Source organism: Crocuta crocuta, unplaced genomic scaffold (assembly GCF_008692635.1).
Source record: "Crocuta crocuta isolate KB4526 unplaced genomic scaffold, BGI_CrCroc_1.0 scaffold580, whole genome shotgun sequence".
Taxonomy (NCBI): domain Eukaryota; kingdom Metazoa; phylum Chordata; class Mammalia; order Carnivora; family Hyaenidae; genus Crocuta; species Crocuta crocuta.
Window position 1 is genome coordinate 2,605,693 of NW_027527940.1, and position 144,179 is coordinate 2,749,871.

Sequence of the window (144,179 nt, forward strand, 5' to 3'; positions counted from 1 at the left end):
TCTTTACTCAGCAATCCTACTTCTAGGAACCTATCCTAAACACACTAACAAAAACAAAATGACATATTGTAAGACTATTCACTGAAGTACTGTTTGTAACAGTAAAAGACTGGAGGGGCACCTGGCTAGTTTAGTTCACAGACCACATGACTCTAAATCTCAGGGTTGTGAGTTTGAACCCCACACTGAGTCTAGAAATTACTTTAAAAAAGTGTGTGTGTGTGTGTGTGTGTGTGTGTGTGTGTGTGTGTAGTAGCAAAAGAGTGGAAATCCACATTTCTAGCTATTCAGGGACTGGTTTAACAAGCCACAGCACGTTAACACAATGGAGTTCTATGCAGCTATAAAAATGAATAAGGAGAATTTCTGAATTTCCGGTAAAATCCACAGGGTATATACTGTTTTATGAAAAAGGCAAGGTGCAGAATCATACGTATAATATACTACTTTTTATGTGGATTTGGGGAATAAGAATAAAAATAAATAAATAAATTCATATTTGTCTACATTTTCAAGACAAAGACAACAATAGTTAAAGAGGAAATGAGCTTCCCACATGGAGGAGTGCAAAGGAATTAGGGAAAGACAATGAAAGCTGAACTTTTCTGAATTTACCTTACTTTATAGTTTTGACTTTGGAAACATATAGATGTTTTAATTAAATAATTAGGTAAAATTAAAAATTTTTCAAAAATGAAAATATTAAGAATAATTGAAGAAAATTAGAACAAAAGAAAATATACATAAAAACTGGAAACAAAACAAATGAACCTAACTGGATATCAAGTTGGTGACTTACCAGAATTTTTACTTTAATTTTTTTAGATTTATTTTTTATTTTTAGAGGGAAAGTGAGTGTGCAAATGGGGAGAGGGGCATAGGATGGGAGGGGGAGAGAAAGAGAAAGTGAGAGAGAGAGAATATCCCAAGCATGATCCACGCTCAGCACAGAGCCTGACGTGGGGCTCAATCCCCCAACCTGGGGTCATGACTTGATCCGAAATCAAGAGTTGGATACTCAATGGACTGAGCCACCCAGGCGCTACCCTCCTGCCCACAGAATTATTGAAATGACTTTAAAATGCAGTAATTTGGCTCAATATTCCAAATAAGGCATATGCTAAATAAACTGCAAAGGAAACTTACACTGATTAGTTTCAGTAATCATGTGGTGGTCATAAAATTAGTAAAATGATTTTGAAACTATTATATACTAGGATAAAATCAGTAATTATGTCTTAATAGGAATCAAAATTTTCTGTGTAAAAGAAATACAAATACAAAATTTTAAATTTAAGTCAAATTCTGTAACCTTGAAGTTTAATCTTAAATACCAATATTAACTCATAATTTATCTTTATATTTTAAAACACATACCTGTTTCCTAGCTCTGTTCTCTGCAAAGACCTAGAAGTAGCGACCCATCCAGTAGCAATGAGCTCTTCTAGCACTCAGACAGTGGTCTCTAAATACGATCTCCCAGTAAAAAGCTTCTTGGAGAAATATCTGAAGGTCTGAGGCAGGAAACTTATAAGGTGAGCCTGCACTGCTTTGTCAAACTAGAAAGCAAGAATGCTACTCAAGAGTACTGGGGTCATGCCAAAAGATCACAGGAGTCAAGTACCACTGGCCAGAGATGGGACAATTTAAGCACCAAAAAGAATGACTGCAATGGAATGAAATAATCAAATATATTAAAAATAACTGAGGGGCGCCTGGGTGGCTCAGCTAGGTAAGAGTCTGACTTCAGCTCAAGTCATGATCACACAGTTTGTGAGTTTGAGCCCCATGTTGGGATCTGTGCTGACAGCTCAGAGCCTGGAGCCTGCTTTAGATTCTGACTCCTCTCTCTCTGCCGCTCCCTCACTTATGCTCTCTCTCTATCTAAGACAAATAAACATTAAAAGGCTAAAAAGAAGTAACTGAGTCTCTACATAATAAAAAACCAAAAACATTGTCAGACACAGGCCATGGGCCCTGAGCATCTCTGCATGTTCTTGCTGGATAGGCAAAGAACGCAAGGCCCAGATCATTCTATATCCAGGCCATTTTTCAGGGTTATATCAGCAGCAAGTAACCTCAGGAGGAAGAGTAATTCCCTCTCCAGGACAAAGATGACTCCTTGCTGTCATGCAACCCTACTGAATGTTCAGCATCCACATGGGTCACTCCATGTCGTCCCACAGGACTTGGGAAAAGGGAACTACAGTCAACATGAAATTCATGTTGCTTACCACACGATGAGGAATAAAGTCCTTTGTCTCTGCTCCAGAGGTTACAGTCTTTAGCTGATATCTGTGACTGTGGTGAGCTAACTTGGTGAGTTTTCATAAGATAAGATCCTAGACACACATCTCACTGGTCACCTTTGGTAGTTATTAGGACACCAGCTCATTATTTTGAAAATGGGTGAAAACCAAGTGTAATTCCTGTATAAACCATATTCCGGGGTAACTAAATAGTTGCTGTAGGGAAGTTCTTCATCAGAGTTTTAGCTAATAAATTCAGAAGAGGTGGCTAGAATTTGAAAAATATCATTTTGTACACCCTAATGTAATAGTGAATTTAAGCAATGTAATGTTCACTAATGGCTGCCTTTTACTTACTTTTTAGTTTTTAAAACAGTTTTATTATTTTGAGAGAGCACAAGTGAGGGAGGGGCAGAGAGAGAGGGAGAGAGAAAATCCCAAGCAGGCTCCATGCTGTCAGCATGGAGAACCTGATGCAAGGCTCAACCCCATGAAACGAACCAAACTATGAGATCATGACCTGAGCTGAAATCAAGAGCTGGATGCTGACCAATTGAGCCACCCAGGGACCTCAATGGCTGCCTCTTAAAACCACTAGCTAGGATGTTGACAGAAAACTCTACTGTGCATTGCTCTATAATGAATGTCTCACAAAAAGATAACAGACCTCATTGACTCCTGCTGTGATAAAGAAATTATACCATTTGTGAAATGTTCTTATAGAAAATTGCCCATGAATATGATTAAATCTCCAGACCTAGGGCACCTGGGTGGCTCAGTCAGTAAAGCAGAGCCTGCTTGGAATTCTTTCTCTGCCCCTTCCCTGCACACACACACACACACACACACACACACACACTCTCTCTCTCTCTCTCTCTCTCTCTCTCTCAACATAAATAAATAAACTTAAAAAACTGTATTAAAAAAAAAAATCTCCAGACCTAACTACTATTCACAAGAAAGACAGGGAACAAAGAAACATGAATGATAACAAGAGAGTACAAACAACAAAATCTAGAATATGGGAAACTCTATAGAACAGATTCCTTGATTTCTCCAATAAATGACTGGAAAAATAAAGAGAGAAGTAGAAATGCTATATATTGCAGGGCGTAAAGAGAAATGTCAACCAAACACAATCAATGTGTGAACTCTGGGTGCTGACTTAAACAAACCATCTGTAAAAAGCCATTCATAAGACAAACGGGGAATTTAAAGAAGATGGGTATTTGATATTATGTAATAATTATTAACTTCTAGGTGTTAGGAGTCCTTCTTAGATTCTGAAGTATTCAGAGATGAAATAATATGAGTCTGGAATTAACTTTAAAATAAACCAGTAGCCAGAGGCAGGGGAAAGAGGAGTTGGGATTGGAGATGAAACAAGGCCCCTCATATGTTCATTATTAAAGCAGGTCACAGGTACATGGATTTGTTTTATTACTTTCTTTAGTTTTGTGACTGAAAATTTCCATAGAAAATAAGTATTTTAAGCAAAATGGTACTAGTATTCCTGAGCTTCTTAAATAACACAACTAATGAAATCCATATACATAATAATTATATATTTGACAGAATTAGGACAGTACATTGAATCTGAGAAGGCGGCATTAATCCTATTGAAATGAAGCTGCTTTTTTAAAAGTTGTAAGAATTCCATCCTAAGCAGCAGAAATATACTGCCCCAAGCTCACACATAAGTAGGCAGTTTGCTTTAAATTTATTTTCTGGAAATTCTTAGCATAAAGGGAAAATAAAAATACTGTCAATCATGTGAAAGACATCAGAGTTTGGATATCAAAAGGGGGTCCATATACTTGGAAAGCTTAGAACCTACTGGATGGGGAGTAGACAGGAATATACCCTCTCAGATGTTCCAGCTTTTTCCACCCCAGCCTCCCACCCCAACCCTGAAGCCACTAGGTACCCTTACTCTGTCTCTCAGGCTGTGGCATAAACCTGCCATTCAGCCCTCCTGGGCCCAGCTTGCTTGGGTTGGTCCTTCCCCATTCTCTGCCCACCCATCTCTTTCCAGCTCCTGTGTCCAGGCCTGCAGTCGTGGGTTTGTGACATAGTAAAGGAAGGGGGCAGCCCTCTGGCCCTAACGTAAATCTGCAAGAAGGCAGTCTCAGTCCTCCCAGAACACAGGGAAGGGCTGTGATCTCTGACCCCCTCCTTCTCATGTAACTCCCCTCCATCCTCACTTTTCCTCCTTTGACTCTCCAGATAGACCTTCCTTCAACACCTCTATCCAAAAAGGCAGCCTCCTGTGTGTTCTGAGGGCCCAGCAGCAAACCCACAATAGCTCCTATGACATGCTGGCCTCCTAAGGAAGTTGGCCAGCCTGAACCACTGGAGCCTTTCCAGTCCTTTGCAGGCTCTGCTCTTGATGAAAAGAGAACAAAGACTTGCACCTGGAATCGGAAGGGGCAGAGAGGAGGGTCAGTGTAAGAGAGCATGTGGTAGGAGAATGATGCGCTTAAATGCCTCCTAGGAGGGCACCATCTGCAAGTACTCAAAAGGTGAGTCCAGAAGACAATGAGCAGATGGTCAGCAGGCCCTCACCCGGAGACTGTTAGTGTGCGAGGGCAGGGATGAGGGACAGGGAGGTGAGGGTCCTGGTCTATTGAGGAAGAGGGACACCTTGGGGGAAGAGAGCCAGTCAGTTACTAATTCATTATTTGGAAAGCGGATGTTGTGGGAGACACTGGCTGAGCTGCAGTGCCTGAGACACAGTCCGACAGCTAAAGCCTCCCTATTTAGAAGATGTTACAGAGCTTGATGCCCGAGGGACCCTCATCAGGGCTCAGGACCCACATCAGAGCTCAGAGAACCTGAGGGCTGGCCCCAAGAGCTCCATGGCTTGTAGGAAGCTACCTTTCAGTGTTTCAAAGTTTCCAAACCTTGGTAACAGGGCCACAGACCCCTCTCTGAGCACTCAAGCTTCTGTCCAGGAAAGTTTGGCTGGTAGTATAGTGATATCAGGCCAGGTGAGAAGAAACAAAGGGCCTCCACAGGAATCTTGCGTGTGGCAAACAGCTGGGCCAGCATGCTCCTGGAGAGAGGAGGAGCCCCATCAAATAGAAAATCCTCCCAGGTGAAGGACTGCGTGAAAAAGTGGGCAGACCTCTGCCCTGGAGAGGCTCTGAGACTCTGACCCTCTCAAACCCATCTCCAAAGTGGCAATACTCCAGAAGTGGCAGTATAGGCAGAAGGAAGAGACCTAGAGGAGCACCAGGTCCCAAAGAAAGAGCCCCCATGAATCCAGCTACCCCAACACATCTCGCTCAGGGACACTCAGAACTGCACACAAACTCCTAGTGTATCTCTGGCCTTCTCCTTACCTTCCACTTCTGGTTTCTCTAGGGCACGGTGGGGACGTAGAGGATGAGTCAGATCCAAGAATGGGCTGGCCAAAAGCAGGAACATGTAGTCAGGCTGGCAAATGTGCACACGTGTCCCACCCTGGCCCTGCCACACCTGCCTCCTCCCACTTGCCCCACTGCATCCTGCACACACTCTCATGGCCACTCAGTGGTCTGTCACCCATGAGGGTGTGTCACTTTTGTCTCCCCATCAGTTCCTTGACTCAGCAGCAGTGTTAGGCTTGTTACATACAGCAGCATGTGTGACAGAAGTTGAATGACTAGAGGAAGAACAGAATAGATAATGCTTGTTGCCTTTGGAGCCCTTGGGAAGTGCCCTGCTCACTTGGCCCTTGGCTCCATTACTGCAAAAGGAGACGGCACTTGGCTAAGCCCAGAAGGCTGCAAAGCCAGACTTCCAAGGAAACAAGTTCAAAGCCCCAAAACCCCTCAGTCCTATCAGGAGAGCTTAGCTAGAGACTGGAATCTGCTTTCCCAGGATATGCTTAGCCTCTGTCCCAATGTGTAAAGAGCATGGGCTTCTGATCTGCTTGGTACTCCAGATGGCCCAGCAAGCCAGAGTAGGCACTAGGAGCCCACTTAGCAGAGGCCCCATGGCTCAGGCTCTTACCTCACCTTTGGATTCCAGTTCAGAACTTGCTGCTTGGGCAGGTAAGCCTGAGCTAGGGGGCAGATGGCAGCAGGAATGTGCACCATCCAAACCAAGGAGCCTCACCCTGGGCTACAAATCAGGATAAGGTGGGGCAGGGGAGACTTAAACATAGTAATATTTTGGACCCCCAACAGACCAAGTGAATCAGAATCTCTGGGATAGGACTCAGGTCAGGGGATTACCACATGCAGCTAGGGCAGAGAACTCCGGGCTCAGTTCTAATTGTCCCCAATTTCTGACACATAGTGTGAAGGTGACATTTTGATGACCTGACTCTATGGTCATCTCTCCTGGACAATGCATCAGTGTCTGGTAACTAGTCCTCGTCCCTAAGATATAACACAGACTCTTTAGCCTGGCAGATGACAGAGTGCCCACTATCCAGAGAAAACCCTGAGTGGTACAGTTTGTTCTGGGAGTACTGCTAGGTTTCCTGCTCCTAATGGTGTAAGGAAAGGAGGATGGGCATAGTGTAGACTGCAGGGGTAAGAACATAGACTTTGGATCAGTTTGGTTTCAAATCAGATACTGACCTTGAAAAAAATAACTTAATCTCTCTCTCTTCACCTCTTTTAACAAGCATTTGTTCTATAAAATGGTGAAGTTTGGGGGAAGTTACAGAACGCACTGAGTCATAGCCCTGGCTTCTACAACACTTTCAATGCCTACAGCCTGTGAGGGAGACACCAAAGATGTCACTCTTCCCTTGCTTGGGAGTGTCAGAGGGCATGAAGGTAAACACTGAGTTCTGTGGGAAGGACTCATGCTTATCTGTCTGCAAATCCAGGCATGGTCTCTTAGGTGCATGGCTAAGAAAAACTGAACCCCCCTGAGCCTCAGTTTGTTCATATCCAAAATGAAAGTAATGATGCTAATCTCACAGAGCAGGGCTGAAAACAAGGAACCATCCACACAATGTGCCCAGCACAGCATGGGGCATATGGTAGATGCTCGGCACCCATTAAACCACCAGGACCCCTTTCCATTCCCTTCTGCTGGGGATGAGACAATCACAACTCTGGATCAGGCTTCCGGCCAAGCATGCTGACTCACACAGGATGACTGGTGACATCAGTACAGGTGTGGTAAGAAATGGGTGACAGAGCTTGCCTTATCAGAACTGTTGGAAAGGAATCCTCTGAGTCTCCATTTCTAAAGAAATCAGTGGAGACTAGGACAACTTTTATTCCTGAGAAATTGGGTTGTGGTCTTACCTGGAAGCCTTCCCTGACTGCCTGCTAAGACCCCCAGGGTTATGTGGATACCCTTCTCACAGTTCCTCCAGCTCCACTGCTTGCCCCACTGGCCATGGGCATGTCTGTCTCCCCTGCAGATGATAAGCATTGTGAGGGCAGGGCTGTGTCTCATTTATCATGAAATCACTGGCATCCAGCACAAGGGTCTTTTCAGTGCCGCCTCTGGGCTCCAAACAAGAGTGAGAACATCTAAACACCAGACTGGACTCTGTCCTCCTGATGTCACAGAGACATATCCTTCCCTCTCAGAAGCCAAGAAGGCTGCAGCTGGACTACTCTGACTTCAAAATTGTCTAGACATGATACATGGCTCATAAAGAAATCAGCCAGCTTGGGTCTCCAAGATCTTGCTAGGTCTCCCCAGCTTGTCTAGCTCACTGGTCTGGGCTTTGAGACTGGCTTATGTGCAGTGCGAGTCCCTGTTATCTCAGGGAGGAAAAAGGAGTTGGGGCTGGGCAAGAACACACTTCCTGGAGGGCAGGGCAACCCCACAATGGGAGTGGGCAGCTACCCTTACCTGTTCCTAACAACTCATGCAACTTCAGGTTGAGTTACTATACTTCCCGTAGTCCACTCCCTAAAGAGGGGAGTGTCTGAACAGTGAGGTGTGAGGTTTGCTATTGTAAGGTCTTTGACTTTTACTCTGAATGAAATGGGAACCACCAGAGGGTTTTGAACTGGAGAGTGATATGCTCTGAATTATCTTTTAACAGGATCCATTTGGCTTCTATGTTGAACAGCCTGAAGGGGGGCTGGAGATGAAAGCGTGAGACCACTTAAGGAGTTACTTGATACTGACATTCAGTGTGCACTTCCCATGAACCAAGACTTAATCCTTATACAAAGAAACAAAGCAAAACAACAATAACAGCAACAACAAAAAACCAAACTATGAAGTAGGTATAATTTTAAGCATGCTCTTTATATAAATCAGAAAACTGAGACAAAGAGGTTAAGTGACTGCCTAAATACATACAGCAAGTAGCTGGTAAAGTCAAGATTTGAACCCAGGGATTCTGGCTGTAGAGTCCACCCATTTAACTAGTTCACTATATAGAATATGTAAATGGTCATCTGATTCTGGAAGTATTTCAAAGAAGGAATCATAAGATCTAACAATAGATTGATGTAGGAAATGAAGAAAGAAACCAAAAATGATCCTAAGATGTATTTCTTACCACTTCTATTCATCATAATATTGGAGGTACTAGCCTAGGCAATAAGGCAAGAAAAAGAACTAAAAGAATTGGAAAGGAAGCAGTTTCTTTTGTAGACAACATGTTCATATATGTTAAAAATCTGAAGGAATTTACCAAAAGAAGTTACTAGAAGAAATAAGAGAATTTAGAAAAGATGCAGGACACAAGACCAAAATATAAAAATCAATCTTCTACACGAGCAACAAATTAAAAATGAAATTATTAAAAATACCAATTATAATGGTATAAAAATATGAAATACTTACAGATAATTTTCACAAAGTATGAACATGTCCTGTTCACTAAAAATTACAAAATGTTATCAAGAGAAACTAAAGAAACCCTTAAAAAAACAATGAGACATACCATGTTCATGAGTTGGAAGACCCTACATTTTTAAGATGTCAATTCTTCCCCAATTTGAACTATAGATTCAATACTTTTCCAGTCAAAATTCCAGCGGTTGTTCTTATAGAAATAGGCAAACTGATACTAAAATTTATATGGAAATACTAAGGATGTAAAATAGACAAAATAATCTTGAAAGGGAAGAAAAAAGTTAGAGAACTTACACTATATTTGATTTTCAGATATACTAGAAAGCTACAGTAATCAGGAAAGTGTGGTATAGGTGTAAGATTAATGGAACAGATTAGACAGTCCAGAAATAAACCCATACATATATAGTCAATTGGTATGCCACAAAGGATATTATCTTTTCAACTAATGATGTTGGAACAATCGAATATCTGTAAAGGAAAACAAACACCTCAATTCTTACATCATACACAAAAATTAATTTGAACTGGATTACGGATCTAAATGTAAAAGCCAAAACTATAAAATTTCTAGAATAAAATATAGGATTCAATCTTTGTGACCTAGGGGCAGGCAGAGTTTCTTAAACAGGATACATAAAGCACTAACCATAAAAAAAAAAAAAAAAAAAAGGGNCCCTGCTCAAACACTTTCTCTCTCTCTCTCTGAAAAATAAATAAAGATTAAAAAAATTTAAAGAAAAGTGATCACTTAGATTTCATCAACATTAAAAACTGCTCCTCACAAGATACTACTGAGAAAATGAAAAGATAAGCTACAAACCAAGAGAAAATAATCATAATACATATATTAGAAAAATGATTTATATCTACAATATATAAACAACTCTTGCAACTCAATAATAAGATGACACTATTTGCAGACAACACGATACTCTCTATAGAAAACCCAGAAGACTCCAACAAAAATGTCAGAATACATGAATTCAGCAAAGTTGCAGTATATAGAATCAATGTACAGAAATCTGTTGCATTTCTACACACCAATAACGAATCAGCAGGAAAAGAAATCAAAGAATCAATCTCATTTACAGCTGCACCAAAAACAATTACGTACCTAGGAATAAACCAAAGAGGTAAAAAAGCTGTACTCTGAAAACTACAGAACATTTATTAAAGAAACTGAGGAAGACACAAAGAAATGGAAACACATCCATGCTCATGGACTGGAAGAACATTGTTAAAATATCTATACTACCCAAAGCAATCTACACATGTCATGCAATTCCCATCGAAACACCACCAGTGTTTTTCATAGAGCTAGAACAAACAATCCTAAAATTTGTATGGAAATCACAAAAGACCTTGAATAGCCAAAGCAAGCCTGAAAAAAGCAAAAACAAAACAAAACTGGAGGCCTCATTATTCTGGACTTCAAGGTATATTATAAAGCTGTAGTCACCAAGACAGTATGATACTGGCACAAGAACAGACACAGAGATCAATGGAACAGAATAGAAAACCCAGAAATGGATCCACAACTATATGGTCAACTAATCTTTAACAAAGCAGGAAAGTATCTAATGGGAAAAAGATAGTCTTTTCAACAAATGGTGTTGGGAAAACTGGACAGCAACATGCAGACAAATGAAACCAGACCATTTTCTTATACTACACACCAAAATAAATTCAAAATGGATGAAAGACCTAAATGTGAGACAGGAAACCATCAAAATCCTAGAAGAAAATACAGGCAAAAACTTCTTTGATCTTAGCCACAGCCAACTTTTAACTAGACATGTTGCCAGATGCAAGGAAAACAAAAGCAAAAATGAACTATTGGGACCTCATCAAGATAAAAAGCTTCTGCACAGTAAAGGAAACAATCAAAACTAAAAGGCAGCCTACAGAATAGAAGATAATTGCAGGTGACATATCTGATAAAGGGGTAGTACCCCAAATCTATAAAGAACTTATCAAACTCAACACCCAAAAAACAAATCATCCAGTGGAGAAATGGGCAGAAGACTCGAATAGTTACTTTTCCAAAGATCTCTAGATGGTCAACAGACACATGAAAAGATGCTTAACATCACTCATCACCAGGGAAGTACAAATCAAAATCACAATGATACACCACCTCATCCCTGTAAGAATGGCTAAAATTAACAACACAAGAAACAACAGGTGTTGGGAAGGAGGTGGAGAAAGAGGAACCCTCCTGCACTGCTGGTAGAAATGCAAACTGGTGCAGCTGCTCTGGAGAACAGTGTGGAGGTTCCTCAAATAAGTTAAAAACAGAACTACCCTATGATCCAGCAATTGCTCTACTAGGTATTTACCCAAAGTATACAAAGCTACAGATTTGAAAGAGTATGTGCACCCTGAGGTTTATAGCAGCATTATCAACAATAGCCAAATGATGGAGAGAGCAAAAGTGTCCACCAATTGATAAATGGATAAAGAAAACATCGTATATACAGATACAATGAAATCTTACTCAGCCAACAAAAAGAAGAAAATCTTGTCATTTGCAATAACATGGATGGAGCTAGTGTGTATTATGATACGCAAAATAAGTCAGTCAAAAAAAGGACAAATACCATATGATTTCACTCATATATGTAATTTAAGAAAGAAAACATATGCACATATGGGAAGTAGGGCAGGGGAAGAAAAGGGAAGGAAACAAACTAAAAGAGACTCTTAGCAAGAGAGAACAAACTGTGAGTTGATGTAGGGAGGTGGTGGGTACTAAGGAGGACACTTGTTGTGATGAGCACTGGGTGTTATATGTAAGTGATGCATCATTGAATTCTACTCCTAAAAGCAATATTGCACTGTATGTTAGCTAACTAGAATTTTTAAAATTTGAAAAGAAAAAAAATTAGATGACAACGTTAATTTTCTTAATGGGTAAAAGATTTAAACAGATACTTCATAAAAGAAAACTTATGAGTGACCAATAAACACATGAAAGGATGCTCAAGTCATTAGTAATCAGTGAATAATGGATTAAAACCACAATGAGAAACCACTATATATGCAATGATCCAAAAGAATGGTTAAAATTTAAAAACTGACAACATGAAATGTTGGTGAGAATATGGAGCAACTGAGACTCTCAGACATTGCTCATACATGCTGGGAATGTAAAATGGTAAAAACAGCTTTACAGTTTCCTATAAAGTAAAACACATACTTGCCATATGACCTAGCAACTTAGGGCAAAACCTTCCACTCCTAGGTTTTAAGATAAATAAAAACATCTGTCCACAGAAAAAAAAAAAACTGTATACAAATATTGATGAAGGCTGTATTCATAATAAGCACCAAACTGAAAACAAGCAGATATCCTCAACAGATAAATAGGTAAACAAACTGTAGTATATGTACACCATGGGATATTACTCAGCAATAAAAATGGACCACATCTCTAAAACATTACACTGAGCAAAAGAAGCTAGACCTAGGCCATCTACTATATGAAAAGCTTAGAAAAGGCATAACTAATCTAGAATGAAAGAAGGCAGTTTGGTACCTGCCTAGGGCTGGCTTGCAAAGGGAAGTGTATGTTTTATTCTATGTAAATCTATAGTATCTAAAAAATACCCTAATAAAATGGTTTTTTTCATTATTTATTTATTTTATTATTATTTTTTAAATGTTTTATTTATTTCTGAGAGAGAGAGATAGAGACAGTGTGNTAAAACATATTTTTAAAATTAAGAGCGAATAGGAGAACCAGAGACAACGGGGGAGGGGATTCTCTGGCTCATGCAAAGCCTATTGTATTGGCATACAATAAACTGTCAAGAATTATTTAAAAAAACAAAACCTTTTAATGTTTATTTTTGAGAGCGAGGCAGAATGTGAATGGGGAAGGGACAGAGAGAGGGAGACAAAGAATCCAATGCAGGCTCCAGGATCTGAGCTGTCAGTACAGAGCTTGATGTGGTTGAACCCATAAACTGTGAGATCATGACCTGAGCCAAAGGCAGACACTTAACCAACTGAGACACCCAAGTGCCCCTAAAGAATTACTTTAATAAATGAAGAGGGGATGGAGAAGACAGCATAGCAGGAAAGGAGGAAGGGAAGAGAGAGGTTGCCCAGAGACACTGCCCAGGAAGGCCAAATGGTAGTGCCGCCTTTCCAACAGCTCTTGGTCAGAGGCCCTCTGCCCCTCACTAGCTCTCCTCTCTTTTCAAACCAATCTATGAAAGAGAGAATGTTGACAGGCTGACTTCAGGGGCTGACATGAAGCCCAAGTGAGATCATTCATGATAAGGTCTGAACACATCCCAGGCATTGATAATATTAGATGCTATACTTGTAACAAACAAGTCCTATAGAGCTCTGCTGGCCCCATCTCTGCTCTGGACGTGACTTAGTGAGCACACACATGTCCCTGGCTTCTGCCTTCCTAACCTGCTCTTCCTGACATTCTTGGGCCTCAGAAAGTGAGGGGAGCTATTAGTCCCCAAGTGAGGGCGTGCTAGCTGTCTCTCTGTGGCTGCCAAGGGGACAGGCATGGGAGATGTCTGTGTCTAGTGGGGCCTGAGGACAGGCTGTTGATGTAATCTCTGCTGCTATTCTTTTCAGAGAATGTCTGAGATTCTTTAGATGGGATTAAGTAACAAAGGGGACTTCCTTTTTGGATTTATACTGTTTGTCCCAACATCAGAAGCCTCTTTGGATACAAGAGTTCCAGACCTCTGTCCCTTACTCTGTAAAACCACAACAATGATTTGTTGGTCCACAGAGATAACAGCAGGGCAAAGAATAATGGCTATGAGGGTGTGCTCCCTGTCCAGGCTGTGTTCCTGGAAAGGAGGAAGAGACAGAGGTCAGAGAAGCATGGAGCTGGGAGGAGCCATAGGATCTAGCCCTGCATTTTCCAAGTGTGATAGGATCACTGTACACAGTAGAGGACACACACAGTTGTTCTACATTTTTATGGACACTTCCTATTATGTCAGATTTTCCATTCATCACAGGCATACCTGAAGTTGCCTTTTAAAATAACTGCACTTTAGTTTTTTTTAATAGGTTTTTTAAAAGAAGAATGTTAAGCAAATAACGGAACATTCTATGCAAATATAGCCCAAAACACAGATAGTATGCAAATAAATGAAATTTAGAGAACATTGATGTACCATCAGTTTAGGAAATCCACCATTTTAGGAAATAGTGACCTTCCAGGGTCACATAAAAGTTTTAAGAGCAAGAATCTTAGTAGCAAAAACAGGGGCACCCAGGAACCGTGGTCCATGGAGAAAGTAGGTAAAGAGGGCAAGGGAAGCAGTGCTGAGCAGGTCAAGTATCATAGGAGGGGCCCCAGATTCAGTCAGGCGCTGCCATTTTCAGGGCTCCCTCTAAGACACCCAGCACATTTTCCAGTAAACATGCATTAGCCACAAAAAAAAAAAGGTCTCACCCTCATGCTTGTCTTTAGTTGCCAACCCTGGCATTGCTTAGCCAAAGCTAGGCTGGCAGGAGCAAGGACAGGAGCTGTTTGCCCTGTGTGCCAAAACCCACCACTCACCTGGCATCAGGACCCGTGTGCTACTGTGCCAAAAACCAGCAGGAGAGCAGCAGTGTCTCCAACTCCAGGCCAGGCGCCTACAGACACTTGCTCATTGAGTCCTCCTGACACCCCATGTGAGGTAGGCCCCATAACCATCCCCCTTCAGAGAGGAGGAAATCAAGTCTCAGAATCTTCAGAACCTGTAAAAGTACAAGTACAGCCAGTAGGTGGGAGAGCAGGGGGCTGAACCCTGTGCTGTCTCAGGTAAAGGGCTGGCCTTCTCTAGCCTCTTCTCACTGCATCTTGGAACCCTGAGTTCAGCACAACCAGGGCCATTCCCTATGAGATGCCAGCTACCCTCCTCAGCCTCTCACTGTTTTTCTTTAAGGGAGAAATGACCCAGCTTGCTGTACCTGCTCAACCAAGGTCTAGGAACTATACCCTCCTTTGGGAAGTAAAGAAACTGAAATTCAGGGGGCGCCCGGGTAACTCAGTCGGTTAAGCATCTGACTTCGGCTCAGGTCATGATCTCATGGTCTCTGGGTTCGAGCCCCACATCAAGCTCTGTGCTGACAGCTTGGAGCCTGAAGCCTGCTTCAGATTCTGTATCTCCCTCTCTCTCTGACCCTCCCCTGCTCACGTTGTCTCTCTCTCCCTCAGAAATAAATAAAAACATTAAAAAATTTAAAAAAAAAAAGAAACTGAAATTCAGAATGATGAAGGGATTCATCTGGGGTCACATATTTGGTGAGACCTGGGATTCAAAGCCGATACAGAAAGCTCTCCCTCAATTTCCAGAATCCTTAGGAGGAGAACTCTTACTCAGAGTGGGAATCACAGACTGAGAGAAAGCAGTGCCCCCTTTGAGATACCCACTCTCTGCTTCCAGAGTTTCTGAGGCCCGGCATCATGGAGGACCACTCCAGGTCAACCCCACTTTTTTGGACTCCCCTTCTAAAGGATCTCAAGTCCTGAAAAAAAAAATAGCATCCCCAGGCAGAGAGCCTATGAAGATAGCAAGACCTCCCAAACTACTGCATGGTTCACCCAGGGGGAAGGCTGTTTCCAAGAGGCAGCAAAAGGAATACATTGGGGTCACCCTGGCCTGGGTTTGAACTCCAGTGGAGACATTCATCCACTATGTGCACGCAGCCATGTTAATTGATCTCTCTTTGCCATTATACCTACCAATGATATTAAGTTAATAATACTGACTTCAGAGGGTAGCTTCAAAATATGTAACACCTCTTGCATACATCCTGGTACACAGTAACTGCTCAATAAACCAACAGTAATGGCAGTCATTGCAGTAACAGTACTAGGGTTGGTCATTCAACTTTTTTGCTTTCATTGCCTCCTGATTCTATACTCGCATTCAGTCCTTAACTGGTATCCTAATTGTCTCTGAACAATCATTTTTTACCTCAATATCTTTGTTTATGCTTTATCTTTTCCTGAAACATCACCCTTCTCTTTCTATGTGTCTACATTTTATCCATCCTCAGGGCACAGCTCCTTATAGGGCTTTCCTAGGGAAGAAACTGAGCTGAAATTAAGCAGTCATTAGTCAGGCAAGGTATGAGGAACCAAGAACCATGGCCTCAAGCTCTGAAAGAATCTAAGACCTGGGGACAAATGTATGTACTCCATTACCTTCAACTTATCACTTACCCATCTGCCTACCACCCCACATACCCAACCGTATATATCATAATCATCTGCCTAAGTAGGCACCTGTATTATTCAGGATAGGGTCTCTGCTCTTAAGAGTGTCAAGTCTCATCTGTCCTTTGTTCTCTTTTCCCTCATTTTGGCCTACTTTCGGATCAAATTAGAATGTTTGTTTTTTTTAATCTCCTTCTCCTTTGTTGGCTTATAAGCAATAACCCTATGCTGTTTTAGTTGTTGCTTTAGAGTTTATAGCATACATATGTAATATCCAATATTTGTCACAGTTTACTTTCAAATGATATACCGTATCAAGATATTTTCACTAGGTAAAAAATTCTTATCTTTCAGTACTTTAAAGAGGTTATTAGATTATTTCTAGTTTACATTTGTTGCAACTGGAAATACACATCTTATTTTTCCCTCTAGCTACTTTTAAGATTTTCTCTTTATTTCCTGTTTTAAGCAATTTATGGAGTACCTTAGTGTAGTTTTTGTCACTTTTCTTCTGCATGGGGTTCACTGAGTTTCTTGAATATCTGGGTCCATTGTTTTTATCTAGTTTGGAAAATATATGGCCTTAAGTTTTTCAAAATTAAAAAAAAACAAACCAGATCTACCATATGATCCAGTAATCCCACTTCTGAGTATTTATTCATACACAATGGAATATTATTCAGCAATGAGAAACAAGGAATCCTATCATTTGCAACAACATGGATGGACTTGAAGGCATTATGCTAATTGAAATCAGTCAGGTAGAGAAAGACAAATACTGTATGATCTTTTAGAATTGTGGTTACCAGAGGCTGGTGGGTGGGGAAATGGGGAGATGTTGGTCAAAGGGTAGAAACTTCTAGTTTTAAGGTAAGTCCTGGGGATCTAATGTACAGCATAGTGATTATAGCTGACAGTTATTGTATTATAATCTTGAAAGTTACTGAGAGACATCTTAAATGTTCTCACCACAAAAAAAAGAAAGAGTAATTATGTGATGTGATGGAGGTGTTAGTTAACCTATAGTGGTAATCATTTTGCCATAAATAAGTGTATGAAAACAACACTTTATAAACAACACATTAAACATATACAATGTTATATATATATGTCAACTGTATCTCAATAAGGCTGGAAAACAATTTTTTTACCCTCTTCTCTCCCGACTGTCCTCCAGGGACTCCAGTTTCATATCTATTAGGGTGCTTGACATTGTCCCACAGTCCATTGATTCTTTGGAGTATTTCTCCTTTTTGTGTTTCATTTTGGATTGTTTCAATTGCTGTCTTCAAATTCACTAATCTCTTCCTGAATCTGCCTTGTGTAACACCCAGTGTAATTTTTACATCTCAGGCGTTGGAGTTTTCAGAGCTGTAAGTTAATCTGGATATTCATTATATCTTCCATGACTACTTACCACGTTCAATCTTTCATGTCTTCCTGAACATATGGATCATAGTTCTAATACCTGTGTCAAGATCCAACCTACTGATTGTATCATCTATGTAATTTCTGCGTTAGTTTCTGTTGACTGATTTTTCTCTTCATTTTGGATATCTTTCTGCTGCTTGACAGACTGGGCAATATTTGTGTATGCCAGCTGTTTTGCATTTTACCCCGTTGGGTGCTAGGTGCTTTTATATTCTCATAAGTATGTTTGATTCTTGTTATATGGCAGGATTAAGTTACTTGGAACCAGTTTAATTCTTTTAGGTCTTGCTTTGAGGCTTTGTTAGATGGGACCAGAGTAGTTTAGTCTGGGGCTACCTTTTCCCTTCTACTGAGGCAAACTCTTCTGTATATTCTGTCTGATGTCCTGTAAATTGTGAAATTTTCCTCTCTGGGGGGTGGGGAGAGGCATTATGTCTGTTCCTGTGTGAGCTACAGGGTTTTTCCTTCTGACCCTTTTTGGGCGATACTTTCCCTGCTTTCTGAAATGTCCTCATACAGGTGCATGGCCAGTACTCAGCTGAACACTCCAGGGACCTTCTGCAGATTTCTAGAGTTCTCTGTGCAACTGCTCCTTTCTAATGATCTGCCCTGTAAAGTGAAGCCACTTTTGCCTCCCAGCTCTCTCTTCTTAACTTGAGGAAACTACTAAGTTCTCTCTCCCTGGGTCTGCCCTTCCAGGCATTTGTCTGGGGCCATCATATTTACTTTTTATCTTTCAGGGAACACCATTTTTCATTGCCTAATATCCAATCACTTAATGACATTGTTTTATATACGTGTCTAATTTTTTAGTTGTTTTGGGTGGAAATAAATTGGGTCCATTAATCTACTTTGGTCAGAATCAGAAGTTGCAAATGTTTGCCTTTTGATATTGTGAATCTGAAACGTCTATTAGTCAGGGTGCCTGGGTGGCTTAGGTGGTTAAGCGTCCGACTTTCGCTTAGGTCATGATGTNCTTGTCCAGTCTGTTGTGTCCATTTCTTTGGAATCTGCAAACGGCCTGACTGCTGACAGAGAAGAAAAGACTCCAGGAAGTTTGGTGTGTGGAGGCTCGCCTGCTGCTACACAGCACTGCTACTCTGACAACTGTTTAAGTCTTAAACAGTCAAAACTGGTTTTGGTCCAGGCCTGTTGTGGTTTACAAAATTTAATTCCTCCAAACACTAACTGGGTTGCTAATCTATTTGCTTGCAGGTCCATGTATTAATCAGAGCCTTGCTTCTTTCCTGGTTCTAGTACTCAAATCTCAATGTGCTTCTTGCTCCCTCCCTTGCCTCTCTCTCAATGTAAAGGCAGTTACCTGCCTACCAGCTACCATCTTGAACAAAAAGGCCAAAATTAAAATGTTTGCCCTGAGTGCTTTATTCTAGTAAGTTTTACTGAGCTTTTATTGGTCAAACCTTTTAAAAATCTTACCTTTTTGTATTTGGAGCTTCAAAATACTGGGCTTTCCCTCCCTTTAAGATGCCAAATTTCTGGAACCTCCCAAATTATTTTCATTTCTACTTTTATACCGTCTGACCTTTTCCTCAACACACGGCAGTTTTGCAATGCCATGTCACCATAGCCAGTAACCTCCACACAAACCAAGACTCTGCTCCCCATCCTTTGCTCTGGTACTGAGGACTCATCAGGCACATGGTCTTCCTCACATTTCAAAAAGCCATCATTTTAACAAATGGTTTCTCTCTAACAACTTGGATCTCTATTTCTCCAGTCCTCAATATAGCTTCCTCAGTGCTTACCACCTACCCTAAGACAATGCCACAAACTATAGGGTTTTATTTCAGCAATACTCCACTTCCTTTCCCAATTTCCGTATCCATCAGGATGGACCAAAAGAGGAGTTAAGTCGGTTAAGTGCCCAACTTCGGCTCAGGTCATGATCTCATGGTTCATGGGTTCAAGCCCCATGTCGAGGTCTGTGCTGACAGCCAGCTCAGGACCTGGAGCCTGTTTCAGATTCTGTATCTCCCTCTCTCTCTGACCCTCCCCTGCTCATGCTGTCTCTCTCTCTCTCAGAAATAAATAAAACATTAAAAAAAAAAAAAAAAAAAGGATGGACCAAAAGATTCCACAAACCTAATCGTGGTGGTTTAATAAAACAAAGCCTTCCCCTCCCTCCTACACACAAAAAAGTGAAGCCTCTCCATCTTGTGGCTCCCTCTTCCCTGTGCAGGCCTCTGCTGGGTCCTCTCCATTCAGAGAGATCGGCTTCACAGATAAGAAGAGCAGATGAGGAAGTCATGAGAGATCCCAGGAGCTGGGCCACAAAGCAACATTCCATTGGCCCAAACTAACACATGGCCCCATCCAAAAGCAAAGCACAGCAAAATGCAGTCTTCCCGTGTGCTGGTGAGGAAAAGTAAATGGCTTGGTGACTTCTCCACAGTCCAAGAGCCTACCTTTACGCCCACTATCTACCTGCTTTCCCACGTCCCTACAATGACCTATTCATCGAGTACTGGCCACCTCAAAGGATGGGATAGGGTGGTGGCCAGGTGTGCCCCAGGGATCTGACGGGTGCAGCTGCCCTGGGCCTGAAGTTCTTCTTCTCCAAGGTTCTGGCTCTTTATGATCCCCTCTCTCCTACCACTTATACCATACAGTCCTGCCCTGTGTTCCTCATTCCTATGTACATGCTTTAACCCACTTTACAGAAGAAAAATGAGTCTCACACAGAAGGTGTGGCTCCTGAGTCACAAGTGGAAAGGTGTTTAGCTGAAGCAGAACCAGGCCTTTCAACCCTAATTCTGTCTCTTAGTTCTAGACCTGGTCTGTTGCCAGGTCAGAGCACAGAGCAAAGCAGAGAGGAGGGAAGTTGTTTAGACCCTGAGGGCAAAGAGGGAAGAGCCTCTGGCTTTGGCCTCCCATTTGGCCTCCCAGGTGCCCATTCTGGTCTCAAACTGAGGTTCCCCTCCTCTGTGTAGAAGACCACAGCCAGGCTTCTCCATGCACGCAGGCCTCTGCCCATTGCATCCAGGACAGCCCTGACTCGAACGCTCTTGGACCTCTCTAGTCACATTCATACTATTCCGAGAAGTGACTGCCCTGTTCCAGCCTCCCATTTCCCCACTTCATCCAGTACAAGTCAACAGCATGCTAAGCCCTCCACCAGCACAGCATCTTGGAGGCTGGTACAGTCACCTTCATGGTGCTTCTCGATCCTGCCAGGGCAATGTCAGCACTGTGGCACAGTCCTGCTGCTAACAGCTTCTGTGTCCATCTCACTCCTCAGACCCTAAGAACTGTGTGGGCAGAGATAGGCTTTATTGTCTCTCTACCTCCAGCACCTAGCAAAGGATCTGACATGGGGTGCATGCTCAATAAATGAATGTCGATTGAAAACACGGGTGACTCAATCAGTGAATGAGGACACCCACACAGACAGGGCCTCAGACAGTACTTAACTAGGGTGATGTCAAATGCCACCAGGAACATATTGTTAGTTGAACAAAGTTACTGGTCTGCTGCAACAAGGGACCAAACATCATAGGGAACTTAGAAGTATTGGCCTTACTGCAACAAGTACCAATAAACACAACTTTGTTTGATCACAGCAGTGTTTTTGTTGGTCTTTGGCTGGAAGGAATCAGTAACTGTGATAAGTTATCAATAATCACGATAAATGTAAAAGGGATAAATTCACCTATTTTAAGCAGTCCATTGCCTTAATCACTTGGCCACCTTGTCCCACTAAATTCACCTATTTTAAAAAGGCTGTCAAGTTATATTTTATAAAAAGAAAGTAACACTCTAGCATACCAAAACAATGCAGGAAGCAGAATTGGGGGAAAAAGGTATCATGCAAATGCTAAAAGAAGAAAGTAGGTAAACAGTATTATATCAGTCAAAACAGAATTCAAAGTAAAAATCAAACTGGGACAGAGAAGAATATTTGATAAGAGGTATGATACGAGGATTATATATCTTATTAAAAAGAAAACATGCGGGCGCCTGGGTGGCTCAGTTAAGCATCCAACTTCGGCTTAGGGCATGATCTCATGGTTGGTGAGTTCAAGCCCCATACTGGGCTCTCTGTTGTCAGCACAGAGCCCGCTTCAGATCCTCTGTCTCCCTCTCTCTGCCCCTCCTCTGCTCTCTCTCAAAAATAAATAAACATTAAAAAAAAAAAAACATGGTAGTTATGAACTAAACTGTAAGCACTAAACAACATGTTTTGCAAAATATGAAATAAAACTGGTTGATATAAAATATTGATTGGTTTTTCTCAAATTGGCAGATCATGTGGTTTAAAATAAAAAGCAATGACATAGAGAGATCACAAAGAAGAGAACTTGAACCACACTATAGACCAATTAGACCTAACAGACATATACAGAACACTGCCCAATGACAAGAGAATACAATCTTCTCAAGTGCTCATGGAACATGCTCCACAACCCACATATTAGGCCACAAAACAAGCGTTAACAAATTTAAGATTGAAATTATACAAATATTTTCTCCAATCACAAACAGAATGAAACTAAAACTCAAGAGCAAAAGGGAAACAGAAAACTTTAAAAATATGTGGAAGTTAAACAGCACACTTTTTAAATTACCAAAGAGTAAACCACAAGAGAAATTAGAAAACACCTTAAAATAAATAGAAATGCACATACAATGTAAACAAAATGTAGAGGGTGCAGTGAAAGCAATGTTAAGGGGGAAGTTTATAGTTGTAAATGTTAAATGTGTACATTAAAAAAAAATCTCAATTCAACAATATAAATTTACACAAGAAAGTAAAAAAGCAAAAAACAAACAAACCTCCTACAACCTAACCCAAAGCTGGCAGAAGCAAGGAAATAATACAGGTTAGAGAAGAGATAATGATATAGAGATTGGAAAAATAATAGAAAAAAAATCAATGAAATTAAGAGTTGGTTTTTTGAAAGACCAACAAAACTGGCAAAGTCTTGGCTGGATTAACTAAGAAAAGAAAAGACTCAAATAACTAAAACAAGAAAAGAAAAAGCATGTTACAAATGATGCCACATAAAAAGGACTGTAAAAATACTATAAACAATCATAATATTAATGAATTGGATCATTTAGAAGAAACAGATTAATTCCTAGAAACACATAGCATACTGTTGGAATCATGAAGAAACAAAATCTGAGCAGACCAATAACAAGTAAGATTAAATCAATAATCAAAACTCTTCCCCAAAAGAAAAGCCAAGCACCAAATAGCTCACTGGAGAATTCTACCAAATATTTGTGGAAAAATTAACACTAATTCCCCCGAAACTCTTCCAAACAACTGAATAGGAGGGAACACTTCAAGTTCATTCTATGAAGTCAGCATTACCCTGATACCAAAGCCAGACAAGTATAAAGACAAGTACTTTATAAGAAAAGTATAGAACAATATCCCTGTTCAACAAAATACTAGCAAACTGAATTCAACAGCACATTAAGAGCATTATATACCATGACCAAATAGGATTTATACCTTAAATGCAAGGATGGTTCAACATACAAAAATCAATCAAAGTAATGCATTAATAAAATGAAGGACAAGAACAATGGGATATCTCAATTGATGCAGAAAAAAACATTTGACAAGCTTTAACACCTTTTCATGATTAAAAAAATACATAACAAACTAGGAATAGAAAGAAATTGCTGCAATATAACAAAGGCCACTTATTTTTTTTTTCTTTCTAATGTTTGTTATTTCTTTTATTTATTTATTTATTTATTTATTTTACAAATAGTTTATTGTCAAATTAGTTTCCACATAACACTCAGTGCTCATCCCCACAAGTGTCCTCCTCCATGCCCATCCTCCCCTCCCCCCCACATCCATCAGTCCTCAGTTTTTGTCAGCAAAGGCCACTTATTAAAAGCCTACAGCAAACATCATACTCAGTGGTGAAAAACTGAAAGCTTTTCCTCTAAGATCAGGAACAAAGCAAGCATGCTCATTCTCACCACATCTGTTCAACATAGTATTGGAAGTCTTAGCCAGAGCAATTAGTCAAGAAAAAGAAATAAAAGGCATCCAAATTGGAAAGAAGGAAGTAAAATTATCTCTGTTCCCAGGAGATATATATATTCCTATATGTAGAAACTCTAAAACATTCCACACACACCCCCCAAAAAAGTTAAAATAAACAAATTCAGCAAAGCTGCAGAATACAAACCAACACAGTTTGGTTACAAATGCAACCAAATCAGTTGCATTTCTATATACTAACAATGAGCAATCCCAAAAGAAATTTTTAAAAAATTCCTTCAATAGCACCAAAAAGGACAAAATATTTAGTAATAAACTTAACCAAGGAGGTGAAAGATTGTACACTGTAAACTACAAAACACTGCTGAAGAAATTAAAGATGGCATAAAAAAATGAAGACACATCCCATGTTCATTAATTAGAAAATGTAATATTCTTAAGATGTTCATATTACTCAAAGCAATCTATAAATTCAGGGTAATCCCCACCAAAATACCAGCAGCATTTTTTGGAGAAACAGAAAAATACATCTAAAATTCGTTTGAAATCTCAAGAGACCATGAATCACCTAACAATTTTGAAAAAGGAAAACAAAGTTGGAATCACAGACAAAGTTGAAATCACACTTCCTGATTTCAAAATATATTACAAAGCTACAGTAATCAAAACAATGTAATGCTAACATAAAGGCAGACCCATAAATCAATTAATGATGATCCCAGAAATTGATGCTCATATATATGGTCAAATGATCTTAGGGTGCCAAGACCAGTCATGTGGGGAAAGGACAGTCTGTTCAACAAATGTTGGTGGGAAAACTGAATATCCACATGCAAAAAACTAAAGTTGAACCCGTCACTTACAAATACAAAAATTAACTCAAAATGAATTAAAGATCTAAATATAAGATCTAAAACTATTAAAATCCTAGAAGGAAACATTAGGGAAATTCATGATATTAGATTTGGCAGTGATTTCTTAAATATGACACCAAAAGAAGAGGCAACAAAAGGAAAAGCTGATGGGATGATCTCCAAGTTTAAAACTTTTGTGCATCAAAGGACATAATCAATAGAGTGAAGAGACAACCTAAAGAATGGAAGAAAATATTTGTAAATCATATTATCTGTTAAGGTTGTAGTTTCCAGAATGTATAAAGAACTCCTGTAATTCAACATGAAAAAAATCAAGGGGTACCTGGGTGGCTCAGTCAACTGAGTGTCCAACTTTGATTTTGGCTCAGGTCATGATCTCACGGTTCATGGTTTTGAGCCCCATGGTGGACTGTGTGCTGGCACTGCAGGGCCTGCTTGGGATTCTCTCTCCTTCTCTCTGTCTCTCCCCTGCTTGCACACTCTATCTCAAAAATAAATAAATAAGCTTAAAAATTTTAAAAAGAAAATTAAAAAGTCAAATAACCCAAGTAAAAAATGGGCAAAGCACTTAAGCAGGTATTTCTCCGAAAATGAAGCACAATGGCCAACAAGCATATAAAAAGATGTTTAACATCATCAATTAGCAGAGAAATGCAAATCAAAATCAAAGTGAGATATCACCTCACAGTCATTACAATAATGATTCAATAAAAGAAAAAAGAACCCAGAAAATAACAAGTTATTGGTGAGGATATGGGATAAAGAATCCCTACAACCCACCACCTCAAAGACAAATAATCCAATTAAAAAATAGGCAGAAGGCATGAATAGACATTTCTCCAAATAAGACACACAGATGGCCAACAGACACATGAAAAGATGGTCAACATCACTCATTATCAGTGTAATGCAAATCAAAACCACAATGAGATATCACCTCACACCTGTCAAAATTGTTAATAGAAAATTTAAGTGCTGGCAAGATATGGAAAAAAAGGAACCCTCATGAACAGATGGGAATGCAAAATTGGTACAGCCGTTCTTCAAAAAATTAAAAAGAGAATTACCACATGATCTGGTAAATACTGGGTATTTATCCAAAGAATATGAAAACACTAATTCCAATATATATATACATATATATATACACACACACCTATATATATATATTATTATTATACACAATATATAGAATTATTATACTATTATACACAATATATAGAATAGTATTCAGCCATAAAAAAAGAAGAAAATTTTGTCATTTGCAACAGCTAGCGAGTATAATGCTAAGCAAAATAAGTCAGAGAAAGAAAAATACCATATGATTTCACTCATATGTGGAACTTGAAAAGAAAAACAAAGAAAAAAAGAGACAAACCAAAAAAACAAAAGACTCTTAACTACAGAGAACAAACTGATGGTTATCAGAGGGGAGGTTGGTGGGGGGATGGGCTAAATAGGTGAAGAGGATTAAGAGTACATTTATCATGATGAGCACTGAATAATGTATAGAATTGATGAATCACTATATTGTACACATGAAACTAACATTAATACCATATGTTAACTATTGGAATTAAAATTTTTTTAAAAATTTAAAAAAATAGTGTAATGGCAAAAAGACAGACAATAATAAGGATGTGAAGAAACTGGAACCCTCACGTATTGCTAGTGGGAATGTAACATGACAGAGCCACTTCAGAAAAGAGTCTGAAAGTTCTCTAAAATGCTGAGCTAAAAGTTACATGACTCAGCAATTCCACTCCTTGGGTGTCTACCCAAGAGAAATAAAATATTCACACAAAAACTTCTATACAAATGCTTGTAGCAACATCGTTTATAATATCTAAAAGTGCAAATAACCCAAAAGTCCACCAAAAGATGACTGTATAAATAAAATGTGGTATATCCATACGATGAAGTATTATTCAGCTATAAAAATGAATGAAATACTGATACATCATACATAATGTATGAACCCTGAAAACATGTTATGTGATGGAAGCCAGTCACAAAAGACCACATGTATAACCTCATTTAGACAAATCTGTAGAGACAAAAGTAAATCAGTGGCTGCTTATGTTGGGGCAAGGGAGAATGGGGAATGACTATTAAGGGGTACAAGGTTTCTTTTTGGGACTATGAACATGTTCTAAAATTAGATTATGATAATGGCTGCAGAACCCTGTAAATATACAAAAATCACTGTTAGAATCACTGTTAGAATGTTCGTTAAACAGATGGACATTGTTATACAAATTCTCAGTAAAGTTAAAAATCAGTATTTCCATATACCTGCAATAGTTAGAAAATTAAATTTTAAGAGAAGATACATGTACAATAATATGGACACATATCAAGAACCTAGGAGTAAATCTAACAGTATTTGCAAGACCTCTTGAAAATGATCAAACTTTGTTACAAGAGACCTAAAAAGAATTGTCATGATCATTGGCTAAAATCTCCTATTGAAAGGATGGACTTCCAGTTTCTGGTTTGGTGTGCAGAGAGTTTAGAAGCCATCATCCCTATCTTCACGCAAAAAAAATGCTGAACAAGCTGAAAATCAATAACTGTTCTTAGATCCACAGAGAACGGAGGTCATACAGTAAACTGATGCCCTAAAAAATGGAGAAATGGATACAGAACCATTTCCTACCGAAGGATCCCAGGAGCAAAAGTCTACAGCTGGAGCCAGTACTGGTAGAACACTTAAACTAGGACTGACTAACTGCTGGAAGCCCTGCATAGACAAGCTTGAGATCTAAGAACTCTGGAGGGGGCAGTCTTCGGATCACCAAAGCTTTAAGGAGTTTTACCTCCAGAAGCCCATCAGCTCTCACTATTAAGACTAGAGAAGGGTCCCCTTTGTGCTTCTGGCAGTGGGGAAGGGGAAAAAGTAACCATTCTGGAAAATGTCCTGAGTCCTCTGTTCTTCTTAACATGGACTGCCCTCAAGAGAAACTATTTTACAAGAGCCTAATGGCTTGAGTTTTGCCAAAGCCTAATAGACTTGGGGAAAGGCAAGTAGCCAACACCAGTCCCTCTACCTTTCCTGTCTCACTTACAGTGTTAGGGAGCTATGATGTACTTGTGAAGCCCAGGACACAGACCCACTAAAAGGCTGAGACCTAATCATAAGATTACAAAGTGTTTCCCTCTTCTCCACACCTTACCACTACATCAACAGAACTCCTAATAAGGGGATTACAGCTAAAAGACTGCAAGCTTCAGATGCTCCTGAAGGAGTCTCTGGGGAAACCCAAAATCAATGGGGAGGCAAAAACAAGAACACTAGAAGAAATTTTAGCCTCTGACACCACAGCTACAGCAAGCAGTAAATACAGCCTAACTCCTGGCCAGATAAACAAAACACCTCATACTAAGCCCCATCAGTTCCTTTTACACAATGCATCATGTCTGGCTTTCAACAAAAGATTCCAAGCCATGCTAAAAGGCAAAAAAACACAGTCTGAAAAGACAAAGAAAACATCAGAACCAGACTCAGATATGACAGAGATTTTGATATTATCAGACTAGACATTTAAAATAATGATGATTAATATGCTGAAGGCTTTAATGGAAAAAAAGGACAACATGTAAGAACAGATGGGTAATGTAAACAGAGAGATGGAAACTCTCAGATAGAATCAAAAGGAAATGCAAGAAATCAAAACCACACTAACTGAAAGGAAGAATGCCTTTGATGGGTTCATCAGGAGACTGGACATGACCATGCAAAAAATCAGTGAGCATGAAAATAGTTGACAAAAAGTTTCTAAACTAAAAGGAAAAAGTAAAAAGAATGAAAAAAAAAAAAAAGCCCCCTACAATAGCCAAGAATGGTGGGGGCAATTACAAAGTTCTTTATAGAACTTGGCAAACCAATTCTAAAATATATAGAAAAATACAAAGTTCTAAGAGCCAAGATCTCTTAAAGTAGAAAAGCTTGCCTTATCAGAATTTAAGACATTGCAAAGAAATTTTAGTGTAGACAGAGTGCATACAGAGCCCATTAACACATATAAGACAACGGTAGCCCTACAGAAGAATCAATGACCTTTTGATAAGTTATTCTGGAACTCTAAAATGCCCATATGAAATACAAATGAAACTTAACTCCTCTATCAAACCACACACAAAAATCACTTCCAGGTGGACTATGAAATGTCAAACTTGAAACAATGAAGATTTTAGATTATCTTCATTATACTTCATAAAAGAAAAGTATCTTTTAACTGCAGGATGAAGATTTTATTTTAAAATAAGGCATACAAACCCCTACCACAAAGGCAAAGATTGATAAATTTGACATTATGGAAAAGAATTTGTTCATCAAAAGATGCTGTCAAGGCAGTGAAGAGGTAAGCACAGAATATGAGAAGCTATTTGTAAACTATGTAACTGACAAAGGGCTATACATGTGATACAGACATCAGTAGTGAGATAGAAAGATCACCAGTGCACAGAAGATTATGAAAAGTTAAAGAATGGAATACACACTAAACAAATAAACAGTGGGTAACTGATGATGGGAAATATGAAGGCCATGCCGGAATAACTCACTGGCTTACAGCCAGTCTGCCTAACAACTGCAGAGAGACAGTTATCCCACGTGAATGCAAATTCAGATGTAAACAGCACTTCAAGGAATTGGCTTAGTTCTTGGAAACAACATCTGAAGGCTAAGGTGGAGAGCCTGAAATTCCCTCCCATTGAATCAGCCTCCATGAAGACTACAGAAAGTTCCTCTGACATGGACACCAGAGAAGTTTTCGTCCTTTGCCCCAGGCAATGAGATAGGCCTTTCACAAGGAAGGTAGATAGGACAAGGTAGCCTTTTATAACTGAAAACCAGTTTATTCTCTGGGAAAGACTCCAGCGCGGTATGTGTGATACATTAATGATTCTTGCTAACTGAAATATGAGAGAAAGGCTGGTTATGGTTCCTTTAGTTATGCCAAGGTAATTTGTAAAGAAACCAGTGGAACCAGTTGTTTCGTGTTTTAATCCAATCAAATAAACGAACTGTCATGCATTTGCAACATTCTCATCTCTTCCTAAAAGTTGGGGGAAATAAATACTCTGAGAAAAGTTTCCGACTTTTGGATGCAAGGGACAAACATGGGCTTCCTGTCAGGGATTTAGACCATTAGAAGACAGAATTCTAGAACAGTAAAGGAACAGAGAAATGTCAATTGAGGCACTGGGGCTTAGAAGGGGCTTCCCATAGATTAGGATGCAATGAGTATTCAGTGAATAGTAGTGATAATGATAGCAGTGAGGGTGGTGGTTATGATGGTGCCAATGGTCCTGTGGATGGAGGTGGTGTGGTGGCTAGTGGTAGTAGAACTGATAATGGTGGTGGTTAACAGTGCTGGTGGAGGAGGCAATGTTGATGACAAAGATGTAGAGTGGGGCAGGTTAGGAGAGTAGAGGCCAGTGAGGGCAGGTGGTTGGTGATGGTGGTGGTAGCAGCATTGATGGTGATGCAAAGTCCTTGATCCTCCATGGAAAGAATGCAGCTGGACTCTGGGCTATGACAGCTGGGACAAAGAGGCCCAGAGAGACCTATATACCCTGCCAGAGCCAGGAACTGAGCATAGGGTGGAAAGTTTGGTTCCATGTAAAGGCTCAAGTTGTACACTGCAAAGTTAATTAATCTGACCAAGTCTTAAAAGAACATGAAAATCGGTATAATGTGCAGTGTCCTCAGGATTATTATGAAAACCCTCTAGGCAAGAGTGGATAAGCAAGAGAGGTTTTCCAACACTTACCCACCTTCCTCCCTCATCCAATCCACCCCACATCCTGCAGATGCTCCCTCCTCAGTCCTTCCCTCTGTCTCACTTCAGGCTCCATCACTGCTCCCATTGGTATCCGGCTCTCTGTGGCATCCCATGGTCCAATGCCTTCCAATCTGCAGTTTTTCACAGCTGGAAACCCAACTCTGTCAGTCGGGAGACTTATAGAAAGATCTAGATAGAGAGGGAAAGGAACTCTTTGCACTGATGTCATAAGGCACTTGCCTGGGGAAGAAACATGAATACCTCGTGACTCCTCTGTGTCCCACCATGAGTCACAGACCTCATAGCCCAAAGGGTTAGGGAGGAGCCACGAAGAGATTCTACGGTCTGACTGGGCCCTGTCCCACAAGGCCATTACCCCTTTGGGCAAGTATACCTTGTGCTAACTCAAATCAGCCTCCATGCATAGTTCCCAGGAACCTAGCTCAGCCCTCCTAGGCCACACAGAGCCAGCCTCTCTCACATGAGCCTCTCTCCCGTGAGCACGCCACTGTAGTTGAAAGGAGCAGCATGAGTTTGGTCCCAGAACTTGGTGGCTGGCAGATGTGACAACATTCCCATCACCAGGAAGTGGGACTGCCAGGTTGTTCTGCAGGCCTAGCACAGAGAGGTCATGTCAGCTCTGGGAGGGCTGGGAATCCTGGGTGGGCAGGATATTTGCACCATCGCTAAGGTCTAGCCATACCTCTCCAGAAGTCTAACTGAACCACCCGTCTGGGCACCTGTTTCACTTTCTCAGAGAAGATCTCTCACACGTTCTCTCTTCTGGGATATATCAATAAACTAGTCAGCAACAGGCATCTGGGGTTTCATGGCTTACCAAGGCTCTCCCATCACTCTGCCTCCTAGGCTGAGCTGCCCATGTCCCATGTCCCAGGACCCTGTGACCCTGCCCCATCTGTGCTTAAGGAAGTCTGACATGAGTTTCTGTTCAAAGATTTGAGATGGGGCAAAGTTAGGTAATAAAACTTTTTAAAAAATGTTAAGCATAAATGTAACATAAAGCAAAAGCAAATTTCCTCGAATTTAGATAGAGCAGAAGACTGAGAATTCTCATGCTTGCTAGGGACCCTTAGGAGCATGCTTCCAGATGCCCAGGGTTCACTAAACGGGTGCTCCCCATGGAAGAGTGTGAGAGCATTGTTAGGTGCTCCCCATGGAAGAATGTGAGACTGTTGTTAGACATCATCACATTGAACCCGGATTATCAGCCCCACTATAGCCACTCTGCTAGGGAAGACATCTGGGGTGGCCATGGGATTTGCCCAAGATCCCAAAGCTATCAGGAAGCAAGAGTGTATGGCTCCCAGTACAGCCTCCTTCCAGCAGAGCAGGTCTCAGGGCTACACATGGTCAGGTCCCACATCTGGCTTGTGAGCTGGCACATCCGCTCTTCTGGCATCACCTCTCCAGGCCACGGATGTGCCATGGCAGAGCCAAGGGTATGCAGAAGGCCTCAAGTTCCTCACCTCCATATCCATCCCAATCCACCCCAACGGAGATAACCACATGACAGTGGAGGTTTTCTCAGTATTTTATAAGGTATGAATCCAAATGCCTTTAGAAAACATGGCTATTTTGTGGACCTCTGAGATCAAAGGAAGAAATGAGTACCTGCTATGTGAAGTCAGCTTCATGACAAGTGTTCCAGTTTCCCCTACCCAGAATGCTGCCCCCAGACATTCTAGCACTGACACGGGTAGGGGTCATTTCATTTTTTGTCCTCAGAGCATTGCATAGTTTTCAGTGGAATAAATTACTCACTGTAATTAATTTCTCCTTTACTTTTAACAAGTGAGACTACAGCGATTTTAAGCAGAAAATACTTATTCCTGCCTCTCCATGAAACCTCCAACAGGCCCCATGGCTTTCCGACCACTCTTGAAAAACAGAAAGCTTATAGTCTCAAGAATCTTGTAATTAATACGACCAATCTAGTGACGTAATCAAATTCTTCTCTTTACATCAGCTTCTCCTGCACGGCCAGACAGTGCTTGTGGAATGGATTCTCTGACCCTAAAACAGATGTTTTACGCTGTACTGCTTGTCTCACAGCAGCTGAGGTGTAAAACAAGGACAAAAGGAAGTTCGTAACTTCCGGAATGTGTGGTCCTGTAGTGTATCTCTAAACTTTGCATAGACTGCTCTCTCTGGCTTGAAAACTCCTCCAAATCTCCTTCCCCCGACCAACTCTATTCCTCCTCAAAACTTAGCTTCTGGGAAGCTCTCCTGGCACCTCCATGCTGGATTTGGGCCCATCTTTCCTGCTGCCCTCTCTTGGAGCTTGACCACACTGTTCTTGTGGTTCTTATCGTCCCCTGAGATCCACCATCACATTCTGCAGTGCTGTTTGGGCACGGGAGGAACGTAATGGTCCTTTATAAATGGGCATGAGAATTTACCAGTGAGGCTGGCATTATCTGCAGTAAGTGAGAAAGGGGAGGGGCAAGGAATGCAAGTGGAAAATGGGAAAGGCAGGGTGGGAGAGAAACGGACAGTGGAGATCCAGAAACAGAACAGTTTTGTGGAGGACAGAAAGTGAAGGGCAAGTTCCCCAGATCCAAAGCCTTCCCATAAAAGGGTGTAAAGTGGCTGGGAGTGAGCTGCTTCCTGGGCCTCCTACTGACCAGCAGGAGGAAAGAAGAGGGAGTAGGGTTGGAGGGCTGTCCAGTTCCTCTTTTTCTCTGCTCCTCACTCTCCCTCTTGTGTACTGTAGCCCCAGCCTTTGTGGAGTTGGCCTGTAGGCACATGGGAGTAAAACTATCTCCAAAGAAACTCTATCAAATGCTTTCTTCCTTGCTATTCCCTCATATTCTTAAAATGGAACACTCCTTGGACATTTTCTTTATGAACTCTGCATGTGGTGGTCTTAGACTTGCTAGGAATCTATCTAGCATATTGGTGATTTGCCCAAGAATGAAACAAGAAGAGCCCTATTTTGACAGTGATCACACTAGTTTTAGAAAAATGGCAAAAGGAAATAAAAATTACAGCATTAAGCATGGAAGAGGGGGGCCACCAGTGGAGCTTGAAGAAAATGAGATGGAGCTATCCTGATAGGCAAAGCAGACCAGAGGAAGTGGCCATGGAAACAGGTACCTAGGAGGTGAGAACCACTGCTCTTGGGGGACCTGGGAAGACTGGGGTCAGAAGGTATAGGTACAGAGGGCAAGAGATGGTAGGGAGAAGAAATCAGGGTTAGTCCTAGGTCTGTCTAGAAAGAGTTATGTCCGAGAGTACATCCACCATATGATTGCCTCTCTGTCCTGTATAGACAACAACAGGCCAAGATGGTATCTACCCAGGCTGAACCAGAGGGTACCCTCTGAAAGAAATTAGACAGGATCTCTGGTAAGGCTGGGACTCCTAGGTCCCGTGCTGGTATCACAAGAAAAGGCTTTCTCATTTATTGGGCGGCAGGGGGCGGGAAAGTGGATGGTGTCCCAACCATGGCCCTTAATGGCATTCTGCTAGTCAACAAGCCTAAGGCTCCCACTTAGAGGGGAGGGTTGTTCAAGAAACAGATCCACATGATGGTACAGAAGACCAGCACCAACCACCTATGTTAAACAACAAATCCTTCATTTACAGATATTAATGGATAGCCATGATTTCGAGATCTTTGAGTAAAACAGCTCAAAAAGAAACCAAGATAAAAAGAACAATATATTCAGGAGAAACAGAGATAGTTTAGAGAGTAGGAAATAACTTAAAAATATCTACTTAGTATTCTCAGTGAGATTCTAGGAGGTTTTTCTTCCATAGACAAAGAAGAAAAAAAGTAACTGGAAAACAGAAAATAGAAATTTTTCTTTGGAAATTAATAAATGTAACTGTCAAACTAAAAAAATGCAAATATATGAAAGAAATACCTAAGAATAGGGATTCTCAAATGTGATCTCCAACTATCAACATTAGCATCACATGGGAACATTTTTAAGTTTGTTTATTTTTGAGAGAAAGAGTGAGAGCATGAATAGGGAAGGGGTAGAAAGAGAGAGGGAGAATCCAAGCAGGCAGCAAGAGCCTGATGCAGGGCTTGAACTCATGAAACGTGAGATCATGACCTGAGCTGAAATCAAGAGACAGAAGCTTAACTAACTGAGCCACCCAAGTGCTCTGCCTGGGAACTTTTTAAAATAAATATTTCTGGGTTCCAGCCTGAACTTACTAAATCTTAAACTGAGGCAGAGGGGCAGCAATCTGTGTTTTCATAAGCCTTCCAGGAGACTGGGATGCACTTCAAGTTTGAGAACCACTGGCCTAAAACATAGAACAAAAAGACAAAGAAGTAAGAAACATGAGAGAAAACTGTAAGGACCTAGAGAATCAGCTGAGGAAGAGTTATGGAAAGGGAAGACAGAGACTTATGGGGAGTAAATTACCAAAGCATAATTTCAGAAAATGTCCTTCAACTTAAGATACAAATCTTTATAGACTTAAGAATCTGAGTTTTATGCCCTCAGAATTGATGGGAATATTATACCTAATTGATATAAATAATCTATAACTTCTCACAGCACAAAGCAAGCACTTAGTAACTGTTATTACCCTCATCTTATTGTGTGTTTGGCATGTATCCTTCTAGACCTTTCTCTACACCTGTATAAATAAAGTCTTGTTTGTCATTTTTTTCATAAAGTTCATCTTATTGTACATAGTGTTTTGCAACTTAGTTTTTGTATTTAAAAGGCAGCCCCTCTCCCGGCCCCCCTCCCCCCACCANCTTTACCTGTCTCTTGTTGACAGCTTTTTTTTTATAATTATAAATAATGCTGTACTAAGTTTCAGTCCTACCAATAGTGTGTGAAGGTACCAATTTCCCTTATCAACACTTGGTATTATGAGATTAATTCTTGATAAACATTAGTAAAAATAAAAGGTCCTTTTTACTACATTTCACTACGTCTCTCTGACTTCAGCCTCTGTGTTGACTGTATATATGTTCTCTTCTGTAAGTTTCCTGTTCATATCCTTGGACATTTTGGTTATTATTAGCTTACTGGAAGGCTGGTGATTTTGGTAAGTTATTCTGTAGTAGGCCTCTTTCCTTTGTTTTTTGGTTGTTTTTGCTTTCTTATTAAGTCTAAGTTTGTCTACAAGTTTTATGAATTCTGATTGTCACTGTCATTTATTAATTCTGAAGGTACATTGTCTTGTATCTTCTAGGTGTATTATGAAATCATCTGTTAATAATTATAATTTCCACCCCCCCCCCAGTATTACTTCCTGTTCATGGGTTACTATCCCATGAGGTCACAATCCAAACTTATGGACCACGTGAGAAGAGAAGAAATGATTAATGAGGGTCATCAAAAGCACTAGCAGCTTTAGACTGCCAAGAACTTCAAGAAGTGGAGCTACCATTGACTGATAAATGGATTAAGAAGATATGGTGTATGTGTGTGTGTGTATATATATATATATATATATATACACACACACATACACACACAATGGAATATTACTTGGTGATCAAAAAGAATGAAATCTTGCCATTTGCAAAATGTGGATGGAACTAGAGTATATTATGCTACGCAAAATAGGTCAGTCAAAGAAAGACAAATATCATATGACGTCACTCATATGTGTAATTTAAGAAACAAAATGGATGAACATAGGGAAAGGGAAGGAAAAAGAAGATAAGAACAGAGAGGGAGGCAAACCATAAAAGACTCTCATATTTTTTAATGTTCTTTATTTATTTCTGAGAAAGAGAGACAGACAGACAGACAGATAGACAGACAGTATGAGCAGGGGAGGGTCAGAGAGAGAGGGAGATACAGAATCCGAAGCAGCCTCCAGGCTCTGAGCTAGCTATCAGCACAGAGCCCAATGTGGGGACTGAACGCACAAACTGTGAGATCATTACCTGAGCCGAAGTCGGACGCTTAACCGACTGAGCCACCCAGGTGGCCCAAGAGACTCTTAAATACAGAGAACAAACAGGGTTGCTGGAGGGGAGGGGAGTGATGGGCTAAATGGGCAATGGGCATTAAGGAGGACATGTGTTAGGATGAGCACTGGATGTCATATGTAAGTGATGAATCACTGGGTTCTACTCTTGAAACCAATACTACACTGTAATTAACTAACTTGAATTTAAATAAAAACTTAAAAGAAAAAAGTTACTGTAAAGAAGAAAAAAAAAGAAAAGTTACCTTAAAAAAAAAGTGGAAATGGTCCAGATTATTAAAAAGGCACGTGTACAATGGTTAAAGAAACAAAGCCTGCAATAATAAATATAAGCAACTATTTAGGTAAAAAGAGATATATTTTTATAAGAAAAAAGAAAGATTTTAGAAATAAAAAAATACATCCATTGAGCTTTAAAACCCAAATCCATTAAGCAGCAGAACCACAACTAAAAAACAGGGTCAGTGAATCAAAAGGGAGGTAACAAAAAGTTACCCAGAATGCAGTAGAGAAAGTTAAAATAAGGGAAAAAAAGTAAAAAGAGATTAAGAGACATGGAAGATGGAACAGGGAGAGGCAACATCAGCCCTCAAAAAATACTTTTTTTCTCCCTGTTACTTTAGGGTTTAGTAACATAAGAACAAACTCTTGTCCTACACCCATCACTGGGCACTTTCTCCCCAACAACAGAAAGCTAATCACATGTTTACTATAAGCAAGTACACTTGTTATAAACATATATTTTCCTTAGATCTGCAAAAACAATTTCAAGGCCACCTGCTAGCATCCTGCACCTAGATGAGAAAGTATATTTGTAACGAAAGTACTGTGCACTTTCTAATTCTACTGCTTAAATATATATAAAACAAAATAGACAAAGGAACTGAATTCCTCAAGCAGGAAGGAGTAAGGGAAGGCCATTTGTCATGAAGTCACCGTGGCAGTTGCCAGTGCCTCCCTTTCATGGTAGGTCAGCCAACAGTGTCAACTCTTCAGAATGAAATTCTAGGTGATGTTTGTGCTGGTGAATTAGAGCAGGGAGTTGGTGATGTCTAGGTCATGGGTCATTTCCTTAGTGGCTCATAGCCATAGGCTGCAGCCCAACCCTAGTAGGCGCCCTGCGGTCTCATGTCTGGATCTAGAGGTCAGGTCCATTGGGCCAAAGTTGTTACCACTGCTAAAAGCAACTCCAAGGACTTGAGCTGGATTGTGTACATACATAAATGTAGGTTGGGTGAATACATGAACATATGAGCTAGACAGTAAGCAACACCACAGGAACATAGCTGTGGGAAAGTCTATCATCAGTGAGGTTCATGTAAAAACTCCCTACACATGGCCATCTTCCCCTGAAGATCAACATTAACAATTAAGTCGATCTCTGTGTTTTTTTCAGAAATGTGTGTCTTAGAAAGAAACCTTGTCTTTGGCATACCTTTCTCAAGCCTTTTGAATACTTTTAGATTTTTTCTGCTAGTAGGAACTCTTGGAATAACGATTTCCGTATGTGTATATTTCTCAGTAGGAGAAGGCTTACCTTTATGTGGTTGGTAAAATTATTCTTTGCTCCAAGAAATCATTATATTTAATAAACCCTAAATGCAGAAGAGAGAGTGGAATGGCCCTTCTTTGCTTGGGGGGCTTACATACAATGTAACATAAAAAAATAACACATTTTTCATATTCACATGATTCAATGTTGAAAGAAAACATTACTCCTAACAATTTTTTAAGGTTGGCAATAAATGCTTGAGTGATTTTCAAAAAAGAAGAAAGGAGGGATCTCTGGCAGCCAGGGTACCCCTGGGAAGAAAATGGGGGCAGGAAGCCCAAACAGGTTGTTATTGCCAAAGTATGAGGAAGTGGGTAGAGGGGACAGGAGACGCTGGCCTAACCTACCCAGCAGACTCACAAGAGGATGGGGAGGAGGGCCTACAGACGCCTTGTCAGACAACCAAAGTTCTTCCCCTAGATAACCCAGTAAGGGTCACAACAAGAGGAGTGAGGGTGGCTCCCTGGGGAGGCCCTGGTAGAAGGCTGAGAAGGGAGAGGATGAGTTTGTGTTGGGGATGAGATGGCTATGCGACATGCTGGTGGCAATATCCAGAAAGAGATCTTCAAAAGGCCTAGACCAGTGACCTATGTATGTGGGTGCCTGGCACAGAGCAGTTTTGTGAGCACAGATGGAATCGTTGAAGGGCAAGATGGAGAAAGAAGATGGGATAGGAACCTCAGGAATGGGAGAGAAGTGGAAGCCTGTGTAGAAGGTAACAGGAAGAAAAGGCCCCTTGATAGAAGAGGCTTTCCAGGAGGGTGATATGGTTGGTAGAGTCGGAGAATGAGGACTAAGAAAAGACCACTGAATCTGGCAGGCCTGAGAGTCTTAGGACCTGCAGAGGGACAGCCCCAGAAAGTAAATACACAAAGTACAGAAAGAACACTGGTCCGAGTCTGGGAAGTACTGATACCCCAGGTAAGCCAAGAGATGGACCAGGGGTGGTTGAGTAATTAGCTTTTCCAGGCAGTGTGATGGCCCCAGGCAGGTAAGAGAGTGAACGGAGAGAGAAGGGTCCAGTTCACACAGACAGAGGAGGAAGCCACTAAAGATAAGAAAATCAGGGGCAATGAAGGTCATAAATAGAACAAGGCCTAGGGGATCCAGGGTGGAAGGGGATAGCAGTGTTGGCAAGACAGAGGGTGAGATGAGAAAGCTCCTATGAGAGAGGGGAGGCATGCCCCAAGAGCCCAGGATGCACTTAAGAAAGAGGAGCTGCTGACTAGGGGTGAGTCGGAAGAGGGGTAAAGACAAGAACGAAGAGGATGGGACGGTCAGAGTGAGAGAGAGGACAGTGAAGACAGTCTGTGGGATACCAGGGCACAGCACAAAGTCAACTTGGGACAACAGTTCAGCTTCTGAGAGGGCCCCTTGCCTAGTCAGCTACAGAGAACAGAGGCCTGAGGTTATGTTGGGCTCAGCCCTTCTTTTTCCTGAGCCCCAGAGACTTCAAGGTCTAAAGATGACCACCCCAGCAGTGGTGGCTCTCTTCTGGGAACATTCTCCACACCCCCAGTCCAGGAAGTCCTTCTGTCTGGTATAACCAGCCTGGCCTTGGTTTGTTTCTGAAGGTTTCTTCCCCTCACCCACAGCTTCCAGGGAGGGAGGTGATGCTTCCTCTGCAATTCCTTCTAAAACTGCTGTCCAGGCTTGTAGGGTTCCCAAGCTGTTTTGGAGAATCAAGCTGTGCCATACTTGTCCACTATGAGGATGTAGATGGACCCTTGGCTGGGAGGATTCCCTGTCACAGGATGGCTCAGACAGCTGTGAGAATGGATTGGGGAAGCTACAGGGCAGCCCCATTAGGAAGGGGTCATGACAGTCTGGGAGGAGGGATGGAGGCCTGGACCAGAGGGGTGATGATAGAGGAGAGAGAAGTGGAGAGTGCAGAGACACATTTAGAAGTAGTGGGTATGGGGTGAGGGGAACAGGGGAACCAAGACTGGTTTCATTCCGACAACTGAATGTTGTCATCTGAACAGTAGACTTCCAATTATATCATTTTCCTAAGAGTGGGTGTAGGGTGGGCAGGGCCTCTGGATGGGAGCATGATAAGAGTACTTCTCATGGCTAGTACCTACAGGGACTTCCCTGAAAGGTCCAGGGCCAAAGTCTCTTGAGTGAGCTCTGGGAAGGTAGTGGGAGGTCCAGTCTGGTAGGACCTCCTTAGACCTGAACCCCCAATCTCTCTAGCTGCTAGCTGGGTACAGCCATGGCAATCTAGGCCCAGACATCTGGCCAGACTCCTCTCATAATCCTGAGAACAGGAATCGCCCTTGATGTAAAATGATGTAAGTTAGCTAACTTGAAAATAAATTATATGTATAAAATATAAAATAATAAAATAAATATATAAAATAAATAAAATAAAATAAAATAAAATGATGTAGCTTTCCACAAGATAGGCATTTTTAGTTTTTACCTCTGGGAAATGGAGTATTTGTTTTCTAAGAAACAGATTGCTTGGGTAGAAAGAAGGTGGTTGGCGGAGAGAGAGCCAGGGGCCAGACGGTGAAGACTACTGTGTGTTACCCGCTGTGCAGGGGACACCAAACATACTCTGTGACTACCTCATATCTGGAAACCTACAACTCACCCATGGCTCTACAACAGATCTTGTCATCTTCCAGAACTAAGCTACCTCTAGACCCAACCCCAGATCCCATTCTAATCAGACCATGAACTCCTTTCCAACCACTCTCTCCTTTAGTCTCACATCTATTCTACTACCTCCTAGACTCAATGATTCCAGACCCTCAATATGCTGGCTTAACTACCTTGCCCAGAGCTCAAATGACCACCTGAACTACATCTTATCAACATCCTAAAGCTTCCCTCACTGCTGTTCCCCCACCTGCACAGAAAAACTCCAATTCCCCTGTCAACCTCACATTCAACCTTCTCTTCTGTTGCAGACTGTTATCTGGCCCCCTAAATATGTTCTCTTTTTCCACAATAACAGAGTTTTAGTTAGACCCATTTCCCAGACTTCCTTGCAGTGAGTACCTAAGTTCTCACCCATACAACACTGAGCAGAAGTAATGCGCCCAACTTCTCTTCTCTCTCTCTCTTACCTAAAAAGAAATTATTGCTTTCCACTTTTGATTTTAGCCCTTTTCAGGAGCTGGAATACTGAGGTGGCAGAGACCCAGCTCTGGCCATGCAGCCACATTAGCACAGTCTACAGAATGACGGAACAACAGAGAGGGGGTCTAGAACCTTGAGTAGTTCTAGGAAATGAGCCACTCCACCAGCCTGGGCCATTTCCCTCCCTTTGGATTGTAATGTGAAATAGAAATAAACATTTATTTAATCCACTCCTTGTTACAGCAGGTTCTACTATAGTCATATATGTGGAGAAAAATGTCGCCACCAAGCAGGACAGTACCACCATAAATATCTTGTCTCCAATCTCAGCTGAGTTCCACTTTCACGTGATGTTGGTCAGCTTCCTTGCAAATTCACCTACCCAGTAAAGGCTACAAAGTCTCAAGATACTTATCAGGTCTCTGTCCAACCTCTCATTTCCATCAAGAATGCTGTCTTTTATGGCACTACAAATGCTGCGACCATCAAACAAGGACTCCCTCTATGTTCCAGCCACCCCTGAAATCCTTTCCCCTTATCCTAATAGTAGAGATGTCCTTCTCTCTGTGCTCTGGTCAGACTCCCTGGATTAAAATCACAGCACAACTAACTATATGTGCAAGCTAGCTCAGTCTCCTTTTCCTTAGCAGTAAAATGGACAGGATTGTGAGAAGTAAATGAAATAATGCATGTAAAGGAACTAGCACAATGCCTGGTATACAGTAAGCAATGGCCACCTGCTACTAACATTGCTAAACAAAGGTGACCATGTCACTACCTCATGGAGGTCCTTCACTGAATCTCCATCACCTACACAACAAAATCCAAACCTCTCAGTGTTAGGCCCTTCATGCAACATCAGCCATTTACCCCTTGAATCTTCTCTCTTGCCACTCTCTGTCTTGAACAGTATTTCCAATAATACCAAACTGACCACAGGTCTAAAAAATCAAATCAATTCAATGTTTACTCATTTGACAGATACATATGAAAATGCCTATCTTTGCAGCACTAGTGATTACCCTGATAAATGAATTCCCTTTCTGAAAAAGAATACTTACCTCCCTAAAAATCACCAACATGAGAAAGAATCTATTTTTCGTCTTGAGTCTGGGAAATGATATTGAATTCAGTTTGTTTCCTTCTTGTAAAAATAATATAGTTAGGTTACCGTCTTTTTAGCTCTACAATGTGATGCTATCCTAAAATGGCTGTGGGGAAAAAAGCAATCTTTATATCTATTTTTAAATCTTATTATATTGTTTAAATGCACTTGAAATGTTGCATCCTGTGGAAAGGGAATGAGGTTCTTGTAAGAGGGACAGATGAAACATGAGCCAGATGGTGAGGCTGGTAACAAAGGGATGCTGAAAGTGGGAAGAGGTCCAAAGTAGCCAGAGAAGAGAGTGGCGACAGGGGAAGGTCCTCAGGGAGGAGCCAGTCCCAGGTCCTGGCAGCACCAGGCTGCAGCCTCCTGTCTCTTCCTTTTCCTGCCTTCCCAGAAGAGGCAAGAAGAACCCTAGGGAGTACTTATCACAAGACAAGAGTCTGCTTAGCTGACAAGAATGCTTGTCAGGTCAAATAAAGCTGCCCTTCTCTCGGCTAAGTCATCTGTGGGTATTTCCGGGGGAACAAAAAGAGCAAAGGCCAGAGGGACACTGCCTAGAGATTCCAACACAAAACTTAAAACACAGGTTTGTTAAGACACTGTGTTTCCTGGTGAAGAGATTATGGTCAAGTCAAACCCATTCTGAGCAAAGTCAGAGTTTAAGGAACTTTATTCAAAATACCAACTCTGTTGCTTTTCTGGAGCCAGGACCTATGTCCATTTCCCCGCAAGTCCACTAGAGTATCCAGTATCCTGTTCCCTGCGTTATACAAACAACTTCTAGGGCATTCTTTAGATGTATGCTAAGTTACTGAGTGGCCAAACAGTTTAACTTCAAAAAGTAACAAACCTTATATGGATGCAAATAGTCTAAAAAAGGTATATAAGATACAGTTCAATAAATTCATGTGATATAGCATTAAATAAACGTTTGTTTAAGCTCTTTTAATAAGATTTTTTATGGAAACATATAACCAATCTCTGGCTTACTTCCAAAGGCACTGGGTAATCAGACCATGAAGCTAGAGGAAAGGCACTTGGTAGGAGATACTTCAGGCCAAATACTGAGGAGAAATAAATATCCTTGTAAGCTCAAGTCTATAAAGTGGTGGTAGAATCATAGACCGGTGGAAAATATTAGGGCTACAAACCAAAGTAACAGCAATCACAAGGGATTTTTGGGACATAGACTTAGAGGCTGAAAGTTCAGGTAGTAGTAATCCCTGTCCAACTTTCTCCTCAAATACGCCAGTATTCATGAACTTTAAAACAAGCTGACTAGGCATTCCCCCCATTCATTAAAACTTCACAATCACTGCACTTCCTCTCATACCTGACAGAACTTCTGAAGCATTAAATGTGTTACTACAGGAGATTCCAGTCCATTGTTCCATTTCTGCACAGAGGAAGGTATTTCTAGCTGCCCACCAACAGCTAGATGGCACTTTCTTACTAATGCAAACTCAAGTCTTGTGCAGGGTAAGAATGTGCTCAATTAAAAACATAATTTCCTCAAACAGGTATAAACTGATGAGTGAACAGTATATATCCATACGATGACAAAGTGTGTGTGTGTGTGTGAGTGCATGTGCACAGACGTGTACACACACATATAGTCATACAATGGAATATTATTTGACATTAAAAAGGAAATGAAGTACGGATACATGCTTCAACGTGTACCTCAAAAACATTATGCTAAGTAAAAGAAGCTACACATGAGGCACCTGGATGTCTCAGGTGGTTAAGCATCTGACTCTTGATTTTAGCTCAGGTCTTGATTGCAGGGTGGTTAAGTTCAAGCCCTACACAGGGATCCAGGCTGGACCTGGAGCCTACTTTAAGGGGGAAAAAAAAGCAGCTATACAAAAAAGGCCACATATTTAATGATTCCATTTACATAAGAGGTCCAGAATAGGCAAATGTAGAGACTGAAAGTAGATTAGTAGTTGCCTAGGGCTAGGAGTGGGAAATGCTGATGGGTATGGGATTTCTTTTCAGAATGGTAAAAATGAATTTGTGGTGATGGTTACGTAACTCTGTGAATATAGTGAAAATCATTAACTTGTATACTTTAAATGATATGTAAATTTTATTTCAATAGAGCTATTGAAAAAAAGCCCAACAAAATCTAATTTCCCATAATGCCTAACAGCTAGGGGTGCCCATTTGCTACAGTTCTGTCCAGTAAGAAGCTGGTGGAAATATCCTCTGGGAAAGTTAAAAGTCTCCTCATAAAAAGGACTCTGCTAACTCATGCTCTTTGCCTTGCATCCTTCCCCATCTTTCTTGTTCTAGGCCCTTGGGGGACCCTAAGAGCAAAAGTCTGCTAAAGATGGCAGAGTAGCAAAAATGGAAGAAACTAGGTAATAGATGATATCCCGGAATCACTACACCTGCCCTGGTTTACCTCTCCCTGGATTTGTTATGGGAGAGAAATAAACCTATATTTAGTTAAGTGATTATAGTTTGGTTTTTTCTTTTTCTTTTCTTTTTGATAAAGGGAGAGCAGGGGAGGGGCAGAGAGAGAGGGGGACAGAGGATTCTAAGCAGGCTCCATGCTGATAGCAGGGAGCCTGATGAGGGGCTTGAACTCACAAACCATGAGATCATGACCTTAGCCAAAGTCAAGACGCTCAACTGACTGAGCCACCCATGTGTCCCTACAGTTAGGTTTCTATCACTTGTAGCCAAATGCTATCCCTCATGATTCATGCCTATCTAACATTAGCCTGTGCTTATTCTTGAGACCAAGAAGGCAAAAGGCAAAAAAGTAGACTCAGAAAGATGCAAAAAGTTGATTCCAAATGTAACAATCAGGCATCATGAAGTCAGCTTTGTTTTTTAAGGGTAAATAGTTATTTGATTTTCAAACTATATAGGTTTTCCCCAATATTGATATATCCCCATGGGAGTGCTTATCCCTCTCTAAAAATAAATCACTAAAAATGCTTTGGTTTTGAAATATGGGGTAAACCAACTATGAACCAATGGCATATTATCTGCTCAGACAAATTTCAATTCCCATTTAAAAAAAAATGAATTTCTAACACCTTAAAGAGCAGCACTCAAGAGAGCAAACCGCAAATTCAGTTTACTTATGTATAAAATGTATGATGTTCATGTGTCCCAAAGAAGGAAGTTCAATATTATTCTAAAATATTAAGGACAAAAATAAAAGCAGAAATAAAAATTATTAACTTAATAAGCAACTGCCTGTATTTTTCCACTCTAGACAAATAAATTATATTATCTCCTTTTTATTACATGAGGTGGGAGTGAGGGGCAGACCTGGAAAGCAATCTACCACCAATGTCAATGAATTACTTCATTTGGGGTAATTATTTTCATGCATAATGCCAAATAAAGTTGACCTTGTAGAAATGTGAAATGATCTGCCACTGGGCTAATTAGAAAAAGACCAAGCAGGGAAAATGAAGTGAAAAAGTGGCCAAGGGATTTGGGGGAGGGGGTGGTTTAAGCCACCACTGGGGTGGGATATAGTCTTCCCTACCAATCTGTCTCTTTTTGTTTCATGCTGTAGTGGTTTATATCACATAAATTTTAAACTCTTCAAATTTGAATATAAATATCACACTGATAATAGAACACAGTATTTTAAATATGAGATAATGCTTTTAAAGAATCAGACCTTTTTTAAGCCTAATTGCTCTTGTGCAAATAGATATTTTTACTCAATTCGATAAATATGCAATCCTACCATGTGTCAAGCACTAATTAAGAAAATGAGATTCAGATGAGTGACATACAAATTCCTATCCTCAAGGGATGCACAGCCAAGTGGTAAAAATAAGCCCACATCTTACCTTCGTCATAGTGCAAACCCAGGAACAAAGCAACTACAAAGACTGGAGAAGCAGGGTAAGGTGTCAGAGCAGTCTCCTGCACACCTGGGTGATCTGGAGTGGAATGTGTAGCACTCTAAGAGGAGCAGCACATGCAAAGGAAAGAAAGGACACACGAAATGATACAATGCATGCAGAGTAGTGAGCTGGTGAAGCAGCAGGAGGTAAAATTGCAGGTATCAGTGGAGACTGCACTCTTGAAAGTCGGCCACCCTATCCTGAAGTCTTTGGGAAAGGGCTGAAGCGCTTAAACAGGGACAGCGGCTGTTTTAGGAAGCATTACTCTGGCGGAGGCTGGATGGGGGGTGTTAACGGCCAAGGCCAATAGGATGTTATGGAGGCGAAGGGGCAAGAGATGATGGTGGTGAGCAAGACAACCATGTTGGGTCTCAAGTCCTAAGGAAGTGAACTCAGCAGAGCCTGATTTTCATATAATGGAAACATTTAAAGTTCTGTGGACCTTCCCTTCACATTTTTTCCCCAATAAAAACATCACCTTTACCACAACCAAAGAGACTGGGGGCTGGGGTGGAGAGTCTTTCATGCTTATAGACCAAGTGACAAGAAAAAAAGGGTGTCCCATACCCCAAAGGTACTTCTTCCCTTTACTGGATCATTCCCATTAACCTCTGGAACATTTTGTGGTCCTGTATCTTCATCAGGAAAACAAACAGGCTCTCCTTCCAGTCCCCCTGCCTGCACCTCCAAATACTTCGTTGATCCCCTATAGTTAAATGCTCCATTCCCTTTCACAAGCAGAACTCATCAACAGTGCTGACTACAGCAGCATCTCCACGTTCCCACTTTGTAGTCAGACTTCAGCTTGCTCCAATCCCTCCTGCTTTTGTCAATAACCTCTATAATGCCAAATCCCATAGAGGCTTCTTTCTCCATGTTGAAATACTTACTTTATTGGGCTCCATGACACCTCATTTTCCTGTTTCCTGTTTCTGCTTTTTCCAATGAGAGTGGCTTCTTTTCAGTCCTCTATTGTCATCTCTTCTTCCTTCACTAAAGTGCTAAATGTTGAGAGAGCATAGGACTCAGTCCTAAAATCTCTTTCCAGCTAAACTATCTCCAGAGGTAAGTTTATCCAATACCATGACTCTAAATATAGTCTGCATGTACACTCCTACATTAACATGTTCAATGAGACCTCTTCCCTGAGCAGCAGACTCTCATTTATCTACTTAGATAACCAACTAGCATCTCAAACATGATCTACAACAAATTAGATTCCCTCCATCAAAGCAAAATCCTATTCCTTTTAGTCTTTTTTTTTCCATCTCAAGAGTTTGGCCATACAACCAGATGCTTAAGCCCAAACCAACTAGTCATCTTTGATTACTCTTTCATTATCTACCCAACCTTCCAATATCCCAGGGATCTAGGTCCTGTCTGTTGCCTTCAAAACTTGTCTCTAATCTGCCCCTTCCAATCTCTCATACTACCCAAATTGGTCCCAAACCACTGTCCTTTATTTCCTAAACTATGCAACAGTTTCTTAGAGTCTTACTACTTTCTCCCCTGCTTCCCTACAATTCAATCTTTACAAAAGACCTGGCACAGTATTTTTTTAATGGCAAATCAAGTCAAGTCACTGCCTCATTAAAAAAAAAAAAATCCTTGAGTGAAAAATTCCACTTTATTTAGAATAAAATATGTGCCCCATGACTTACAAAGCCTTGCTGCAATCTGCTCTGGTGTCTCCCAGACCTCATCTCTTACCCTCTTATCACTAACTACATTACAGCCATGCTGGTCTCTGTCCTCAGTCCAGCAGCAGTAGCAGCTGGAAGATACGCAGAAAAGGCCACATCTAGAGGGCAGCATGTTCTGTTTTGAGGCCTCTGCAATTATGTCCCTTCAGCCTGGATCTTCTCAGAGCTGGCTTTTTTGTCATTCCGATCTCAACTCAAATGCTACCTGCTTACAGAAGCCTGGCTAAATATTACACCTAAAGTTCTTCTCTATGATATCACTCTTCTTTTTCCTTTCATAGCACTTACCAAAATCTTACTTATGTACATTATTTGCTTTTCCCAACCAGAATATAAGACTCAGAAAGAGAGGAAACTCTTCTGTCCTATTCCCTATCTTGAGAGCCAGACATACAATGGCCACTCAAAAATATACATGTATTAAATGAATAACCAATCCTCCTGGCTTCTACAAATAAAATTTTCTTACCATGTGGGTGTTATAAGAAAGGACACACTGTGGGACGCCTGGGTGGTTCAGTCGGTTGAGCATCTGACTTCGACTCAGGTCATGATTTCACGGTCTGTGGATTTGAGCCCCGTGCTGGGCTCTGTGCTGACAGCTGGCTCAGAGCCTGAAACCTGCTTCGGATTCTGTATCTCTCTCTCTCTGACCCTGCCCTGCTCACGCTGCCTCTCTCAGAAATAAATAAAACATTTAAAAAATTTAAAAAAAAAAGGACACACTGTAATAGAGCTCTTAGAGCCAATTTCTAAAACCACATCAGTGCTTTGTTAATTTGCTTCTTTCCTATAAAAAGTACAATTTCTGCAAAATCTCTTCAGTAATATTCACACCCTACAACAAAACAATTGGAAGAAGACCAGCCATGGAAACTTTAAAACTGCTCTCTTCATCGAAGTCAATGACTCCATGTAGCTCAGCAAGAAAAATCTATTTAAACTCCTAAACCACCTACTAAAACAAATACACATACATAACATAAAACAGCTTACAAACATAAAACAAAAGATTAAAGGCATCACACATCCCAGCAAACTAAAAGCACCTCCAAGAGCAAATGCTAACTTGGGATAGTATATCAGGTGTCAGCACTTTTTCTTCTGAACTGGTCTTGTACATAGAACTGTGATTTCTAAAAGGCAATAACCTGAGCATAAAATAGAATGAACTGAATGTTGGAAGGGATGCTAGAGTTGAACCATTCTATGTGCATAATAAATACAAGAACGAAATAAATATTTGTTGAGTGAATGCCTTCTAAGATTACAGGTTGTGAACAAAATCATTTGTAGCTTATAAATAATTCAAAGAGCTTTTAAAAAACTGGGCATTCAGGGGGCTAAGTATTTCATATAACCAAAGAACTACTCTTATTAAATAAATGGTATTCAGAAAATTATATTCTTCGTCTGCTTTTGGCAGAGTGTGTGCTGCGAGCTACTTTTCCAGATGTGCCAACTCATAAAACTTCTTTAAGAATGGCACAAGCTTCCGACTGCTCTGCATTCTCCCTAATATACCTGTAAGGATGGGAGTAGAACCAGGCACCTGCAGGCCTAGCTACTTAGGTGGCCCATTCAACTCTGCCTTAGGCCAACTACAACCAAGCATAAATACATATATACCCCTCATTTAATGGCTCTGGAGAAAAGTTTCAATGTTTTAATACTTCCTTGTAATAACAATGCCAACTTCTTATTAGAACTTGGAGGTTGAGTAGAGTCAGCTGTAACTGTGTTAGGGCTTTGGAGCCTGATTACATGGATATCTAGCTAGTTGGTACATGTTCAAAGACTTACCAAACACAACCAATCATTCATTATGAACAATATCTTCAATGCTGTTGTAATATAAAAGAAATCCTTTAATTTTTCAAGTGTTTTAAGAAACAACTTTATACTTAAGCCAGCCTTGCAGATTAGCACAGAATTTACCAAATTGCTTTTTTTTTTTTCTTTACTACTCAGAATAACTGAAGCACCCACTCTGGTGCAATAAAAGGGATTCTTAATCTTAGAAACATGACTTTACTTTCTGGAAGTATATTTTCTTCTTTCTCAAAGAGTAAAAATAAATAAAATCGCCATCATTTATTACTGACCTGACCCAAACCTACTTCTGGCTCACGGAAACACTAATTCCTGGCAAACTGAAGATGTTTCAATGAACTCCGATTCTACTTCCACCAAAATAAGAAAGCAGAAATAATTTCCATTAAAAAACAAAAAAAGAACAGTTTCCCACAAAAGGGCAACTTCTATTTCTAAAGGTTTTTCCCCCCATTTTTTCTCCATAGCTCTTCTTTAAGTTTTCTTCCTCCAATATTGCCTTTTCCTGTACAAGGCAAACCAGACATCTTTTTACAGTTTTTCTTTTCTTAAGAAAAAAGTAATGTACCTTTAAGACAAACCATTCCCAAGACTAGTGATAAATATTTTTAAAAACTTTAAAGGTGAATCACCTATATTACCTTGATGAAGTAAAAAAATAAAAAGCATTTGGCACTAAGATAGCTATTCCAAATATCTGTGTTTAAACAATTTTTAAAACTGTTTATTTATTTCGTAAGAGTGTACCCCTAGTCCACAAAGTAACTATGTTTTAAAAAATTTGGGGCCAAAAAATTTACAAAAGCCTTTTCAGTTCAACCTAATAAAAATGGTATCTAGAAAATATTCCACATTATAAAGTCTGTCTTTAAAAGTTCAGATTCTAAAGCATTCCTAAGGCACGGTGTTCCGGAAGACATATGTGCTTCTGCAGGTGTTGTGTGATGTACGAAGCATCCATGACTGGTTCCAAGTGAGCCCTGACAGGCGCGGTGCTCCTGATGCTACAGGACGGTGAGAAGAGAGTCACACATAAGCCCCCAGGGCTGCATGGAACTCCGTGAGACACTGTACTAGCTGCTGGAACTTGGGTCTCTCTTCCGGGTCTAAGGCCCAGCAACAAGCCATCACAGCAAATCTGTATAGTGACACAAATGGAAAATCAGGTTAATGATAATACAGTACTCCTAATATTCTGGTCAATTTGATGCCAGATTTTCTGTCTACAGGTGGGCATGGAAAGAATAATACTAAAAATCAATGAATATTACTGTATGTTGGCAGCTCTAAAATGAAAAGAAACTAAAATGAGTGACCTGGATTTTATGTGTAGATTTCAATTCTTCATGATGTCATATCAAAATACATCAGCAAATACAGAGATTTCATATAAATGCCTAAAATCCATGTTTTGTGAGAGAAAGAACTTGAAGGAAGCGGAAAGTTTATTTAAGCTCTAAGCATCCTATATCTACAGTAAAATCAGCACAAAAGCTGTCGGGGATTCAGGAACTGAGACCACAGTCATGTGTGCACTCAATCACCCCTGAATAGCCTCCTGCCCACCTCAATCCCTTTACATGGGAAGTTACTGGATGAAAGCAGGAAACAGGAACTATCTCAGTCACTAGCCTGGAACATTTTCCTTACATATCAGTTGATGCCAACTCACAAGGCAAGATGACAATGAAAAAGGCTTTTTGTAACTAAGGCCATATAAATAAAAGTCAGATCCTCACTCTACATAGAATAACTGACTGTATTCAGTACTGTCTTACTATGTCTCTCAGATTAGATTTAGGACTACAAATAGAAAAACTATAAAATGTTCTAATGTCAAATGTATTAAAGGATGAATGAGTCTGGTTTACTTTGTGAATCTCTGTGAGTCTAATTCAAATCCAAAGAGTCATTATTCTCTAAAGGGAAGTCTGTATGAATATGGACACCTGCTTTCCTTTTATCCCAGTATCATAAATAGAGTGAAACCCATGTCTTCAAGCTCAGAATCACTTACAGCTCATCAGGACAGTTAATTGGCTGGGCTATTCGGTAGCCATCTTTCAGGTACGCGGCCATCTCAAAGGGATCAATGTCCACATACGGTGTCTGTCCCAGAGTCATGAGCTCCCACAGTGTCACTCCAAAGGCCCACTAAGGAGAGGAAGAGAAACACAAGAGAACATTTACAACAGTTGTCAGAGCGCTGCTGCCCATGACTGACGATGGACCAAAAACAGCACCCAATTCTTAAGGGAAGCAAAACACCTACCAAAAGAAGTCTATTATAACTAGCTAGTTTCTCTGAGACAGAAAAGAGCACTTTAATGAATGCACCTTTTAATGTATAGAGTATCATTATTATATATTCTAAGGTAATTAGATCCCTGGGAATGAACTGTTTTTACTGTTGATTTCAAGACCCACCACCCTAGGGGCACCTGGGTGGCTCAGTCAGTTAAGCATCTGACTTCAGCTCAGGTCATGATCTTGCAGTTTGTGAGTTTGAGCCTTGCTTTGGATTCTGTATCGTCCTCTCTCTCTGCCCCTCCCCCATTCACAGTCTGTCTGTCTCTCTCTCAAAAATAAACATTAAAAAAAAAAAGACCCACCACCACTAATTATGTCTAAGATTTTCCTAAAATGAAAAATCTGTTACATTATATAACTACAGCTATTCTTCCATAACTGAGAAGTGGAAAATGAATAAAACTTAAGCCTAACTGGAAGGAAGAGCATTCTGAAGAAGTGAAATATGTAAACTATTTAAATATAAGATGTCATGGATTTTTACTATATTCAAATAATTTAAATTAATTGATGAAAGTATCCTGAAAAAACATCTTCCAACCTTACTTGAGTAAAAGGTCAGATTTATTTAAAATCAACGTATGAACAACCAGTAAGAACAGAAATCATAAGCAGTGGCAATAGTGTTCATTCATAGTCCAACCAGGGCTCCCCACTGTGGCCCCAATGTGGTTACACAGGCTCACAGGGATTGTGCAGCAGGCAGGCAACATGTCTACACAGAGTTACTGCCATGTGATCAGAAAGGACTAAGAGCAGGGACCCCCGCTGATCCACCACCACTTGTAAACCCCGAGGTCAGAACAGTGGAAGCTGGAGGAGGATGAGGGTATCTGTGTGCCATAGTATCGTGTTTATGAGTCTCTTCTGTTCTAGACATTTTGAATCCTTTACCTCATCTAATTTTCATAACAAACCTGTGAGAAGCACTGGTAGCTCAATTTTACAGGTAAGAAAATTGAGGCCAGAGGAGTAACTGGATCAAAAAAACAAATTCTTTTAATGAGTGAAGAAGGAAAAAAAAAATTGAGAAAAAGAAAAGGAAAAAAACACCCCACAAGTCAAAAATGAGTCTATGTACAAAATCTGAGCATAGAGCATTAAATTTTAAGTAATTATTTTTCAATAACAAAATCCAGAAATATTCCCTAAAGCATACAGATTTTTTAAAAAACCTTCTATTAGTGAACACCAGCTTTATTTCTTATTATAATCAATGCAAACAAACAAAAAAAGACAGTGGAAAGTATCTTTTAGAATATTTAAAAAACTGTCAATGGGTCCTATACCAGGCCAAAATATACTTCCAAAATTAAGGCAAAAAAATATATATATTTTTTTATATAAACAGAAGCTGAGATGGAAATTTGGATCTACACAAAAAATGAATAATACTAAAAACATGAGTAACAACTAGATTTTTTTCTTAAAATTTCTTTAATAGACTGTTTAAGGCAAAAACAGTAACATGTATTGTGGGGTTTACTACTATAATGTGTATAGTAGTAAAATGTATGCCCACAGTAGCATAAAGGATGGAAGGAGATAACTAAGTGGAAATAGGGTAAGTGCTTATATTAAACATGAGTGGTAGAATATAATTTGAAAGTAGGTGTACACTGTAAACTCTAAGACAGGTTTCTCAACCTCAGCACTGTGTATATTGTGGGCTGCATAATTCTTTGTTGTGAGAGACTATCCTATATCTTGTGAGATCCTTAGCAATATCCTTGGCCTCTACTCAATAGATGCTCCAAGTGTGACAACTGAAATTACCTCCAGAACTTACCAAATATCCCCTGGTGGGGAAAGTTAAACTGCCCCCAGCTGAAGGTGAAAATCACTAAGCTAGACTAATCAAAGTAAATAAAAGACACAAATTACTGATACCAGGAATGAAAGAGGGAACATCATTACATCAAAAAAATCTGAACTCAACTTTATGACAATAAATTCAATTAACTTAGATGAAATGAACAAATTCCTTGAACAAATTTATTGAAAGATGTCAATAATCAAAATAGACATAAGAATAAATAGAAAACATATGTAATCTACATCTATTAAAGAAATTGAATGCATAGTTAAAAATTTTTCCACAAAGAGAACTGCATCCAATTTCACTGAGCGAATTCTATCAAATTTGAAAGAAAAAAAACAGACAAACCTTTATTAGTTTCCTTGGGCTGCCATAATGAAGTAAAACAAACTGGATGGCTTAAACAACAGAACGTATTATCTCACAGCTCTAGAGTCTAGAAGTTGATTATCAAGGTGTCACCAGAGCTTTGCCCCCTCTGAAACTCACAGGGAGTTTACTGCTTATTCCCAGCCTCTGTTGGCAGCTGGAAATCCTTGGTGTTCGTAGGCTTATAGCCATGGCACCTCTCTCTCTGCCTGTTTTCACGTACATTCTCCCTTCCCATGTCTGTGTCTCTTCTTATGAGGACACCAGTCATACTGGATTAAGATACACCCTGAGTATGACTTCATCTTAATACCGTATCTACAATGACCTTATTTCCAATTAATGTCACATTCTAAGGTACTAGGGGCCAGGACTTCAACCTAGTTTTTAGTGGGGTACAATTCAACCTATGGCATAATCCCACACAAATTCTTTTCTGAAAACAGAGGAAGGGAATATTTCCCAACTCATTTTGAGACCAGTATTCCCTTAAATACCAAAACCAAAGAGTTAATAAGCCTTTGGAACTTAGTATCCTTTTCATTAACAGATCATTAGGGTGGAGCAATGCCCATCTCTGAGGCATTTTTGAAGGGAGATGGAGTGGGGGGCGGAGTGGAGAGAAAGGGAGGAACAAGTGGGGAGGGATGTATAGTTTTAAAATCTCCACAGAGACAGCCTATTGAAATTTTCCTTAAAAGTGCTGCTTTAAAAATGGAAAAATGATTTCAAATTAATAAAACTAAAGGAAGGTGCCTGCATACATCCAAGCATTTATTTATCTTAAAAAGCTCAATCTAGGTGAACTTTCAATAATGACAATAACTAGTAGTAATACCCAATTTTAAAAATCATGTCCAATTTCCATATGGAAGGTAGTTCACCATCTTGATGGAACAGAGCCCAAAGAAGTAAAACTGGTTGAGTGTTCCCATCCCTTCTTTATGAGATGGGCCTGTTCTTACACTTGATTGTGGCAGCAGCTTTGGAAAAGGAATAATCAATCCAAACTAGATTTTGGAGGAAGAAACAATGGGAATTAGTAACAAGTGGCTATCACCATTTTGTACACAAAGAATAAGCCCATCCACTGACCATGGAGGTACATGCTATCAGCTTCTGACTGTAAGGGACTTTCACAGTAATGCTGCTGGTGTCTGAGATCTGGACATACACAGATATGAAAATAGTATAATGTGCATAAGCTGACTTTAAAAAATTACTTCTTTCACATTGCATTGTTCTGTTCACATTATTATCACTAAACATCCACCTAAGGTTCTCATATTACATATTGCAACACTAATAAACACCAAAAAAAAAGAACAATAAAGCCAAAGGGTACACTGCAATTTCACTTCCTTAAAAGCCAACAAGTGATTAATTACATGTTGGCTCACCAACCTTAAAAAAAAAATCAAGACCAAACAGCACAAGGATGATTTGTGGAAAAATTGCTCTCTAAAGTCTTCTGATAACTAAGCCATTTAAAATTTAGACAGACTTATTCTATAATTTCCTTTTGTTAGACGTTGTTGGAAAGGGGGCAGTAAGAAGGTCAAGCTGTTTTTTCCAGAGTTTTAAGGAAGGCTGCTGCTACATCCGTTTAAAGAACATTTAGAGAACAACAAATGTTCTTTTATTCTTTATATTTCTCTTTGCCCAACTTGTGTTATTTTATAGTTCAATATATAGGATATGAAACTTTTGTCCTAACAACATATACCGATGTTGAACTGTCAGAAAGTATATAAATAAGATTCTTTTTTGCTTTATAAATGTAATATTAACTAATAATGCTGGAGCTATTCAGAGATTTCCATTCTGTTACTTCAGGAATTTATAAGGCAAGGCTAACCTCAGTATACTATATACTGCTGAGAAAAGAATTTTGTCCATTTCTAAAGGGTCTCAATAAAAGCAGCACAATCAGGTATTTTATGGCTGGCTTTTCTGGTAATATTAGAAACCTAACCCCATCCCCTTCTCACATATGAAAATGGATTCAGATGACCAAAGAGCAGTTAATTTAATCTGGGTCAAATGCTTTCCAAGCTTGACTAATGAGAAGAATCATCTAGGTTGTCTGTGACAAGTACACATTCCCCAGGCCTATCCTAGTAATTTTGAAGCCCGGAACTCAATCACTCTCTCTCCGCCCATTCATTTATTCATTTGAGAAAGAGAGAGAGAGAAAGAGAGAGAGAGAGAGAGAGCGCAAGCGAGGGAGCACGAGAGCGAGCGAGAGCAGGGAAGAAGGGAAGAGAGGGCAGAAAGAGAGACTCTTAATAAGCAGGATACATGCTCAGTGCAGAACTCTACACGGGGCTCGATCCTACAACCCTGGGATCATGACCTAAGCCAAAATCAAGAGTCAGACACTCAACTGACTGAGCCACCTAGGCACCCTGGAACTCAATATTTTAAACAAGAGTCCTTACTTGATCTTAAGATCCAGCAAATTTAGGAATTAATCTTAAATGTGTTAGCAAGTGGTGGTCAGATAACAAAGACAGTTTTTATTTTTATTGTAGTATGGCTGATATTCAATAAACTGCATATAGAGCACTCAATTTGTAAGATGATACATGTATATACTCCTGCAACCATTGCTACAATCAGGATAATGAACATATCCATCACCTCCTAAAGATTCTTCCTACACTAATCCTTTCTTCCGGCCCCTCCCACCATTAGCCCTACCATTCCCAAGTAATCATTAGTCTGCTTTCTGTCACTAGTCTGCATTTTCTGGAATTTTATATAAATGAAATCAGTCAAAGTACACTTCCTAGCTTCTTTCACTTAGAGTAATGATTTTGGCATTCATCTATGACACAACATGTACTGACAGTTCATCCCTTTCATTGTTGAATAATAATATGAATACAGCAGCTTGTTCACCCATTTACCTGTTGATGGACATCTGGATTATTTCCTGGTTTAGTTACTGAAAGCTATTATAAACATCTATGTACAAATACTGGCAAGGATACATGCTTTCACTTATCTACGGGCAAAATGACTGGATATGGTAGATATGTTTAACTTTTTAAGAAACTGCAAACTGTTTTCCAAAGTGACCATACAGTGCATATTAGATTCCCACCAGTAGCATAAGAACACTACAATTCCTCCATGTCCTTGTAAACGCTTTAGCCTTTTTAATTTTAGCTACACAAATGGGTGTGTAATGCTATCTCACTGTGGTTTTAACTTGCATTCTCCTAATGACTAAATAACTTGATCATATCTTCATGTGCTTATTTGCCATATATCTTCATTGGTGAAGGGTCTCTTCAAACATTTTGCCTGTTTTTGTTACTGAGTTTTAAGAGTTCTTTATATATTCTGCATTTATTTCCTTTATCAGATATACAATTTGCAAATCATTTGAGTGTGACTTGCCTTTTTATTCTCCTAATACTTAATGCCAGCATTACATGGTCTTGATTACTGTAATTTGAAATCAGACCTCCAATTTTTTTTTTCTTTCAAAGCTCTTTGGCTATTCTAGATCCTCCACATTTCCTTATCAATTTTAGAATCAATGTGTCGATTTCTACCAAAAAATTAAAAGCCTGAAAAATTTCTGTTTGGGACTGTGTGGACTCTAGATCAATTTGGAGAGAACATCTTGAGTCTTCCAATCAATAAACAAGTTTTTATAGCTCTCCATTTATATAGGTCTTTAATTTCTGTTAACAATGTTTTAGAGTTTTCACTGTATGGATATTTCACATTTTAGATATATTCCTAAGAATTTCATATTTTTTGATGCTTTTATAACCAATCTTCTACATCTAATGAGGTGATCATATAGTTTTCTTTTTTAGTATATTAATACAGTAAATTGCACTGCTTGATTTTCAAATGGTAAAACAAACTCGTATTCTTGGGATAAAGCCTACGTGGTCATAAAGTGGTTTTTAAAATATATTTTGGATTCTATTTGCTAAACTTTTGTTTAGAATTTTAACATCTATGATCATGAGGAAGAATAATCTTCTTTTCTTCTAAACTTTCGTGATGTTTCTAAGTAGCGCTGACTCTGTAGAATGAATTACAAAGTATCCTTTCCTCAATTTTCTTTAAGAGAATGTACAGAATTTGTATTATTTCTTTCCTAAATGTTTGGAATACCAATGCCCTAGAGATTGTTCTGGACCCAGAGTCTTCTCTTTTAGCATGTTTTTAAACATTCAATTTCTTTAATAGATAAAGGGCTATTCAGATCATCTACTTTTTGAGTTATTTTCCAAAGTATTTGTTCACTTCACCTAAGTGTGTGAATTTACTGGGAAAAAATTGTTCATAATATTCTTAATACTTACAAGTATCATAAGAACCTGTAATGTTATCACCTTCCTCATTCATTATATTAGTGTGCAACTTATTTCTTTTTTCCTGATTAGTCTGGTGACAGATTTATCACAATTTCACAGTGAAAATCAACTTTACTGATTTTCCCTATTGTTTTTCTATTTCATATTTCACTGACTTCCGTCTATAATATTATCTTTTTTCATTTCATCTGCCTACTTGGGGTTTAATTTGCCCAAGGTGAAAACTAAGATGACTAATTTGAGACTTGTCTTCTTAGCTTGTATTGTTTAATAGTATATATATTCACCCTTGAGTAGCATCCCCCAAACTTTGAAATTATGTTTTTTCATCTAAACTCATCATTTATGAATTATGAATTATGTTTAAAATCATAATTTAATCATTATGTTTTTTCAGTTCTAAGTATTTCATAATTTCTTTTTTTTAATAGTTTATTTGAAAGAGACTGTGCATATGCATGTGCAAGTCAGGGAGGGGTGAAGAGGGAGAGAGAAAATCTCAAGCAGGCTCTGGGCTGTCAGTGCAGAGACTGACATGGGGCTTAATCTCAGAAACTGAGCCAAAATCAAGAGTCGGACACTTAACTGACTTGAGTCACCTAGGTGTCCCAAAATTTCTCTTTTGAATTCTTCTTTGACACATGGGTTATTTGGAAGTAAGTGTATTATTTAGTTTCTATATACTTGGGACTTTTCTAGATTCCTATTTTTGATTTCTAATTTAATTCCACTGTGTTCACAAACTCTACTTTGTATGAATTGATACTTTTATGTTTATTTATTTTATGGCCTGGAATATGGTCATCTTAGCAAATATTCCATGTATTTGCTTGAAAAGAATATGGATTTTGCTGTTGTTGGGTGGTGTTTTGTCAATGAGATCCAGGTTGGTTGACACTATCATTCAAATCTATATCCTTACCAATTTTCTATTTTATCAATAAGAGAGGAACATTGAACTGTGTTCATTATGTTTTAAAGAGATTTAAATAATAAGAAAAAATTTACATATTATGCATATAGTTACCATTTCTGGTACTCTCTGGTTCCTTTGGAAATTTTTTAAAAAAAATATTAATTTTTGAGACACAGAGAGAGATAGAGTATGAGCAGGGTACGGGCAGAGAGAGAGGGACACAGAATCTGAAGCAGACTCCAGGCTCTGAGCTGTCAGCACAGAGCCTGACATGGGGCTTAAACTCATGAACCACAAGATCATGACTTGAGCCAAAGTCGGACTCTTAAATGACTAAACTACCCAGGGACCTCCTCTCTGGCTCCTTTGTATAGATCCATATTTCCACCTGGTATCACTGGTTCCTAAAGGACTTCTTTTAATATTATTTTGTAGTGTGGGTTTGCTCATGATAATTATTTCAGGTTTGGTATTTCTAAAAAAGTTTTTTCCCCCCTTCATTTTTGAAAGATATTTTCACTGGGTATAGAATTCTACGTTCATAAATTTTTTTCTTCAACAGTACTTTAAAAATGTTGTTTAACTGTCTTCTCCCTTGCATTGCTTCCAATAAGAAATTTGTTGCCATCCTTTTCTTGATTCTTCTGTATATTAATGGGTTTTTTTTCCTGGCTGCTTTTAAGACTTTCTCATTGTACTAGTTCTGAGCAATTTGACTATAATGTACTGTGGTTTAGTTTCTTCTTGCTTCTTGGGTTTGGGGTTTGTTCATTTCTTACATCTGTGGGTTTAGAGTTTTCACCAAATTCGGAAACATTTGTCTTTATTTCTTATTCTTTCTGTCCCTCTTGTTCGCTCTGTGGACCCCAATTACACAAATATTTACCTGAAGTTATCCCACAGCTCAATGAGATATCCTTTAAGAATTTCATGTATCTTCTCTTTCTTTGTATTTCTTGCTTTACTCCCATATCAAAAGGAAGGTATTCTTCCTCCCATGCCAAGACTATACCTTCACCTGGCCTCCTGAGCCCACCTTACTTATCATCTCTTGGACCCCCCCCCCTCCAAAAACCACATGTCCAACCTCTTTCTCTCCATGTTTCCCTGGCCTAAAAAACAAACCAAACAAGCCCAATAAAAAACAAAACAAGGAAGTAACAAAGCCTCTCTTAATTCTGCCATCCCATCAAACTATGATCATTTCATTCTACTTCATAGCTGTACTTCTTCAAAGTGTAATCTACTTATTGCCCTTGCCTTCTCATCTCCCACAGAGCCCACAACAATCACATCTACCTTTAATGATTTACTAAATCCACTTGTTCAAATGCTCTCAATGATTTACTAATCCTCTCTGACCACTGCAGGTATATTTATAGACTAAAGTCTCCCTGAAACTATCTCCTTCCTTGGCTTCCATGATGCAACATTCAACTTAATTCTTTCTTTCCTCACTAACTGAAACTACATATTCCCTGTATTCTTCCCTTGGCTTTCTTTTCTCTCTATTCACTACCTCTGGGATCAAACGCTCCTGTTCATTCAATCCTCACTTTAATGAAGCTTATGTCCAATTTCTAATATCCTGCTTTTATATTGTTCCAGAATTCCAGACCCACATTTGATCCATTAGTATCTTGAACTCAACCTGCCCCATTATCAAATCAATCATGTTTTCCCCCAAACCATATATTCTACCTACTGTCTTCAATTGTGTTGTATCTTCACAATGATCTCAGATTTACCTAACAGCAGAACCAAAGAAAAGTACAGATCAAAGATTACACTGAAGTTTTTGGAAACATGGGCCCCAAGTAGAAAGGCAGAATAGACATTTATGCAATAGATCTAGTAATTAAGTGCTCAAATTGACTTAAGTGCAAAGGCAGTTAAGTGCATTAATTGAGTTTTGCCTCAGTGCTCAAAAGTCCATTAAGAAATTTATTCATAAATAACAACCGTGGTCAAAAGAGAGAATCTCTGAAGTAAAGTCTGTGGAAGTGAGATAAGAAGAAATGTGAAATTCAACATGGAAACAGAGAGGATAAGAGGTCAGTGTGAGCCATTCAGAATTTTTTTACACATTCAAGTACACAGCTCTCCAAGGGTAAGATTAACACAGCTGGCTGTGAATGTTCTTAAAATAAATGACCCAAAAGGTATATCTATATACATCAACTTCAGTTCTGTAACTATGGAACACCTGCTAAAGGAAAGTAAGTAAAGCAGAGTTTCCACTGACCATTCCGGAAAGAATGACTTACGCATAAAAATATAACACAGCATGTGGTAGGTGCCATTAGGCAGGTACAAAACTTTCTGGATTTCCAAAGAAGACCAAATCAAGGGCATAAAAGTACCTTGTGTGTATGGACTCAGCAGGAATTCCAGAATGGATGAAATACAGACTATAAGGAATGTACAATGGAAAATAAAAAGTTAAAAAGGGAAGATGAGGTAAGAAACAGAAGGCTCTGAAAACTAGGGGAAGGAGCATGAATCTTCCTTTACCAACTTCTTGTGATTAAGAGTTCACTTTGAAGATCAAAATATCATGGAAGAATATTCCTAGCAATGAAAGAAAGCTATTGTTTACTTACTAACATTAATCGATTTTCACAAGTTTTAAAAACTGATATCCACTGTGCACAAGGTACAGGCTTTACTCCTTTACCGGCCTATACACTCCATCCTAAATATACAATTTTTAAAGCTTTTATTATTCTATGAATTTTAGGTTTTCAGATACATAGTTTCTAGGCCTTTTTCAATAACTGTAACAGATATATAAATACAGGAGTAAATTACCTTAAAAAAGCTTTACATTTAAAATTTAAGATATAACTAATACATTTATACAAGTGACCCTTAAAATAGGCCTTTCAACAATTCTTCAAGGTTAACTACCTAAAAATCTTGATATTCCTCCAGATTTATCATTGTGGCAAATACTTTTTTATACCAGCCAAATGAATGCAGATATATAATGACTGTATACAAAAATGCACTGACTGCATCAGGAATCAAATTTAGTACATGCTGCTAACTCTAAAAATCAGCAATCTTTAAGCACAGAGTGTCATACATGATTGAAAAGAGATGACTTCTACTATGAAACTGCCCTAAGATCTGTGATTAGGAAAGACAGAAGAACCAATATTGGATGCCTACCAGGCCATCACACATATCTGCTATTTATGATACTTTATGGTACCAGATGCTTAGACACTGATCTTCAAAACATAGGCTATTTGAAGGGACCGTTAAACGTCAAGGAAGGGAAAGGAAAGGGAAAGGGATGTTCATGAGATCTCCTGAAGAAAATATCTATTCTTAGGAAGAAACTAATATAGAAAATGTATCAAGGGCAATACTTGATCACAAGACAGCAACCGGTCACCTCGAAAATGACAAATGTTCCTTAAGTAAATCCATTTATTCCTCTTCCCCAGGAAATACTAGGACAATTAAAATAATACTATGAAATACAACTAAGCAATATTTTAGTATTAATAATATTAAGCTGTAAATCTTTATTTTCTAATGTCCAAATGATTCTTTCACCTTTCCAGCTTTTTCTTAGTAAGTTTATATCAATTGCTATTAATGTTAATTTTTATTTAGTTAAATTTATTGAAGTACAGTTGACACACAATATCAAGTTAGTTTCAGGTACACAACATAATGATTTGACTAGTCTATACATTATATTATGCTCACAAGTATTAGCTACAATCTGTCACCATACAATGCAATGCTATTCCTCTTAAAATGTGAATTTTATACTTAAATGGTACATCTAAGATTGTTGATGTGTAAAATCTACAACAATAATAGAAATGAATAAATACTGGGAATGTATGCATTATTCTAAAATTAGTAATAAAGAAACAATATAAAATAGAAAGTTTTCCATGCTTTTAAAAATAATAAGGATTCTCCCAGTGAAGGAAAGGGCAAATGACATGAATAGACACTTCCCCAAAGAGGACACCAAGGTGGCTAAGAGACACATGAAATAATGCTCAACATCACTCATCATCAGGGAGATACAAATCAAAACCACAATGAGATACCACCTCACACCTATCAAAATGGCCAACATTAACAACTCAGGCAACAGCAGATGTTGGCGAGGATATGGAGAAAGAGGATCTCTTTTGCACTGCTGGTGGGAATGCAAACCGGTGCAGCCACTCTGGAAAACAGTATGGAGGTTCCTCAAAAAATTAAAAATAGAACTACCCTACAGTCCCGCAATTGCACTACGAGGTATTTACCCAAGGGATACAGGTGTGCTGTTTCAAAGGGGCACATGCATCCCAATGTTTATAGCAGTGCTATCGACAATATCTAAAGTACAGAAAGAGCCCAAACGTCCATTAGTGGATGAATGGATAAAGAAGCCCAAATGTCCATCAATGGATGAATGGAGTATTACTCAGCAATCAAAAAGGATGAAATCTTGCCATCTGCAACTATGTGGGTGGAACCAGAGGGTATTATGGTAAGCGAAATTAGTCAGAGAAAGACAAATATCATATGACCCCACTCATGTGGAATTTAAGACACAAAACAGACGAACATAAGGGAAGAGAACAAAAATAATGTAAACACAGGGAGGGGGACAAAACAATAACAGACTCTTAAATACAGAGAACTATCAGAGGGTTGCTGGAGGAGTTGTAGGAGGGGGTGATGGACTAAATGGGTAAGGAATCTGAAATCACTGTTTCACTATATGCTAACTAACTTGGATGTAAATTAAAAAAATAAAGAAATTATAAAACTTTCAAATTAAAAAAATAAAACAAAAACTAACAAAAAAGTAGACGCTATAGTTCTCAAAAAACCAAAAAAAAGAAAGAAAGAAAAACAACAACCAAATACTGGGTATTCTCTGAAAACTGTTACCTTTTTTTTATTTTTTTATTTTTTAAATATTTTTATTTTTTATTTCTAGGAGAGAGAGAGAGAGACAGCTTGAGCAGGGGAGGGTCAGAGAGAGAGGGAGATACAGACTCCGAAATAGGATCCAGGCTCTGAGTTGGCAGTCAGCACAGAGCCTGACGCGGGGCTCGAACCCACGAACNTCAATGGATGAATGGAGTATTACTCAGCAATCAAAAAGGATGAAATCTTGCCATCTGCAACTATGTGGGTGGAACCAGAGGGTATTATGGTAAGCGAAATTAGTCAGAGAAAGACAAATATCATATGACCCCACTCATGTGGAATTTAAGACACAAAACAGACGAACATAAGGGAAGAGAACAAAAATAATGTAAACACAGGGAGGGGGACAAAACAATAACAGACTCTTAAATACAGAGAACTATCAGAGGGTTGCTGGAGGAGTTGTAGGAGGGGGTGATGGACTAAATGGGTAAGGAATCTGAAATCACTGTTTCACTATATGCTAACTAACTTGGATGTAAATTNCCCCTGTACCTTTCGTTTTGATATCACAGTAGTTCAGAAGACCACTCTTCATGAGTATATGATCAATGTGAATTTCTCCTGCTCAAGTCTGCTCAAGGTATGGGTAATGACTTTCCAAGACACTGGGCAAACGAGCAATAATAAGAAGCACTCTGCCATAGATATAGTTATCTAGATAACTTTACAGATTTCCCTCCTTCTTCGAGGTCATCTTTAACGTTCACAAAATAGATACTGTAAAGGCACAAGGAACACATTTTAATTTACTCTGCACCCTACAACTGTTCAAACACCTTAAAGAGTCTCCTCATTATAGTAAGTCATACTGGTAAGATTAGCATGGAAATCATTTCCTTGACTTGTTTTTGCCAAGAAAATGTTTTTGAAAAACAATGTAATACTATAAAGACAAAAAAAGCACTAAGAAAGAAACTCTTAATTGTGCATTCCTGATTGCATTTAGTTTCTTAATAGGAGGTAGTCTCTTAATAGCAGAATTATGTTAGCTACTATAATTACCTAAATAATTGAAAGAAGACATAAATCAAGAAATTTATTTTCAAATAAAGGAAAAGAAAGTCACACAAAAAAATCAATGGTGGTATCTATATCTGATAAAAACAGAATAAAAACAATATCCAGAAATTCTTAAGAATGCCTAAGATGATGTCATATCTTGGAATAATAAAAGATTTATAAGTAGTCAAATCTAGTTGTACATATTTCCTAAGTTCAACAGTTAAAAGCTAGTATTAACATTATAAGAATATTGACATACTGCAATACTGAATCTTTCCAGTAAAAACTGTGAAAACACAAGCAAGAGATGCAATGTATTATTTTTAAGATATAAAACATTAATGTATTTCCAAACAAATCACAAAGAATTTTCAACTATAAAAAAATGCAAAAATGTTAAGGCTCTTTTAAAGAACAAAGAAAATGCCCCCTCCAAGGCAGTAATATCACTTGTTAGGTGCTACATTTACAGCAGAAATGTGTATTTTACATATGTAGGACTCTGGTGGGAGTGGGGTTACATTACTTATTTTGCATATGACAACACACAAAGCTTTTCAGCCCCAAACCAGCATTTAAAAAAATTTTTTTTTAATGTTTTATTTATTTCTAGGAGAGAGAGAGAGAGACAGCGTGAGCAGGGGAGGGTCAGAGAGAGAGGGAGTCACAGACTGAAACAGGCTCCAGGCTCTGAGCTGGCAGTCAGCACAGAGCCCGACGCGGGGCTCGAACCCACGAACCGCGAGATCATGACCTAAGCGAAAGTCGGACGCTTAACCGACTAAGCCACCCAGGCGCCCCCCAAACCAGCATTTTAAATGTAGTTTTTGAACCCCCAATTCCATCCATAAAGTGGGAACAGAGAACAATAATTATACATACATATTTTCAATACAAATGTTAAAAAGCAATTTTTAACATTTGTATTTTAATGTAAGAATTCAAAAAGTATTCGATCCCACAAAACTGAAAAATGGATTTCTGCGCCAATAGTGATATCATAGTCATAGGAAACAGAACACTGTTCCTATTCCTTTTAATCTTAATTATCCAAGACAAAAGATCTTTAGAGAGAAAAACTATATATACACACATATATTTTAAAAGAAATGAATTTCTAAGAATCTAAATAAGAAAAATCTGAACATTTTAGCAGCTAACCATGTTAAATGTAAATCCATGGTTTTCTCACTATCACATCTAAGTACAGCCAGGAGAATTTGGGTCACACAGACATTTCAAGTCACACTAAAAGTAATTATGATTTTAAAGTAAGTCTCCTGTTAAGTTGCTCACCATTAAGTTCATGGAGATTTTTTTTTAGAAATAAAGCTATCACGTGATCAAGCAGCAACAAGGTATCTAGCACAAATATATTCAGAAAGAAGACAGATTCTTACATAAAATATGTGAACTCTTGCAAAATTTAGAAAATACCATAACCATAAAAGTAACTAATTCTAAATATAATTCTGAAATATTTGCTTAACTAAGCCATGTATCCTCAACTTGGGACTTGAACAGCTAATATGGGACAGTGTACTCAGTAGAAGAGATGTAGATCACATTGCTTCGGGATGTATTATTATTTTTTTAATGTTTATTTATTTCTGAAGGTGAGAGAGACCAAGCGCGAGCAGGGGAGGGACAAAGAAAGAGAGAGAGACAGAATCCTATGCGGGCTCCTGGCTCTGAGCTGCCTGCACAGAGCCTGATGCAAGGCTTGAACCCATGAGCCATGAGATCATGACCTGAGCCGAAGTCAGATGCTTAAGTGACTGAACCACTGAGGCAACCTGCTTAGGAATGTATTATTAACTGTAGTTTCATTGCTTTAAAGTGTATTATCTAATTTAATTTTTACTCAGGAGTTCCTGTGAAATATTTAATCATAAATGTTGTAAAAAATAATTCTATTACTGCTCAAATATACAATGGAATACCTACACAGACAAATACATTAAATTAAGGATTACATATTCTGGGAGCTTCCACTGTATGAGCAAACAGCACTACTGGCCATCTTGTATATCCCCTTGAAATTTTAACTATCAATATTCCTTTTTCTAGGAGATTAATCAAACAAACCCCAATCTCTTGAAGTTACACAGGATACTTGTTATTTAAGAAATTACTTCTATTTCCTGACATTAGACTAGTTTTGGGTTCACCACAACTGCCTCTTCATTTCTGCTAAGGCAATTATATTTCTTTCTTTTTTTAAAAAAATTTTAATGTTTTATTTATTTCTGAGAGAGGGAGAGAGACAGCATGAGCAGGGGAGGATCAGAGAGAGAATGAGACATAGAATCTGAAGCAGGCTCCAGGCTCCGAGCTGGCTGTCAGCACAGAGTTGGACACAGGGCTCGAACCCACAACCATGAGATCATGACCTGAGCCGAAGCCGGCCGCGTAACTGAGTGAGCAACTCAGGTGACCCAAGGCAATTATATTTCAATGAGTAACAAAATCATAAATTTTAAAAATCAACCACTGAAAAAGTAGTAAGATCAACCACTGAAAAAGTAGTAAGATCCCAAAGAGAAGAGTGACTTAATCTTTTAAATCAATAATGCAGTAAGAATTTAAAAAACTATATTGAACAAAGTTACTTTTCTTCATTCAAAAATGTTCAGATGTAGGCTTTTCTATTAAAGGGTGGACTTGAAAACCATATAGTTCTTTAATTGATGTTATGTTTTAAAGCTATGTGCTAAAAACAAAGTTAAACTCATTTGTATTCCCATGAAAACAGCTTTGCTTAATGTAGAATCTGGCAAAGAATTCCAGCCACAATTCAGTACTTGTACATAAAGATCTGGCAACCCCCAAAACATAGGAATAAGCACAATTTGTCCTTACTGCAATTCATACAGGAGCCGTGTGCTAGACTAAAATCAAACTCTGCTTTAGCATTTTATATTATTTGAGAAAAACTGAAATCAAAACCAAAAATGCAACCTTTCCCTCTCTCCAAAAAAAGCGTATCCTGGATTATATAGGTGGGTCCTAAATGCAATCCTAAGTATCTTTATTAGAGAGAGGGAGAGGAGTTTTAAGAGACAGACATACACAGAAGGAAAGGTGATATGAACATGAAGCAGAGAGATGCAGCCATGAGCCAAGGAATGCCAAGAGCCATCAGCAGCTGGAAAAGGAAGGCAAGTTTCCCCCTTAGGGTCTCTGGAGGGAGCATGGCCCTGCCTATACCTTCATATCAGACATTTGGCCTCCAGAATTGAATTGTGAGGATAAATCTCTGTTGTTTTACCAACAAGGTGGCAATAATTTGTTACAGCATTCAGAGGACACTAATACACTTAGGAAATGAGAGTATCAAAAGAGTAATCCTTAAAGCATAAAAACTTAGAAGTAAAAAGGTAACCCTATATTATAAATAAAATATATTGATGAGACACAAGATACAATGATAGTGTAAGGCAAATTTTTACAATTGAAACGTTGAAGCAAACAATTCTAAAAGATGTTATATTTATTATTATTTTTTAAAATTTATTGTCAAGTTAGCTAACATACAGTGTATACAGCGCGCTCCTGGTTTTAGGGGTAGATTCCCATGACTCATTGCTTACACACAACACTCACTGCTCATCCCAACAAGTGCCTTCCTCAATGCCCATCACCCATTTCCCCTCTCCCCCAGCCCTCCATCAACCCTCAGTTTGTTTTCCACATTCAAGATTCCCTTATGGTTTTATATTTAATACTAACATATCATTGAATGGTCATAGAGGGGGACCTTATAAGCAAAAGTTTTACCTAATCTCTATTCAGCTACAGTAATAAACTGTAGTAAACAAAAGACAGGAAAACCCATCTTTCAAATCAGACTAAATAGTGAGAAAGTAAAGCAATTTAAAATATCTACAAAATATCCACAAATAAATTGGCTACTGAAACTATTCATCACTATGTATAAAGGATCCCACTATATGATCTACTTTGGTGGGTAGAACTACTCAGAAATGGACAAAAGGGAAGAGAGTGACATCTGGGGAATTACAAATAACATTACAAATAATGGTCATAATGTTGGAAGAGATGTTTGAAAGGAACAATAAATCTTTATGATCTGGCAATCACTTGGTCATTCTGAGGTTTAAATAAGAAAAGAAAAATAACCAAATACTGGAACCTCTCTAAGCCTTGGTATCCACCTTTAAAATTGGGTATTAGTGTCTAGCTACTTCATAGTGTTAACAGCTCCCTCACAGGGTTTACTCTGAGGATGAAATGTGATTATACACAGTGATGGCCCATGATCTGAGTTACAGCATCTTTCCATAAACTGGCTGACTGGAGCTAACTACATTTGCTTTCTCAATGAAACATTCAGGGAATAGTTACTAAAGTTAAAAAAAAAAAAAAAAGAAAAGAAAAACCACCCTAAAGCCTCTTTACCATTCATTCTACTGATAGTCAGGATTCCCAGCACTTACCACATCACTAGCACTGGAGAACTCATTATTAACCAGACTTTCCAGAGCCATCCACCGAACTGGCCTGTTTTCATTGTCCCCGAGACAGTGATAGTCCATGGGGAACAAGTCTCTGGAGAGGGCATTGTCTGTGATCTTAACCTGAAGTGTGTCATCAATGCTGAAAAGTAAAGACACGAACATCAAACGTAATCAGAGTATTTAAAACATTTGAATTAGGGTTACTCTTAAATACAACACAATGCCCACTGTGACTCCTGGAGAGAACCTCAAATCCAGGAAAAACTAAACATCAAAGGGCAGTAACAAGCTCATAGCACCTACACACAGTTCCTAGCAGCCAGATCTTTGTGGATGACTTCCCTTCTGGCCAGATAGCTCATTCCACAGGCAATCTGAATAGCCATGTGTACCAGGTCTTGTTGAGAAATTGCCTGTGGTAAGAAAAAAAATGACATTGTTTGTAGTTAGCACAAAAATTATGATGGCAGCTGCTTATTTTATTCCACAATCCTACTCCGTCTCAAAATACTTCTTTACACCTACACTTGAGTTTTAAAGAGCTACTTCTTGACCAAGAATATGTTCTCATAGCTCCCTAGTATTTGTATCTACTACAGTCCTTATCATCCTGTAATGTAATTTACCATTTCCTTCACTGCCTCTCTCATCTGTTAGGTAGATTTCCCCAACAACTAGGACATACAATAGCTGCTCAATAAATATCTGTTCCATGAATGCCAAATTCTCAAGGTAATATTTCAAGTGGTTATTTGATAACCTGTCTTTAAAATCAAAAGTTTTTATTAGCATATTATCACTGGAGACCGTTTTCAAGAGTGTAAGTCTATAGCCCTAACTACTGACATGTTCCTCTACAGCCAGTCTGCCAGGACTGTGGGCTGAGGGGTGAAATACTTCCTCAGGTGGGCTGCAGCCTCCAACAATTTGTTGGGAACCCTGGCTTTAATCCTATCAATTTATAAAACATACTGACTTTAAGTCACTCAATGCAGCATTTGAATCCACTTTCTCCTGGCAACTGTAGTAAGTACATCATTATACACTCTAAATCAACAGGTTATAAATATCTTCTGGCTCATTTTGAGTTTCTTTTTTGTAGGCTTTTAAACAGCTTATATATAGGAAGGTTAATATCTATTTTCAAAGATAATATCAGAAGCTCCTGGCAAATAATTGGTATTGGAGCAAATTTTTCTCACCTGCGGATTATTGGCCTCTACTAATTTGCACTGCCGTAAAAACAATTTAAGATTCCCCCAATTCATGTAAGGCAGTATCACCATGGGCTTTTCTCCTTCTTCTATACACACATGCGTAATAGGAAGAAGATTTCTACAAAATAATAAAATTAGAAGACAAGTGAAATCTAAAACCTCAAGGGCTTATTTTTATTAAAAAGTAATAAAGATAACCTAAAACAAAACAAGAAAATCTCAAACATACTTAAAAACATGTTAACCATTAAAAATGTAATAAAATTATAAATGCCCTTTGAAAGTGGACATCAGGGAAAAGTTGTAAACTTGAAGTTGTTTCCTGTGGACTAGACTCTCTGCAGACAGCCTCTAGTCACTCTAAAACTTCTCTCTTAGGGGGTAATCAGAGACATCTAAAAAATGACTTGCTGCATTTGAGGGCATTATAACATCCTCTTTAGTCCATCAACACATTAAAGAAAAGCAGACAGGACCAGAATATGCTAATCAGGAAGGCCTCAAAGAGGCTGCAACTACCACAAAAGCCAAGAAGTCCTGAGCTGATCACATGGGACTTACTGATTTCTAAATCCTAAATTTACAGTCTGTGTAACCATCTCTCCTGGCCTTAGTGTCCATACCTCTAACATGGCGTCACATCAACCATAAAATGTTGTTATGATGTACAAGATAAAGCCAACTTGTAGTAAACAGTATTGTTCCTCTTTATATTTCCATGGCACACATACTTTCATTCTATTGCCTAATGACACCTCTTTCCATTGATACCTGGAAATACTTTAATTCTCTTCAAGGTTTGTAACTTTTTACATAATTATCTCATTTTCCCAACTCTGTCAAAAAGGCAAAAACTAACAGGAGTTCTTATTTTTACACCCAATGCTTTGTATTCTGTGCCATAGAAAATAAGCATTTTATAAATGTTCCTTAACTAAGTAAATTCTGCCTCTAAGGATATTTAATAAGGAAATAATATTAAACATTAAAAGCTACATGAACAAGGATAGTTAATGCAATATTAATAGCAAAAAGTTGCAAACTACTTCAATGTACAAATATGAGGTAAGAGTACACCCAACCAGCATGACAGTATATAACAATTAAATGGTCACAAGCAGATGTTAAGAAAACAGGAGTAAAAGTTGACCTTGTATGAAAGCAAGATACAAAATTTACATATGTCTGCAGGATAATTCCAAAGATGGGAGAAAAAATAAAACTCTGCACAGAAATATGACAAGAATTAAAAGTTGTCTTTGAGATGTGGGGCTTTAGATCATTTCTACTTTGCTTTTTCTGTTTTGTCTTTTTTTTTTTTTTTTAATGTTTTATTTATTTCCAGGAGAGAGAGAGAGACAGCGTGAGCAGGGGAGGGTCAGAGAGGAGGGAGACACAGACTCTGAAACAGGCTCCAGGCTCTGAGCTGGCAGTCAGCACAGAGCCCGACGCGGGGCTCGAACCCACGAACCGCGAGATCATGACCTGAGCGAAAGTCGGACGCTTAACCGACTAAGCCACCCAGGCGCCCCTCTGTTTTGTTTTTCTAAATTATTTCTATTGAGCATGTGCCTCTCTTAAAACCAGTTACACAACTCTGAGCCAATGGTGCACAAGTGAAAGCTGTGGGCTCCTCTCCTGCTGTGTAGGACTCACTAACAGGGAAAGCATTGACCCCATGGAGCAAAAAATGAGGACTCAAGAGATGAGTAGACCTGAACAAAGTAACCTCTCTAGTACAGCTTCTGTTTGCATTACAGCCTAGGAGTGGCAGTGATGATTAGTCCCTTAGTAGAGCAAAGAAACTCATGTAAAGAGAGGTTAGGCTGACAACGACAAACAGCAAATGCATGGAGAAGAAACTTCAAAGCTTCATCTGATTCTAAAACCTTTGTGCTTTTCCCTAGGTCACTGGATATTCCCTTCCAGGAGAGCAGAAGAAATGCATGGGAAGTGACAGAGCCTCTTTTCATACCAAGTCCCATGCACACTAAAATGACTACAACAGGTATGCATTCAGGTTTAACTGAGCAAACAATGATTTAGGGGTAATGTGAGAAGTTACCTGATCTAACACCCCTAAAATTATTTCTCTGCTCTTCCTCCTCATGTCTGAAATCCACTAACAGCATTAAAGGCATTTTTTCCAGGCACATTAAGTTTGCTGTTTGAGATCAAATCATTTGCTATAACAGCAGAAGATTAAAAGCCCTCCAGAAGAGGTAACAAGCTGCATGAACATGGTTTTTTTTTCTTTTTAAATTTCTTTTTAACGTTTTATTTATTTGTGAGAGACAGAGAGAGACAGAGTGCAAGCAGGAGAGGGATAGAGACAGAGGGAGACACAGAATCTGAAGCAGGCTCCAGGCTCTGAGCTGTCAGCACAGAGCCCGATGTGGGGCTCGACCCCACCAAGCGGGAGATCATGCCCTGAGCTGAAGTCAGACGCTTAACTGACTGAGCCACCCAGGTACTCCTGCATGAACATGTTTTAAAGTACAAATGGCTGGTCTTCATTCTGCCCATTTTATAAAGGAAAGAGGATAAAAACATGATCTGGGACCTAGATGAAGAGTGGATGAGGGCAGAAACTGGTGCTGTAGGCAGGAACAAGGTAGAGACAGGGAAGGTTCTTTGGGAACAGGAAATAAGACTTGCATGCGGTTCTCAGTCTTGCCGAGTGTGCCTGGAGAGTGACAGCTGGGAGGCACACAGTGTGAGGTCACCATCAGGCAACCTCAAGCCAGTGGAGAGCCAAACTGCACACAGAAATAACTCAAGAGTATTTTAATGGGAAGCACTTCGGATACACTTAAAATAAATTGATATCTATCTTTTTCTTTATACAGCTATTTTAATTTACAGTAAAAGTTACTCTCACAAATTCCAGTGGAAAAAGGAATAAAAAGAATTTCAAAATGCTTAAAATATTTCAACACTTTACAATTCTTACTCTTGGAATGTTAAAACATGAAGTAAACATGTTTTGCATGTGGAATTGCATCCACAACCAGTTTTAAAAAGTTAAATTCTGAAATGAGGTGTCATTTCTTACTAAGTGTATTCTGTTGCTTGATAAGTTCTGTAATATAAACACTGAGGATCATTAGTTCATTTTCATCCCTCAGGTCCAGCAGACTTCCAAAAACCAGCAAAACTGGTGGTACATGAATTAGAAGGAACAAATAAATGCAGATACTGTGTTAGGAGTCCTGGTATTACTCTACAGCCAGAAAGAACAATTAGCTATGACCAAAGTATACAACGTGCCTTTAGAAGACTTTCCCCAGTCACTGAGTGTCCAGGATGAACCCTATTCAGCATGTGGAATTCCATCACCTAAAGGTGTCCTGGGGCTGCTAATTCATTCTGATAGGATGCTGGAAGCCCACAAGTTAAAGCCACATGAGAAATGCTGCAAATACTTGCTCTGAACATTTTTCAGCCAAAACATCTAGGCTACAACGAATATAAAACTGCTTCTTGGGAAAATCCTGGCTTTGTCTTCATTTATCCCTGCCTCCCACTTACATGCTGAAGTGTACAGACCTTTTATCAGGGTAAGAATACTAGGAAGGTACCTAAATACTAGGTTGACATCACATACTAGTTTAAACATTTTTGGGGGCGCCTGGGTGGCTTAGTCGGTTAAGCGTCCGACTTTCGTTTGGGTCATGATCTCGCGGTTCGTGGGTTCGAGCCCCGCGTCAGGCTCTGTGCTGACTGCCAGCTCAGAGCCTGGAGCCTGTTTCAGAGTCTGTGTCTCCCTCTCTCTCTGACCCTCCCCTGCTCACGCTGTCTCTCTCTCTCTCTCTCTGTCCTAGAAATAAATAAAACATTAAAAAAAAAAAAACTTTTAAATATTTTTGGCTCTTCCCCTTAGAGTCAGCATAACAGAACATCAAGCACTTCCAATATTGTTGAGAAGGACATTTCTAAATGACCATTATCTAGTTCTTGTCTTGTTACTCAAAGGAAACAAAATGTGTTTTTAAGGAAATATAATCTCAGGGATGTTATCCATCCATCCCTCTGTAAATAAGTTCTATACTTAGACTGAATCAGGCCAAGGGAAGATAACATTCTTCAACCACATGACTTTAACCCTTCAATGGGACATCTTCAGTCCACCACCACCATATGTTCAATTTTTCAAAGGTCCCTGGGCTTTTTTATGCTCAATGAAACTAAAAAGTTCATTATATTAATCAATGCCCCAAGTACGATAAGCCTAATGCAACATCTGCTTGAGAATTTGAAACTAGAAAAACTTTTTTCCTCCCCAAGGAACATTTATGTTTCTTTCCCTTCTAATACTGAGATTTACCAACTTTTAATGTTTCTTCAGTGTTGGATGCCCAGAAACTAAAAGATGTTTTACGTTCAATCACAATAAAAGTATTTGTAACCTTATTGTTGGCTTATTTGTTTTCTCTTCCATCATCACAAAGCCATAAAACTCAATTTGATTTTCATTACCATTTTATTGCTCTTACTATTGCTGCCTTCTTTTAAGGTTATCAAATTCTTTCAAATAGGAGCCAGAGTATAAATGAAACTCAAAAATAAAACTCTGCATAGTCATCTTATTTTTTGGTAGAACTCAAGTAAATGCTCTAAGTATAAAGAAATTTAAATGCATGATGCCTTATATGCATCACTTTCTGTGTTTTTCCCCCAGAACTCCATAAATATCTTCCAACAGGAATGGTCACTGTCCCCTTTTTTAAACATAGGCAACCAAAGCTGCAATAGGCATACAAATTAAGCTGACTCTATACAGTGTTTTCTTTAAAAAAAAAATCTTGCCCCAATATTGATACTGCTGCATGCTGAGATACTGCATTTAAGCGGCTTTTGTCTCAGAAGATAGAAGCTTTTGTTATAGAGGACTGATACGTGAAGAAGAGTGATATGAGCTTTTTTTAAAAAAAGTTCTTCATATAGAACTACAAGTATTTCTTAAAAATCATACTATGACCTAATGACAAGGCATTGGTTAACCATTCAATAAACGGCTCCATATCTTTTTTAAATGTACACATGAATTCATGATCTCATGGTTCATAAGGTTGAGCCCCACACTGGGCTCTGAGCTGACAGTGTGGAGCCTGCTTGGGATTCTCTCTCCCTCTCTCTCTGACCCTCCCCCAACTTGTTCCCTCTCTCTCAATAAATAAACATTAAAAAAAGAATCATTTGGGGGAGGGGAATTGCAGGTTGGATATAAATTTAAGTGCCAAGATGTCCAGGTTACTTTAAAATATTTCTACTCTCATAAGTATCTATGTATCATCTACATAGATAATAGACATAAACACCAAACGAAAGTGGCAAAATGTTAACTATCACTGAATTTAGGAGATGGGATCACTGGTGTTTATTATTCTCGTCTCTGGTATTCTATGTTGAAGAATCTCATAGCAGATATTTTTAAAGATTTTTTTCAAGTTTTTATTTATTTATTTTGAGAGAGAGACAGAATAAGCAAAAGAGGGAGAGAATCCCAAACAGGCTCCACACTGTCAGCTAGAAGCCGGATGTAGGGGCTTGAACTCACAAACTATGAGAAATCGTGGGCCAACACCAATAGTTGGATGCTTAACTGACTGAGCCACATAGGTGCCTCTCACAGCAGATATTTTTTAGCATGTATATATATATCACTATCTTATTTTTGTAAAAGAAAAGATGCACATAAATATGTAAAAAAAAAACCTCTCTCAAAAGCTTAGCTATATTTTATCCAGCTATGTTTTATTTTCTTCTTTATATTTTACTGCATTTTTAAATTTTGTGCACTGATATTCTTAAAAAAAAAAAAAGGCTACTCCAAAAAGCTTTCAGTTCAGAACACATCTCAACTTTCTTAAGTAAAAATGTAGCATACAACGTTACCATGCTTAATACTTAAATGCTGAGTGGTTTTCCTCTCACCTGTGATGAAGACCTCGTAGCTTACAACTTTCAGTGAGCATCATTGTCACCTGAATTTCAGAAGCTTGGTCTATATAAGGAAAAAGACATTGTCTTAGGTGATAACAGTATATATGTGACAAAACCTATTCTGCTATTAACAAAAAATTATCTCAAACTATCAGGCGAATTTTCACTATATGATACAGGTAAAGATACATAGGTCTAGCCTATTTCTATTACAAAATATTACAAAATTCTATTGCAATAGGTAGGATTTCATTTAATAGATGAACATTAACAGAAGCCATAGATTAACATTAACAGAGCCATAAAGAATAAATTTAAGTGGGTAAAAATTAGAAATTAAGTAAGGTTCCATAAAGAAAGTAGAGAAAGTAGTAGCAGGCTGGAAAAATATGTAACACATAACATATATAAAGGGCTAATTTCATTTTTTCCCTTTCTTTAAAGAACTCATACAAATCAGTAAGAAAAAAATTTAAAGAGTCAAAAAGATAAAAGCATACACTTTACTGAAACAAAGCAACACAAATGACCCAAAAAATTACAAAGTAAGTTTTAGCCTCACTCCTCAGTAAAGAAAAACAAACTACATTAGGAGGTAATCATTTTCCTGGTCAGAGTGGGACAGTCAACTACCTGCCAGTTTGGGCAGGAGTGTGAAGAAACACGTTCATCAATAGCATCCTGGTAACAGGAGGGAAGCAATACCTAACAAAATTTAAAAATTCACGTACTCTACATCATCAGTTCCACCGCTGAGAGCCTACTCTACAGATACAGTCACAAAGGTTCGTCTACATATAACGTAACAAAAAACTGTTCAGTTGTAATAACAAAAAGTTCAAAACAAAACAAAGTGTCCATCAAAAGAGAATCAATTAAATTAGCACACTGGAATACTATGCAATTACTTTTAAAAAATAAGATTTAAGTCTATATGTATGACAGAAGATAAATATATAAATCTCCAAGATATATTAAATTTTAAAAGCAAAGTGACAAATTGTTTGAGCGACTAGTTATGTTTTAAAAACAAATTATTTGAAAAATTAGATCTATCTGGACACATTTTTTTTCCTCTTATTCATGGGGAGAATCATAATAAATTGTTAAAGATGGTTGGTTTTAGGGGCACCTAGGTGGCTCAGTCAGTTAAGTGTCTGACTTCAGCTCAGGTCATGATCTCACGGTTCGTGGGTTTAAGCCCCGCTTCAGGTTCTGTGCAGGCAGCTCAGAGCCTGGAGCCTGTTTCAGATTCTGTGTCTCTCTCTCTCTTTCTGCCCCTCCCCCACTCATGCTCTGTCTCTGTCTCAAAAATAAATAAAAACTTTTTAAAAAAATGGTTAGTTTTAGAGATGGGAGAATTTAAATTTTGCATCTTTCTCTCCAATTTTTATGTTCAAACTTTAGAAACATAAAACTACAAAAAAATGACCACAGGGGTTCTGAATGGAGATTGTGGCTGTTTTATTTTATTTTCTTCTTACCTGAGTTAAAACCAAGCAAACAAAAAGAACTGATATTAAATTACTAGAAAAAAATGTAATTGTCATACAATAGCCAAAACTAGTATGATTATTACATTTTATTTTTAGCATCTGAACTTATGGTTTTTGGTCCAGAGTAACAGATCTATCATTGGCTTTTAGTTCAATGTTTTTGAAACACAAAACACAATAATGCAATTTACTGATATCTTTAGTCTGCAGCTACAAGGGAATTTTAAGTCAGCAAATACTTGCACAAATCTACAAGGATTCTTCATCTTACAGGGGCCACTATCTTAATAGTAAGCAGGATTTTCTCCACTGTTTAAAAAGAACATTTCCATCAAGGGAATGGTATATTTTCATTATAAAATTGAAATGAGTTTCAAGTTTTTAAAAAATAGTCTAGAGATATCAAAAACAAAATTAGGAGTATAGTGTATCTTTAAAAAGATACTTTCAAGGGCGCCTGGGTAGCTCAGTCACCTGAGCATCCAACTCCTGATTTCAGCTCAGGTCGTGATCCCAGGGTCGTAGAATCAATCCCTGCATTGGGCTCTGTGCTGACCATGGAACCTGCGTGGGATTCTCTCCTTCTTTCTCCATCTGTCCCTCTCCCCTGCTAGTGCTCTCTCTCTAAATAACACTTTCAAAGAAACTGATTAACTAATTTGTATGCCAACAGCAAAAACAGTAGTAGTAATTTGCAAAGCTTCTGATCAATGCAACAAGAGGGAAAAAAACATATAAAGACTGGCAAAGCCAAGATCCATATTCCAGCCCTACCTAATAAAATGCTGAACCAAGAGTAAAATCCAAATCACTGAAGTACTATGAGTGTCACATTCACTCCTTAAAAGTGGAACTGTCAAAGCTAAGCAATCACAAATTTCATTTTCTTCCAAGACTAACTAGTGGAATCACTCCCTCTTCAACAACTTGCTAGCAGTGTCCACTTTTCCAGACAGCTTCACGTAGGAATGTGAAATGAGTGGACAAAAAGCCAAGGGCTTGAAACACCTGGCACGTCCTTGGAAAAGGTGCTTCACACCGATGTCTCCCAGAATAAACGCTAGTTATCTAAAAACAGCTCAAATTTTAAGATCATTTGGAATGGAAGAATGTGCCTTTCTTTCTTTTTCTATAATCTAAATTTTAATGAAATTATGGCCAGGACATTTTGGGGACTGTAAGGTCTTTTTCTGATTGAAAACTAGTAATATTTGGAGGTCTGCACCCCCTTAATAAGTGTTGACCTTCCTGTCGACTGGCATGAAGATCCAAATAAAAGTCAGTTTCAGGACATGTTATTTTATGCACAATTTTCTTCAAATTATTAACTTTAATAAGCATACTCTATTAAGCAAGGGACACTAGATGAACTACATGATGATCTAAGATGAGTTGGAGAAAACATAATTTTATATATTTAGTAACAAAAAACCATTTTCCTGGATTCCTTTCCCAATCCAGTCCAAGTCTTTTAATTTTAAATATTGAAAGATCTATTTTAAGATGCATACATTTGAAAAGAATACTATAAAATATTTACATTCCAAGTTACAAGAAGAACAAAAGGATTAACAAAAACACTTATTTCCAAAGTGCAAAGTATTAGCTATAAAACAAAATAAGAACCTAACACTGTAAGGCCACAAGTCTAAACGTCTAAACCAAACTGACTCCATGACAGGCTTTAAGTTTCTCCTCTGAACTAGAAGGCCTGAGTTTCAGCTTTCCTGAAACTATCAGGCAGTTACACATTGCCCAAGGCAGGAGAAACCACCCTTGCGACACCCAATCAGGAAAGGCCAGCGACCACCCTCCCCATTACTAAGGGAGAGGCCTGGAGATGGAAACTATAGATAGGACCTTGTTACCTAATGTTAAAGTTAACCTGTTAGTCACCGAACAAGACCCTAGGCTCGCTCTGTGATTGGCTGAATTTAAAAGTACTCTAAATGTTGTAATTGGATCCCGCCAAAAGTAACGAATACTCTAGATAATGTGTATGGTCAAACCCGCTGTCAATGATGTTGAATTATTATGATTGGATCACTGTTCCCATGTCACAACTTCTGTAACTCCCCCGTCTCAAACCCCATAAAAACCCTACTCTGCCCTTGTTCGAGGCTCTCAGCACAGACCCATATGCTGGTGAAGTCTGTGAGCCCGAGCTTAAGCCCGTAATAAAGCCCTTTGCCTTTGCATACGTGACTCGGTCTCCCTGGTGGTCTCTGGTCGGTGAGGATACTGCGATCTGGGTATAACAACACCAATAACCTCAAATTAATTAATTTATTTTATGGAATTCAATTTCACAATACTCATTGTATGAGATCAATTCTTAATTTCAATCTCTGTAAATTTATACTGGAATGTCCATTAAGCCTCTGAACAAATTTACAAAATTTTTTATGAAGCCAAATTCCAATTTCTTGTTTATGCCTAAAAGTAAGTCAATAATCTTTTTAAAAACTTTTTACATTTTAAGTTACATTTCTAATTGTATGGCATGTAACAAAGCATTCAGATTTGTGAAAGAACTTTGCTAGATCTTCATAGTTTCCATTAAAAAAAAATTCCAAAAAAATAAATCTCAGATATACCCAATCATGTGGAGTTATCTAACAATTCTGAGCCAAGCAAGGCACTTCCTCTTTGTTTCTCATGCAAACCAAGACCATATCTTGGCTAAGGACTCATTGTGCTTTCTCTTGTTTCCGTGTAGCTCAGAGGGAACATTACAATTACAGCAGTTAAGGCGTAGAAACAACCAAGTGACTACAATTTCAAGTATATCCGGAAGGAGAAATCTTATCTTGTGAAACAGTCCCAGTATCCGCATTGTGTTTTCTTATCACTATTATTTCCTTTTTTCTTCCATTCAAACCCTAAGTCAACCCAATTCTATATAGAAAGCTCTTTTGCTAATTCAAGATTCATTCAGAACAAATTAGTAACAGTCTAGTTGTAAACTAACCACAGATTTATAAACCCCAGAAGAAATATTAAATTAAAATTATACAGAAATGTTTTTTTTTTTTTTTAATTTCTGAGAGAGACAGTGTGAGCAGGGGAGGGTCAGAAAGAAAGGGAGATACAGAATCAGAAGCAGACTCCAGGCTCTGAGCTAGCTGTCAGCACAGAGCCCGATGTGGGGCTCGAACCCACGAACCTTGAGATCATGACCTGAGCCAAAGTCAGACGTTCAACCGACTGAGCCACCCAGGTGCCCCGACAAATGTTTCCTTAAAAATGGGGAAAATGTAACAAAAGTCAGCAGTATTAAATTAAGGGTTCAAATTTTATATTTCCAGAGTAATATGTAAAATATCTTTCAAAGCTAGTCAGAAAACCTATTGGACCAAACTTAAATATTAACCTTTAAAAGTGCTTTGGGGCTAAGAGAGATTGGCAGATAAAATATATACTGAACAGTATAGTTAAGCCATTTGTTTAGAAAACATAGAATGTGTGCATGGCATGTATGTGTGTGTTAGCCAAGCAATTTAGTTAAATTAAAATAAATCAAATTACATGTATTTTTAAGGTTAGTATGACTTTTTAGAAACAAATATAAATCCTTCAAACTTTCCATCAATTCATTTAAGTAGATTTAGAAACATAAGTTCTTTTATAAATTAATTTTGAAACTTCATAAAATTGTCACCTCCAACGTATAAAACTGAATTTAATTTTTCCCTCAATTTCTGCATCAAAATGCTAAATTTGTTTTTCCAAAATTAACATCTTGTCATCTCAGTCTATATCAGACAATGTCAGACATTAAACGTCCTATAAATTACCACATTTTTCTTTTTCTTAAAATGACCAAATTTAACCAAGGTTTAAACTTTTACAAATATCAATTATAAAGTGAAAAATTAGGCATATTTCTCCAAAAGAAGAATATGTGAAAATAGGTGTTCTGTTCATGATAACATTACCTAGTGTTACCCTTTAGAAAACAATCTGACAATAGGTATCAAAATTTTAAATGTAAACACCTCTTGGGGCAACAATACCATCTATGGCTATACCTATAAAACTAAGCCAAGAAGGATACATACACACATGGATATTTTCTGCAGCATTATATATAATAGGGGGGAAAAAAGGCAGGGGAGCGGGAGGAAGATAAGCAAGGCTATTCACAAGAGGTAATATGAGTCCAGGGTACAAGGGAAGGTGAGGAGGGGTGACAGGAGGAGTCTTTTTTTATTCTTTGTAGACAACAGTATTGGGAGTGGGGAGAGGAAAAACAAGTTAACAGTGTTTTTAAGAGGAAAGAAACAACTTTTACCTAGGAAAAACACATTAGATATAGCAACAATGAATTCAAATGGATGAAGTTTAACTATAAGCCTGAGTAATGTCTAGTAAGTGTTTAACATCTTAAATTATTAGACCTTTTTTTTCTATACCTCATGAGAACAAGCCAAATTTCCTCAAAAGTTAGCCTCATATTAGCTAAACTCACATGGACTGACTTAAAGGTCTGGTGCAGACTGAGAATCTGAGACAGAATTTCACTGGCACGATCTATCTTAGGAAAGCATTCTGATAACAGTATGGAATAAAACCCTACCTTTAACTGTTTTTACAAATGCTTGTTTTTCTTTATTTGGATCTTTTTCATCTACTAAAATCCCATGGAAAATACGCCCAAAAGTACCTAGAAGGAAAAATAATTAAGGAGATCATCATATGATAACCTTCATAAAATTCTAAGTACAAAACTTCCTGGCACAATAAACTTAAACATAACAAGGTCATATGTGGTCAGCAACATTACTCTAACTCAAATCTTTGGTTTTTTAATGACTATTAGAAATTCTTTGTAACTACAAAATATTTTAACTTGCTTTTTTAAAGTTTATTTTTTGAGAGGGAGAGCACACACACCTACATGAAAGCAGGGACGGGGAGAGGGAAAGGGAGAGAGAAAATTCTAAGCAGGCTCTGCGCTCACAGCACAGGGCTCTATCTCACAAACCATGAGATCATGACCTGAGCAGAAACAAAAAGTCAGACACCTAACCAATGAGTCACCCAGGTGCCCCTTAATTTGCTTTTAGAAATACCATATTTAAACGAACTATATGAGAATTCTTTCTGATTTATCCTAAATAAACTAATGATATACCCAGAACACTGGAACTCAGTAATGGGGTATCCATTAGAGGTATTTATGAGTTTCTAAGCTTAACTTCAGAACAATAACAAAAGAGAACAATGGACTCCGCTCATACATTCAAAAACAGGCCAAACAATTTTACTTCTTTTAATTACTCCTTGTCACTAGGGACAGTTCAAATCTCTCTTTTAGCTGTGATTGACCTATAAGCATCTCAACGAAGAGATGAATTCAGAATGACTCCTATGCATTCAAAACACTGCAAACTGGACTGTGGAAGGGGGAAAAAATAATTCTCTACTTAACAATTTGAGGGGCTCAACTCAATGAATTACTTTATTATTAATTTCTGTCCTCGTTCAGCATGTCCTCAATCAATACCCTAAAACTCAAGAAAGAAAACAAGGGCCAACAAGTGGGGAAGGGAAGGGTACTAAAATCTATCAAACATCTATTACGTGTAAGTTCATTTAATGTACATCGTTTCATCTAATCTTCACTAGAAGTCCAAGTGCAGACAATGCAGTGCAAATTTATAGAAAAGGAAACTGGACGTGGAAGACATTAAATGATTTCTCCAAGGTCACACAGGTGATAAATCATGGGAATAGGACTGGAGGTTGGGTGTTACTCCAAAGCCTATGCTTGCTCCATCAGCTCCATCCCATACGATCTGTCACAGAGAAAATCACTTAGACTATCTCAAACAGGCTTGGTAGGTAGTGATCATCTTTAAACAAAAATAGAAAATATATTTAAGGTAATATTTAAATGCTAATATATATAAATAGGCTTTGATGTACTTGAAAATCAAGAATTACACCAAAGCTGTATTAAGGCAAACTAACGATCTAAAGAAAAAGAAAATAAAAATCAGTTTTAGAAAGGAAATAAATTGTACACTTCTATCCTTAGACACAAAGACATGAAATTCTTAAAATTTGAAATAAAAAAATTTTTATAGCGTTAACATTAAATCTTCCTTGAGAAACTGATTTTAAGAAAATAAATACCTTCTTGGAGTACATCTTTTAGAGTTATCCTCTCCCTGGATATTGCTATATCCTTCACCTTAGCTTTGGCCTCCAAAAGAGTGACACTTCTCAGGTCGTTCTTCTCTATCCGCAAAGTAGGATAACCTGAGGAGCCAACAAAGCCAGACCAAGAAATATAAATACCCTTATTGTGCCATCAGGGTTAACCAATTCAGTTCAAACCTCAGGACTCAAGTCACAGGAACAAATAAATGTAAGAATCGCAAAAGGAAAAAGTCATACACATGAACAGGGAGAATTACTTATGAAGGCCACACAACATTTTTCTTTAATGTTTATATATTTTTGAGAGAGAGAGAGACCGAGAACACAAGAGGAGGACGGGCAGAGAGAAAAGGAGACACAGAATTCAAAGCAGGCTCCAGCCTCTGAGCTGTCAGCACAGGGCCCAATGTGGGGCTTGAACCCATGAAGCGTGAGATCATGACCTGGGCCTAAGTTGCACACTTAACCAACTGGCCCCAAGGCCACACAAAATTTTAAAGAAACCCTTGCCACCTATCCCAAATCCTTAAAATGCATAGTTAAAGACAAGAAACACTAAAATGACAAGAAACGCTAAAATGAGTATGACCATTACCACCACTTCAATTGTCTTTCACCCAAATGAAATAAGCTTTGACTCACAGAATGTTTGTTTGATAGCGTGCATGGGAAGGGGGAGAGGCACACAAAAGAGAGAGAGAATCCCAAGCAGGCTCTCTGCTATCAGTGCACAGCCCATTGTGGGATTCGGTCTCACAAATCCTGAGATCATGACCTGAACCGAGATAAAGAGTTGGAAGTTTAACAGAGGCATCCTAGGCACCCCTTTATTATTATTATATTATTTTAGAGAGAAAGAGAGTGAGAACAAGTGGTGGAGAGGGGTGGGGAGTGAGGGAGAGGGAGAGGGAGTGTATTTTAAGCAAAATCAGCCTGATGTGGACCTTAACATAGGGCTTGATCTCACAACCCTAGGGTCATGACCTGAGCCAAAATAAGAGTTGGATGCTCAACCAACTGAGCCACCCAGGCACCCCTCACTCACAGAATTTATTCCCTCTTATGGACTGTTTTCCCCCCCAAAATTTCTAATATAGTCTCCTATAAAAAATAACTTTTCAAATGAAAAGATGTTTGTAAAACAAAACATCTGGTTGATTTAATCAATCTCATATTCATATAGCCTTGTCATATCTAAGACACATCTGTTTTTCAGCTCCCCTATTTTCCCACTCATTCTTAGTATGATAACAGAAAAAATAAAATTTCTAGCTGTAACTTAAAATTTTTATTACAAGAAAATAATGTTAGAATAAAAGGAGGATTCAGTGTTAGCAAGTAGAAACTAGAATTGCTTCTTTAAGATTTATATGCTTTGGTTAACACATGGGAAGAAAACTCCCTGGAGAGAGAGCAGACTAGATAATGGTCACCAACGGTTGCTACAAGATCTAGACAAAAGGCTTGGGAGCTTTGAGACCAAAGATTAGGCTGCCACCACCTGATTTCACTGCTCAGCAGTTTGAACAGGGTACACCCAGGGGTATATCTGTATATGTTTAATCCTACCTGGAGTCCTCAGAGTTTCTTAGATGTGTGGTCTGTTGTTTTGTTATTTTCGAAAATTCTTGACCATTGCATCCTCAAATTTTTTTTACTCCTCTCTGTCTTTTTTTTATTTACACACAAATGGATTTCTACTGGATTTTTTTAAAATGTCAGTTTTTGCCATACACAATGGAAGAATTGTCTATCTCAAGATAATGTCCACAAAAGTACAATAGTAACTAAAAATATTTTTAATAAGTAATTTCAACTGACTTTTAAAAAGCATTTTGCTTTTAGTCTATAATAACTGAATCTCTACCTCTTTAAGGTTATAGCCACAATCAAGAATCGACTCTAATGAGCAAAGCTGGAATTTAAACATTAAAAGCAATGATGTGTTTCTTCTGAATAGTCTGGACTACTTTCATATCTATCATTTTATTTTCTGAGGAGCATATAATTCTTTCTTTCATTGGCGGTGATGGTAACTACTGATAATTTCTTTTATTTTTTATTATTTTTTTAAATGCTTTTTATTTATTTGAAAGAGAGAGAGAGACAGCATGAGCAGGGGAGGGTCAGAGAGAGAGGGAGACACAGAATCTGAAATAGGCTCCAGGCTCTGAGCTAGCTGTCAGCAGAGAGCCCGACTCGGGGCTCGAACCCACCAACCCTGAGATCGTTACCTGAGCCAAAGTCGGACGCTTAACCGACCGAGCCACCCAGGAGCCCCTGATGATTTCTTTTAAATTTCATTTAATCTTGAGCATTCCCTCTTCTCCCTTTTTCTTTTTCCTTGACACTCTTATTAAAGAAACCAGTTCGGTTATCCTGAAGGATGTCTAGCATCTGCTTCTTCAAGTATCATTTAACTTATTCCTCTATCCCTGTATTTCTTGTAAACTGCCAGTCAGTTCCACAGCCATAATTAGGTGCAGGGTACCTCTTAGGAGTGGGGAAAGGAGACAAAAGCACTCCATGGGTGGTATATCACATGTGGGAGTACAAAATATCTAATTGTCCTACTTTCAGCGATGCAAAGTTTCATTAGAAGAGTCACACTGTGACAGTCTGATCCCTCAAATGATCCTATTTCCCTTTGTTCACAGGGTTTTAACACTGATCTTTTTCTGAATCAATTATTTTAACAGAAGCTGCAATTATGATTTTCTAATTCTATCATTTCTTCCACATTTATTAGCTAAGATTCTTCTGTAAAGAAGCATTTTCCCTCATCAACCAGCACTATCTGGTTACTCTGAAATACAGTTCATATAGCCAGTCATCAGAAGGAAAGATTACTGGTGCCTTAGTTACTTCTCATAATGATCAGCTTTTTCTGTAACTATCATCACAACTCAAGGATTTTTACCCATTACAACTTTGTAACTATCATCACAAACTCAAGGATTTTTACCCATTCTGTTTCCATCCACTGCAGTCATTCTTTCTGATGCTCAAATGTCCAATCTCGATATGCCCCAGGTTTATCTTGCCCATTCCTGACCTAGTCCTGAAATCCTCCATTTCCCGAAATAACCCTGGTTCTTTTTAATGGGAAACAGTACCAAAAGACCACAACAGAGCACTGGATGAAGAAGAGACAGTAAATGCCAGTCCAAGGAAGACAGGCAGTTAAATGCCTGTAAGACCTATTTAATCAACAGCACTACTGAGCTGAGCCCTGATTTGTGGTCCACTGTTTATTATGTTGTTTTATATTTGTGTGGAGACTGACTTCTCATTACATCTAAATAGTACTCTAAGAATGATTATTNGAGAGGGAGACACAGAATCTGAAATAGGCTCCAGGCTCTGAGCTAGCTGTCAGCAGAGAGCCCGACTCGGGGCTCGAACCCACCAACCCTGAGATCGTTACCTGAGCCAAAGTCGGACGCTTAACCGACCGAGCCACCCAGGAGCCCCTGATGATTTCTTTTAAATTTCATTTAATCTTGAGCATTCCCTCTTCTCCCTTTTTCTTTTTCCTTGACACTCTTATTAAAGAAACCAGTTCGGTTATCCTGAAGGATGTCTAGCATCTGCTTCTTCAAGTATCATTTAACTTATTCCTCTATCCCTGTATTTCTTGTAAACTGCCAGTCAGTTCCACAGCCATAATTAGGTGCAGGGTACCTCTTAGGAGTGGGGAAAGGAGACAAAAGCACTCCATGGGTGGTATATCACATGTGGGAGTACAAAATATCTAATTGTCCTACTTTCAGCGATGCAAAGTTTCATTAGAAGAGTCACACTGTGACAGTCTGATCCCTCAAATGATCCTATTTCCCTTTGTTCACAGGGTTTTAACACTGATCTTTTTCTGAATCAATTATTTTAACAGAAGCTGCAATTATGATTTTCTAATTCTATCATTTCTTCCACATTTATTAGCTAAGATTCTTCTGTAAAGAAGCATTTTCCCTCATCAACCAGCACTATCTGGTTACTCTGAAATACAGTTCATATAGCCAGTCATCAGAAGGAAAGATTACTGGTGCCTTAGTTACTTCTCATAATGATCAGCTTTTTCTGTAACTATCATCACAACTCAAGGATTTTTACCCATTACAACTTTGTAACTATCATCACAAACTCAAGGATTTTTACCCATTCTGTTTCCATCCACTGCAGTCATTCTTTCTGATGCTCAAATGTCCAATCTCGATATGCCCCAGGTTTATCTTGCCCATTCCTGACCTAGTCCTGAAATCCTCCATTTCCCGAAATAACCCTGGTTCTTTTTAATGGGAAACAGTACCAAAAGACCACAACAGAGCACTGGATGAAGAAGAGACAGTAAATGCCAGTCCAAGGAAGACAGGCAGTTAAATGCCTGTAAGACCTATTTAATCAACAGCACTACTGAGCTGAGCCCTGATTTGTGGTCCACTGTTTATTATGTTGTTTTATATTTGTGTGGAGACTGACTTCTCATTACATCTAAATAGTACTCTAAGAATGATTATTTTCCCCCAACATCCACATGTTACTGTCTAAAAACTCATTTATCAAAATCTTGTTTAAAAAAAAAGGAAATCCAATTCCATGTTCTCAATTCTAATGGTAGCTAGCTTCCTATCATGATTTAAAAAACAAACAATGTAAAGTCCTTACCATTGCCCTTCAGATTATCACACACTTCATTAAAATCTAAGACTCTGTCTTCATACAGCTCAATGGCTTATTCTATCTAACTACCTGAAAATATTTCTTTTGAATTTCTACAAAAGTGATTCAGTATCCTTTTAATGTAATTAACCTATGGAAATCTCCCCAAAATTAATTCTAGCAACTGAACTTAAATTATATTTTTACTATTCCAGTTTTAGAATGTTTCAATCAATGGTCTAGAAAGCAGAAGTTGAAGATCAAGCCTGATTCTGCACACGTTAGATACTATGTACACAGGATGGTACACATGCCAAACAAATAACTAACCACATAGCAAACACTGGCAGACAGACCACAGACAGCATTAGTAAATCATCTTTAGAATTAAATTGACTCTTACTGGTGATAGGAGTTGCATTGTTGGGTGTGTCAGCTCTTAGATATTGCGTCGTCTGGGTAGATGGCTGAGACAGCCCTTGGGAACTACTGCTGGCACTGATGCTGCAAACAATTTTAAGAGAGAAATATTTGGTAAGTCAGCTTCAATGAGAAATTTCCTTTTTCTATATATATAAAAACGCATCCAACCAGTATAACCAGCTTAAAATTCTAATGTCAATCACAATAACGCATGGATCCCCATCACAAACATGCCATATTGAAATTTCAATATCATAATGTAGAGCTACTTCTTTCCTTTCTATCTCCACAGTCATCAAACAAGTTCATCTCCTCAATCATTCAGAAATGCAGGTATTAGTCCTCAGACACCACAGGCAGCAGTCCTTAACCTCACACAGAGATATGTTAGGGACCTATGGATCATCTCCTAGGAAAAGAGCTCATGCCATTCGATTAGACTGATTTAAAAAAAAAAGAGGAGTAGAATGACAGGCCTCTTTTACTAGTGGTCCAAAATCAAGTGGCCTAATAAAGAATATAAAAGCAAATCAAATATGCCAACATGCTCAAGTCTTGTGAAGGGGTATCATCTCTAGTTCAAGTTTACTAAATCACATACATTTTCCTTATTCCTCAACTCTACCTTTTTAGAATTTATGGAAATTATTGGCATTCTCTAGTATTTGAAGCATTCCATTACACCATATCCTTTAAATAATACAGGAGATCCAGAAGAGGACAGGCTCAAGTAACTGCTAACCCTATACTCAAGATTACTACAAATGAATACCTCGTAAGCATGAACTTTTGTCTTTTCTGTGGGTAAAAACTTTATCCCAGGATACCCTTAGGCACTTTCAGTTTCACTACCTCAGCGCTTGAATTCGGCAGTAGACAAGTGAAAGATAGAAATTTAGCATGAAAAGTGAACTCAGATGGCAGTAAGTCATACCAAACTGTCAGGATAGGCTTTTCATGCCTTCCTTAGCTATAGGATTAGCAGAATCCAATCAGAGGTTCCCAACTTTCCTCAATATGCAAAATATTTGAACTGACCACACCCACACAATAGTTCTGTATTTTCAAAACCTGGGGATTGAAAAAAATAATGACAAAAAGTTGCTAGTTAAAAACTGATCTCTGTGAGTCTACACAGGTAGTGGGTGTGGGGCAGTATAGTGAAGAGATGAAGACCATAACCTTGGGTATGGGGCAGCAGAGTGAAGAGGATAAACCTTGAAATCAAAACTGCCAGCACCATTTACTAGATGTATGATCTCAGGCAAACGAATGCTTCTGTACCCTCAAATTCCTCATGTTTAGAATGAGCTTGATTCTACCTCCTCACAAGGTTGCTAAAAGGATTATATGAAAAATAAAGAAAGAAAGCATTTAGGAGAGTGTCTTGTCCTCAAACACATATTTACAAATTATTTTTATTATTACCAATATTATTACTAATATTACAATGACAAGGAACCACAGGATACCTGTTTTGGAATTCTGGGTACTACTCAAAGATCAGGCTAAAAATCAATGTTGTTAAAAGTCCAGGGGAGAGAAGAGAAACATTACCATCCCCAAAGAGTAGAAAAATAAAGGACTTCAATTTACTTACCTGTAAAATGAGATTAAGAAAACCTACCTCCCAGGAGTTTTGTGAGGCCCCAGTTTTATAATATATGTGAAACTATTACTTAAATGTTGATGGTTAAATAAATGGCCAGACTTCAAATTATTTACTGGTCATTTGTTTTTCTCCAGTAACTGAACAGTAGGTGGCACTCTTGTACCACTTCAGAATTCTTGAAGAGACTACAAAGAGTGCATTACTAGCCATGGAGCTAATAACTAGAACAGCCAGAATTCAGAGATGCTTTGTTTGGCTCCAGAGTCCATACTCTTAACCACTAGGTTATGCTCTGAAAATAAGTGATAATATAAGCTGCTTTTATTCAGGCAAAGTCTGGAAACCTTTGCCCGAAAATGGAAAGAACCAGAACACCTAATGCATGACTGTAACTCATTATTTTAGCAAGCCAAGGTGTATGCTCCATAGAATCTACAAGTTTTTGCACAATTCGGCTTATGTGTGTTCACAGCCCTACTACACATAAGCATTCAAGGAAATGTATGTGTCAAGACTTCTAAATGCCATGCTCCTCAGTGACTCCTTTCACTCTACTTGTATCCTCTCAAAATCCTATCTAAATGTTCCTGTTACTTTACTTCCCACTCAGAAGTTTCCAAATGTCATTTCTTCCTCTATAAACCTCAATTCTAACATTAACACCACCATATACATATAACCTATTCTGAAACACATCCCTCATGTATTTCCCTTCTATTCTTACCTCCTTCCTCTTCCTTCTCTATTCAGCTAAAGCAAGTAAAACAGAGGTGACAGAGTACTTACACACAGGTATTGAATCCAACCATGTTCCCTGGCATATATATGCTTACCCACTCACTGTGTGTATAACACTGTGTAGGCCTGAGGATTCAGTAATGAGTAAGACATACCGCCCCCTAGTTGGAAAAAGCTTATAGTCAGTCTAGCAGCAGAGACAAGTACACAAAAATTATTATTGGAGAAAAAAGTAGAGTAACTGCCACCAAAGACAGAGAGAGGGAGAAGGAGAAGCAGAAGCTAAGAGAGAGACAGCCAGACAGAGGAGGGAGAAATAGCAGTTGGGAAGCTTAGAAAAGACTTCATGAAAGAAATGGCAATGGAATTAAGATCTGAAGCAAGAAAAAGGTTTCAGAGCCCTGTGGGCAAAAGGAAAACATGAACTAAAGTCCTAAAGGGTAAAGTATAGGGCAAAAGTATGGAACAAGCAATCATCTGACTACAGCATAAGTAGCAGTACAGTAAGAGAGAGACAGAAAGGTTCAACAAGTTTGGGAGATACCTCTCCACGTAAAGGAGGGTTTGAAAGCCAAGTCATGAAGTTGGAAGTCTTTCAGTCAGCAAGTGGGAATCACTGAGGAGAAAAACCAGAATTGTGTACTGGGAAAATAAACCTATCATTCCACCTTTACCTCTTACCCTATCCTACCTATAAAGTCCTCCCTGTCATCTCTGACCCACCCACGTTGGAACAATCATCTTTTCTATTCTCACACTATACTACACATATAATAATCACCAGATTTATGAACTTTTATAATTATAGGTTATTGTCAAAGATAAATACTTGAAGCAACAAGGTATATCATTAATTTTTTTTTTTACAGTCCTAGCACTAAGCATATCTAACCCTATGTATCTCCAAGTCTACACTTTAGAACCATCCTGGAAGTTTTAAGAAAAATACTGACGCCCTAACACCACCTCAGACCAATTACATCAGAATTTCTGGAAGGTAGGACCCATTTTCTTTAAATGTTTATTTTTGAGAGACAGAGAGAGACAGTGAATGAGTAGAGAAGGGGCAGACAGAGAGGAAGACACAGAATCCGAAGCAGGTTCCAGGCTCTGAGCTGTCAGCACAGAGCCCAACGCAGGGCTCGAACCCACAAACCATGAGATCGTGACTTGAGCCGAAGTCAGTTGCTTAACGGGCTGAGCCACCCAGGTGCCCAGGACCCATGTTTTAAAAGCTTACCCATGACTGTAATGTGCAACCAGGTTGAGAACCAACGGTTTAAAGCATAGCAGGTTCTCAATAAATGTTAACTGGATGGATGGATGGATGGATGGATGGAATGACAATGAGGGAGGGATGAACTAGGAGGAAGAAACAGGGCTATATTAAAAAGGTACTAGGAGTCTGGAATAGAGTCATTTTAAAGGGGATGGGAACAAAAATTTGATCCCACTTCTTACCCATAAACTAATAAACTGTAATTTCTGTCTTCAAAATATTTTTAAAATAAAGTCAGAGAAACACAAATACAGTAATCACAAAGGTAACAGTTGTTCTTTTGGCAAGATCTGATCACCCTCCCTCCTTCCCCTGTGCACCACCGCGCATGCTGTGTGTGGGCTCCCATGAAAATGCAGATAACTGCTTTAATTTTTTTTTCCTTTCCCAAAATAGGTGTAATACCTGTCATCCAGTTCAATTCTTTTCATACTATGAAGGTGCAAAACAGCTAATATTATTGCTACAAGAAATATTACTGCACAGCAAACCCCGACGCTGATATAAAACACACGTGTAGAAGTGGTTGGAGCTGCATGTACAGGATCATCTGAAATAAAAATGAAAAGCACATTAAGCTTCCTAAACAAATATAACAATTGCTTTGTGACCCAATATACACAATGAGTATCCTGTTCTTTGTAAGAAAGATTTGCATTTCATGTGTCCATTCTTTGATAAGATCAGTCACCAGTAGTGTGTTGATAGAAGTTCTCACAATTTTTTTAAATGTTATTGAAGAGTTTTTAAAAATGGTTTTAAATAAAACTTTTCATGGATGAGTATAAAAGTCACAAGGGTTATACATATGATAAACCATCTATAGCAGTGCTGTCCAACAGAACTTTCTGCAGCAATGGAAATGTTTTTTAGTGTGTTATCCAATACAGTAACTACTGGCCACCTGTGGCTATTGAGCCCTTGAAATGTAGCTAGTACTACTGAGGAACTTAAGTTTTAATTTTATTTCATTTAAATTAATTTCAAGTTAAATAGCACATGTGGCTAATGTTTACCATAGTGGACAGCACAGAGGTACAGATCCTTCATATTTGTTCAAGAGTGAGGTCTGGAGTGGAAAAGATCAGACATCTTTGTTGCCAACACTGACTCACAGAAGGAACATACAACACAGTGGCCCTACACCTTTTAAAAAAACAACAAACTTTTAGTCTTCTACTCTTACGAGAATAACGGATTATTTTGCTTATTTATTTTTAAAAATAAGAGCAGGATAACAAGACCCCACTCAGAAAACAGTATTCAACTTTCTATTATTCAAAGCAGAGGGAAAGAGAAAGCAAGCTTTGGCAATGGGGGAAATAACTCCAAGACAGGAAGGCAGGCAGACACACACACACACACACACACACACACACACACACACACACACACTGAGGAAGAGATGCACAGAGATAGAGATACACATATTCTAAGCAAGGACAGATGAAGACAGAGAAATAGAAGCAGAACTGGTGTAACTGAGGCATCAAGTAAGTTTTGATGAGTACTCACAACATAATTCTACTGAATAAAACCTGAGGAATTTGGGTTCTATCCTAAATAAGAGAGGAAATCATTACTAAGCAAAGGAATGATATACACTATGCAAAGAATGCTGTGAGTATTGAGCAAGAACATGGAAAGGGAAGAGGTCAGAAGGTTAGTACAGTAGTCCAAAAAAGAGACAGCAGTGGTGTGGGCCAGAGTGTTATGGAAGATAAATTAATGGACTGGAAACACAGTCAAAAGACCTTGCTTATGAATGATATTGGGGTAAAAAGAAAAGAGGAATCAAAACTTTGGCTTAAAGAATTAGGTGGATAATGGTAACTTTACAAAGTTTTTTTTTTTTTTAAAGGCAAGTTGGGGGAGGAGAGAAAAAATCAATAGTTTTGCTGTAACTAAGAGTACCCAGTACACATCTGCATGGACATTTCAAGTTGACAGAAATACAAGTCGAGTTCTGGGGACAGGTAAGGACAAAAGATAAAAGCTATAGCTTTCAAAAACTTGGGAAGAAGGCTGCTTTCTAAAATTTAAACTCTGAATCAACAAATTAAAGCAAAGAAACCAAATGGCTTCTAGAGCAGCTACACTTCACTATAGCCTGAATGAAGACCTGACTTTCCTCAAGAATGCCACAGTTGTTCAATCCTAGGAAGGACAGAAAAGGAAGGTCCCAAAGGCTGGTATTGGCAGTACCTATTCTAGCATACTCCAGGGCAGAGAAGAGGAAAGACACTGCTCTGCTGGGCAGGTCCCCCAAATGTATCCTGCTTGTTCACCTCCACATTCCAGGCTTGTGTATGCACTGCTCCTGTTCTTTTACTTTGACATTTCACCTGCCACCATCTGGTCACGCTTCAAGTCTCAGATGAGATGCCACTTTCTCAGGAAGCTGTCCCACACTCCCTTAGAGATTACAGGGCCCTCGTTGGGGTCCCAAAGCACCAAAGCTTGCTACACTCTTATTATTATCATGGTCTTATTGCCTTGTCCATCTCGTCCTCTACATTATAAGCCCTTGAGGGCACGGTCTGTTTTGCTCACAGTTTAATCCTGTCTCAATCATACCACCTGGCACATCATACACCCTCAACAAATGCGGGATAGACGGATAGAAAGGGAGGGAAGGAGAGAGGTATCAAGAAAAAGAGCCCAAGACAAAGAATATGCAATATTCTATTCTCTTTCTTAGAAATAACATCCTATTAGCATAAAAGAAATAGGTAAAGTCACCAGAATTTTCAAAGTAAATTTGAGAAGCAGTGATGTTTTTAAAATGTTTTTCTTTCTTCTCAGAGATAAATCCAATGAAATATTCTAAAAACATAGACATCTCATATTATTTTACCTTCAAAAAAGGTGTACGTTGGTATATCCAGATACTCTTTGCCTCCTGAGGTGAGAAAAAGATAAAATAGGAAGCACAAACTACTATCTATGAACTATTCTTGACTAATGTTGGCCCTACATCTAATCAAGCACAAAATCTAATACCAGTTTATAGGAGAAAGAAAAATATGTTAAATAATGCCACAAGGATACAGAAGTGAGAAACTCTATGTGATAAATGATTCGTCAACAAAAAATGATACAAAGGTGGGGGGTGATTTCTGATTAATATATTTGTCAACAAAACTGTGTGGGCTTCATTTGGATCCTGATGCAAAGGAGAAACTATAATAATAAAATATTTTTGAGACAATCAGGTTAATGTGAACATGAACTAGCCAAAGAATTTATTAAGGATTTACTGTTAATTTTGTTAAATGCAATAAATCAAATGCAAGTGATTAGGTGCTAGGTGTTTGTGGGCTGTTTTTTTAGTTGCCTTTATAAAAGGAAATCCACACTAGAATATTTATCAATAAAATAATATGATGCCTGGAGCATGCTTTAAAATACTCTAACCCTCCCCACCCACTTACTCATCCAGAAAAGGAGGAGGAAATCAATGAAACAATACTGGCAAAACATTGGTCTTTATTGAAGGAGGGTAATGGTCACACAGGGGTTCATCAATGTATTCTCTCAGCTTCTGTATATTTGAAATTCTTCCCCGCCACAATTTTTTTAAATTTTACTTCTATGAAGAGAATCTAGTACCCTTTTAAGATAATGCTATTAAAACTCTCTCAGAAGAATAGGACTCAATGTGTCTACATCAAAAAATGAAAAAAGAAGTCTAAGTTATACCATTTAAATACAACCATTACCAAAAACTAAAAATCTACTTTGAGTTTCTGCTCTATTAGGTATCTTTAAGTACCCTTAAGCTTGCATTTTCACCTGGAGGACATTAGCTAAGGGTTAACCGGTCCAGGCCACAAATCAGATTTCTAACCTTCTGCTATTGAGATGAGGATCTTACATATGTTTTCATGTTCATACTTTAATTATAACCATTTGAAATGATAGGATACAAATTCTTGCCTATAAAAAAGTTTTTTAGATCATTTGTTATAAAATATGTATGAATTTTGCTTTAGAAGTATTTCAATATTCTAACAGCTTCATCTGACTGTACACCAATCAGTGAAATAAACAGCAAGGCCTCACGTATCTTTTGACAAACTGGACACTACTAGGCCTCCAAACCTCATAACCACGTACACTTGAAGTCAGCCAGTTTTTACCCCTCATGATGGAGAAAGGTAACAAAGTAACACTTACAAATAGTTCTGCTAGTGTTTTTGTCCAGGGCTGAAGTTTTTACTTCTTCAAGTTCTGAATTTAAAAAAAATAAAAGATGCTTTAGAAATTCTTTCTTTTCCATGAAAATCCTTTAATACTTTAATTACATTTTCTGAATTTTTCTTTAACATAGTTTTACGTTCTATTAGAACACTACTGCACAAGGTATTTGTTGCAAGATAACAAATCCTACATTACTATTCTGATCATCATCACTATAATCACCAATCACCAGTCTGTGGGTGCTGTTTATAGATGCTCAACGAAAAAGGATTTCTGTGGTCAAGAAGTTTGGGGAAAGCCACAAATTATGTCCTCTGTGGAGGTTCAGAATTCACATTAGCAGAGTATAAAGGCTCTAAGGAATGCTAAGTAATGAAACTTATCTGATCTAGCAGTCCCCACTCTCACATAAAAAAGGAACATTTTCTTGCCAATAACACCCATTAGCATTTGATATAGTGCAGATATGTTTTCTGTTGCAGTTTTTTAAATGTAGTAGGGTGGGAAACCAGACAAATAAACACATATTAAAGTAAGAGTCATAAACTGGATGACTGGGGTAGCCAGAAGTATGACAACAAAATGAAAAGGGCAGCACTATATTAAACTGAAGTCTAAAACAGAATAGAAAATTATGCTATTAATTTTAATGTTAATTTTCATGTACACATTAAAGAAAATGGAGAAAGTATGAGATCATTCTGAATGTCATCTAATCATTAACCTCAGTGGATACTAACAGTGGTAGCCTCCACAGATCACGTCGCATTTGGCCATCATTTTGCCTTTGGACATTAACAGATGAAGCACCATGGTACAGTAAAACCCCCCTCCCAACGGATCAGGAACCAGGCCTTCAACACTCCTGACTGGCTGTGCAAACTTAGGTGGCCTCTCTTGGGCCAAGTCTCCTCATATCAATAATATAATGATTAGGTTGAACCTCTTTGGCTTTAAAATTACATGAAAGTAGGTACATAAGGTACATAACTGAATATACTAGACCTATAAAATATATCAAAATACTGAAAGCAAAAGGTACCTGCTAACTTTCCATTTAAAAACTATCTATTTTAAGGCAGTACAGCTTTTTTATGGACATGTTTCTGGACATTAGCCATGATAACTCATTTGCTGGCCTCAAGTATTTTCCTAACACTTAGCACTAACTTCAATTAGGAAATGTGTTAAGAGAGAATTTAACAACAGAGCTAAGAACACAAGTTTGCATCCAGCTGCACCTCTTAGCTGTCTGACCTTGGCAAGTTGGTCAGATTTTCTGAGTCTCAGTTTCCTCTTCAGAAAACAGAGATAATGAGAGAAACCACTGCTTAGGACTGTCACAAGGATTAAATAGGTTCGATGCATGTAAAGCACTTGTAACATAGTACAAATGCATAGTGCAAGGCACTCAATTTTAGGGGGCTTTATTTTAGGTCTTCCCCCCCCTCCATCATAGATAGTAACCATCTCTCCACTAAGTGAAAGTGCAAATTCAGGTCACTTTACCTCTGTGCAACTTAAAATGAGTGGACTGGACAACCTTTCAGGAAAATTCTTTTATCTATAGCCTATATGCTGGGAATTCTCATAGCCACTGTTATTTCTTGAGTAACAAATTATTCAAAACCAAAGCTACTAACATTTATTAAGTACCCATACGCAGTGTTCTAAGATTTAGGTTTGATTCAATTAACCTAAAAGAAAATAAAAAAGAACTTTGAAACAGGTTATTATGCCCATTTTACAAGTGAAAAAACTGAGACCTAGGTTAAGTAACTTGTCCCAATATCCTGCCAAGTCTACCCAGCCCCAGGACAACTGAGCCACAGTATTGTTATAAGGCAAACACAGTTAACACTGAGTTACTCAGGGTTCCCTATCAGAATTACTTGACTTCTTTACCTCTTTAGTACTATTTCACATTCCTAATGGAATTAGGAATGGAATTCCACCCTAGCAATTCTGATAAAATATTTTTGAGAAAGCAGGGCCTGAGTGAGATTCCTGGCAACAAGCTATATGGTAATTTTCTCAGAATTTCCTCTGTTAGTGTTTTTTCTTTTCTCATTTGCTACTACCATCAAGATTCATTCACAAATCTAGAAAAAGATGACAAAATGTATTTTTGACTTTATCATATCTATATAAAACACATACTTTGGTGAATAAATTCCTTACTTTTGTAGCACATTTTCCTTCGTTTAAAATTTAAGACTGTAAAGTTTTTTGAAGAATTTACTGTCAAGTTGAGCTGCATTAGTATCATAACCTCAGAATCTACTTTGCCAGTACAGGAAAGCTCGACCCGAAACACTGTTTAAAAACAAAAAAGAAAAAATATTTTAATTTTCTAAAAATCAACATTAAAACCTATTACTTTAGAGTTATTTTTGTTGCATAAAACTAAAAAATACATTTACTAATACTAAAATTTTCAGAGAACTTATCTTTAGCTGACGCAGCTTTGACATTTCATTTATTATAAATATAAAAGCTAAACATTAAAGAACAAGCCAAGACATAAGAGATTATTGTTTTCAACTTTTGCTCATGATTTTTAATAGATCACTTTGTCTCATAAGTCCTCTCATTATACTGTAGTAAAGCTACTGAATAAGGCAAATCCTGCTACCTTACCAGTCACATCAGCAACAGTAACAACAAAAACTACTTGATAAAAAAGAAAGACAATTTATCACCAAAATGCAATTATGTGTTGCTCTTAATGAAGATTAAACATAAACACGTAAACTGATAACTTGATAAATTAATCAACTGTGACTTTAAAAAAAAAAAAACCTTTCTAAACATAAAATGACTTTTAATCAATTACTGTAGCAATGAGATAACAGACTTTGATGTACATCATTTTTTTTTCATCTTTCAGTTTAAGATTCTTTTTCTATAAATTTAGAATATCATTCTTCTTTTTTCTTTTTAGAGAGAGACAGGGAAAGAGCACACGCTCAAGCAGGGTAGAGGGGCAGAGGCAGAGGGAGACAGAGAGGAGAGAAAGAGCGAGGGAGAATCTCAAGCAGGCTCCACATTCAGCATGGGGCCCAATGCAGGGCTCAATCTCTTGGCCCTGGGATCATGACATGAACTAAAATCAAGAATTGGATGCTCAAATGACTGAGCCACCTACATGCCCCTACAATATCATTCTATCTGTATGAGCATATGAAAAATAAGGGAATTTCTGAATTTCTTTACTGATCCATAAAAATGAACAAGCCTCCCTATGCTTTCCTTAAGCTTAATGTAGGTCACCAATAACAATGAGTAAGACTGCCAGAAAAAGTTCCACGACAATGCCACACTATGGAACATACATGTCATACTGTGGTACTTTCAAATTTTAGGAAGTTCACTTTTCTTAAAATCTCACATCTTCAGGAGCCTTTCTCAAAAGGCTGGCTTAGCAGTAGTTAAACTGGTGTAAATATGACACTTAAATCACTTAGTCAGACGTACTATGTGACTATCTTGTGCAGATGTTATGCTAAGCACCAATGGTAGATGGCTGAAAAAGATAGCTCGCGTCCTCAGGTTAACCACAGGCCAGCAGGGAGAGACAAGCACAAAGAATTACAAGATAATGTGATCAGTTCAAAAACATTTAAATTACCAGATCCAACAGGGTAGGAAGAACAGAAGAGTTAACAACTGGAGGGAAAGAAGGAAGCAGGAAAAGAACAGTGTAGATTCTGAGTCTTGAAAAATATTTAGTACGAGTAGGAGTTTATAAGCAGAAAAGAGGAAAAGGCAGTTCCAAATACTAGCACGTGCAAAGGCAAGGATGTCAACACCGCGTGTAGTACGGCACCACTGGGATGCTGGGGCAAATACAGCAACAAGGCTGGACAGGCAGGCAAGGGCAGAGGATAAACATACAGCACACTGGCTGGAGTCTGCAATGGACTCAGCTGATGGGAGTGGGGGGCCTTGATGGGCTTGATGTCATTTGGTCAGATAGGAGTGTTCAGTGATCATCCGGGCCATGGTGTGGCAATTTGTCAAAAAGGAACAAGACCAGGCACAAAGATCCATGTGGAGGCAGTGCCAGCAATGCAGAAAAAGGAGATAAGGAAGTACTGAGCATAGACAGTTCTGGAAGGGATGGAAAAGAGGGAATGGTTTAAAACACAATGCAAATAATCAGTATTTTCAAAAATCACTTTTCAAAGTACTTACACATCTTATGACTATCAAGTAAAATACAATACATATCAATTGTTAAACTGTTCTTTTTGGGATAGGGGGACACAATTGAAAACCGTACGATAACTCTTTCAGACTCACCTGATAAAGTGCGTGGAACTTCCCCCTGGGCAGAAATGTTGACCTGGGGCATGTCCATAGCCACAAAATTGTCTACTTGGAATCCCAGCTTATATTCAACCTATAAAATGTAGAAATAAACAAACTGAATCTGTGGTAAGAGGAAAGGACACTAACAATTTGACTTCACTGATTAGCTCGTTAACTAATAAATACATGAGCCTTTCATATGTACAAATAATCTGGCTCTAACAAAATCCAAATTGTCAGAAACAGTTCTAGGAATTTTCAGCTGGATAAAAACTCAACCCAGTAAGCCAACCTCTATTTCATGTCCAGAACAGTACCACCATCCTCCTATAAAATCTGCCAGCTAGGATTCAGCAGTCTTGCTGAGGACTACACTACTGCTGACAGAGAAGCCCTGGAGACACAGATACAAAGAGCCAAGTTGTTAAGATGTGTAATTTACAGACCACTGACTAGTCACCAATGTCTTCCCTAATTAATAAATGCCAGGCTCTAAGGCTTTCCATGTAGCTGGTGGATGAAGTAAATTCTGCTTATAGACACAGTCACTCCACAAGATTACAAAGCACAAATTTCCCACAGAATATCTCTAGTCCAGCTTTCACCATGAAGAAAGTTTATGTTTGGATACCCATCTAATCTCTGAATCTATTTTTCAAGCAATTCAGAGTCCACAAAGGAAAAGAGGTGACTATGAAGGCATCACTGGAACACCAATATTAACTATCGATACCTGGCCTACTTGGGAGCTTAACATAACTAGCCAGCAGCAATAATACAGCCCTACTGCTAGACTGATAGTCATGGAAGAAACAGTTCAAAATGCAAAACAATAGCTGAAATGCAGAATAGCTGCCACCTTCAAGACCTTCAATGAGGCCTTAATATTTCACATTACTTTGTACAGCCCACTGGAGTCTTGATAAGAATGGTACTACTCTCCCATTCAGTGGTCCCATGGGTGGTTTTGGTGAAGAGCCAGAATTGGCAGAAGGCAAGGGGCAGTGGATTGGGAAACCAGTGGTAGAAAAGAGGTTTATGAAACCATTCTTTAAGAAACTTAACTAGGAAAAATGGAACCAGACTGAAGGAGTGGTACAAGAAAGAGAGGACAGGTTCTGAAGCTTTTGTTTTTTCAATGGGGGTATTAAAATATGTTTATATGCTAATGAAAAAAGTCAATAAAATGGGACATAATAACGATGAAAAGAAATGGGAAGAAAGTTATCATCCTAGCTTATATACAAAGGGATGGACCTGAGCAATGCCTGGGGTACAGGGTGTTTACTCATGGATAAGAAGGGTTCAAGCCGGGGCGCCTGGGTGGCTTAGTCGGCTAAGTGTCTGACTTTCGCTTAGGTCATGATCTCATGGTTCATGGGTTTGGGCCCCACGTCGGGCTCTGTGCTGACTGCCAGCTCAGAGCCTGGAGCCTGTTTCAGTCTGTGACTCCCTCTCTCTCTGACCTTCCCCTGCTCACGCTGTCTCTCTCTCTCTCTCCTAGAAATAAATAAAACATTAAAAAAACAAAAACAANTCACACTTTCATACCTGAATATCCCTGAGCACTACAGAGGTATATAAATACCATATTGTTACTTTACAGTTAAGATATATATATAAGGGATGCCTGGGTGGCTCAGTCGGTTAAGCATCTGACTTCAGCTAAGGTCATGGTCTCGTGGTTTGTGGGTTCAAGCCCCACGCTGGGCTCTGTGCTGACATCTCGGAGCCTGGAGCCTGCTTCAGATTCTGTGTCTCCCTCTCTTTGCCATCCCCTGCTTGCATTCTGTCTCTCTCTCTCAAAAAGAAATAAACATTTGGGGCGCCTGGGTGGCTTAGTCGGTTGAGCGTCCGACTTTCGCTTAGGTCATGATCTCGCGGTTCGTGGGTTCGAGCCCCGCATCGGGCTCTGTGCTGACTGCCAGCTCAGAGCCTGGAGCCTGTTTCAGAGTCTGTGTCTCCCTCTCTCTCTGACCCTCCCCTGCTCACGCTGTCTCTCTCTCTCTCCTTGAAATAAATAAAAAACATTAAAAAAAAAAAGAAGAAGAACATCCGTTTGTTCCTTGACTCATTCCTAAATACTTTGGAGTGCATTCTGTGAACCAAGAAACATTGTATGTCTTGGAAATGAAGCAGGGCATCAGACACAGTGCGATTCTACAGACACCAAACTGGGGGGAATATGGACAGAAAAATAAAAATAAAAAAAAAAAAAAGAAAAAAGAAACATTTAAAAAATCTTTTAATTTACATTACATTATTTAAACTTAATTTACATTTAATTTACATTAATTTAACATATACAAACAACTGTTAAAGGCTGTAGTTGGTAAGTGCCATGTTCACAACAAAGAAAATGTTCTTTTTGCTGCCTATCACTAACTGTATGGTACCTAGGGCTAATCAGTGTTCACTCTTACCTCAGCACTACTGTCACTGCCACCAGGGGATGCTAAAGAGCTAGCTACACTCCTGCTGAGTTTGGGCCAAAGAAGAGCAGGCTTTCCAGCAATACTCACTGACTGACTAATACTACAGAATGCATTGACTATATTCCTATACTCATGCTGTCTTTGAACAGGACAATACATGAAGGGCAAGTACACAAAAGAAACTAAGCATAATCATCAAGAGTTGGATCGGTACCATGAGACTGTGTGACCTTTAGGTATATTAACTTTTCTGAGTTTCAGTTTCTATAAAATGAGGCTAATACATTATGAGGATCAAAGGAGATAATTAAGACAACACATCTGTCAGCCTGGCACAGGTCCCCTGATAAATGCAGACCCCAGGGGCATCAGCTGTCATTCCAGAGTACCTACCCTAGTGCCCCACTGCTCTTCTCCCATAAGCAACAGCCCACTATGGACCCCAGAGATTGTGACACAAGCAAGCCTTCCAGTGCTCTGCCAAGAACTTGCTGCAGCCCTTCTGTTTTGTCCTCCATCTTGGGACCTCCGCTGTTCTAAACAGTCCCCTACACCCTTAGCCTTTTCACAAATGTCTTTACCCACCTTCTCTTACAACCTGGCTTTCCTGGGATCTCTTCCCCCTGCCTATCATTCAGTTCTTAGTTCTTAGAACACCTAACCCTCAGGGCCTAGACAATAGAGTCAGCATTCTTTTAGGATTATTAGGTCCTTTCTAGACATCCTTCCCTCATGAGAAATCCCCTATACCCTAAACTCACAAATTCTACTCAAGATGGCTATTGATGGCCATCAATATCAACAACAGACAAAAACTTTACAGAGGCCTTGGCCCACGGCTCACTTTTTCTCCTGCCACATTCCCAATGGCTTCAATATTATATATTCAGTAATCCTACATGATAAAGAATTACTCGAGAATCAAAACAAATATAAAAACCCCACTCTATCAAAGATCCCATCACTACCTCTGATTCCTACAAAACCAGTTCTTTGTCTCCACCACCAATTCGGCCAACATTTATGAAGCACATTTGTAAGCCAATGGTATTCAGAACTGGGCTGCAATGGCCAATTCACTTATTTCCCTCCTCTCCCACCCAGCCAGGGGCCTGGTTTCACTTTCCCACAGACTGTGCCCCAAAGACTACAAAGTTACTGGCACAGTAACTGGTTCACTCCCCTCCATAGTCATAGAGGGTCGCACCAGCACCCTAACCACCTCTCAATCTAATGCTGCCCAGCACCAATGGAGGAAATCACATTTGCAGACAGAAGGGTGCTTCTACGCAAGAATGACCCCCAGGCTCAAGGCAGACTGTTAAGCCTATCAGCAAGCCCTTCCTCACAGACACTTCACTCTCCCTAGTTTACTCAACTCCGAATGTCACAGGACCTCACCACTTCACTACCTGCTACCCTCCCCACTTCCGTCATTCAATGTTCTTATCTCCTTGGGCTAGCACACAAGGAACTCCCTTCCTCCTTTCTTTTCAGCACCAGAGACCTCTGTTAGAGTATTCAACCTCTGCACTCCAGTCCCAAGGAAAGACATATTCTCCTTTCCAAATAATAAACGCTCCTCTCCTAGTATATTAGGTTCTAACCCATTTCATCCCCGATGGGATCCTGTATCATCCACTGGTCTCTCACTCTCTTACAACTTCAATCGCTCCCATAGGCTCAATCACCTACTAGGCCTATGTATCTAATAATCTTACAGCTCTCGAATGTAACAGATTCAAAGTCAAATGTATGTTTCCCCACATTCGCTATCTCTTTTATTCTAGGTCTCAGTTATCATAAGCAGAGGCACAGATAACCAGAAACCAGAACTTCTAAGAAAGCACAGAGCACCAATCAGGGGTCAAAGGCCCTAACTGCAATGCAGAAGGCAGGGGACAAGACTAACACCTAAGTATCTCAGAGAAAATAAAGGGGAGGGAAATGAGCTTGTGAGTGGAATTAGGGAGAGGTGGTGAAGGGACTGGGTAGCAAGTTTGAGAAGGCTGACCTCTGGCCAGAACAGCAGCCTGGAGGAACAAGGAGTATGAGGGCACTTCTCTTCTCCCTCTGAAATCTTTAGAACATTAATTTTTGAACTGCAGTTTCTGGGGCAGAGAAGAAACTGCCAATTTTCTCTACTTTGCCATGTATCGATTTATGTGGAACCTCACTTGCCAGTGATCTTTTGAAGAAACATCCATTCTAAAGCTAACATTCATAATCTACTGGAACAAAGGAAATCTGAATAGCAGTTGTTTATCAGAAAAAAGGAGCCAAAATATTTCAGAAAAGTAGCTAGAGAAAATATAAATATTTGAATAAGCTAAAAAATAAACAGTTTTGGTAGTCTTCCCTTACTTGGAAACAAATGGCAACTGCCAATAGGCAGCTGATGAGTAAAGCCATTTCCTTCTGGAACAGATTTAAAGTGAATACATTTGCCTGCAGCTGTATAGCCTTTTAATTTCTCTGAATTGACCAGAAGTGTTCCTTTTTTCATAGAAATCCCACTCTGCAGGGGATACTCCTGGCTCTCCCCTGGGGCTGCTGCAGGAACTCTGGACAAGTTCCCTACAAACCCTCCTGACAATCATGAAGAATTCCTGAAACCGGAGAAGAGATACAGAAGTGGAAGTGAGCTGGAAGAGTATTCAGCTACATTTTGGTATATTTTTGCCTTCCAACTATCTAACATATATACTGACACTCAACAGACATAATGGCAAGCTTTATTCCCCTGGATATCAGAGAATGTTCCGGAATACAGAAGAAGCAGTTTGTTAAAACTACCTAGTAATCTTTGCTTTTTTTTTTCTTTTGATGACTGTGTGGCCTTGTGAAAGAGAATACCAGAGTTGTTTTCATCCCACCTGGAAATGCAATTAACCAATGCTATTTAACGACCACTCACTAAAACAATCTGACACAGATGTCAAGAATAAGATACAGCTTCAGCCTCTGAGAAGACCATAGTCTGTTTTGCAAGACAAAAGTCAAGTAAACACGGAAGAACAACTCTATTGGCAAAAGCTTTGATGTGTGAAAACTAATGTTAAAATATCTACTGTGTGAACGAACATATGAAGGAGAACCTTGAGATCTTTGGAAGTAAATATTTTACTTCCTGGCTCATCTTAAAAAGCAAGAACTGAGAATTTCTGATAAAGTGTCAAGAGTTTAGGAGGCACAGCCTTCCTCCAGAAAGTTCATGACTGCATCTCAGAGCCAACAAGATCAGGTGAAGAACCCATGTCTCTCTTGCTCCCTTATGTGACTTTCCCATTTTAAGTCATCTCTACTTCCTGTGTCTTCTGCTTCCACTACGACCGTAAGCAAGTCTCTTTCCAAACCTGGGTCTTATTTTTTTTCCTCATACTAAGTGATCAATAAGCCAGAGTCAACCATGTAATGTATTTTTTAGTGATTTGAAGGGAAAAAAAGTTCAAGTCTATGCAGTGACAGAGAACCTTTATTAGGATATGTTGTTCAGTGCTCTGCAAACTGCAGAAAAGAATGCAGTTTACTTGTTTAAAAAAAGTATACATACACACACACACACATATCTATGCACAGACTATCTTTAGAAGGGGAGACAGGAATCAAGTAACAGTGGTTGTCAATGGAAGGGAAACTCGGTGGCTGGATTGTGTGGGGGCTGTACTAGGAAGGTGTAGGGGACTTATTTTTCACTGTTTACCCCTTCTTTTATGCCTTTTGAATTCTGTACCATATGCATAAATTGAATACTCTAAAGATTAATTTTTAAAATAGACAAAGTTCAATTCAGCTGTGCTAAAATTACCAAAGAAATTATAACCTAGAACTGGAATTAGGAGTTGCATTGATGGCCAAAGCCTGAAACTGAATACAAACATATTCCTTAATTTTTTATTATAAAACATTTTAAGATAGAAGATGATTACTTTACCCTGAATTCTAAATCCTGTTACAGATGAACTTGTGAAATTAGTTTACCTATATACTCAATCTATGAATTCCATTCATTTCTCCAAATTTACAGCTTTATTCACAATGAAATACCTGAAAAATCCCAGGTGGACAACTAGTGTCAAGTGTACCTAGCTTATGTTTCACCCTTCTAGAAACAGGAAATTCACTACTCGTAAAGCAGTACATTCCAACTTTAAAAAGCTCTAAGTGCTCAGAAGATCCCCATATTTTGAGCTGTGCCCTGTGGCTTCTATCCATGCATCTCTTCTGTAGTCAGTAAAATAGCACCTGTAACTAAGTAGCCAAGGCTATACAGGGAACACAGAGAAAGGAGTTCCTCCCTTTGAAGTGCTTTGCATCTAGGGGGGAGACAAAAGAAAATCAACCACTACAATACTGTTAGATTATGGCAAGGGCTACGAGGAAGGAAAGAGAACCATGCCATGGGTACAGAAAGAAGCACCTGACACAGTTGAAGGAAAGGTGATACAGGTCTGAGATTTATGAAATGAATAGGAGTTAATGAGGTAAACAAAGAATGGAGAAAGAGCATTTCTCGCAGTATAAACAGCAGCAATGTAACAGAGTCCAGGGCATTCAAAAAATTGCCAAACAAAATGGCACTAAATGACTAGCTGGAGAGGAAGGAGGAAAGAAAGGCAGGGACAAGATCAGAAAGGTTTCCTAAGATATCAGAACTTTATTTTGGTGGCAACTGAGAGCCCTAGAGTAGCTCTTGAAGGTGGAAGGGTAAGGGTGGAGTAGGGGTGAGGGTGAAGCAGCAGTGCAGCAAGAAGTCAGTCCAGAGGCAAAGAGACTAGTTAGAAAACTATTCCCAATCTAGTTAAGAAACAAAAAAGGCCCGAGGGCACTTGTGGGGATGAGCACTGGGTGTTATGTGGAAACTAATTTGACAATAAACTATTTGTATAAAAAACAAAACAAAACAAAACAAAACCCAAAAAAGGCCCAAATTACAGATGAGGCATTAAGTCCAGAGAGACGTAAGGGTAAGGTATAATTATGAAAGACAACTGGACTTGGCAGGTGCAGGAGAAGTACAGGACCCCTTCTAGGCTTCGGCCCTAGATGTGTAAAAAGGTGGCGGTGTCCTCTAAAAAGTCAGGGAACTTCTGCCTTACCAGGAATATTATTCCAGCAATAGTAGCCCAAATGTGCATGAATGATGGTAGTTAAAACCTATCACAGAAGTAGTTTAGAAATTATGCGTGAAGAATATGGAAGTACCACAGAGCTATGCCAAGGCTCCTCCTGATCCAACATGTGCCCAGGCCAGTACTGCTTCAAATATGTTCATTCATCTGAACCCTTTCCTCTATCTACTCTCTTCCACTCCAACTTCCTCCTGTGACAGGCTTCTAAAAGTCCTCAGACATCCACTTTTAGCAATGTCTGATCTCTGAAACCATTCCAGATAAAAACATCCAGTGTATGTGTATTTTTTTAAAAAAAGAATGATTAAGAAAAGGCTTAATTCTCTTCACTTCTAACTGCCATATGGCACACTGCATTCTTATTCACAATTCACTAACCATATTCTTGCCTAGGAACCAGTCTCATGATAGATCTTTTTTCTTTTAATTTTTTTAATGTTTTATTTATTTTTGAGAGAGAGACAGAGACAGCATAAGGAGGGGAGGGTCAGAGAGAGAGGGAGACACAGAATCCGAAGACAGGCTCTAGGCTCTAAGCTAGCTGTCAGCACAGAGCCTGATGTGGGTCTCGAACCCACGAGCCGTGAGATCATGACCTGAGCTGAAGTCAGACGCTTAACCAACTGAGCCACCCAGGCACCCCGAGCATTATTTTTTCCTAAGTAGGCCCAGGAATAATCACACCCTATTCAACAGAAGTAGAGTACTAGAACAGATTCTCTATTTCATTAGATTTTTCACTACTTAAAAATATATGTATTATTTGTTTTTATATTTATCAACATTAAAGGTAGGAAAAGTAACAAAGGATTTACTATCAATTTTTTGGAGAATATAAAAAGATTTTCTTCATAAAAGACGTTCACAGAAACAGAATTGCAGGGAAACATAAAATCAAGGCCCTACTACTCCACAAATCCTTGAAATCCCTCTACAACACTCCTACCATATAGTTACCCAGTGTAGATTCTAACCTCTTCCAGTGAGAGGAAACTTACTACTCTTCAATAGCAATGGCAAAAAAAGTGAAACCTAGTTCTAAACACAAATGCAAATACTAGCGGTTTAAAGGGAGATGAGAAATGGATTTTTTAAATATAATTTCACAAAACTCCCCACAATTACTTATAAAGGAGAAAACTTTAATAGAGAAACTTGGTGAACTGAGTGATTAGAGATCACCAGTAATGGGACAAGTTGACATCATGTGTCCTGTGAAGGACAGCATTTCTGTGGTGTTACCAGCAAAGACAGGTTCTTGAATCTAATCACGAGGAAACCTCAAGCAGCTCAAATTGAGGGACATTCCACAAAACACATGGCCTGTTTATTTCAAAACTGTCAAGATCAAAACACACAAAGAAAGGCCACAGAAATGTTCCAGATTAATAGAGGATTAAAGGTACACTAATCAACTGCATGCATGATACTGAATCAGGTGAAAAAAAAGCTATAAAGAGTATCATCAGGATAACTGATGAAACCTGATTACTATAGATTAGATATTAGATAATAGTATTATATCAACATTAAGTTTCTTGACTTTGATCGTTGTAATTAGGTTTTATAAAGAATGCCCTTATTCTCGAGTGCCTGGGTGGCTCAGTTGGTTGAGTGTCCAACTTCAACTCAGGTCGTGATTTCATGAATCTTGAGTTTGAGATCCACATCAGGCTCTCTGCTCTTAGGGCAGAACCTGCTTCAGATTGTCTGTCCTCCTCTCTTTCAAAAAGAAACATTAAAAAAAAAAAAAAAGAATGTCCTTATTCTTAGAAAATATACATTGATGTATTTAACGCTAAAGGGACAGGATGCTTGCAATTCACTTTCATACAGTTCAAGAAAAAAGGGTATGTGCATGACAGTGGATGGAAAGAAATAATGAATGATAAAGTAAGCAAATAAAGCAACCCAGTAATAATAATTGGTGAATATGGGTAAAGGATATAAGAGAATTCTTTGTACTGTTCTTATAATTTTTCTTTGTTTGAAATTATATCAAGATTAAAAGCTACTACCCCTCCCCTAAATAATAAGGCCACAAAAATGTTATATAAGAATACTGAAAAATGTGCTAGTCCAGTTTCCTTGAAGAGTCCAGATACCTGCTCATTGAAAATGACATAGCTCATATGAAAATGTCTCCAGTTGGGGCACCTGGGTGGTTCAGTTGATTAGGCATCCTACTTTAGCTCAGGTCATGATCTCACAGTTGATGAGTTCAAGTCCTGTGTCAGGCTCTGTGCTGACAGCTCCGAGCCTGGAGCCTGCTTTAGATTCTGTGTCTCCTCCTCTCTCTGCCCCTTCCCTGCTCGCGCTTTGTCTCTCTCAATCTCTTTCAAAAAAAAAATTTTTTTTTTTTAAATTTTAAATGTCTCAGGTGAACCTTTCTGAATTATCTGTACCATTTATTTTGGCACTTCAACATATCCAGGTTACTATTTACTATATGTTCTTAATTGTTTCACATGAATTTCCTCTCTTGACCTGTTTTTGCAGTTTTTACCCTAAAGAGACCTATCCACTACTAAAAAAGCAGCTCCATATTTGGATACCCGAAGGCAACCATGCTGGACAGCTGAGGTGCTCCAACAAGGCACATCTGTTTTACCCAGAATCCAAACTAAGTCAACTTTAATCATATTACTGAAGCTATATTTTAATGCCTGTATGTATATGTGTACATAATGTTTCTGTAACATATGCTTGAGTATATATACAGCTGACCTTGAACATGTGTTTGAACTGCACAAGACCACTTACATGGATTTTTTTTTTTTTTAAAGAGAGTGAGCACAAGCAGAGAAGAGGGCCAGAGGGACATACAGAATCTCAGGCAGGCTCCACACTCCGCATGGAGCCCAATGTAGGGCTCAATCCCATGACTCTGGGATCATTATCTGAGTATAAATCAAGAGTGGGATATTTAACTGAATGAGCCACCCAGGCATCCTACCCAGATTTTTTTTTTAATAGTATAGTACTATAAATGGATTTTCTCTTCCTTATGATTTTTTTTAACATTTTCTTTCTCTGGCTTACTTTGTTGTAAGAATTACAGTATATTATATCTATAACATACAAAATATGTGACCATTAGTTAAGTTTTGAAGGAATCAAAAGTTATTCATGGATTGTCAACTGGGGGGGAAGGGGTGGGCAGCACATCAGTACCCTGTAACTCCCACGTTATTCAAGGGTCAACTGTAATAATAATAGGAATTTATGGATAGTTATATAATCATTTTTCTCACTGAATAGCAAACAGCTATACCTAAAATTTTTAGTGTTAAGGAGTGAACCTATTCACTTGGTAAGGGATAGTGGTTCACTGATACCATCTTAGGAGAGGAAGAGAGAAATAATTTGGCAATGTTAATCAAAATTTTAAGCAGGCACACTCTGACCCTGCCATTTCACTACTTGGCGATAATTTACTATTCAAAAATAATGCTGCAGTGAACAAAAATTTTTGAACAAAGATGTTCTCAATGTATGTGTATACACACACAGATAGACATATATACCTACCCATACATACATACATCCAAGTACACATTCACACACATATTTTTTCTGCATTTTTATATTCAACAGTAATAAAGGTAGAAATAGCAACAAAAGATGAACTACCAATTGTTTTCACTATTGCTATACTATGATTTTGCCTGACAGATGAAATGAAGGAAACTATCTCCAACAGAGAAAGGAAGGATTGTTTGAAACAGTGAAATGCTATTAAAAATACATGTGTCAATAAGGCACTTAAGAAATGATCATACATTCGGGTGCCTGGGTGGCTCAGTGGTTAAATGTCTGACCCTTGATTTTGGCTCAGGTCATGATCTCAGAGTCATGAAATCAAGTCCTGCATCAGGCTCCGTGCTGAGTGTGGAACCTGCTTAAGACGCTCTCTCTCTCAGGACCACCATAAGATACTACTTCATGCCCACTATGATGGGTATAATCAAATAAACCAGAAAATAACAAGTGTTGATGAGGATGTAGAGAAACTAGAACCCTTGTACTTTGATGGTGGGGATGTAAAATGGTGCAGCCATTTTGGAAAAACAGTTTGGCAGTTTCTTAAGAAGTTAAAACACAATTTTACTATACAACCCAGCAATCTCACACCTTGGTACATACCCAAGAGAAATGAAAACATAAGCCCACAAAGAGACTTGTATAAAAATGATCACAGCAGCATCGTTCATAACTAGCCAAAAAGTGGAACAACCCAGATGGTCATCAACTGGTGAACAGATAAATTATGGTCTACTGAAAAGAACTACTACTCAGTAATATTAAGGAATGAAGTGATGATATCATGCTATAATGTGGACAAATTTTAGAAACATTTGCTAAGTGAACGAAAACAGTCACAAAAGACCACACTTTCTATGACTCCAGTTATATGAAATGTCCAGAATAGAAAAATGCATAGACAGAGATAGATGAGTGGTTGCCTGTGGTTGGGGGTAGGATTGAAAAGTGACTGCTAATGGGCACAAGGGACCCTACTGGGGTGATGGAAATGTTAAAAAGCTGGATTGCGGTGATGGCTGCACAATTCTGGAAAATTTCACACAAACTCTCTAAAAATCACTGAACTGTGTACTTGAAATGAGTGAATTTTATTATATGTAAATTACACCTCAGTAAAGCTGTTAAGAATATCCAGAATCTGACCATATTATGTTCTCTGCCACTATATCCAGTGTATAGATTAACTGTCAAAGTTGTCTTTTACCTTTTCCTTTTCTGTACATTGTTTTCCATCTTAATGTTCAACAACATTGTCACCAGAAATAAATAAGGAAAGGGACATCAAAAATTTAAAAAAAATTAACAATATTCTCTCAAAAATAAAAATTAAAAAAAGAAATAATCATGCATTTATACAATATCATATTATAATGAGCCATTACAGAGAATGAGTTAAATCTATAAATAGTAAAATGGAAAGATGCCAAAAGACAGTATTAAGTAGGGGGGAAAATACTGTACAACACAGGTGTCATAAAATCCCCATTTGTTTAAAAAGGTAAAAATAAAAATGAGTTTGGGAGCACACGGCGGGGGTGCTCAGTGGGTTAAGCATCCAACTTGATTGGGCTCAGGTCATCTCACAGTTCATGGATTCGAACCCTACATCAGGTTCTGCACTGACAGCATGAGCCTTGGGATTCTTGGTCTCCCTTTCTCTCTGTCCTTCCCCTGCTTGAGTTTTCTTTCTCCCTCTCTTTCTCATTCTCTCCTTCTCTCTCTCTTAACAAACATTTAAAATAATGAGTTTAAGGTACACAAACTGTAAACAATGATTACTTCTGGTTGTAGATCTACAAAGTCTTGACAGTTTTTTAAATAATTCTATTAATACTTGAATTTTCCTTTTTTTTTTTTTTTTTTAATTTTTTNAATTTTCCTAATACTCATTATTGTTTTCTAAATACATAAAAAGACCTATATTAAAGTCATCAAATTTAAATGACTTCCAACAAATATCAGGACAAATACTACTTTATAATATTTAAAAAAAAACTTTAGAAGAGACTTTGGTAGCAAAACTATTTTTATTTCCCAAATAAAATCCTATTCAGTTTATATGTAATGTTAATTAAAAGAAATTAAAGTTAATTGGAGGAGGTGAGCTCTTCCCTCAGCTTCCCACTTTTGACCTATGAGAAAACTTTTCATGTTCACAGAGCCCAGTCAGAGAAAATGTGAAGAATTCATCTACAAGTAAGTCAGGCAAGAGGTTCATTACAGTTAAAGAAGCTTGGCCACAGCACATGTAGGTGCCTGTATCTGCTGTACCCTACTTTTAACATTTCTCCATAAAGGGCAGAACTGTATCCATTACATCAAACACACCCAAAACAACTTCCTTTCCTCCACCCCTATTGCTTCACAATAACAACACAGTCCATTAGCAGGTTCAACTGTTCCCTCTTCAAATTAGATCTGCATCCCTGCTTGAAAAGCCTGAAATGATGTAAGTGTTCTGTCATTAGCCTGACACAAATGGTGGCTACCTTCATTTTACAAGGCTTGAGAAAGTCTAAAGAAATAGGCTAAAGATTTAAACTTTGAATCTGAAAAGACTCAGTACTGCTACAACCCACCACCTCCTAGCCCTTTTGTATAGATGGTAGTCAGTCCATCACTCAGATACAGCCCTTGCATTGGCCTCTGGGCCTGAGTGGTCCTGTCTTGACATCTTTGGTTGACTACTCTCTTACCTTGGACTTTGCATGCCAAGTGAAGTGCAGGAAATTTGTCTCACTGGGTACTAACAGGTTAAAGGATAAAGCGTAGTGACTAATAAGGTCATTTCTCACATAATAAAGTTCTGCATCAAGACCTAGGAAAAAAATAGAGAAAAAATAATTAAACACCTAAAATACAGTCAAAATTGTTAACCATTAGGATTTCAAATTCCAATAAGAATGAAAATAATATGGATGTGCAAGTGTGTATCATAAATGTCTCTCACATATGCTGTTTAATGAAGCAGGCAGGACACGAGTTTCATCATCATCAATAAAGATGAAGAAACTGGGACTCAAAACAATTAAGTAGCTATCCAGTCAAACACAGATGTGCTAGACCCAGAACTCCAGGAGCCATTTTGTCTCCTGAGGACCAAAGTGACATTCTTTCTTTGGGACCCAATCCTTCTCAGAGTAATGCCTACACACAAGAGCCTCTTCTCTCCCTGAAACTGATGTGGATTTAGGAAGAGAGATTCTAAAATGGAAGAAAGAAAGGTATGTAGGTGAAACATTAGTTTGAGCCAAAGCCCTTGAGAGACCTCAGGCAGAGAAAGCCTCCCCTTCCTCGTTGTTACAACATCCTGGCTGCTCTGACAGCATTTACCATCATATACTCACATTAGTTCCCACATCAATACATGTCCTCCCCCATACCTAGACTACAAGGTGAACACCATATTTATCCTCCTATTCTCAGGATAGTTCTCTGAACAAAGCAGATACTCAGTAAACACTTGTTAAACAAGTTAGTTCTGCAGATAAAGCAGAAATAACCAAGATGCCTGAGAAATGCTGGAGAATCAACTCCCAAATCTCACTCACTCCCATATCCCCTTTTCCATCAGGGCCATATCTAACCTCCTAACGTATACCACATTCTCCAATTCTGCCATTCCACTTCATCCCACCTGTATATTTAGCATTTTTCTTTAAAATTGATTCAAATTTTTAAAACAAAAATTTTAAAGGCTAAATTTAATCACCATCTTCAGTGAAAAATTAGTAACTACTGTGAAAAAATACAATGTAATGAAAAGAATCACTTAAAAGGAAAACAAAACGATATTACTAAATTCTAGCTAAATACTGGTGCCTAAAGAGGCAGTGAGTGAGCCTGAATCCAGTTCACTATTTACAAAAAGTAAGGAGGAAGGTATCAGCAAGTGTTTGACAGAAGAATCAAACAGAGGCTTTCTCTCATGATAATCTAAAAGAAATGAATGAATAAAAGCAGGTAACTCTCTCAATTGATTTACTGCTATTTAAATTGTGTCTAGGTGTCCCTCTAGTGACACATGACATATATATTCCATATTCTAGAGGGAAAGGGTATAGGAGAGACCAAGCAAAATGTACATCTCATTTTTATTAAGTCTATATTGTGGGCCTAAAACCTCATGGTACCCATAGGTCAAGATAGAGATCTCACACCTTCTATGATATACATATAGAAACAAAAACTCTGCTATAGGAATGTCTCCTGTAAAATTAGTTTTTCCCTTTTTGAACTGAATCTAAAACAATCATTAATCCAGAAATGAGATTTGAAGCTTACATAGAGGAAAGCTACATTGTCTGGGTAACATTGCTTTATTCAGTTATTCTATACAGATATCAAAAGTAATGGGACAAACTTAGAGATTTCTTGCAAAACCTGCTAGCAAGACAGGAGGAGCCAGCAAACACTGGAAGGGAGAATTAGAAGTATTGGAGAAAGGGGGAAAAAGGAAGGTAAGAAGGTGAGAGAAAGGTAAGGGCGAAATGCAGTAAGAAAGCTGGGTACAAAGAAAGCATCAGCAATCACAATAATTGTAAATGGCTCAAATGTGCTTGTTGTAAAAAAAAAAAAAAGTCTATGTCTTATTCTAGTCTACACTGATACTGTTTACAAGAGGCACATCTGGAATTAAAATTTTAAAAAGGAAATAACAGGGGCACCTGGGTGGATCAGTCAGTTAAGCATCTGATTTCGGCTCAGGTCATGATCTCACAGTCCATGAGTTTGAGACCCACGTCAGGCTCTGTTCTGACAGCTCAGAGCCTAGAGCCTGCTCTGGAATCTGTGTCTCCCTCACTCTCTCTGTCCCTTTCCCATTCACACTGTTTCTCCCTCTCTCTCAAAAATAAATAATCATTAAAAAAAATTTAGGAGCACCTGTATGGCTCAGTCAGGTAAGCCTCCGGTCATGATCTTGCAGTTCATGGGTTCGAGTCCTCCATCGGGCTCTGCACTGCCAGCTAAAAGCCTGGAGCCTGCTTCAGATTCTGTGTCTTCCCCTCTCTCTGCCCCTCCCCCGCTCTGCATCCCACCCCCAAGCGTGTGTGCGCATGCATGCTCCCTCTCTCAAAAATATTTTTAAAAAATTAAAAAGAAGAAAAAGTAGATGAGCAAATATTTATCTCAAACATGAGATAAACTAGAACAAGGTAAAAAGATTTTAGGTAAGAAAAATTTCATACTAACAGAAGACATAGGAAGTTATAACACTGTAACGAATAAAAGAGCTTCAAAGAGCTTTCTATAAAGCAAAAACCCATAGGAAAAAAAATCAATAATAAAAAGACAAATCCACAATCACAGGTGGAGACTAATATTATTTCAGAAGACAAAAGATCAAAACAGATAAAAATTTAATGTGGATATTCTGTTAACCAGCTAGACCTCAACTAACCTTTATTGCCCACCTGCATGTACTCACCAACCTTTGTTCCACCCTTTTTAAGCTCTTTTTCTCAGCTTACCTTTTAACTCAGGCAAAGAACCCCATGGGCATAGATAGCATCCCATAATGGAAACCAAAACTACCCCTCAAACAAAAATGACTGCCCAGACAAAACTCTGGTGGCTCCAACCACCCAGACCAGTTTGAGCTCAAATTCCAACTCACAACTGCACAGGTGGACCATGGAGTGACAGTTACTTTTACTTGGTTATAATACTAAAATCTTTGCCCCAGGAAGAGCAAAAGCCTCATTAACATATCATACAATGTGTGTATAGACCTGTTTCCTTAAGGTGCATGCTCAACCTTATGCCCACCTCTACATACAATGACAAAGCCCCCCTTTCTGAATATTCATTCTAACCCTAAGTAATAGGAACCCATTCACCCTTAAATGATTTTAATTGCTGCAAATAAAGTTTCCTTTGTGTGACAACTCCACCCAGTATAGTCTCTACCTGGAATTCATCAAGGTGTGAACTGAATGTCAGTTATTTGAACAATATATTTATGAAACAAGAAACAAGGGTGTTGTAGACACTGCTTTTAGGCAACAGGCTTGAGCAATGGAAACTTGAGCAAGGCAAAAGGGCCCATAGGGACCACAGGGCTGAATGCAAACAGGCTTATTAAACAATCCACTTCAAAATAGCCACAGGTCGGGGCGCCTGGGTGGCTTAGTCGGTTAAGCGTCCGACTTTCGCTTAGGTCATGATCTCGCGGTTCGTGGGTTCGAGCCCCGCGTTGGGCTCTGTGCTGACTGTCAGCTCAGAGCCTGGAGCCTGTTTCAGTCTGTGACTCCCTCTCTCTCTGACCCTCCCCTGCTCACGCTGTCTCTCTCTCTCTCTCTCTCCTAGAAATAAATAAAACATTAAAAAAAAAAAAGACAAAATAGCCATAGGTCCTAACAGACCAATTACAAACAGGCACTGTTCCTTCAATTACCATAAAAGGGAAAATTCCATATGTCCGTATACTCCCTCACTCTGCCCTATAACTGGTGGCCCCTCACTACCGAGTGACTTGTTGCAGACAGCGTCTCTTTTGCTGTCCTGCCCACGGCTCCCTTACAATAGATCCAATACATTTATATCTCTTTTGTTCTGCCTTGGATGAATTCTTTCACTGCCTGTGTTGCCAGTCCCCATTCAAGTGGGACCCCCATAGTTGGTAGTCCCCCCATCCAACTAGAGTGACCTACAGGGGTATTAATCATGAGTTAGATTATACTCATTTTAAAAAATGGATTCTAACCAGATATAATACAGGCTACCTTCTCGATCAAACGTTGTAATAAAGAAATTAACGGGGTGCCTGAGTGGCTCAGTCGGTTGGCATCCGACTTCAGCTCAGGTCATGAGCTCACGCTGTGTGGGTTCAAGTTCCACATCAAGCTCTGTGCTGACAGCTCAGAGCCTGGAGCCTGCTTTGAATTCTCTCTCTTTGCCCCTTCCCCCATTCATGCTCTCTCTCTCTCAAAAATCGACATTAAAAAAAAAAAAAGAAACTAACTATAAGACAAAGATAAAGCCAAAAGATGATTATTTGTTAACATTAATGAAAGTTAAACCCTTTGCAAAATTAATAAAGAAAAAGGAAAATACTAATTATGAATATTAAGAATGAAGAGAGTGGCTCAGTTGGTTTAGCATCTGACTCTTGGTTTCAGCTCAGGTAATGATCTCAAGGCTCTTGAGATGGAGCTCTGCAACAGGTTCTGGGCTGACAGCAGGGAGCCTGTTTGGGATTTTCTCTTTCCTTCTCTCTCTGCCCCTTCCTCACTTGCTTAAGCTCTCTTGCAAAATAAATACTTAAGAAAAAAAAGAAGAATGAAGAGGGAACACTGTATAAATCCTACAAATGTTAAAAAGATAGAATGTTAGTATAAACAAATTTATGACAATAAATTCAGTAACAGATAAAAGAGAAAAACCCTTGAAAAACACAATTTACCAAAACTGACAAGTAGGTTAAAAATCCAAATAATAAAAATCTCCCCCCAAAGCTCTAGGTCTAGATGAATTACATAAAATATTTAAGGAAGATATAATATCAATCTTGCATAAACTTTCAGGAAATAGTAAAAAAAAAAAAAAAAAAAAAAGGTCCCAAANTAACTCCTTTTATAAAGCCAGATCACACTGATATTAAAACCTGACAAAAATATGACAGGAAAATTGGAGACTGGCATACCTCTTGAATAGGCACATAAAGTTCTCCCTAAAACATTAGCAAATGGAATTTAGCAATATACAAATAGAATAATTACATCATGATTAAGTGTATATGAGAGGTTAACCTTTAAAATATTACTAATTCATGAGGCTCCTGGATGGCTCAGTCAGTTAAGTGTCTAACTCTTGATTTCAGCTTGGGGCATGATCTCATGATTTGTGAGACTGAGCCCTGTGTCACCAGCATGGAGTCTCCTTGGGATTCTCTCTCTGCCCTTCTTCTGCTCACATGCTCTCTCTCTCTCTCTCTCCCTCCCTCAAAATAAACAAGCAGTTTTTTAAAAATTACTAACTCTCTGCACTAATAGAAGATGATAACCCAGATCATTGCAACAGATGCAGAAAAAGCACTTGGTGAAATTCAAAGCCTATTATTAATGATAAAAACTGTCTACAAACTAGGAATAGACATATATAAACTTTCTCAGTCTGGTAAAGAGCATCTTTAAAAACCCTAGAGCTAACATCATACTCAGTAGTGAACTATTAAATTCTTATTTCTAAGATCAGAAATAAGGCTAGGATGTCTGCTTCACCACTTCTTTTCAACCTTGAACTGGAGGTACTAACCAATGTGTGAAGACAAGACAAAAAGGTTGGAGAGGATGATCTAAAACTCACAGATGATAGGATTATGTGTGTAAAAAACACTATGAAATCTACTAAAATACTATTCAAAACAATTCACGAATTTAGTGAAGTCTCAGAATACAATGCCAAGATAAAAAAATCAATTGCAGGGGCGCCTGGGAGGTTCAGTCAGTTCAGCATCTGACTTTGGCTGAGGTCAGGATCTCACGGTTTGTGAATTCAAGTCTCGTGTTGGGCTCTGTGCTGAAAGTTCAGAGCCTGGAGTCTGCTTGGGATTCTGTGTCTCCCTCTCTCTCTGGCCCTCCCCCACTCACACTCTGTGTCTCTCTCTCTCAAAAATAAATAAACATTAAAAAAACTTCTTTAAATAGGGGCGCCTGGGTGGCTTAGTCAGTTAAGCGTCCGACTTTCGCTTAGGTCATGATTTCGCGGTTCGTGGGTTCGAACCCTCTCTCTCTCCTAGAAATAAATTAAAAAAAAAAAATCTTCTTTTAATAAAAAATAACACCAGTACCTAGAAATAAATCTAACTAAAGATATGTAAGACGTCTACACTAAGAACCACCAAATACAACTAAGAAAAATTAAAGATGACCTAAATAAGTAGAGAGATACCATTCTCTTAGATAAGTCTCAATATTAAGATGTCAAGTTTCTTTTTTTTTTTTAATGTTTATGTATTTATTTTTAAGAGAGAGAGAGTGAGAGTGCACAAGCGAGCGCACATACATGTGCGCAAGCAGGGTAGGGGTAGAGAAAGAGGGAGACACAGAATCCGAAGGAGGCTCCTCACTGTCAGCGTGGAACTCGACATGGGGCTCAACTCATGAACTGTAAGATCCTAACCTGAGCCAAAGTCAGGCGCTTAACCAACTGAGCCACCCAGGCACCTTAAGATGTCAAGTTTCTCAAACTGACCTAGAGATTTAAAGTAATCCTAGTCAAAATGTGAACAGATTTTTTAAAGAAACAAATTAATTCTAAAATGAAATTTAAATGCCAAAACAATCTTGAAAAAGAAATGTTGGAAGACTCCCTTTATCTGATTTCACAACATGATTAAGAATTCTAGTAATCAAAACAGTGTGATACTGACATAAAGACAGACGTATCAATGGAACAGAAAAGAATGCAAAAATAAACCTGCAAATATAGGGCCAATGGAATTTCAACAAAGGCAACTGAATTAAGGTGATACCAACGCAACTGGATAAAAGAATAGGGGGAAAAAATCTTGATCCCTATCTTACATATCAGACAAAAACTGATTCGGGATTGATTTTAGACCTAAATGTAAAAGCTAAAACTATAAAGCTTCTCAAAGAAAATAGAAGTGAATATCTTCACAACCTAGAGGAAATAAAGACTTCTTGGAGTGGTCACCCAAAACATGAACCAAAAGAGAAAAAACATATGATCTGGTCATCATCAAAATTAAAAATTTCTGCTCCTAGAAAGACATTGTTAAGAAAATGAAATTCAAGGGGTGCCTGGTGGCTTAGTCAGTTAAGCGTCCGACTTTCGCTTGGGTCATGATCTCGTGGTTCGTGGGTTTGAGCCCCACATCGGGCTCTGTGCTGACTGCCAGCTCAGAGCCTGGAGCCTGTTGCAGAGTCTGTGTCTCCCTCTCTCTCTGACCCTCCCCTGCTCATGCTGTCTCTCTCTCTCCTAGAAATAAATTAAAAAAAAAAAAAAAGAAAAGAAAAGAAAATGAAATTCAAGTCACAAGCTGGGAAAAAATATTCACAACACATCTTTCTAAAAATAAAAAATAAAAAAAAAAAGACTGGGGGGGTGCCTGGGCAACTCAGGTGGTTGAATGCTGAACTTCAGTTCAGGTCATGATCTCATGGTTCATTAGTTCGAGCCCCATGTCAGGCTTGCTGTTGTCAGCCTGTCAGCTGGTCCCACTTCAGATCCTCTGTTCCTCTCTCTCTGTGTCCCTCCCCCGCTCATATTCTCTCTCTCAGAAAATAAAAACATTTTAAATAAATAAATAAATGACAAGACTTGTTTCTGGGATATACAAAGACTTCATACAAACCAAAAATGAAGATATGATCTCATTAAATGAATTGGATAAAAGATGTGAATATACATCTCATATGAAAATGGACAATAAGTACATGAAAAAGTGCTACACATCATTAGACATCAGAGAACTACAAATCAAAACAACAATTAGATAGTTTCCATCTATACAAATTATGAAATGTTAGCAATCATGTTGGAACAACTGCATTTCTCCTACATCGCTGGGAGTATAAGAATGTTAAATTACGTCGGAAAACTGGCAGTTTTATATAAAGTTAACATACGCATACCCTATGACTCATTAATTCCACTCCTAGGTAATTACCCGAAAGAAATGAAAATGTATGTCCACAAAAAAATTTGTATGTGAATGTGGATAGCACTTTTATTCAGAAGAGCCAAAACTGGAAATAACACAAATGTACATCAACAGATGAATGAACAACCAATTGTGGTATATTCACAGGATAAAATACTATTCAGCAATGAAAATAAACTATTGTGACTCTAACAAAATGGATGAATCTCACAACTACATGAATAAAAGAAGCTACACACAAAAGACTACATATTATATAATTTCATTTATAGGAAATTCTAGAATAGGCAGAATTTATGGTGATAGAAATCAGATCACTGTGGTGCCTGGGAAAGGGGGTGGGAGAGAGATTGGTAAATTGATTACAATGGGGTACCAGGGAACTTCCTAGGGTAATAAAAATGTTCTATATCTAATTGGAGTAGTGTTTATATAAATACATGCATTATGTAAAAAATATAATTATAAAAATTATATGCATATATAAATACATGCATTTTTCAAAGCTCAATCGACTGTATATTTAAAACTTGAACATTCATTATATGAAACGTTTCCCTAAAAATTTCAAAAGATGAAGAAAAAACTCAACAGATTTTGCCTCTTTTCTAATCTCCGAAAGCTTACCATATGCATACCATAGAATTTCACTAGCACTAACAAGAGCTGTAGAAAAAAATAATTAATCTTTAGTGATCAACAACTCCTGAATTTAAACTTAAAACATCTTTCATAGGGAGGGGCGCCTGGGTGGCTCAGTCGGTCAAGAAACCAACTTTAGCTCAAGTCATGATCTGGCAGTTTGTGGGTTCCAGCCCAGTGTTTGGGCTCTCTGCTGTCGGAATAGAGCTGGCTTTGGATCCTCTGCCCCTTCCCTGCTCATGCTCGTGCATGCCTGCTCACTCTCTCAAAAATAAACATTAAAACTTTTTAAAAATCTTTCAGAGGCACCTGGGTAGCTCAGTCGGTTAAGCTTCCAACTTCGGCTCAGGTCATGATCTCACAGTTCGTGGATTCGAGCCCCGTGTCGGGCTCTGTGCTGACAGCCAGCTCAGAGCCTGAAGCCTGTTTCAGATTCTGTATCTCCCTCTCTCTCTGACCTTCCCCTGCTCACGCTCTCGCTCTCTGTCTCTCAGAAATAAATGAAACATTAAAAAAAAATCTTTCATAGGGAAAAAAAGAACTCTGTTCCTAATAAATAACAGCTATAATGCTATTACTGGTAATAATAACAATTATATATAAATATTCAAGTTTTCCAGACAGAGTTCAAAGTATCAAAAACATCTAGGGATTCTGTAAATTCAACTCTCTATAAAACCCGATGAAAAAGGGCTGTAAAAGCAGAGAAGAAATAAAGAACAAAAAAAAGTAAGCACATCTTCAAGCTATGCATGCCGTCTTTAATAGTCTGTGGTTTCAGTCCTACTAAAAATTCTCTGAGTTCTTATCTCTCAAAAGACGAGACTGAAGGATATAGCCAATTCCCTTTCCAACATCCTAGGGGCATCTGTTCCCAAATTGCTCAAAGGTCTCTCCAGTTCTACCAATTCAAACTCTAGACAGAAACCAAGATTCCTAACTAGAAAACATCATCTCTGAAAACATGAGAGCAATTTCTCTGCAACATCCACAGAAGGTTGAGCCAAGATTGGAGTCTGCTAACTTTATCAAGCTTCTAAACCCTATTTGGACCTCAGCTTGTGCTGGCATGTTTATTACCCTGTTCATCCATCCATGACCTCCTCTCTTCAATGACTCTTTTCTATACCCTGCTACCATTGTGACTTCCACCAACCACCTCCCCTTGAAGCATACAGAGCTGGCCCTGTAGACCATGAAGGACCCATTCTCCCACCCTCAGTGGGTACTGTCCTGAATCTCTATAACCACTTCAGATGATTACTTGAAGAATCCTTATCAAAAGTCCTGTTTCCTTTTAGGTATATACCATAATATCATAATTTTCCCAGTATCCTTACTACCTCATTCATTGAGGATTCTGAAACCAGTTAATAAAATTTCTACACGTCCTTATTCTATAACTTATGATGGCAGGTTTCCAATGTCCTTGAAACCAATGCACTCTCAATCTGTCCTTCAATGTTCCTTTTGTTCCTCAACTCCAACAATAACCTTCACCTATACCAAAGCAACCCATTTCTACAGACAGCAGCAACACGTAAATTGTTCTACCTCCAAAATCTTGAACTGTAATATCTCAATAGCTAGTAGCTCTCTAGCTCCTTCCCCATTATTGTTACAACAGCTATTTTCTGGGCTCATTCGATCTCTGGTGTCCCAAATCCTTGTTTCTTTCATTTTATCATACCAACCATTTCCTCATTTTCTTTCTGCTGGCCTTGACCCCAGTTACTTCAGTTACCTTCTTACTAGTACCCTCAACTTTCTCCCACCAACCTATGTTAGACATGCTTATTCAACCCTAAAAACAGCTAATCTTGAACTGACTTGATTCCCCTACTCTGTCTTCTCTTGTGCTATAACTGAATGCTGCATAATCCTGGATGAAGCCATTTCCAAAAATGAGAGTCACTACAAAACCATGACTTCTACCCTCAACAAATAAATTTTTATAAGCTGCTGATAGTTTGGATCCCTGTGATCCATATCTACAAACACTTAATGGCCACCAAAATAAATTTGAAATTTATTACTCTAGATTAAGGTGTTTAAATTCTAATACAATTGTTTAACAGAGTTGATGTTTTCTGGTTATAGATTTTGAAAACATTTGTTTTGAAATAGACATTCTTAATGAACTAAGGTAGTTACTCCTAATTTTAAAGGGTTTTAACTTTTTGAAGAAACCATTAAAATGAGATGCAAACTGGGGTGCCTGGGTGGGTCAGTCGCTTAAGCATTTGACTTTGGCTCACTCAGGTCATGATCTCATGGTTCGTGAGTTTGAGATCTGCATGGGGCTCTACATTAACAGTGAGGAACCTGATTGGGATTCTCATTCTCTCTCTGTCCCTCCTCCACTCATGTTTTCTCTCTCTTTCAAAATACATATAGAAACTGTTAAAAATGAGATTCTAATGTTCACCTATCAAATAAGCAAAAACAGTCTGTTTTGTCACAAGACAGGTTCCTATAACACCAATTAGTTTATAAGTGGTTAGTAAACAAAGTAACAATGCCAGTATAACACAGAAATTATGATGACTCAATTTGAATTTTCCCAGCCAAGGAGAACTAAAATAGGGGGTAAAGAATTATAACTTTCTGTGGGAAAGAAAAAGACCTTCACTCAGGCTCAGCTACTGCCAGGTAGGAGCCCTCTCTGCCCTATTTTTTTTTTTTTTAATTTATCTATTTATTCTTGAGATAGATACAGAAAGAGAGAGAGAGAAAGATGGAAGGAGAGAAGGGGGAGAGAAGAGAGAGAGAAATAGAGAAAGAGAGAAAGAATGGCTGGGGGAGGAGCAGCGAAGGAGACAGAATCCCAAGCAGGCTCTGCATGTGAGCCTGAAGCCCGACATGGGGCTGGAACCCATATGCCGTGAGACCATGACCTGAGCTGAAATCAAGAGTCTAATGCTTAAGTGACTGAGCCACCCAGGCACCCCTCTGTCTGCCCTATTTTAAGAAAACTAAAAATGAGCACCTGCAACCAGCGCTTCCTGCTCAGACGAGCACTACCAGCCTACACACAGTTCCTGGAACACAGCAGGCTGTACTTCCTCAAATGCCCACCTCTATGGCAGCACCACTGGCTTAGAAATCTACTTACATTTGCACTATCTCAAGATCATGCAGGCCAGCAATTTCCACCCTATTACAGTTTAATATCTTTAACTCTCCTCTAAGGCAGCCTCAGCTGTGCTAAGTGGTTTGACTAGGCTGTCCAAGTTATCTCATAAGGTACCAATTATGCTTTTGTTAGTACTGGGTTTGAAAATTGCAGAAGTCCTGAGTGGTTTGCCCTTAACCTTATTTTTCCCATAAGTCCTATTATTTTTAGTGAACAGGAAATCTTGGAAGGGTTTTTTTAGGTATGCATTTGATGTTGTAACAGAGAAGTTTATATTCTTTAAATATAATACTGAATGTTAGAGTATAGCAAGCAAACAACTTGTGAACATACATCAAAGTTTTACAAATATTTATACTCCTTGACCCCCTCATTCCACTTCTAAAAATCCAGCCTAAGGACACCAAATATAGATACAAATTTTTGTGTATAAAGATATCAATCAAAATTATTTAAAATTGTAGACAAGAAACAATATAAATGACCAACAAAAAAGCAGCAATTAATAAACTATACTACTGTACATCCATAACAGAGAACAATAGTTTTCAAGAGTTTCTCTCTCTTTGGAGAAGACAGGTAATTACCCCAAGCAATTACACCCCTTCAATCAAATCTCTCACTGTTCATCTATGTGATATATTGAGCTTCCCCTTTGAAAGCAGGTTTCAATCACCAAATAACACTGAAAAAGATTATGAAATCATGAATAGGACTATTACAAATAAATTTTAATGAACTGGGTTTTGCTTAGACTGTAACATAAAATAAAACAGGCAAGATACAAACCATATACAGCAAAATTTTAACAATGTCTGACACCTAGAATACATCATGACTGTAACAGGTGTTCAATAAATGTCCAGTGGACTAAAATTAAATGACTATGTATATGCATGTGTGTGCTCCATTTCTCAGAAAAGGGAAATATTAAAAAATATTAATAGTGGTTGTTTATAAATGGGGGATTAGGGACTATTTTTTATTATACGCTTTTATTCTTTTTCTTCCCTTAAATTTCCTATGAAAATTGAACCGGAAAAAATTCATTTTCAAAGACATGTTTAAAGAAATACACATAAAAGCTGCAGCAATTCACTAAATAAAAATCCAGTTACTGCCTTAATTAATCCATGAAGGCCTGTAGGAGGCAGGATGACCTCAAACAATGAAATTCAATAAAAATCACATTGGTAAAGACAGTATCTTTGATATACCAATATTAACACTTGTAATGATAAATTATTAGGGACTAAAACTCCTTCTAACTTTCCCAGGTATACCAAAAAAAGGTAAAATCTGGTAAAACACTAAGAAACGAAAAGAGAAGATCAAAGAATTTCCACATGCTATATGCCACACTGACACGGGCTGAAATGAGAAGAAAATTCTTGGACTACCCATGCTCACCATCTGAATGACAATAACACAGGAGACCCTGAAGATGACAGGGAATTCAATAAAGCAGTATTTTTCAGGGGAATGGCAAGCAGGCCAGGAATTGAATACTCAGACAAACTCATCATATGTAAAGATAATAGATTCTGAGAAGGCCTCAGAAAAATATACCAATTATGCATTCTTCCCCCAGCAAGTTACTTCAAAACATTCTGAGACATCAATAACACTTTTATTTTTAATAGAAGATAGAAAGCATTAAATATTGCAAAGAAGTATACTTCATGATGGAAGTATAATAATCTTCAATCTTGACAGCTATAAATCAAAATGTTAAAAGTCCAAACATTCTCAAATATTAGAAATACAAAGAGAATCCCATGGAAGTACAGTCTTCTCCAAATATTAGATACATGGAGAGAACTCAATGTAAGTATAATCATGGTACAACTATCAGTCTAGGACTGATTCTAGGATGTAAAGGATATAAATTATATATATAAAGCCATAATTAATATGGTAGATATCACACATCAAGAGAGCACTCTATAGGAAACTTAACTCTTTCAAAGCATCTGTAAGAGATTTATCAAATGTGATCAGCCATTAGAAAAGTACAATCAGTTTCTTAAAGTAGAAAATGTATAGGCCATGTCTCGCCAGAGAGCAATGGGAAGGAGGCAGGGAGGGAGGGAAAACTTAACACTACAGATTTTGAAGTATGATATATCTCAAAAAGTTACCTATTCATAAGAGTTCAACTACATAAAAAAAAAAGTGAGAACAAGGAAAAAACAATGGAAAGATATTTGCCAAAAATTATAAATGCATGGTTAAATGATATATATTTTTCTTCTTTATGGTTTTATATACACTTTCCAAAGAGCCTAAAATAAGTATGTTTTTACCTTGATAATCAGAAAATAAAATTAATAACACATGAAACAATGCTCAAAGTGACTCATCATCAGAAATAAACAAATCAAAGCCACACTGAGATACCACCTCACACCGGTCAGAGTGGCTAAAACAAACAAATCAGGAGACTACAGATGCTGGTGAGGATATAGAGAAATGGGAACCCTCTTGCACGGTTGGGAGGAATGCAAACTGGTGCAGTCGCTCTGGAAAACAATGTAAAGGTTCCTCAAAATAATTAAAAATAGAACTACCCTATGACCCAGCAATAGCACTGCTAGGAATATACCTGAGGAATACAGGAGTGCTGATTCATAGGGGTAAATGTACCCCAATGTTTATAGCAGCACTTTCAACAATAGTCAAATTATAGAAAGAACCTAAATGTGCATCAACTGATGAATGGATAAAGAAGATGTGGTTATATATACACTGAAATACTACGTGGCAATGAGAAAGAATGAAATCTTGCCATCTGCCTGGAGGGTATTCTGCTAAGTGAAATCAGTCAGTCAGAGAAGGACAGATACCATACGTTTTCACTCATACATGGATCTTGAGAAACTTAACAGAAGACCATGGGGGAAGGGAAGGGGAAAAAATATGCAGAAAGAGAGAGGAAGGGAGGCAAGCAATAAGAGACTCTTAAATACAGAGAACAAACTGAAGGAGGATGGGGGGAGGGGAATGTGTGATGGGCATTGAGGAGGGCACTTATTGGGATGAGCACTGGCTGTTATATGTAAGTGATGAACCACAGGAATCTACCCCAAAAACAAAGAGCACATTTTATACACTGTATGTTAGCTAATTTGACATCAAATTCTATTTAAAAAAAAAAAGTGGTGGTTGCACAACCACTTGTACTGTCACTGAATTGTTCACTTTAAATAGTTTTATGTTACATGAACTTCACCTCAACAAATTACTATTTTTAAGAAAGAGTGGTGCCTGCGTGGCTCAGTTGGTTAGAACAAAGATTTCGGGTCAGGTCATGATCTCAGGGTGCATCAGGCTCTGTGCTGACAGCTCAGAGCCTGGAACCTACTTCAGTTTCTGTATCTCCCTCTCTCTCCCCCATCCTCCCTTCCTCCTTCCCTCTCTCTCAAAAATAAAATAAACATTAAAAAATAAAAAAAAACAAAAACAAAGAAAAAACGTTGGTCTCTGCCGCATAAATGGTAAGGGACTGTAATAAAATTGGCTTTCAGAGACTGGAAAGAATTATGAGGAAACTATCACTTACAAAAGAAAGCAAATCTCAGTAAAGCTAAAGAGATAATGAAATTATGAAAAGAGTCGAAAGAGACCTCAAGACCAAACTGGAGCTCCGAAAGATAAAGTGAAAGGGCCAGCAAAAAAAAGAGCACAGAGCAGGCAAAGTAGAGCGGGTATACGGGTTCTGCTGGAAGGTGGACAGGACGGAGAGAAGGCAGCCACAGACTGAAAAGGCAGCATTTTGTTACTTGAATAATTTTTCTATTCTAACAAAGGATGAAAAACATTTCAGTTGTTCGATTACAATAACCAGACTTAAATTCTCCACTGCCAATTCCAGGAAAGTAGGAATGTTGCTCTTATTAGAAAATATGACATTTGTTCATAATTTTATTTTAAACAACCCAAATTCAAAGCTGAAAACCACAGTTGTTCCCCAAAACTCTAAACTCCCATAAAAAAAACCCTTCATTTTTCCAGAGCACCTGGGTGGTTCAGTCGGTTAAGCGTCCAACTTCGGCTCAGGTCACGATCTCGTGGTTTCTGAGTTCGAGCCCCACATTGGGCTCTGTGGTGAAAGCTCAGAACCTGGAGTCTGCTTCTTCAGATTCTGTGTCTCCCTCTCTCTCCGCCCTTCTCCCGCTCATGCACTGTCTCTCTCTCACTCTTAAAATATAAATAAACATTAAATTTTTTTAAAAAAGAAAGAAAATTTCATTTTCCCTATACAATCTTAAGTTCAAATTTTAAAAAAACTTTTTTAAACATTTATTTATTTTTGAGAGAGACAGACAGAGAGCAAGCAGGGGAGGGGCAGAGAGAGAGGGAAACACAAAATCCGAAGCAGGCTCCAGGCTCTGAGCTGTCAGCACAGAGCCCGACATGGGGCTCGAACCCACAAACTGCGAGATCGTGACCTGAGACAAAGTTGGACACTTAACCAACTGAGCCACCCAGGCACCCCTTAAGTTCAAACTTTAATTCAAGACCTGTGTCCTACATGTTCGAGCCTGTTTAGCTCAAGTTCGAATAAGTCAATAGTTTGAAAATTTTTCCAAATGCCTTTAAAAGTTAACTATTGGTTTCCCAAGTCCACAACAATGGCCAATTAGTGCCAATGAGCAAACCATCTCCCTTTATAAAAAGAGCCACCTTTATGGATCTTAACAAAACACATTCCAGGGAACTGTTCACATGTCTGTCTTCCCCACTACAATGTACACCTCACAGCAGGGCTGGGGTCTTAGAATATTTGTAGCTATTTAAGTGTTATTAGATGCATGAATATCAGTTTGTTGGAAAAACCAACTATATCAAAGATGAATCTTAAGGGAAATGATAATTTAAAGAAAGCGTCAGGAATCAGTTAAGGCAGAAAAACAAAAGTGATGTCGTGGAAACAGAAGTAAAACAGAGTTTTGCTAATAAGTAACTAAGTGAACTCTGGCAATCAATTTTTAACCACTTTCTCTAGGCATCAATTTTCTCAACTAATAAAACAAGAGAGTTAAACCAGATGATGTTAATGTCCTTCCCCAGCCACAAATTTCTATTATTCTATGATATCATCTATGATTTCCAAATGTCAGCCAAACCTCTATTATATTCTATGATATCATCCAAAGTTTCTAAATGCTAGTCAAAACTTAAGTAAAAAATTTATTTAGTAAAGATAATTTTCCAGGTTCTTAGTACAGTGTAGTATATGAGCCAGGGGAAAAAAAAAAAACCAACATCACTTACTATGTATAAAACCACTAAATACTCCATATTTTAATCCACGCTAAAAAACATAATAATGAGATCTCATTTCAAATATTCCAAGATTATGGAAACTAATAAGGTGAAATAAATGCAACAAAATAATTTGTCTGGCAGGGGTACCTGGTTGGCTCAGCTGGTAGAGTGTACAACGCTTGATTTCAGGGCTGTGAGTTTGAGCTCCACAATGGGTGTAGAGATTGCTTAAAAATAAAATCTTAAAATAATAATAATAATAACATTAACAGTAATTTGTCCACCAGAATCTAACAAATCTAGCTGACATCAAATTACAACTAGAAAATTAGCTGAGACCATGGGGCGCCTGGGTGGCTTAGTCGGTTAAGCGTCCGACTTCCGCTTAGGTCATGATCTCGTGGTTCGTGGGTTTGAGCCCCGCATCGGGCTCTGTGCTGACTGCCAGCTCAGAGCCTGGAGCCTGTTTCAGAGTCTGTGTCTCCCTCTCTCTCTGACCCTCCCCTGCTCACGCTGTCTCTCTCTCTCTCTCTCTCCTAGAAATGAATAAAAAAATTTAAAAAAACTAAAAAAAAAGAAAATTAGCTGAGACCTAATAATTAACTGCATCATAAGACAAGGAATTTACAAATATTAGACTGTATGAAAGAGGCATTCTTTCCTCATAATTAAAAAAGAAAAAGCACATAAATCTTCACTTTTTATAACTGTTCAAACAATAATCTTATAGAGTAAGATTTTTCATGTAATCCTCTACCAATTAACCATTTTCCTCCAATCTTTCTCCTATAACCTTAAGCATTTCCACAGAACTTAGTTGAAAGCATATACATGTATGCACAGAGTATAAAAGAAAAATAAAAGTGAGCTTTTAAGAGAAAAACAAGATTCCTGATGGACTACAGAAGACAATGTAAATACGGCCCTCTCCCTCCACCCCCTTCCTCCAGGCTGCTTCCTCATCTCCTGACCAAGAACTGGCCTCCTCCAAGGAAAGGCAAGCAGGCCCATCTCAGAGGTGGCTAGGAAGTCAACTTCAAGAAAGGGAATCTACTGGGGTGCCTGGGTGGCTCAGTCGGTTGAGTGGCCGACTTCGGCTCGGGTCATGATCTCACAGTTCGTGGGTTCGAGCCCCATGTCGGGCTCTGTGCTAACAGCTCAGAGCCTGGAGCCTGCTTTGGATTCTATGTGTCCTTCTCTCTCTGCCCCTCCCCCACTCATGCTGTGTTTCTCTCTGTCTCAATAATTAATAAACATTAAAAAAAAAAAGGAAGAAAGGGAATTTATTGATCCTCCCAAGGAAAAGCCAGTCATCTGCAATTACAGAGCACCTTTCCTTACTTTGCTACTTTAGGAAGAAAACAGGATAATATGGTCAAAATCAATACTTCACTTAAAAACAATCCACTGGTGGGACACCTAGGTGGCTCAGTCAGTTGAACGTCTGGCTTTGGCTCAGGTCATGATCTCACAGTTCGTGGGTTCGAGCCCTGCATTGGGCTCTGTGCTGACATTCAGCTCAGAGCCTGAAGCCTGCTTGATTCTGTGTCTCCCTCTCTCTCTGACCCTCCCCTGCTCAAGCTGTCTCTCTCTCTCAGAAGTAAATAAAACCTTAAAAAGAATTTTTTTTAAACAAAAATAAAAACCCAATCCACTGGAGGGCCCTTGGTGGCTCAGTCAGTTAAACGTCTGACTCTTGTTCCTGGCTCAGGTCATGAAATCATGGTGTGAGAGTTCAAGCCCCGAATCAGGCAGAGAGGAGTCTGCTTGGGATACTCTCTTTCCTTCTCTGCTTCTCCTCTGCTCATGTTTGCACATGTTCTCTCTAAATAAATAAATAAACTTAAAAAAAAAAATCCCTAACAGAATTCTCCGCAAGATGTGATTTATGTCACAAATGCAGAGATGATAAAGGTGCTTCTAAAATCCTATCCAAAGATTATAAGTAACAAAAACAACCCATAATCTCCAGCACTATAAGATAACATATGAAGCACGCCCTGCCATCCTGCTAGAATGTTCCAATATCTGGCAAAAGATACTCTGGAAAATAACTTATCATTGGTACCTGCCCTATTTAAGTAAGAGAATAATCTGACCAGTTCAAATATGTACTTACTGCAGGCACATCTTTGTAATAGAGACGGAATAAGTTACTGTTTGATATGGTCACCGTTCAACTTCTTTCATAGCCAACTCCTAAAAGGAGCATGATCTCTGATCTCAGTCAGCCATGGAGGGCATTAGTAACTTAGAGCTGGCTGGTATGTCCAGTGGCTTAAAGCACAATGGAGAACTCACAAACATCACTTCTCCCTGCCAACAACTTGCATTGCAAAGTGCCAACTTGAAATTCAGTTCCAAAACTACGTGATTTCTCTTCTTAGGCAAGTCACTCAGCTCTCTGCTAAAAGTCAGTTCCATTGAAAGCAGGGATATTTATGTTTTACTCACCAAAATATATTAAGCCCCTAAAATAAGGTCTAGTAAACAATGAACAAATAATTGTTTGGAGAGTGAGCTGCAAGTGTTGCTACTAAAGGCAATCAATCAATCAGGTGATACCTAAGTGACCTCTTTTCCAAACATTCTATCATTTTGGTTTTCCTTCCAAAACATGCAAATCTCTCACCAACAACTAAAATAAACTGTTTTAAGAATTACATAGCATTTTCATATACATTATAGCAACCGTGGTAACAGACATCTTATTGTAGTTGAAAATCATCTCATCTTGTATATGAAGAAACCAACACTCAGAAACAGGAATTAAACGCATATATCTTAAGATGGAATTAAAACTCAAATATAAAGATTTCAAATTCAGTATTGTCCCACACCATGTTATCTACTATATTCCCACACCTGCCTGGGATTTTTTTTTCAAATTTTTATTTAAATTCTAGTTAGTTAACATATAGTGTAATACTGGTTTACAGAGTAGAATTTAGTGACTCATCACTTACATATAACACTCTGAACTCATTAGAACAAGTGCCCTCCTTAATGGCCATCACCCATTTAGCCCGTCCCCAACCTCAGCCCTCTAACAACCCTCAGTGTGTTCTCTATCATTAAGACTGTCATGGTTTGTGGGGCGCCTAGGTGGCTCAGTCGGTTAAGCGTCGGACGTCAGCTCGGGTCATGATCTCACCGTTCGTGGGTTGGAGCCCCACATCGGGCTCTGTGCTGACAGCTCAGAGCCTGGAGCCTGTCTTCACATTCTGTGTCCCCCTTTCTCTCTGATCCCCCCCTGTTCATGCTGTCTCTCTCTCTCTCTCAAAAATAAATAAAATATTAAAAAAAAAAAAAGAATCTCATGGTTTGCTTCCCTCTTTTTCTTCCTTCCCATATGTTCGCCTATTTTTTTAAATTAAATTCCACATGAGTGAAATCATATGGTACTTGTCTTTCTCTGACTGACTTATTTCATTTAGCATAATACTCTAGTTCCGTCCATGTTGTTGCAAATGGCAAGATTTCATTCTTTTTAAAAAAAAAATTTTAATGTTTTATTTATTTCTGAGAGAGGGAGAAAGACAGCATGAGCTGGGGAGGGTCAGAGAGAGAGGGAGATACAGAACCCGAAACAGGCTCCAGGCTCTGAGCTGGCTGTCAGCACAGAGCCCGATGCGGGGCTCAGACCCACGAAGCATGAGATCATGACCTGAGTCAAAGTCGGATACTTAACTGCCACCCAGGCAGCCCAAGATTTCATTCTTTTTGATGGCTGAGTAACATCCTATTGTATATACACACCACGTCTTCTTTATTCATTCATCAGTCGATGGATACTTGGGCTCTTCCCACTATTTGGTTATTGCTGATAATGCTGCTACAAACAGCAGGGATCGTGCACTCCTTCAAATCTGTATTTTTGTATCCTTTGGGTAAATACTCAGTACTGCAATTGCTAGGTCATAGGGTAGTTCTATTTTTAACTTTCTGAGGAACCTCCATTATGTTTATTTCCATATTTGTGTACATGTGCATACACACATATACAAACCTTAAGATAATTTTCCTTTAAATTGGACTAAATGCTCTCCTTTGACAAATAATTTAAGTTAGAACAGATGCAAACAATCAAGATAAATAATCCTTGGTGAAGCACCTGGGTGACTCAGTCAATTAAACAACCAATTCTTGATTTTGGCTCAGGTCATGATCTCCACAGTTCGTTGGTCTAGCTCCGTGTCAGACTCGGCATTGACAATGTGGAGCCTGCCTGAGATTCTCTCTCCCTCTCTCTCTCTGCCCTTCTCCTGCTCTCTCTTGCACTCCCTCTCCAATAAACTTAAAAAAAAAATCATCATCATCCTTGGCTATTGCCACTTCTAGACAAGATAGAATAATAAGACCAGACTAACTCTCTTGTCTGAGACGTCCAAGAACCATACAAAATATGTGAGTTCAGAAAGACAAAAACAGCTAAAGATGCAGTATGAAATAAAAGAGAGGAGAAAGCTACAAGGAAAATTTCCAAGATCTGCAGAGGGTTGCCCTCCAGTCTTCAGCTAAGTACTGATCAGAGGATGCATAAGGAAGTTGCACAAGGACAGAGAAAAGATAAAATGTACAATCTTACTTACACAGGAACTGGAATATCACCTATATCCACTAGCCAGACTAGAAAAGTTCATGAGTCACACAGGTCAAGGGAGAAAGTATAAAAAGGGTCTTTAACTCCGTAATGGGTAATAATTAGCCTATACTGAGCATTGCTCCTATCTTATATAACAAGTCCTAAAAGCAAGATCTAGAGGATCAAATTGTTTCCAAGTAACTTAACTGACTTCAGAACAAAACCCAAGAATATTTATAGGAATACAAAAATATTCAGCACCTACCAGAGGAAAATTCACAATGCCTGCCATCCAATCAAAACCTACTTGGCATGCAAAAAACAAAAACAAAAAACAAAAGCAAAATAAATAAATAAGTAGATAGATGTTAGATAAATTTACTGAAACCAACCCAGAACCGGCACAGATGTTAGAATTAATAGACAAAAAATTTAAACAACTCTTATAACTGTACTTCACATGGTAAAAAATTAAATATGGAAGATACAGAAAGGCTCATATCAAATTTCTAGAGGTAAAAACTACAATGTGTGTGATGAAAAAATACACTGGATAGAATAGAAGCTTAAGCATTTCAGAAGATGAGAAATTCTATTTCCCAGCTTTTAATAACTGGAAAAGGCCTGTGCCAAAATCTCTCTTGAATACTTCACTTCCTTCAACTGTAGTGCAGACCAACAGTCTGCTGGGAGACTGTCACGTGTCAAACCATGGGGTGGCCTTAGTGCAGATATATGGGAAAGACAGAATGTGATGGGCACAGTGATACTGATTTGTTTGTACAGAATGCAGAGCTATAGGAGCCAAGATGGGGTGCACTTAACCCAGAAAGGGGGGGTACAAGGAACAGAGACTTGAGAAAATTAGGCAACCTCAAAGAAAATAAGGTATTAATACCTTTAATGCCTTTTTTAGAAATACCAATTTCTTTAAAATCCCATTCATAAACTCCCATCTTGGATAATAACTCAGCAGGCAATAGGAAATGATAAAGAGAATGAGGACCCCTGTGAAACATAAGATAGTGAATCTCTCCTAAGAAGAAGTCTGATTTATTCATTCATTGAACTTTTACTGAACATCTACTACATGTCAGTTATTGCTTTAGGTGCTGGGGATATAGAGTGAAATGATATAAAAGGTCTTTACTCAAACAGAATTAACTTTTCTATAGAGGGAGACAAAAACAAAAGTATCAGATGCTTAAAATAAAACAGGGTGAAAAGAACAGAGCGGTACTGGGGGGTCAACCCTAGGAATGCAAGGCTCTCAGAGGCAGTGACTTTTTTTCTTTTCTTTTTTTTGAGAGAGAGAGCGAGAGAGCTCACAAGCAGGGGAGAGGCTCAGAGGGAGAGAGAGAGAATCTGAAGTTTAGTGTGGAACCCTGATGATCCCACGACCCTGCAATCATGACCTGAGTCGAAATAAAGAGTCAGATGGTTAACTGACTGAGCCACCCAGGTGGCCCACAGGCAGTTACATTTTAAGTTGAGATCTGGAAGGCTCCAGTCTGGAGAAAGTGTGTGAGGCAAAGCAACCATCAAAGGCAGACCCTAAGGTGAGAAAGAGCTTAGCACCAGAAGAACTAAGAACACATGGTGGGAGAGGGGGATAAAAGAGGAAAGAGGTGGCAGGCAAGAGTCTTCATATAAACACTGACCTATAAATCAGAAAGATCCACAACAGCCTAGATGCTTGATATTTATGAATTGTTAATTTCTTGGGTGTGATAATGGTTATTATAAATTTTTAAAGATTCCCTATCTTTTAGTTATATATACTAAATATTTTTTTACAAAATTATGTTTGAGGAGTGCCTGGATCAGTTAAGTGTCTGACTTGGTTTTGGCTCAGGTCATGATCTCACAGTTCAAGGGTTCAAGTCCCATGTCTTGGGAATCTCTCTACTCCCTTTCTCTCTACTCCTCCCCCACTCTTTCTCTCACTCAAAATAAATAAATAAACTTAAAAAAAATTAATGTTTGAGTTTCCTTCAAAGAATCCAAGTGGGGAATCAGGGCAGTAAGAGCAAAGGAGTCGACTGAGGAGGGGAGTGGTATATACCCCCCCAAAATTGGCCATGAGTTGGTAATTAGTGAAGCTGGATGATGGGTACACAGAGGTTCCTTATACTAGCATACTTCTGAATGTCTGAACTTTTCCATAATAAATACATTTTTAAAAGCAAATTTATTTAAAATAAATTGGGATTTTGGGGGGCGTTGAAATTATTCTATATGATACTTTGGTGGATACATGACACTATGCATTTGTCAAAATCCATATAACTACAATGAAGTGAACCTTAATGTATGCAACTTTTTTTAAAAAATCATGTAGGGGGTCAGGGAATACCAGGATGAAATACAAAATATAATATGCCCCCTGCCAGAATCAGCTCTTATGGGACCCAGATGCATCCATAAGCTTTCATCTGTAAGCTACAAAGCCCCAAGGTCTAAGTCAGCACTTTATGCAAAATTTAATATGGCTGAATATTCATGCCTTTGTCTAGGGAAAGACCTGAAGACTCACAAAATAAGGCTGAGAACCACTGATACTTCTTTTGCCAGCAATTTCTAGGTGAAAACTGAATTGCTATTGCTTGTAAAGTTAATGGTAATATCTCACAGTCATCATTTGCTTTCCTTGCAAAGAGATTACTATACAGCCATTACCACAAGCAAATAATAAATACCACCAGTAAATTTTAGAACTCTGAAAGACAATTGGTACAGGTAGCCCTCCTCCCCCCCAAAAAAAGAAAGGTGGTAATCATTTTATGATACCACATTTCATTTCACCTCAAGTGTATCATTATTTTTTGTGCCACTAAAAAAGAAAAAAGAACTGTCAATTAACTGATGATTTATCATTGGCTATAAAATGGTTCCAATTTCAGAGATGTCCAAACATGGGAAAACTGTACCTCGTATAATCAATGAAACATGGTATTCAAAAAGTTCGTGAGTTGGGCCCCATCTCAGATCTCCTAAACAAATTGCTCAGGATAGGTCTATGAATTCATATTTTGTTAAGCTTCTCAGTTGATTCTGGTTAGATAAACACTAAGTAAACTGCTAGCCTTCAGAGGCAGCACAGAGAGAAAGCATGCACTTTGGAGTCACATAGCCCCAGACATCTCTGTGACCTCCAGCAAATTCTGTAATTTCCCAGAGCCTCAGCTTTATCTATTAAAAAAAAAAGTCAATGCCACCTACTTTGTATGGCTGATAAAAAGAGAACACATGTGAAATACTTGGCATATAGCAAGAGGTATACTAAAACACACATATTTACGTAAGAATATATTTACTTATAAACAAGACCTAATATATTTATCTTATGAACAAACTTGAGACCTATAGAACTACTTTTTAGAAATATTCTACTACTCAGCAGTACCACTTGCTGGGCACAATACAAAGAATCATTCACTAAGTATATATTATGTAACTCAGCAATACACACACATTTGTTTTGGCACATCACATCTTAAGGGGTCCCACAATAAATGAAAATTGTTTAATAACATTTTGATCAGAAAATATTGTACTTGATTTGCATCAACAAGGGTAACACAATAAAAGCATACTTTTTAAAAAAACTGTTTAATGTTTATTTATTTTTGAGAGACATAGAGAGACAGAGCACAAGCGGGGAAGGGGCAGAGAGAGGGAGACACAGAATCCAAAGCAGGCCAGGCTCTGAGCTGTCAGCACAGAGCATGACCTGGGGCCCGAACCCACAAACTGCGAGATCACAACCTGAGCCGAAGTCGGATGCTTAACCGACTGAGCCACCCAGGCTCTCCTAAAAGCATGCTTTTTAAAGTATAATCCAATTTCAGAGTAGCTAAAGGCTCTATTTCAAGTCCAAGTTTTTGTTTTGTTTTGGTATGTATAGCTGGCAAGTTTTGTTGCAACACTGGCCTAGTGCATTAAAACCACAAAAGTAATGCTATGGAACTTCTCAATTCAGGATGCTCAAAGAAATATCCATATGTTTCATTCGTTTCTAAAGTGACCCTTAAAATCCAAACATTATTTTAGGCAGCACCTTCAGAATTGAGTTGTCCACTCCGGATGTGACTCATAGGGGACAAGTTTAGCCATAATTGGAAAGAGTTCTCCCACATATGTAGCATGAAGAAGGAAAAAAAACTCAAAACCCACAATTGCACAATGTCTCAGCTCAACTCTCCCAATGAAGAACACATGGACCCAAATTAATGCTGCATCGATGCCACCAACCACACCCAAAACACCCAGAGCTAAGAGTTTGCTTCAGGGTGCTAACCCAACTCCACTAGCAATCACCCACACCTCCTCAGGTCGTGCCAGACCCATCAGTAGGGAGGACACTCTCACTTCCCTCCCCCACCAACCACTTGGCCTGAGGTTTAAGAGGAAAGAGAGGTGCTGGGAGGAGAGGAACACATGGCTCATCTCATTTTTCTTTCCATCAACCACCTCCCAAAAGGAGAGTCCCTCATTTCAGCAGCACATACCTGAAAACTTAGCATCCTCTTTGACTCCTCTCTTTTTTTTAGCCCTCAAGTCTCCCACACTGTATCTTTTCCAAACTCCCTGAAAATTCCTACAAATTCCTCACCCGTCCATCCTACTCCTTCAACTGCCCTAATTGATCCCTCTTATCACCACAAGGCTGACTTTCTCATTTCCCAGATTCAGCTTATCTGTCTCCAAGTCCCTTTTGACTGGGGCCAAAGTCATCTTTTCTGTAACCCAAACCTGTTTGTGCACTCTCCTTTCCTAAATTCAACAGCTCCTCATTACCTACAAGATAAAATTCAAATTCCTAATCCAATCTTAACCTGATTCCCAACTTTATATTTTGCTGCTCTCTGGCTTTGCCAATTTTTCTCATTTTAGCCACATTAGATTTTTCCTACTTCCTGATTTCATACCCATCTGCTTCTGTACAACTATAGCTTTTTCATGCTATTTTCTCTACCTGGCATGAACTGCTCCTCTTTTCTGCCTATCAAACTCATCCTCAAGATGATTTTCAAATGTCTCAGTTTGGAACACTGGAACACTTTCCCTAAACTCTCTAAGCCTCTCTCCTCTTCCCCTTCTAAAGTCAAGAGTAATCACTCCTACAATAACTTATGTCACTCAGCAGTATAATTCTTATCTCAGCGTTACAGCCATCAATATAACAGTCTCCCTTACAAAATTCTCAATTCCTCAAGAAAAGGAGTTTAATAATTTTGAATCGCTATTTTCTTCCTCAATATATGGTACTTGGTTGGGCTTCAAAAATTGTTACTGAATGAGGCACCTGCGTGGTTCAGTCAGTTAAGCCTGATTAAGCTCAGGTCATGATCTCAGTTTGTGGGTTCAGCCCCATGTTGGGCTGTGCACTGACAGCTCAGAGCCTGAAGCCTTCTTGGGATTCTGGGTCTCCCTCTCTCTCTGCCCCTCCTCCACTCGTGTGTGCGCTCACTCTCTCTCTCTCAAAAATAAATAAACATTAAAAATTTTTTTTTCAATTTTTACCGGACTGATTTGGAGAGCACTGATCTCAACTTGTATTAAACTGATTTTAAGTAAGATGTGAACAATGCTTAACTTCTCCAGAGGATATTTATTTTTAAATAAAAGCAAGTTACCCAAAGCGAATTTCTAATTGGGAAGGCAGAGTCTATTCTTACAAGACCCTTGAGCCTTACAAAGTAAAGTCCCTATCACTACCACGAATGCTGCCGTAACCAGTTTATACCATACCCCTCACCCCTCAGCATTTTATTCCCAAACCCTTAGTACTGCCCCAGACACATACCAGTTTCACAAGTCCTGGATTTCCAGGGAACTCAGTACTATTAGAATTATCAATTAGGAAGAGAACATCAGAGAATGCACATAATAGTCAAGACCACGAACATGTGGCAGCAAGCTTTCAGATTCTACTCCTTGGGTATTTTTGGTTAATCACAGCTCCTCCAAAGCTGAAAAAGAGGCAAGATGGATTCTGGATTCAGGCATGACTAGGTCAAGACCTGACCCTCTACTCACTGCCCAAAGAGTCCCAAATCAAAGTCCTCAACAAAAATGGGGAAATGGACGCCTACATGGCAGCCCGTTAAGAAGAGTAAATGAGAGCAATGAAACTAGGCCTGAGGATACAGGGATGCCACCATATGGAGAGTAAAACCTCCTGAGGCTTTTGGAGTCTGTACAGATAGACTTCCATCAGGACTGTATGTCTTACAATCAAGGAAGAAGGTTAGTTACATACATCCTCCAAGCCTGTTTCCTCATCTATAAAATGGAAATAATATATATTTAAAACAGGAATTACCTTGTGCCTGACAAAGGCAAAAGATTGCTACATGTCTGCAGTATCTAAAAAGTGTCAACTATCACTCTTCTAAATATTATTCCCCCCAAAAAAACCCATTACGTATATACAGCTCTTCAATAATCAAAGCCCAACCCCATTATTTACATATTGTGAAATGACCACTCACCTTTATCCCCATTTCTTCCCAAATTCCCCTGAAATGATACTAATGAAATCACAAAGATATTAAACCACAAAGACAAACAGAAAGGGAAAAAAGGCAACAACACAACACAGATTTCAACAAACTTTTTCAAGAGGGGAGTCAGATAAAGAAGTGGTCACTGCTCCTCAGGACCCCTCAGGCACCAAAGGCCAGCATGGGGCTCACCCTTGACAAAGGGGATCTTCTAGAAGGGGTGGGCTCCCAGATCCCACAGGGGACCTTAAGTTTTTTCTGAAGACTCTGAACTACAGAGGCAGGAGAAGTCCAAGGCTATACTTTGAATGACAGCACCCTCCATCCCTCCTCAACCAGATAACCCAAACCCCAACAATCAGTATATTACGAGACACACCAGAGGCAGGCTGCTGGAGGTACTTTCTCTGCAGGTATTAGTCCCAAGGAAGATGTGAAGGTACTAATATGTGGGGTAGACACTTCATAAAAAGTCTACCTGTACTCCAAGGGAAGTCATAAGATCCCCAGCACACATACTCTCTCTCCTGATAAACTTTCCAGCGTCTCACTCTTAATTGCAGACAGCCAAGGACCACCAGATGTTTGTGATGTAAACAAACATAAAAAGAACCCTGAAATGAATAAGCA

The 144,179-nt window shown here is 38.6% G+C and overlaps 1 protein-coding gene across 1 annotated transcript; it reads right to left on the reverse strand.

Moving 5' to 3' along the window:
* Positions 1 to 50,101: 50,101 nt before the first annotated feature.
* RYK (receptor like tyrosine kinase) lies at positions 50,102 to 115,594 on the reverse strand. The gene is made up of 14 exons (XM_077752313.1): positions 115,473 to 115,594; positions 101,655 to 101,754; positions 99,531 to 99,665; positions 97,326 to 97,379; positions 93,552 to 93,696; positions 89,498 to 89,598; positions 84,409 to 84,534; positions 82,847 to 82,933; positions 76,763 to 76,832; positions 70,811 to 70,943; positions 69,912 to 70,021; positions 69,588 to 69,747; positions 51,421 to 51,557; positions 50,102 to 50,541 (listed from the first exon to the last, which is right to left on the reverse strand). The coding sequence occupies exons 2-14, from the start codon at positions 101,710 to 101,712 to the stop codon at positions 50,430 to 50,432; spliced, it is 1,428 nt and encodes a 475-aa protein (XP_077608439.1). The 5' UTR covers positions 101,713 to 101,754; positions 115,473 to 115,594; the 3' UTR covers positions 50,102 to 50,429.
* Between the last annotated feature and the right edge of the window lie 28,585 nt (positions 115,595 to 144,179).

Bases quoted from the DNA above. Each gene is read 5' to 3' on its own strand.
- RYK (XM_077752313.1), bottom strand. From the start codon at position 101,712: ATGGACATGCCCCAGGTCAACATTTCTGCCCAGGGGGAAGTTCCACGC. The intron at 70,944-76,762 runs GTGAGAGGAAAA...ATTATTTTGTAG, and splicing joins CTACGAGGTCTTCATCACAG to AAATCTTCTTCCTATTACGC. The intron at 51,558-69,587 runs GTAAGTGCTGGG...TCCTCTCCTTAG, and splicing joins TCTCCAGTGCTAGTGATGTG to TGGGCCTTTGGAGTGACACT.